Below are 144,179 nucleotides of genomic sequence, written 5' to 3' on the forward strand. Positions count from 1 at the left end.
TGCACTCCATCTCACACTCTCCCATGGTTTATGTTCCCATATTCCTGCGACATGGCGTCTAAATCCTTGAATCCCAACGCTTCTCCTTACATTACTCATCATTTCCTGAATTCGAGTTCATTAAGAAGTAATGACTGGTGACTAATTGCAAGACTGTATACGGCTCGTATAATGTTATACGGGTCGTATACAACCTTTATAATTTTTTATTCGATTATATACTCAACATACGAGCACTGTTTTATGTCTTGTATACGAGTCGTATAACATTATATGACCCGTATACAATTAAACCCAACTTTCTTTTTTTAATTAATATATGTGGAATTCACGAAAACGCAGTAACGTTGAGGATTTAGAACTACGAACTTTGTTTGAGTTAGTTAATAACTTTTTTAAAATCAATGGGTAGATAAACAAAGTCATAACAAGAAACCTTGAACACAAGTTTTCTTTTTGAGCTTGAGTGGATGTCCATTATCTCAACACTTCTCCTTACATTACTGATCTAGAATTGGAGAACGTTGTATATTTGCTTACTGGTTGTTGAAAAGATTTGTTGAAATTGAAGAAAAGAGTAAAAAAGATGAAATGAGACGTGTTATATTGGAAATTGAGGTTGAAAATTTGAAGTACAACATTTATATTGCAAGTAAAACATTTAACATCTCATTAACACAAATGCAATACTTACAATTAACCAACATAAGAGAATGCAAAGCTTCATGCAGCCAAGACCGCTTTGTTAATTTTAATGAAGCAATGGAGATTGAAGGTGCCAAACAGAAACTAAATGAATTATGCAACATATCCATATCCCCTTGGTAGTTTTTACCATATCCATTATCCCCTTGGTAGTTGTTACCATATCCATTATCCCCTTCGAGAACTAGCAAAAGGAGAGAATACAGAACGAGATTCTTCAAGAACTATATCTATCCATTATCCCAATTTACATTGTACACTACATGTAAGCACATCGGCTTTGTGATGATATGTTACAAATTGGGAACCACATATTCGTGTGTTGCAGTTTGGAAAGATGACCGAATAGAGATCTAAATAACCGATACAGCCCATTTGTAACCCAACTAAAATCTCGTAACTGTGAGTCTCTTCCCTCCAAAACCACCACCTTGTCGCATATGGTCTCTTTGAGTCTAGATTCTTGCTTAAATGATGTTCTGATATCGAGAATGTTCATTTGGGGAAAATGTTCTTGAAATTGAAGGAAAAGGAAGGTTGAAACTGTATAATAATAATAATAATAATAATAATAATAATAATAATAATAATAATAATAATAATAATAATAATGATGATGATTCAACACCAATTTTCATTTGTCCACACGAAAAGATGGTGTACCACAACTCCGCAGCAAAACCACGACTGATGATAAATGACTTGCACTATTAGAAGAAAACTCAAACAAACCACCAAACTAGGACATCAACATCAATTGATGTCTAATTGATGAACACAAATGTGTGAAATGAGATTTATTTAAAAGTAAAAATAAAACTGAAACCAGTTTTCCTTGATAGCAGAAGTCGTTCGATTTGATGGTTCTGAACACTACATAGACTGCCAGATCGAATGGTCGTTAAAACAAGATTATATGGGTGTGTGTATAGAAAGGGCCCTTTTCTTACCTTTTCTTTTTATGATGGGATGATGCTATTATTGAAAGTTTCAGAGACTGTTGCCGACATTTCACATATTTCATTTAATAAATCCCATTTATTCAAAGAGAAAGAACACTCAGACGCTTGATAATCATTGTGAACTTGAGAATAGGAAGCTCAACACTCAGACTTTTGATAATCATTGCGTTTTTTAGCAAGCACGACTGATGATAGATGACTTGCACTATCAGAAGAAAACTCAAACAAACCACCAACTAAGACATCAACATCAATTGATGTCCAATTGACGAACACGAATGTGTGAAATGAGATTTATTTAAAAGTAAAAAGAAAACTGCATAGACTACCAGATCGAATGGGATTTGTTTCAAAGTAAAAAGAAAACTGAAACCCGTTTTCCTTGATAGTAGAAGCCGTTGGATTTGATGGTTCTGAACACTATATAGACTGCCAGATCGAAACCCTAATGTGTGAATATTAACTCAAAAAAGAAATCATATCTATACGGTCGTATACCATTATACGGCCCGTATAAAGCTATATACGATCATGATTGTTTTAACATGGTGTATACATGTCGTATCAGGTTATACGGCTCGTATAGAATAATATAAATTGACAAAGGTTGCGCCCACAGACTTTGTCAGTTCATTTTATTCTATACGGGCCATATAACCTTATACAGCTCGTATACACCATGTTAAAACAAGATTTTACCATGTATTAATATTAACACCCTTTTACATATACAGAAAAAATCATGTACATCTCAAACTTTCACTGAGGGGCTGTTTGTTTAGCTTTTATTGTGGTTATTAATGGTTCAGAACTCTCACTGGTTCAGCACTTAATGGTTCAGACTGTTTGTTTCGTGAGCAGATGTCTTAATGATTCAGGCATTTGCCTCTGAATGGTTAAGCATTATACTGAGTCTAAATGGTTAAGACCTCGTATATGAATTGATCAGAAATTTTCCTCTGAACAGTTAAGCATTATACTAGCTCTTAATGGTTTAGACCTCTTACTGGTTCAACACTTAATAGTTTGTCTTACTGGTTTAACACTTACCCGTTCAGAAGTTACCAAACAGCCACTAAATCAAAATCCAAACCAACAAACACGATATACGACCAAAATTATAAACATGACATTTGAACAATGAGAACTCAATCCATCTATACTTAAAATATAAAATACCATTGAAGAACATTTAATTGTTGAAAAGGCCACTACTAACCCTAAGCCGACTAAAACCATCCAAGGGCAGACCGTGTAATAAAAACCAGTGTTACATGAGAGCGGTAACATTTTTAACATGATACATAGTATTTCATACTTATTTTTCATGTGTTGTTTACGTATGTGATAGTCTAGTGATATTGATTCATCAAATATTTACAATCAATGACACCCATAACCAAAAATCATGGTTTGTCACTAAACACCATCGACTCCACTCTCATCGGTAGATAGTGTTAGACCAACATCATCAACATCCAACATTACACCCAAGATCTTACTACAAGCACAAATACGTTCATGTTGCATGAGACTAAACCATATACATGAACCAACTATGATATAATGGAGGTAACTAATTATGAAAATAATAAGCTGAGAACAAACATGAATGCTACATATATTATTGATAAAAGAGAAATGTCATCTCAAGATACATGGTCTTATATATTATCGTTCAAGGAACATTAATATTTAAAGGTTATTGACTTATTTCTTTAATCTTGTTTACACACTTTTATGGTAAAAGTGATAGATATAATGCTTTTTAGACTAAATATTTTTTTTTTCAGCTAGAATCTATCAAATGCTTGTCTAAGGCAACAATAGTTAGTTTTGTGGTGAGTTATGAACGGACAGTCCTAATCAACATGTACAAGTGGCATATATATCTAAACCCTAAACCTAAACTAACTATGACACAATAGAGGTAACTAGTGATGGAAATAATAGATGAAGGAAAAACCTCAAATGCTATAACGTCTATCATTGACAAGAGAAAAATAGAATCATATGAAATATGATCCTATTGCCCTTCATTCCTATGATCCTATTAAGAACATCTGTATTTAAATATTTATTCTCTATTTTTGTTTACATACTTTTTGTGATGATATAATGATATTTAGACTAAATAATATGATGTTAGAATCAATATTCAAATGCTTGCCTACTGCAAAATAATAAAAATGTAAATCTATTTTGTAACGAATTATGGAGAGACAGTCCCTAATCAACATGTACATGTCAAATGAGACTAAACTCCAAACCTGAATAACTATGACACAGTGGAGGCAAATAGTGATAAAACAATTGATGGATAATAAACTTGAAAGCTACAACATCTACCATTGACAAGAGAGAGTTATTATATCATGGTACATGATCATATTGTTGTTCATGCATACGACCTTATAAGTTCTAGGAACATTGATATCTAAAGGTTAATTCTTAATTTGTTTTTACATACTTTATTTATGATATTATGATTTTGAGATATTTTTGTTAGCATAGATCTAGTGCTTGCCTAAATCAATAAATACATTTTGTAATGAGTTTTGAACGTGATCCTTGGTCACCACATATTTAACAAAGTTTGTACTCGACATAACATGACTTTGATATCTTTTTCTTTTATAAATATCGGGTTTTCAAATCAAAATTCGAATTATTATACCTATTTAGAGATACTAGTGGACCCTTTAGTCAAATCAAAAGAAACCTAGCTTGCAAAAACAAGATGAATGTACCTCATGAAAGAACATGTTTGGAACTTGTATGTATAGTTGTCAATTTATTATTGTCATTATCAATTTAAATTTGTGATATTTGCATTTTGATTGGTGAAGCCAATGGAACTCCAAACTCGAAAAAAAAACACAATTCATTTAACAAGTTTAACTTCTTGTTGAAGCAAATTCCCACCGGTTGAGGTTCCAGATAGATACTCCATGGGAATCATGTGAAGAAGGAGCTACTCCTCCAGTTTGGGTTAGTCTCTTTAGATGTGTTGGTGATGTCTCGTATCTCACGAGACATAAGCAAGCCGCAAGCACAAAAAGCATGTTAGAGGGTTTACGGGCTTGAAGCCCCGTGAACACTCTTATGCTCAAGTCAAGTTGGGGCTACAATGAGAATAACACTACGTAGTATGTAGAATATTGTATGAGTAGTGATAGAATAGTAGCTTGTGCTCCATTACCTCTATAACCTCCTATCTTTTGTATAGGTGTTGAAGAGTTTAGAGGTTATATGTAATGAAGAGGTGTATGCTCTCTCACTAATGATGAATTAAGCCTCCATCACTATGAAGAGGAGTTAGTGCTCCCGCTAATTGAATTCCTTCCCCATTATATGTAAAGGTGCACATATCGGTTTCAAACCCTAAATCGGTTTGGGATGCTCAACGAAAAGTCAAAACCAATTTCTTTTTCAACCTGATTTGGGTTTTGTCAGTTTGTTGACCAGTTTTGAACGGTTATGACCGGTTCGGTTTAGGTTTAACGGGTTTCAAAGGAGAGAATTATGAACGATTAGAACCTACAGGTTGTACTGGTTCCAAATTGGTTTTGGTTCCGATTCAAGGTCTTGGTTTAGGTTCTCAAAGCGGTTTGGTTGTGCACCTATAATTATAAGAAAGAGCTAGTGAAGAAGTAGGGACTAATCCATCATAGTCATCGACTACTTCTCAAACTATTGGTTTAAACTTTCATCTTTTTTATAACTGAAATTTTGTTTGATATAGGTTTTTTTAAGATAACTAAACCATATGGATTGACACGTCTGCTTCTCCATGTAATATATTTGGAAATCAAAATTTGTCGATTTTATTAATGGTTAACAAAATCTTTTGATTTTGGGGCATAACGAGGGTCGACCCAAGGGGGAGCGAAGCAAGGGCTATGGGTCCGTACTTGCATACCGCCCCATTGGTAAGCCACTAAATTGGTGGAGTTCTTAGAATATTAGGTGTAGCATACGAAAGACTAGAACAACAGGAATGACCGATTTGCGAAGGCCATAAACCTGTGGGTACGATCAGAATCGATAGAATCGATAGCTGTATTCGTTTTTATGGTTTTGATCGATGTAAATAAATATCACGACTTTATTTCTTTGCTTATATATTCTGATTTCTATACTGAGTGTCGCTACCGTACCGTACCAATATCATTAAGAACCAAACTGATACTGACTGAAGTCCCGCTGCAACGCGCGATAAATTCCACTACTTTTCATTTACACCCGTTGATTTTTACTCTGTTTATTTTTTTCATCAATTTACATTCTTACACCCTAAACTTTAATAAAGTTATCGAAAGCTCCTAAACTTTGATAGAGTTTTCAACTGACTTTATTTTTTGGAATTTTCTTTAGAAGTTGTTCTACCGAGTGTTGGTGTCAGTTTTGTATCATGCTATAATTAACCACACAGATGTTGAGCGAATTCCCGTTGTAACACGCGAGTAATTTTACTAGTTTATTTATAAGTAAATGTAATCGATACAGTTGGTGCTCAGATGCGTGTTGAGAAGAAGTTTCTTCTCAAGTACAATCGATGAACTTTAATGGACTAGCTAAGGTGAGAATGATTCTACCTAGTTTCACATCATTATTTACATGTATTTTTTATTGTTTTAAATTTAAGTAATGAGATACTGGATTTAAATAACCTTAACTTTCATCAATTGGCTGATATTACTCCTCACTTTCGATTTGTACCACACCACTCTCATCTTTTAACGTATTTTCCTCTAGCACTCCCAAACTAATTGAACTCTAACCCAGTTAGTTTTTTTTTCTAATGTGGCACTTTGTTTGGTGACGTGATATTTTTTGCTAACGTGATAATTTTGATGACATGGTGGCTGATGTGGCCGCTGACGTGGCGTTTTTTATGGCGTGGAAGCTGATGTTGTAACTAACATGGCATTTTTGATGATGTGGCATCTAACATCAGCTAACTGGGTTAGGGTTCAGTTAGTTTTGAAGCGTCAGGGGAAAATAAATTAAAAGTTGGAAGTGGTGTGGTACAAATCAAAAATTGAGAGTGATATCGGTCTACTAGTAAAAGTTTGAGTTATTTAAATTCGATATTCTTTAATTGATATAAACTATGTATTAAGTATCTTCTTTTGGTTTTTGAATTATAAACCATAAATTAGATCAAATGAAAAAAAAAATATTTCAAAAATAGGCCCTCAAATTTCTCATCTGTGTTAGGCCTTCAAAAAGTTTAAGCCGACCCTAGGCATAACCAACACACTGATTTCTACCAAATCAACTCCCAGAAATATCTAGAGAAAAAGAAACAAAGGAATGCTGTAGCTCGGTGAACCGAAAGATTCATCATCGCCTGACCTTGCATGATTGTGAAACTAATTTTCCTATATTTCCATAAGAGCTTAACATGTTGTCCGGACCACAATATTAAAAATCTTCATATTTTTATCATCGTTGTTGATTTGGTTGCATAGCTCAGGTATTGCATGCAGGATGGCTAGAGAGATCTTAACAGCTTGAGAAGATCACCAAATGCAGGTCCAAACTTTCACATCTAGATTGTAATGTGTAGAGAGGTGATCTAAGGTCAATACCAATACAATATGTTTATACATGTTATGAGAGCATCATACGTACTACGTAGCAGTGGTGGATAGCTAGAAAGTTCGTATAGGGGCAACATTTCAAAGAAAAGGGGTAACGAAATCGAAAAAACGCCAAAATTTTCCAAAATTTACACTACCGTCGGAGCGTTAAGAGGTAGCGGAGGCTACCCCTTATTACATAGTATGTCCGTCCCGCATGACCATGGTTGAAGAAGTCGCTATAGGCGCTCCCCAATCGGTCGACCAGGGAGTTGAGAGTACTCGGAAATGTTAAAATATAAAGAAATTAGTTTCGGAAATTAAATATATGTCAAGTAACATTAATTTATTAATGTTTATAACAAAATACATGAAAATGATATTCATTCTTTAATATGATGTGCTTAGAAATTATGTTTTATTTTTTATAAGTCAAACTCAGTCCGAGTTGACCTACTGGATCCGATTCTGGTCGAGATTGACCGTGTTTGATCGATTTCGAGTAATTAGGCGAAGTTGAAGAAAGTCGTCTCAGCAACCTAACTTATATCGACTACTCGAAAAGTACTCGGCCTTGAAGACCTTATTTTACAACCATGGTTATGAACATGGAGGTTGGTGGTAAAGAGGCTAATGTTTGTCATCAAACTAAAAATATGAAATGAGAATCGATTTTAACTGTAAAATACTGAAATATATGATATCCTTAAAAACAAATATAAATAGGAAGACCAAAATGAAAGATTAACAAATAAAAGGAATTGATTACCAAGCAAGAGCGTTTGAAGGTGTTAGTTTTTAAAAAGGGATTAATTATTAACCATTCAATACAGAAAGATGATATATATACACCTTCTAATAGTGTTCCATCATATTTGTAAAGCTCGACTCACTTTATACTTAATTAATAAATATAAATTGGAGACATTATCAAAAGACTTGTTTTATATCTAAAAATCATATTAAGATAGTCTTTTTAAAAGATAATTCGAATAATAATAATATGTCCTTTACGCTTATCTACATTCATATTTTATGAATTATGATACTTTTATTAGAAAAATTAGGGTTTCAAAAGAAAACATTTCACAACTCATCCATGTCTTTTCAACCAACTTGTAGCCAACAATAATCTAGCAGTTTATGAATTTTTGAATATAAAACAATTCATATATGAATAATAAAGCCAAAAATACTAAAAATATCGTAAAATTTATATTTTTGAAATTCCCAATTGTAGATCGCAATGACTAATTTATTGACTAAATGAAACAACACCACGTGATACTTTCAACAATTCATACAAGGGTAGGTCAATTTAGAGTATCTTTCATTGATGATTTATTATATAAGTGAAATTCAAAATATTAATATACATAAACTTAGTCAAAATGAGTCGAACGGTTTAAAATTTATTAATAATGAGTTTAAATGCATGCAAACTATTCAACCAATACTCAGATTCATATTATCTTAAAGATAAAATTTTTAAAGATAGAATCTAATAGCTTAATGTTCTTTCGTTAAATATATAAATTGGACTAAGTTTCTACGTCTTTTCGAAACACTTAATGATAGACATATGAAGGATTCAAGTGATGCGTGGGATGGGATACGGAAAAAGGAAGATTTTTTTTCAGTGAAAGTCGTGAGAGATATTCTGTTGTGAAAGTTGGGCTGAGTTTCTACGCCTTTTCGAAACACTTAATGATAGACATATGAAGGATTCAAGTGATGCGTGGGGATGGGATACGGAAAAAGGAAGATTTTTTTCAGTGAAAGTCGTGAGAGATGAGCTAGGTGACGCGTCATTCCAAAGTGATGGAGATTCGATTATGAAGTGGTGCGGGTAGGCAACAGCTAAGGCGAATACACTGGTTTGGAGGTGCATCTCGGGAAGGATTCCAACGCGAGTAGAACTAGCTAAAAGAGGAGTACCGGTTGGGTCCGTGATTTGTCCGTTTTGCGGATACATGGAGGAAACGGCCGACCACATTTTCGGCACGTGTATCACGGCTAAAGCCATTTGGTGGCTCGTGGGCGTTTGGCTGGAAAATATGGATCTATTGGCTTGCTCGACGGTCAAAGATATTCTCGCCGTGGCACGGGGTGTAAATCTACCTATAATACAAAAGAAGGCTTTCTCTTGTGTTATCATGGCGGCTATATAGACCACTTGGATACAAAGGAACAAGAGGATCTTCAATAACACACACAAGTCATATACAAAGATTGTTGAAGACATCAAAGAATGCTCGTTTTTATGGCTCAAACATAGAGGTCGAATGAAGAATATTGTGAGAGATCATTGGATTAGTTTGGGCGTGAACAGGATTCATAGATAGGAGATGTTTGTTACTTGTATGTCTTTCTAGCTTCTGGCTAGAAATATTATTTGTAACTGTTTTGAAGTAATGATATGATCCTCTTTTCCGTTAAATATATATATATATATATATATATATATATAGGCTAAAGATAAAAAGAAAACCACTTTTATTGAGAAAACCCGGGAAACTCAAAGCTCCCGACTTTTTTTTTTTGAAAAAAAAATACCACACGTAATATACATGTTTTTAAGAGTTTTGGGCGAAAAAAAAATCGAAAAAGCGCCGAGTAGATATTTTAAAAAAAAATAAACAAGTTTTGGTGTAACATATGTTACATTCGCTGAACATATGTTACACCAAAACTTGTTTATTTTTTTTTTTAAATATCTACTCGGCGCTTTTTCGATTTTTTTTGCCCAAAACTCTTAAAAACATGTATATTACGTGTGGTAATTTTTACAAAAAAAAGTCGGGAGCTTTGAGTTTCCTGGGTTTTCTTAATAAAAGTGGTTTTCTATATATCCTTACCCTATATATATATATATATATATATATATATATATATATATATATATATATATATTAGGATAATGCTCTATAAGAAACCCCATTATTTTAGAAAACTTAGCAAACTATAATTGTGGCTTACATTTAGCCACGTTGCACACATACCCTTACTCTTACTTTTTGCAACAAGGTTATATTAGTAAATTAACTTAACCACCAAGATATTTCCTCAATATGAATTGACATGTTCATTTATTGTCCATCAAATCGTATGTACCATTCACCCTCCCCCATATTTCTTTTTCATTTTTTCCTTTATATCTTCTTCAACATTCAATAGAAAAACCCCATTTCATATTATACTCCAAATTAGCAAGTAACTCCATTAATATCCATGGAGACAAATCCACCAACCTCCGAGTTAATGTCGCCGGTCCATAGTTTCCCCAACAGGTTCTTTAGCAGCGACTTCCATAATGATGAGGAATTTAATGCTCCAGGGTTGTCTATTTATGTAACTTAACTCTTCTCGAAGTTCTGTTTTTTTTTTTTTTTGTCTTTTACAACTTTTTAATCGAATAATCCAACTATACTGCATGGCAATGTTCACTTGTTCCATTCAAAGCTTCTGTATACACTTATATGCCTGTTGATTGTTTGCGATCATCTGAAGTCCCTGTTAGATCACCGGATGTTGTGATCTCCAACAATTTCATGAACAGCGCTTTTAATGATGACCAGGTTATGGATAATGAACAAGGTTTGTTTTTCTATACACTGGTTTTGTACTTTTCTTCCCCAGATATGGCATAGTTCAAACATATTCCATAATGTTCACATGTAGCATCCCAAGATTCCCCTATGCAGTTCATGCCTGGTGCTGTTTCTGGATCATCTCATGGTCCTTCTTTGTTTGCTGAATCATCACGCGGCCAGTTAGACGGTTGTATATATTACATGGGAGCCCACTTTATTCTCATATCACAGATTTCTAACCTTTTGTCATGCCATATATAGCAGATTCCTAACCTTTTTCGTTTTATGATGCAGGGCCATCGAATCCATACTTCGTTTTTGATACCCCTCAGGGAACCCGTTATTGGATTCCTAACGTCGCTGATAAGTTCATACCAGTGTGTGGGAAATCTTATCCAACTTTTACAGATGTTCTTTCCATGTATGAACTTTATGCGTTTGAAGCAGGTTTTTCTGTAAAAAAAAGGGCAAACTAAAGTCTGGAATGGAATTCCCACACACAAGTATCTTCGATGCTCAAAATATGGAAAACCACAACCTAAGAGGACTTTTGACACCCTAGATAAATCTTCTCTAAAGCACCGGAGGACCAACTTCACATGGTGTGACTGTAAGGCAAGCATACTAGTCTCAATCTCGAATGATTCATACACAGTTCTGAGTTTCAATGATATTCATAATCATGAACTTGTTGAGAGTTACAACCGTGATGTTAGCAAGATATCACGAAAGCTGTCATTCTCCACCAAACAATTCATTCACAATATGAGTCTAAACCGTATCGGACCCATGAGAGCTTATAGATGTCTTGTAGCTTTAAAAGGAGGGCATCACAATGTCAATGGGACTCCGGTGGATTTTAAAAACTTTAGCCACCAGTTGCGAATTTTTATTGGTGAACGCGACGCACAAGTTTTCCTCGAACGCTTGCGTGAGCGCTTTGACAACCTACCCAACTTCTATTTTGATTACACTGTATCAAATGGAAAGTTATCTTCTGTATTCTGGGCTGATGAGATTTCAAAGCTAAACTACAAAGCTTTTGGCGATGTCCTCGCCTTTGACGCAACTTACAACACTAACAGGTTAGTCCCCCCCCCCTTAACATGTGTTAGGCCTGATCCCCAAGTTTACAACCCTAACCCAAAAAGTTTTACATTTTGTTAACATCAAATCAATTTTTTATTAATAGGTACAAGATGGTTTTTGTGCCATTCACGGGTGTGGATCATCATTTCCAATGTGTTACATTTGGAGCGGGTTTGATATCAACTGAGTCCATTGAATCTTATGTGTGGTTGCTTAAGGCTTTCTTGAAGGCACACGGTACTCAACCAACTCTCGTGCTGAGTGATCAAGACCCATCCATGCTACAAGCTATTCCTATGGTCTTTACCGAATCACGACACCGTCTATGCATGTGGCATATAATGAAAAAACTACCCTCCAAGGTTAGCTTAATTTGTTAGCCCTTAACATGTGTTATTCAACATAACAGAATTTTTATATGTCTTTTCAAACTGTTTTAATCTAACACGTGTTAGTAACTATTAACTTTTTCAGATCTCTGCGGACGTTCTCGATAACACTGATCTTCGGTCCTGCATTCACCGGTTGGTTTGGAATGTTTATATCAAACCTGAAACGTTTGAGTCCCGCTGGAATGACCTCCTACAAACATTTGGACTTCAAGACCACAGCTGGTTGAACGACATGTACAACATCAAACATCTTTGGGTACCAGCGTACTTCAGGGAACTGCCCATGTGTTGCTTAATGAAGACCACTTCACGCTGCGAAAGCTCTAACGCTGCCTTCAAGGTCAACTCAACAAGCCCAAACACCCTTGTACAATTTATGATGTGCTTTGAAAATAGGGTAGACAGCCAACGATATCGGCAACGTGTATCGGAGTACAAAACCTCATCCACGATGTTCACGGGCAATACTGAGTTAGCGATAGAACAGCACGCGTTCGCCATTTACACAAACGCTGTTTTCGCGCAAGTTCAAAAGGAGATAATTAAAGGGAAGTTTTTATGCTACATCACAAACCAAACCGAGTCCAGCAATTCCAGTCTTTTGATAGACGTCACTCATTTGGATAAAAGGAACAACATCACAAACGTCTATCAGGTAACACATGTTAGGCAATTTCATTATTACCCATCCTCTAACATATGTTAGATCTAAAGGCCTTTTTTTGCTGTCTATGTTCCCAACAGGTTACGTATAACACTGTAGACCAATCCGCCAGTTGTTCATGCAGGAATTTCACACGTATCGGATATCTGTGTCGCCATGTCTTTTGCGTCTATCGATTGAAAAATGTTGAAAGGATCCCACCCCACACGCACCGTCCGTTATGCGGAATGAAATCCTCGACCTCGTAACTGAATGCGTTGATGTGGCCAGAACCGATGAGGATTCGTTGGCAAAATTGGTTGACCAACTCAGGGATTTCAAGATCAATGTGCTTTCCAAGCAACCATTGTCTACAATTCAAAATGAATCAAACGAGTGTGAAATGGAAGAAATAGTTGGGCAACCAATCAACATTCTAGTCGAAGTTGCTAATCCACAAGTTGCACGCAATAAAGGATGTGGTACTCATACTCGCATTTCCGGGCTCGGTGAGAAGGCAAAGGCAAAACCACCAAAACGTCCAAAGCAGCTTCATTTATGCAAGCGTTGTGGTCTGTTTGTCGACGACCACGACTCACGCAACTGCGTTAAGGTGGCTGCAATGAAAGCAACAAAGGCAGCTGCTGAACAACAAAGGCAGACCGCCCCTGGTGCCTCACCCTCTGATTAAAATCTTTATTTTCGTTTTCTAGTACTATGTGATGGGAGACTCTCTTCATTTTGGCCTTCTTACACACATGTAACAGTCTTTTAACATCCTCCTGCTCTTTTCTGTTACGTGTGTAAGAAGGTGGAACTATTTTGATCCCATTTATCATAAATAGTCTTGTAAGAAACTCTATGGCCTTGGCCACTTTTGTGTTTGTAGCCCTACTTTTTTGTGGACCTCTGTTTGCTATTAATGGGCTTATCTTAATATTATATGCATTGATAATTGTGTTTTTGGTTTATATTTTTTACCATAGCATAAAAACAGATGCTTAACACATGTTAGCCCCCATAATTTTGGTTTTTTTAACTGGAAAGGATAAAAACAAACTGTGTTAACCACACCAATAGCTTATATATTAAGACACATCAGGTTATAGAATTAAACTTCACATCTAGCCAACTTAACCACACATTCTACTAATAGGTTACACCCCGCGTCTAAAACAATGGATCGACTACCGAGAAATGACATCAACCCATTGCCAAAAAAAAAATTCATAATAAAATACCAACAAAACGACATTGGTATGTCGTTTTGTTAAAACATAGGGTCATCAGGTTAACACATCTTCAACCACTTTCAACATACTAACTACCCCTTATTATCCTCCATCTCTAACAAGCTTTTCATCATGGTGTGGCAAATTCCTCATCATGAAAGTACAGAGGAGAGGGGCTGCGCTCACTCTCCCATGGGTCATGGTAACACCAGGACTGGATTGTTTCGGGTGAGTATGGACACAACGGGCAACCACATAATTCATGGTCTGGATCCGTCAGCAACCTAACCAACTCATCTGGTAGCCCCTTCAACTTTTCAGCTTCTGGTAAAACGTGTTCCCTACGGCGTGACGTTTCTTGCGACACACCAGCTACATCAGCTACATTTTTGGTTCCGCTATCTGAAGCATCGTCACCAGAAGCTACTCCAGTTTTCACGTCTTCTCGCTTCTTGTGAAACACTTTTCTTTCGTAGCACACCCCGTACCGGCCCTCACATGCTTCCTTCCCCTTTTGCTTCCGCTTCTCCATGCCTGGTTGGGTAGCCGTGACCTTACCTTTACAAGGGTCCATCACATTAGCACACTTTTGAACCGCTAACAGTTTATGGTTTACTGAACTAGTGAAGTATTACAGAATATGACTTTGGTTCTTTATTACACTACTTATAGAGGTTTTCGCTGGGTACATTTAATATAGGTCTTTGTGACTTGACTTTGATGTGACCATAAGGGGCAAAAAAGCAATGGTTCCTTTTCCAATAAAGTTGTTTTATAGACACCAACCCCTATGTTTGTAGACTTCTTGTCACACCCCGAATTTCCACGTGTCACCGGTGGGCCCGGTGGGGGTAACGTGACGTAGTTGATAACATCATAGTCAAACAACACAATATATAAATGCACAGCGGAAGCAAAAATAGATTCATTTCAACTTTACATAAACGTAATATTTAATATCACAAGTAGTTGAAACGGATCCACAGGCGGATCAAATAAAATAAGATAAATGTTCAACAGACTTTAGACGCCTAGAACTTGCAAGATTCCTTACTAACGCCCTGAGCAGCTTCCAGCCTATTACGTACTTGTACCTGTCACTTAGACTTTGGAAAATACGTCAGTTTTCACTGGTAAATACACTCAACTGACTCATTTGAAAAGAGTTTATGAAAATTGGTTTAGGCGCACAAGGCACAAAACTATTTTGACACTTGATTAAAATGCACAAGGCAATATTAATCTTTTATACTTGGGACAAACTATATCTCATGTTATCAGTTTTACATAACTTGCTCTACATACGGGGCCCGGTCCTATGCCGGTTCAAGATTAACCGACACACCACTATTCCCTTATTGGGAATCCCATATTGGGTATAATCAAATAATAAGCATGAAGCATCTGGCAGGTGTATGCCTACACCCCGTGCTTAGGTCGTGGCCATTGCAATTTAATGAGTCAAGGATATCCAGGACACGGTCGCATTAACCCCCAATGTTTCAGTCAAGCAATACGAATTAAAACAGGTTATTTGAATTTCCCGACACATTGGTCTTCGAGTCCCATACCTGACCATGCGGTATTTATATTACCGTATCCCAAGCCCGTAATAGGGAAAATAAGTTAAGAGTATTTACCTGAGCTAGCTCCTGTCTTAAATAGCAAGAATTATAATAACTCAGCCGTATTCACTTAAGTAAGCGTAGGTACAATTTACCGGAAGGCTCTAGTCTGGAACGATGGTATAAATAACCAATTAGAATACTAACGGGTCTTTAATTTAAGCCTAAGCTTTGACCGGTTAGTTTAAGGATGATACGGTTTACGCACGATTAAGCGAAGACCGGATAGAACGTTATTTAGACCCGACAAGTTTGAATACTTGTATAATATGGGTATACAAAACACATTCTGGATTTTGAGACAAAAATGATGACGTTTGACCCGTTTCGGTCAATTTACACAAACTAGTTACGTAAACCGAACCGGACGCGAAAAGGGCGATACGGGTAGACAAATGATTCAAATGCAAGTTCCCTGATATAATATGCTTTAAATATGATATAATATCAGTAAGTTATGTTCTATATTGCCCGGAAATAATTTTAAACTCAATTTATGCCTTAGAAGGGCATTTTGGTCATTTAAAAGATAATAAAAGAGTAAAATTAGAAATCTGAGTTTAGGGTCTGGTTCATACAGTAAATATACTTAATATAACATATTATATCAGTAGGGTATGACCCATATACCAAATTTATCATTTAAAACCAAACTATGCACCGTAGGGGTATTTTAGTAATTTTACAAGGGCTAAAAATGCCAAAAACTGGAAATCTGAGATCATATACTTATACTTACTGTTATTATATGAAAATAGGCTAATTACATCAGTAGGTATAAGTCTTACATGTTTAAAACAAGTATAACGCTTACTATGCGCTTAAAACGCTAAATATGCGATTTAAGGGCGTTTTCGGGTTTTCACAATAAATCTGAGGTTTTTATATTTCCAGAATAGTTAAAATAATTTATTTAACATATAAAATCAGTAGAAAAAGGTTTCGGGTCAAAAGGATGTGAAAAACTCATTTTATGGCTAAAACGGTCAAAACCGACTTAAGCCGAAATGACTAGGCGATCTAGGATCCGTTCAGCCAAAAATTAATTAAAAATCATCAAAATTCCCAGAATATTATATTACTTTTGTTGGTAAGGAGTTTCGTATCAAAACGTGGCCAGAAACGGGTTCTACGCGAAAAGGACCGTTTATGTAAATTTATAATATAGTTTTACGCTAATGGCCATAACTCAAAATCTGGACCACCAACTGATCCGAAATTTTCAGTGCAAGTTTATATATTAGAAATAAAGATTTCTACTCTTTCACTTTTCGAAAAATCACGTTTTATATCAAAAAGGGCAAAATAGTCAACTTTATGCATAAATCGGAAACATGCATTCGAATCGGCTAAGCATAGACTTATGACATAAAATTTCCAGAAAGTTTAACTAAAATAAAAATAGTCAAAAATACTTTCCAATACAGATCTCGAACATGCATGTACGAATCCGAATCGATAGCCTACGAAATAATCGTTTTACAAGACTTTCGGTTCCGTTTCGTGGCTATACTATAGATTGTCGAGTTGATGATGATTAAAACACATTCTTATATGTGTTACAAGTTATTTATAATGATCAATCAGATTGCATGTCTAATATATTAACATTCAAGCTTATTTTTGCGAAAATCAATTCTGTTGACTTTTTAGAACCATGTTTGACTCGACAATTTGCATGCATATAGTGGGATTCAGATAGTGCCCCTTAGAGGGTTTGTTTCCCACATAAATACCAATCTATAACAAGTTTCAATTTGAGAAATGACTGAAAGAAATCCGTTTAATCAGAAAGTCAAAGGTTACAAACACCCAGTTTGACTTTTATCAATAAACACAACAAGAACGGATTAGAGAACGAATTGAAGGCTTACAAGAGCCCTATAGGTGTTTAGAAATCACTAGGAGTCGGCCTTGTTGATCAGATTAGCTCCAGAAGTCTTGCCTTGAAGGTTCTTGATAGAGAGAGCTTTTGTTTACAAATGCAAGTGCCAAGAACATTGATCAAATCTGATTTAAAGTCACAATTTCGTGGGTTACTGTTGCCTAGCCATGCATGGCTTCTAATTGGTGCAAAAGGAGGCAAGAACCAGCTGTTTCCCACTCATTTTCGGACCCAATTCGACCCAAATCCGATTTTCTGCTCGCTGGCAGTCCCACGCGGCCCGCTTGGGCTTTACCAGGCGGGTCGCCTGACCCTGGTTCAGCAAAACAAGTTTTTATTTTGGCAGCTTTAGTCCCTGAGCTTGCGTGCGATGTTTCGGCTGCTTTTCTCGACCCGTAAACCCCCAAACTTGGTTTTTAATAACCTTAGGACTTTTACCAACATGGTAATGTCCTCGGATAACTTTGCGCTCAACCGAAAAGCCATGAAATTCGACGTTGACGCTTTTAGTCCTTTAAGTACGGTTTTGGCCATAACTTTCTCATACGTTGACGAAACTTCATGAAATTTTTACCACATATTCTAGTGAGTATATTTTAGCTATACAAAGCTTCGGGTCTGCCAAAAGTTCACTCAGAGGTATAAATTCAACATGTTGACACTTTTGGCCCCTATAGTTTACAATACTTCACTTTTGTGCAATTTCCGCGTCGTATGATCCATGAACCATCCGTTAAAGGTTATAAACATTATGTGGGGTTATCATAGAGCCTATTTATCCATTGTTGACACTTTGGACCCTTACGTTCCATAGTTTTCACTGTTTGTCACTTTTAGTCCCTCTAAAGTATGTTTTCACATAACGGAACCTTATGACACGTGTCAAGACATTATTGGACGAAATTTTTCGAGGTGTTACATCCTCACCCCCTTAAAAGAAATCTCGACCCCGAGATTTATTCAAACAAATGGGGATATTTCTCTTCATCGTGGATTCCACTTTCCACGTATATTCGGGACCTCTACGGGCATCCCATTTGACCTAGAAAATAGGTACATGCTTCCTTCGAAGCTTCTTTACCTGTCGATCCTCAGTCGACAAGGGTTTTTCCACGAACTTCAAGCTCTCATCTATGTGTATATCTGTATGCGGTATAACCAGTGATTCGTCAGCGAAACACTTCTTCAAATTACAGATGCGGAACACATTATGTATAGCGCTAAGTTCTTCAGGCAGGTTTAACTTATAAGCGACTGCTCCGACACGTTCGATTATCTCGAAAGGTCCTATGTATCTCGGGCTTAGCTTGCCTTTCTTTCCAAATCGCATTACACCTTTCCAAGGTGATACCTTAAGCAACACTTTTTCACCCACATCGAAGTGAATATCCTTGCGCTTAGGATCCACATAACTTTTCTGCCTATCCCTGGTAGCTTTCAAACGATCGCGAATCTGCACGATCTTGTCCGTCGTCTCAAAGACGATATCTGGTCCTGACAATTGGACATCTCCAACTTCTGCCCAACAAATGGGCGATCTACACTTTCTACCGTATAAGGCCTCCAAAGGCGCGGCCCTAATACTAGTATGGTAGCTATTTTTATAGGAGAATTCTATCAAGGGTAGGCGGTTATCCCAACTGCCACCTAAATTAATCACACATGCTCGAAGCATGTCTTCCAATGTTTGGATGGTACGCTCACTCTGTCCGTCCGTCTGCCAACCGTTATGTGATAGTGCTCCTTGACTTATTGGCGGAACATATCCTTAAATCCTTAGGGTGCCATACATCGCGAGCTCCACCGAGCTCCTTAAATAGGTTTTAGCTCATAAGTTATTTGACCTTGATATATTCGATTACCTCGAATGATTTCATATATTCAGAGCTTACTAGCCTGACAATTAACAGATTGGCGCACCTTTCCAGGGTGATATCTTTTGTTGAACCTTATCTCTTTAACAAGAACTTAGGAGGTTTGCTATTTCCATGAATCCTTGATTCTCTGCCGAATACTGGCAGCTTATAGATCCCGATAATTGGACTTACCAATTTTCTGTCTAGCAATAGATGTTTAACATCTTATCTACACAAGGTCTCCCAAAGGAGCAGCCTTGATACTTATATAACAACTGTTATAGACAAGCTAATCTTAAGGTGAGATGGTTATTCCAATCACTGCTTAAAACTAACCTTAAGGGGTAGCTAATCTTTTAAGTCAGTCGAATAAATCGACGATCCTGGGCGGCAATTGGGGATTCCTAGATATTGCCTAAATAGGGTGGCGGTAATCAATGCATAAACAAGATGAACCGTCTTTCTTATTTACTAAAATCGGAGTTCTTAGAACTTTGAATTTTGGCTTTACGAAACCTTATCCAAAACTTATGGATTTGGCTCTTAGTTCTTCCTGTTTCGCTGGTAATAACAGATATAAGATTTTTACAATAACTGCAGCCCTACGCGGGATGTTTGTCCTAACATCCTCTTGCCTCTCGGAAGGTAAACATGGTAATTCTTATAAAGAAGCTATTTATGACACATAGAGGTGTCAGAGATTTCTGCATTCTCAGGCTTTGGCTCATCTATCGCTTTCAGTGTCAGATAAGTGACATATTCCCTTTACCATTACTAGGATGCCCTAAGTAGAGATACTTATAAGGACATTTTTTATATTGGATATCTCCTTTGAATACTACTAGTCGACTTTAGTACAATATGACCATTGGAATATCTTCGGGGATCCCATGCATTAAACCTCCATACTGATCAGGCATGGAAGCAATCTATGGGACACACTAGGATACGCAAATCCTCATATGGTACTCTTATCAAACATAGTTTGGCATTCGCAGACGATAGAAAACAATGAGGAAAAATAATAAAATAAAATAATTAGTATATATTGTCGTACTCTTTCTGGGGAAGAGTACTCCAGATTCTTATGAAAGGATTATCTCCGAGGATGGGAGAGAGGTCATTAAAGATTCCATTGGTAAATTATACCTCATATTTAATATATGAAGTCCTTATGAATGTAATCCAGAGTTTGCTAAGCTTATGGTTTGCTAAAGGTTTATTATCCCTTGCATCAATGCAAAAATACTTGGCAGTCATTATCAATGCTAAATGGTATAGGACGTACCTATTGCTATTATCGATGTGCACTGTCGCAGGTATTCAACCGGTAGTCTAGGCGGTTCCTTTCTTATCCTTTCCAGACCTAGCTGCTCCTTTCTTGGCAGCCATAGGGCAATTAGTACTGATGTGCCCCTTTTCACCACAGCTGAAACAGTTTGCATCCTTCATGTCCCTACATTCATGGGACTGGTGGCCAGTTCTTTTACAGATGCCGCATTGCTTTATCTTTTGGCTTAATCGACACTGCCCCCAATGTCTTCTTTTACAGGTTTTGCATGTAGGCTTTTTGTTGGAATCCTGTTGGTTATTGTTGAGCTTGGATTTGCTCTTCTTAGGATTCTGAGAGTTATCCTCCTCCCTTTGTCTTTTGTCATTAGTTTCATTCATGAACGACTTTTGTCTCACTACATCTAGAGTGAGAGACAAGGATAGATCTACAGCTGATCTGTAGTTGGTTGGCCTTGAAGCCTTAACATCCCCTTTTATTTCTGGTGCCAAACCACCGATGAAACGCGCAATGCGTTTTGGTTCCGGGGTGATTAAATAGGGTACTAGTCTAGATAGGGAGTTGAAGTCGGTAACATATTGCTGGCAATTTAGGTTTTTCATTGTGAGATTCAGAAAATCTGTCTCCACCTTTTCCACTTCGTGTTGTGGACAGTAGTTCTCTTTGATAAGGTCCGCAAACTTGGACCATCCCATAAGGTATAGGGGAATTTTCCCCGTGGACTGCATCATGGTCTTCCACCATACTAGAGCCTCTCCCTTAAAAGATTGTGAAACAAATTTTACTACGTCCTTATCAGTACAATCGCTGATGTCCACAACCGTTTCCATTTCCTCAAGCCATTCCATAGCATCAATTGCTCCTTTTTCGCCATTGAAATCTCTGGGTTTGCATGAGACGAAATATTTGTAGGTGCACCCGCCCTCAGTTGAACGGGGCTCATCATAGAGTACTAATTCCTGAGGTTCGCTCTTTTCATCTGAAGAGTGAACGAAGCTCTCCTTACGAGCTGATGTATGCGTTTCCGTATGGCTCTTTGAGTGAGTGACACTCGGTTTCTTTTTGTTCTCAAGGACCTTATCCACAACTTCACTAATTGCTACGCTAATCAAGGCCTGAAGAGTAGTGCCATTAACATTTATATTCATATTTGCATCCTTGTTTTTAGCCACCGCACTGCTGTGTGCTTCGTCGGAAACCTCCATTCTGGAGCTTTGGTACTAACACCCAAAAATAACATATGCTTAGATGCAAGTTATTACGGAATCATCGCAACGGATGATTTATAAAGTCATGGTATCACTAAACCATAATGGCTGTTAGGTTTATAACTTCCTTATAGTATGCTACTAGAAAGTATGTCAATTATATTTAGCCTAGGTCAAAAGGACCATCAATTGAGTTTATGGTTTGGACCGAGTCCATCACCTTTTGACTGGGGGTCACAATGTCACAACTGTCTTTGTCATAACGACAATCTTTAGATAGTTGGAAGGCTTGTCATGAAGGACATTAATAATCATAGGCCCGAAGGCCTTGTTACAAAGGACATACAAAAATATGGCACTTAAGGCATCAATATATAAGCTGCAATCCTATTGGATCAGAGATCTTAAGGTTCGAACATAGTTCTTCACCTTTGGACAGAGAGTCAAAGACTACAACCGTCATCTTGTGGAAGATAATTTATTTTGCCACAAAGGCCAGTCAATGTACATCATTCTGACTAACTAGATGATTGTGAGCCCCAGAGGAGTCAGCCATGGTGAAGCTTTGAAGGCCAACTAACCATGAAGTAATAGCTTACTTAACTATAGGGAGTTCGTCGAACTTGATAATTTAAATAGCCATGGTGCATACAAACCATATAGGCCAATAGATAGTATTTAGTTTATTTGATCATGTTTTGCCTAGATTTTTAAATAAACCATCTTTGGCGTTTAAATGGAATAAATCCTTTATACTTACTAGACAGGGGACATAAGTCACGACTGTCAATGTCATAGCGACATCTTATATAGCACAACGGCTTGTTCCATAGGACTCTTCGATGGCACAGATGCCTTGTCACTAGGGAAATTTTTTATACATAATCAATGATTCCTTTGGATCGGAAAATTTCATAATTTATTGTCTTGACAAGAAATTATGAAATAATACTATCGTTTTCATGTATGCATCTTTGCCCGTAGGTATACATCCCAGTGGATGTTTAGATGTGTACATCATGTTCGACGTTTATTAGCCATGATTCCTATCGATCATATAGGCTAATTAAGGAATTTGGAAGTTCCTAATATAGAGGTGACCATCGTGATTTTATCGCATCACTGTTGTCGGGAGTGTTAACACGTTTTCAGGTGTTTAACAAGGACCTGAGTCTCTTTAAGCAGGTCTTACCATCGTAGCCAGGTCCCTAACGACATTCAAGCTAGGTTATACCTTTTGAGACTCTTTTTAATATAATTACAGGCAGGAAAGGAATGATATTTATTTTATTCAGGATTATAATTATCCCAAATTTATTGAAAATATAACTTTGGCATAAAAGCCTAGTCACGTAGACAAGTTTAATTTATAACCCATGATTTCTGAGAATCGAGACATTACAATTTATCCTACTTATAAAACATTACGGATATTGAGGTGGCACAAAGGCCTAGTCACAAGGACATTTATAAATTATAAGCTAGGATTTCAGAGAATCAAAGCCTTGAGGTTTGAACCTAGTTCATTACCTTTTTCTGACAGGGAGTCATAGCTACCACTGTATTTATTAAAATTTCTGGCCCGTGGGCCTATCAATTAACATCTCGTAAGATGTTAAGACATATAGTCATTGTACTGATGATACGTTCAGCGGTCAAAGTAATGACATGACGCCATGATCAGTGTCATTAATTTAATCAACTGTCGTTCAGTGGTCATAATGATGACATGACGGCAGGATTAGCACTTAATTTATATCAACTGTCATTCAGCGGTCATAATAATGACATAACGACAGGATTAGTACTTAATTTAAATCAAATGTCATTCAGCGGTCATAATAATGACATGACGACCAGATTATCGTCTAGAGGGCTTTTGAGCATAGCTCACCCCCTTAGGACAGGGAATCTCAAAAGATTCACAACTGTCGATGTCGCAATCGGACAGTGTATTATAGCTCGTGGCACTTCATCCTTAAGGGATGATTATTTTACTTACAGGGAATTTTAAATAAATTCCAAATTTTCAAATTTACTACCCGTAGGCATCAAGTCATTATCAGACTTGTATACAGATATAATCTGTAGATAATTTATAAAAGAGTGGCTTGTGTGATTTTACGGTCACGCTTAGCCAGGAGTGTTAACATGTTTACATATGTTAACAGAGATTTGAATCTTTTCAACCAGGTTTTACCATATTGGCCAGGCCTTTTATTAAGACATTCAAGCTAGGTTTTACCTTACTAAGATTCTTGTTAAATGGCAAATCAAATAAAAATTGATATTTTCCATTTATTTAATATTTCTTATTTAGAATGAAAATCCAAACGTAATCATTCCATTATATAAAAGTAAAAGCATAAAGTTTCCCTAAGCGGGACTTGAAAGAAATAATGTTGTCCTCGTAGGGACGGAAAGATAAATATGTCCTTATAAGGACTAATAAGGAAACGATCTTCAGTAAAAGGAGTTTCTTCTTCAGTTTATTTCTGAATGCTTTCTCCTTGGATGTTCATTTCACTTTAGCCGTGGTACGAAGCTCAGCATTTCGGGACTCCGGGTGTGGAGAACTCCTATTACGGCTCCTTCGCTTGGCGACGTATCCAATATATAAAATAATTGGAAGCAGTAAATTCCAGATTAGAATCGGGAGTATTCCTATGTTAAGTCTAGACTCAGAAGGTTAAGGAATGTGCTATTGTGTCATTGAGATTAAACACTAAGGGCTAGTGTTTAATTCACTCAATGTTGGCTCTGATACCAACCTGTCACACCCCGAATTTCCACGTGTCACCGGTGGGCCCGGTGGGGGTAACGTGACGTAGTTGATAAAATCATAGTCAAACAACACAATATATAAATGCACAGCGGAAGCAAAAATAGATTCATTTCAACTTTACATAAACGTAATATTTAATATCACAAGTAGTTGAAACGGATCCACAGGCGGATCAAATAAAATAAGATAAATGTTCAACAGACTTTAGACGCCTAGAACTTGCAAGATTCCTTACTAACGCCCTGAGCAGCTTCCAGCCTATTACGTACTTGTACCTGTCACTTAGACTTTGGAAAATACGTCAGTTTTCACTGGTAAATACACTCAACTGACTCATTTGAAAAGAGTTTATGAAAATTGGTTTAGGCGCACAAGGCACAAAACTATTTTGACACTTGATTAAAATGCACAAGGCAATATTAATCTTTTATACTTGGGACAAACTATATCTCATGTTATCAGTTTTACATAACTTGCTCTACATACGGGGCCCGGTCCTATGCCGGTTCAAGATTAACCGACACACCACTATTCCCTTATTGGGAATCCCATATTGGGTATAATCAAATAATAAGCATGAAGCATCTGGCAGGTGTATGCCTACACCCCGTGCTTAGGTCGTGGCCATTGCAATTTAATGAGTCAAGGATATCCAGGACACGGTCGCATTAACCCCCAATGTTTCAGTCAAGCAATACGAATTAAAACAGGTTATTTGAATTTCCCGACACATTGGTCTTCGAATCCCATACCTGACCATGCGGTATTTATATTACCGTATCCCAAGCCCGTAATAGGGAAAATAAGTTAAGAGTATTTACCTGAGCTAGCTCCTGTCTTAAATAGCAAGAATTATAATAACTCAGCCGTATTCACTTAAGTAAGCGTAGGTACAATTTACCGGAAGGCTCTAGTCTGGAACGATGGTATAAATAACCAATTAGAATACTAACGGGTCTTTAATTTAAGCCTAAGCTTTGACCGGTTAGTTTAAGGATGATACGGTTTACGCACGATTAAGCGAAGACCGGATAGAACGTTATTTAGACCCGACAAGTTTGAATACTTGTATAATATGGGTATACAAAACACATTCTGGATTTTGAGACAAAAATGATGACGTTTGACCCGTTTCGGTCAATTTACATAAACTAGTTACGTAAACCGAACCGAACGCGAAAAGGGCGATACGGGTAGACAAATGATTCAAATGCAAGTTCCCTGATATAATATGCTTTAAATATGATATAATATCAGTAAGTTATGTTCTATATTGCCCGGAAATAATTTTAAACTCAATTTATGCCTTAGAAGGGCATTTTGGTCATTTAAAAGATAATAAAAGAGTAAAATTAGAAATCTGAGTTTAGGGTCTGGTTCATACAGTAAATATACTTAATATAACATATTATATCAGTAGGGTATGACCCATATACCAAATTTATCATTTAAAACCAAACTATGCACCGTAGGGGTATTTTAGTAATTTTACAAGGGCTAAAAATGCCAAAAACTGGAAATCTGAGATCATATACTTATACTTACTGTTATTATATGAAAATAGGCTAATTACATCAGTAGGTATAAGTCTTACATGTTTAAAACAAGTATAACGCTTACTATGCGCTTAAAACGCTAAATATGCGATTTAAGGGCGTTTTCGGGTTTTCACAATAAATCTGAGGTTTTTATATTTCCAGAATAGTTAAAATAATTTATTTAACATATAAAATCAGTAGAAAAAGGTTTCGGGTCAAAAGGATGTGAAAAACTCATTTTATGGCTAAAACGGTCAAAACCGACTTAAGCCGAAATGACTAGGCGATCTAGGATCCGTTCAGCCAAAAATTAATTAAAAATCATCAAAATTCCCAGAATATTATATTACTTTTGTTGGTAAGGAGTTTCGTATCAAAACGTGGCCAGAAACGGGTTCTACGCGAAAAGGACCGTTTATGTAAATTTATAATATAGTTTTACGCTAATGGCCATAACTCAAAATCTGGACCACCAACTGATCCGAAATTTTCGGTGCAAGTTTATATATTAGAAATAAAGATTTCTACTCTTTCACTTTTCGAAAAATCACGTTTTATATCAAAAAGGGCAAAATAGTCAACTTTATGCATAAATCGGAAACATGCATTCGAATCGGCTAAGCATAGACTTATGACATAAAATTTCCAGAAAGTTTAACTAAAATAAAAATAGTCAAAAATACTTTCCAATACAGATCTCGAACATGCATGTACGAATCCGAATCGATAGCCTACGAAATAATCGTTTTACAAGACTTTCGGTTCCGTTTCGTGGCTATACTATAGATTGTCGAGTTGATGATGATTAAAACACATTCTTATATGTGTTACAAGTTATTTATAATGATCAATCAGATTGCATGTCTAATATATTAACATTCAAGCTTATTTTTGCGAAAATCAATTCTGTTGACTTTTTAGAACCATGTTTGACTCGACAATTTGCATGCATATAGTGGGATTCAGATAGTGCCCCTTAGAGGGTTTGTTTCCCACATAAATACCAATCTATAACAAGTTTCAATTTGAGAAATGACTGAAAGAAATCCGTTTAATCAGAAAGTCAAAGGTTACAAACACCCAGTTTGACTTTTATCAATAAACACAACAAGAACGGATTAGAGAACGAATTGAAGGCTTACAAGAGCCCTATAGGTGTTTAGAAATCACTAGGAGTCGGCCTTGTTGATCAGATTAGCTCCAGAAGTCTTGCCTTGAAGGTTCTTGATAGAGAGAGCTTTTGTTTACAAATGCAAGTGCCAAGAACATTGATCAAATCTGATTTAAAGTCACAATTTCGTGGGTTACTGTTGCCTAGCCATGCATGGCTTCTAATTGGTGCAAAAGGAGGCAAGAACCAGCTGTTTCCCACTCATTTTCGGACCCAATTCGACCCAAATCCGATTTTCTGCTCGCTGGCAGTCCCACGCGGCCCGCTTGGGCTTTACCAGGCGGGTCGCCTGACCCTGGTTCAGCAAAACAAGTTTTTATTTTGGCAGCTTTAGTCCCTGAGCTTGCGTGCGATGTTTCGGCTGCTTTTCTCGACCCGTAAACCCCCAAACTTGGTTTTTAATAACCTTAGGACTTTTACCAACATGGTAATGTCCTCGGATAACTTTGCGCTCAACCGAAAAGCCATGAAATTCGACGTTGACGCTTTTAGTCCTTTAAGTACGGTTTTGGCCATAACTTTCTCATACGTTGACGAAACTTCATGAAATTTTTACCACATATTCTAGTGAGTATATTTTAGCTATACAAAGCTTCGGGTCTGCCAAAAGTTCACTCAGAGGTATAAATTCAACATGTTGACACTTTTGGCCCCTATAGTTTACAATACTTCACTTTTGTGCAATTTCCGCGTCGTATGATCCATGAACCATCCGTTAAAGGTTATAAACATTATGTGGGGTTATCATAGAGCCTATTTATCCATTGTTGACACTTTGGACCCTTACGTTCCATAGTTTTCACTGTTTGTCACTTTTAGTCCCTCTAAAGTATGTTTTCACATAACGGAACCTTATGACACGTGTCAAGACATTATTGGACGAAATTTTTCGAGGTGTTACACTTCTGCCACCTACTTTCCCCAATTTCCAATATTCCTACTACATTTTTAGAAACAGTGGTCCCCTTGGAAACAGGAAGCAGCATTTTCTCATTTTCTATAATGTTACACGTACCAATATATAATTTAAAACAACCTCATTTAAAACATTATCAACTACATCCATCAACTACATTAATAACATTCTAACACATCCAACAACACATCAATATTCTTTAGAGTATACAATTACCAAGTTACTAAACATCAGATTTCATATAGATAGTCTATCCCCAAAAAGACATCGTGTCGATGCCATACCCAACAAAACACCTAGCCCGCAATAAGTTTAAAGCAACGTCCCCAAATCAAAGTATATTACATATCCAAAAACAAAGCTGACGCATTTAAAGCCCACTGGTGCTACAGTAACTACCATTCACCCCCTAACACGTGTTACTCTATTCGGCAATCCTGCTTGATTTTAGGCAGCAGCACATTCACCTCCGAACATAAGATGTGCGCAGCATACCTCTTTCTCAACTTTCGCACCTCCGCCATCTTCCTCGCCCCACTCATGCTGAACCCACAGTTAAAACTTTTGTCTTTCCCCATGTAGCACTCCATGTGTCGCATCAAGAAGACCCCACAATCAGTTGTGTTTGCTGTGGTCGCCCAAGGAACCGGCATACGCTGGATGTTGCAGTAGTCTATGTCATCGGCTCGCGGATTCCCAACCTCCCGAAGGTATTGCACAAACATATCTTTCTGCATACACATATACAAGCCATGCTCAATAAAAAAAAAAACAGATCTTCAATATTATCACACTTATTGTTCAACAATGGTCATTTTAATAACTTACGATCTTATACGCTGTGTCCTTGTGGAGGTAGTAGACACTATCTTCTATCACCTGACCTTGGCAGGCTTTGTTATTATCAACGACATAAATTCAGGGGTCGCGTAACTCAAACACTAGCAAGTAAAAGTGTTTGTGCTCCAATATCGGGAAGAAAACAATGTCGTGATTTCTAAAGTCAGGAACTTTTTCAGCGATGTTAACCGCACCTTTTATTCCAAGCCGAAACTTGTGCATCCGCGCCTCGACTCCACCTTCCTCAGTTGTTTGCATCCACGGAAACTTTAAGCACAACAGAGAAATTAATAAGGTCAAAAACTCGCCACACCGTAATTTCTATATACAAAACACTCACCACAACTTTAGTACCAAAGAATTGCCTACTGTAAGCCTCCCGTGATTTCCGTTTCTCTTGGAAGTTTAGCACCTCCGCCCAACAGTCGATAATACCATCCGACACCTCATTGCCAACGTTTAAACTCTTGAACATAGCCCGAGACGCTTCTACATGGGTAGGGCTTCTAAACAGCAACTCCCTGGTTTCAGATGTACAGATTATAAATTAAATTGCATATTTTAACACATGTTACTTTTTATTTAACTAATTTTTTATACGGTGACCCCCCTACTTACACAGCCATGTTTATCGGACTATCTACATCAACATCCGACGACAAACCTTGTTCCCTCCTGCGGCAAAAATCAAAATATAACCAATTAACTAGATCCACTTGGTTCATGGTTTACACTATTATTATACAACAATAAACCACGTTGCAGTTCTACTTACACATTTGCCTCCATTGCCCGCTTCCTACGAGAATGCCCATTTAACCAGTGCATTGGGCTTTCATCAGCGTATATGTACTCCCACAGATTTGCCTCCTTCTTAGTTATTGGCTGACCCATGTCAACAGACCTTATATAGTAAGGTGATCTATTTGGTTCCGCTGCCACTTTCTCTCTAAAAGGGAGCTTCCTTTTTTGGGCCCCCAACTCAGCTAACATACGCACACGGTTTGCAAGCGACATATTGTCCTCCACTTCATTCATATCACCCCATAAAATTCCAGACCGGTTTGCCCCTTGTGGATTGCAATTGCCGGGTCATAGGAGCTAACTGGTTCTACCATTATAACCATACTCAAGTTTGTGGTAGCCTCCATATCGCCTAAACACATATAAAATAAATAATTCACGTAACTCGGTAACGAATATAACACTTTCACAGTAAATGAATGTAGTTCAGCTCACCGGAATGCTCCAGCACTCTTTCTGTACCAGCCATCTCATCCACCTTCCCACTTGTGCAACCTGCACATTTGATGCAAATAAGTATATTATAGATGACTCCTACTAACCCATCAATCCTATTTTTGTTTAATGCTCTATCGTACCTGTAACGTTCCGTATTTTTGAATTTTCTATTTATAGCTTTATCAGTTGTACTTTCCAATTTCAGTCGGTTGTACTCTCATTTTACCCTATCTTGTATTTCGAGACTTGGATCATAATGAAAAAGTGCATCGTTTTGATCATATGCTTGTTTTAATACTATGTTATGTTATTTCATGTTAAAACACGTTAAACTATGTCAAACACGTAAAAACAGTGGAAAGATATTCTAATCTTGGCTCTCGAAACAAGTACTAGCAAGAGATTACCCTAAACCAGACAAAATCGGGAATTCGTACGATAATTCGGTAAATTACCAAAAATTTGGGTTAAATCAAATAATTATAATATATATTATTAGTTAAAATAAAGAAATATGCTATTTATAATAATTAAATAAATTAATTAATTAAATAAATTGGTTTTGTAAATAAATAAAAAGAATTTTAATGAATTTTAGTTAGTTTCTACCAACTTGGTTAGTAGATCCCTTAGTTTCATCAAATTAACCTAACCGGGTTAGTTTTTATAAAAGAAGTCATGTAACTGGGTTAGAAAACCCAGTTAACTGCACTTAACTGCTGTTAAGTCAAAAAGGTAAAAAGGGGGGGTTCTCCTGGGTGAGAACCCCCCCCCCCCCCCTTGGGCTCGAACTCGCGACCTCTAACTCAACAAACAACATCTTAACCACTCGGCCGGGCATGCCACATCCGTTTGATTATGGAAACAATTGATATTTATATACTATTTCGCATCATCCCTTTTTTTAAAAAGAATTGCCGCCAACAGAAGACGTAACAGCCATGATTTCCTTTCCTTCGTTCCAAATAAAACGAAATCGAACCAGAAATACACACTTGCTATATTCTGAATCAATCATTTCCTTTCTTGATCGATTTCCAATCAATCAGAGTCGTTTCCGAAATTACGAATTCGTTACCATAATCTTGCGAGACCCATATGTTATAAATACCGAACCCTCTGTTCGAACACCACACCCACAAAACACTCTCGTTCCATCACCACCACGAAACCTCCATCACTGTTACTCACTCACTCTCGCTTAACCCGCTCGACACCGGAACCCATTGCAACACCTTTCGGATACCTTTTCACCTTTGCCGGAGTTTGATTGTCACCTTGTTTCAAGTCACCGAGAAAACGAAGTCGCCGGACCGCCTGCACTCCGCCGGAGCTTCGCCGGAGAAGACGAAAACCCGGTACCTTTAACCGTTTCAGTTTCGTTGTCGTGTTTCTGTTCTTGTATAACATTCTATTTTTGAGGTTTCTGTATATCTTAATATTAAAATCAATATCATTACAAATATCATTATTATTATTATTATTATTATTATTATTATTATTATTATTATTAATATTATTATTATTTTTATTACTATTATTGTTATTATTATTAGTGTAATTATAAAATCATTGTTATTAGTGTAATTATTATTAATTATCATATTTATCATTATCATTACTATTACAATTATTACTAATATATAATAATAATCAGATTTATTATTTTTACTAATCTTTATAGATCAGGAAAATTGTTATTAATATATATATATATATATATATATATATATATATATAACAGATTTAATTATTAACCTATATTATTATTATAATCAGATTTATTATTTCAGAATATTATTAACTTATTAATCAGAATTATTGTTATTTTTAAAAATCAGAATCATTATTTCTATTATAAATCAGAATCTTTATTATTATTTTTAAATCAGAATTTTTCAGAATTATTATTATTTATCCGAATTATTAGTATTATTATTATTTTCAGAATTATTATTATTGTTATTTTTATATTATTACTACTATCACTAAATATTGTTATTATTGATAGTAATATCAATATTATGATTATTGAAAATATTATCACTATTAGTATTATTAATATTGGATATTAAACAATAATAATAATATTATTATTATCATTAATATTAAAATCACTAATTGTTAAATTCTATTCTTAATATTTTGTTATTACAATCACTACTGATAATATTAATCTTCTCCCCAATTTTAATTAACAAATCCCAAATCATCAAATAGGGTAAATCTCTTGTGCTTGTTGCCACTCTTCTGGATCCAACTCAATCTCTCCTTACTTTCCAAGAAAACGCAACGCAATCAATGTGAGTATACATGACCCATTTTCGTTTTACACTTTTTGGGTGCAATATGTATTCTATATCAAACAACACATTCACGTTAAACATTTTATGCACACTCTATCCATACTCTATGTGATACATTTTAATCATGTTAGACATGTTATGCTACTGTAAACTCTCATGACTATGTGTTCATTAACTTTGCAAGCCTCCCCTAACAATGGTAGCGCTATAGGTTGAGAAACGCCCCTCCCGTTATATTAACGGGTATTGTTAGGTTAAACTATGTTAAAACCACCCGTACACTTTTGGGTTGGACACTTTAATTGCGTTAAACTTTGGTTTGGACACGTAGAGTAACATCGTTTCGAGTATATACTGTCAATATGATATTGTATTTCACATTTGGATATGAGCAACATTTTAAACACGTACTATGCTATGTATGAAAACTTGTATACTCGCCAACATGCTTTTGTTGACTTTATTTTAATACATATTGCAGGTTGATTTATCAAGATACAAGAAAGCAAGCTAGGATGGCCTAGAAACTCATTTTAGAAATAAACTATTGTTGAATTTATATTTGGATGTTTGAAACTTTGTATTATCCTTTAGAATCTAATAAAATGATTTAACTTATATTGTCACATTTAGTGTTATGTTGTTTTGAGCAATTTGTTCGTCTCATCCCGATGTTTCCGCCATCAGTTGGGGTGTGACAGTACCGATTTTCTGTGACACGTCCAATTCACCCCCAATTTGTGTCATTCCAAGACTCCAATTAGGGCCATCGAAATTACGTTCATCAATAAACGTATCGCCTTCACCCACTGTTTATATGATTAACACATGTTAACTCACTAAATGATACAGTTAGGGAAGCAGTTAACACATGTTAGAGCATGAAAATCTTTACCGTTATTATCCGGCTGCCACTCCTCTTCAGCCGCTTTCCCTTTACCATCGACATCCTGAGCCTTATCAAAAGCTGCGCCTCCGACAGAGTCTACCACCACGCTAACACACTCTTGCATATTTACATCAGTTGAATGCAGCCCATCATGCTCAATCTTACTTTTTTCAGCTGCATAAAACATTCTTATCACATCTCATGCACAACTTAGTATCAGAAGCTGCATAAATAATTACCGTTAAAATCACGGTCACACTTGTCAACAGCCCCCTTGCCTTTGCCATCCAAAACCACATGTTCGTCCTTATCAATAACATCACCTTCCACAGATGCAAACACGACGCCACCACTTTCTTCTTTACTTCCATCAGTTGCATCCCCAACTTCATTCTCAATCTTACTATCTGAAGTTGCATAAACATTCTCGAATAAATTAGACATGGCAAAACAAATAAAACGGTTTCCGAAGATTACCTTCATTCTCATTCCCTTCAACCTGTTCGCTATCCTTAACCTCCATCTCGACCATTTTGGCTACCTCTTGATCACAGATAAACCGTGCTTCGTAAATCTCATCCTTTTTGGCGTCATTCGCTTCTAGATCGGTGTTCTGGTGATCATCGTCATTCGTAGCCACTTTATTGTCTGTATCCACTCTATATTCATCTTTACTAACAAACTGCATGTCCGAACCACCGTCATCTGTCAAAACAAGATGACACATGTTAAAACGAATAAAGTAATAAAGCACACTTTTAAAATCAGACATTCTGAAAGGGTACGGGAACTACCACGTGCACCATGCACTTCTGCTGCTTTAATACGCAGTATCGCACGCATTAAACCCAACGGCTTATGCACTTCTTCAACATCACTTTTATCCCCGCTTCCTGCTCCTTTATTATCTTCGGCCCCACCCATACTACAGTCACCTCCACTTGAATTACCAGCATCATGAACAATCTTATCACCTTGGACGCCTTGATTTGTTTCTTCCCCAACTTCACTACACCCCAGTTTTCTCTCTTCCCGTTGCTTCTCAGTCTTGTTGAACCCTATAACATCACATTAATAATAAATGGGTTTCAGACACGTACGCATATTAGAGGGTAATAAATTTTAACGAGAAACAAACTACGCGTCACCATCAATGTGTACTTTTAAATGTAAATGTACGATGAAACTGGTAACACATGTTACAGTTTACCTGTTTCGTTGCCATCATCCGTTTTTTGCCCATCAAGCTTTATATTTGTCTTCCGGCAATTTGGGGTCACAAAGCCTACTTCTATTTCAGGAGCATCCTTTAACTTCTTCAGTCGGGGAGATCTCCTTACCCGCAACGACATACCACCATCTCCCAGCGCTCCGGTACACTCAGTTCCATCACCAAGTACGCTTGATTCCCCCGCAACATCAGCTGCAACCACAATAAAATGCTAAACTATACGATCGTTATCACATTAACATGTGTTAGACTACAAATTTCATTCCATAACCTATATTATAGGGACATAAACTCTTTTCGCGCTATAAACGTACTCTTAAAATGGTAATACATGTAACAATTTACCTGTTTCTTTACCACCATCCGTGTCTGGTCCACCAAACTTTATATTTGTCTTTCGTCTTTTTGGGGTCACAAAGCCTTCTTCTATCTCACTAACATGCTTTAACTTCCCCAGTCTAGCAGATCTCCTCACCTGACCCGACTTTCCACCATCTTCCATCTTTTCAGCGTAGTCTTTTCCACCACCATCTACGCTTGATTGGCCCGCAACATCAGCTGCAACCACAACAACATATGTCAATCAATACAGTTTGCCACACAGTAAAATGTGTTACAGTGATCATTTTAAGAATGATAACCAACACAACAGGTATCACATTAACACGTGGTTCAGTGTTCATTTCAGAAACATTATCAACACACCTTCCGGGGCATCAAAGTCTATGGCTGAAGATCCTACTTCTTTCAATCTACTTTTACTGATTTTTTTTGTTTTCCCGATTAAGTGATTTCCTGTACAAGCTAGCTATTGGCGACCCATCCGAAAAATCGTCATCCACGCCATCCCCTACGAAATCGTTTGCACATCGATAAATGGATTCCAAATTAATAAACTAAATAACACAAACAATAACAGTTACTAACCAGCGTTCTCTCCCTCATTAATGTGAATTCTTTCATCATTTTTCAAATCTTCCAACACCGAATTGATCTTGTGCGACGCTAAATCTACCGCTTTATCGTGATCCTCACTTTCACACACTTTCTATTCAAACATACTTTCATACGTTGCCTTCAACGTTTGTACTTCCTCGTCGTCAGGGCTCTCCACCCACATAGATTCTAACATACCCTCTATTTTGACTTTGTTCTTCTTTGTCACATTTATTAACTGTCGTACCATCGTCAACCTCTCCTGTTGAAAAAACCTTTTCAACATTTTGATACCAAGATTATATACTAATTGTAAAAAACACATGTTAGTGCATATAACTATACCTCTTTACTTGCCCAGTGTTCCACGTTATAGTTTCTTGGACGTGTTAATCCTTTAAACCGTCCCAGACCAAACCCACCAGCAAGTATTTCAAGCCTTTCTCTCTCTCTCGCAATCTTTTCAAGTTCCAAAAAGCTAAAGGACACACCGCCTTGTCTACCTCCATCCCTGTGCACTCAATGCTATCAACGTACAACAACTACAAGAAACAACGATCCGTTCAGCCTGAAAAAAATCCAGTATATTAACACATGTTAATTATCTAAAATAAGTAAATTTCAATTACCATCAGAATCGTGAGAGGACCAACGAAGAAACTTTGTGGGTCAAGCCGATTCCAGGTATCTTTGCAAGTTCTCAGCTTATCTACAACCAGGTCACACCAGTCTACTGTTGCAAAGTCTATTTCGTCATCCAGATACTCTAAGATTTCTTCCCGTAAACAACTTTGTTTATGACAATCAACCAGCACTGCCACAAAACACATTACAAAATCCATACGGAAATCAAAACTGTCTTCACCATCGGACTCATCTATCATTTTCACCATCTTTGTTGGAGGCACCATTACACCCGGGTATCTCGCCCTCCAATCCGCAATGGCATCAATCAGCATCGGCAGCTTATCAATCGAACTAATCTTTTGTCCACCAGTCGGAATCCCTAATAACTTATGTATGACTTTCCTGTTCACCTTGATATCACCAGCAGGCGTACATATCACCATCTTATCGGGATTAAAATTGTCCACAACAAAATAACCTAACTTAGCCGGCAACCCATCAACGCTGAAAGTAAGCAAACGACCAAAGCCCATTTGCCTGACTGCCTCACGTTGTTGTTCTGTCAATGCCCGTACACACTTATAAAACTGCAGTGGTGCGGATCTTGTCCTTATTCCCGGAAATTCATCCTTCTTTGCTCGCTTACGGGCTTTCGGAACCTTTTCCTGTTTGTTACCAACTACCTTTGGCTTCCCTGCTTCACCTTTCACATTGTCCTCCGAACCCTTCTTCTTTTTGGTCCTTAACGTCCCACCCTTCGATGTAGCCGTCACATCTGCCCTACTTACTGAAATAACGTTTTATACGAAACCACAACAACCCAAAAAATAAGTCTACTTTACAACCACTTATGACAACATCTTTCTAACACAAACGGTAACATTTCAGATATACGTTAAAACATGTAACAATTTTTCATTTCTAAGATCCAAAAATTTGAAGGGCTTAAAAATTAACTAACCACAGTTTCTTCGCATTACATTGCTAGAATTATCATCGGCGCTGTTTTTTTCCCTGCCAATTAACACATGTTAGGGAATTTTCAAGGTCAGCCCAATTAACACATGTTAATCAAAGCCAATAATATTTAACTAACCACATTTTCTTTTATTTCCACACCCAGAACTATCCCCGGCAATGCTTTTCTTCCCTACAGTTTCAAACATGTTACTCAGATTTAACTGGATACGCAAATAGCCACTATTGTAACAAAAGGAACTTACCATTGTGATTTTTGGTATGTCCCTGTTTGCTTTCCACACAACCTTCATTACGCACCGATAGATTCGTAACGAAAACGATTAGCCCAACAAGAAATTATACAAATTATAAACAATATTACTGGTTAACCGTTACCCGTTTTCCGTCTTTTCCCATGGCTTGGTGACACACTATCAGTATCATTATACACTGCAACGAAGCCAACAAAATTCTGTTATGCACAATTTCTTATCCAACACACTATCCATATATAGATCACCTTCAACTATGTTAAAGGTTCATAGACATATCAATTCTAACCTAACTCCCATTGGGTCGGACCAAAGACAGATTGTTGATTGGAAGGTCCTGGCTTGGGTTCGTCGGATATAATCACAACACTACGGCTCTCAGACCTTTTTTCCCTAATATAGGTCTCGAAGTCCTACATATATAAAACAAAACAAACTCAACTGCCATTTTCCGATAAATCGGTTGAACAAAACCTCCTTTTACATGACCGATTACAACAACTAACCTTTTAATTGAACTCTTAATCTTCCTTAATCGTTTCAGCTTCACCAACGATGACAAGATTATGAACGACTTCCTCATTCTCATAGATCGACACTATCGGCTACTGTGTTAGGGTTCCGGAAGTACGTTTTCAATGTTTGTTTTTGATGAGAGAGAAACATGAACAGGGGAGTAATGAGTATAATGGGTTGAACATAAAGAAGAAAAAAATTTGAATTTTGTTTGCAGTTCTTGATTAGATAGCTACTGCATGGCAGTGATTTTTGTTTTCCAATGTATTTGTTGACTTCCGAAAATGCCCTTCACTGGTACTAATAGCAGTAATTTAATTTGTTTTTAATTTTATTCATACCAAAATTATCATAGCCATTGATCAAGTTTGATGTAAGCTAATCAATGGTTGACAATGGGTTTCCATAGTTTTCTTAAAAAGATAGAGTTTCTTATATAGCCAAACCCTATATATATATATATATATATATATATATATATATATATAAATGAGGTGACATTAATTACTGGTCTTCTTTTCTTTCCTTTCTCAATCTAGCTGGTATGTTCTTTTAAACCTTTTGTAATTTAGAAATAAAAACTATATAATAAACTATGGTATAATGTATAGGCGTAAAATATAAAAGAAATATTATAAAATAAGAAAAACACCCTAATATTTTTATATGCAAGATTGGTTTTTGAAAAGACATTTTAGTTTAGAAGGTTTGTGCATGATTTTAAATAAATTTCATATAAAAACATACTTAAATAGATAGTATATAATTTCAATTAATAAATGATCATCTTAAAAAACCTAATAACATAAGAATATCTACATGCATATATGCTTTCAGTAGATTAAAACTAAGCTTAACTTGATATATGATTAATAGAATTTATCTGTTAGCACAAATTATTTGAAGACTGCCTTACAAGCTATTGTACCTTACATGACCCACCACACTTTCTATGGTTTGAAAAAACATTGTCTGCCAGTTCATAAGAAAATTAAATATGAGAAAAATAAAGTATTATTAATAAATAAATATTTTCATTTTGGACTAAAATAACATTATGAGATGAAAAAGAACTTGAAGTGACATGCCAAAAAAGCCATGTAATCTATAGAATTATTAAGTTGATTACGTTCACTTAATGTGATAAGACGTTAACACAAGTTGTTTTCATGTAAGCTAAGATGATATAGATGTTTCTTGACAACCCAATAAGCCTATTTCTTACGTAAATAAATGTTTATTATTATCTTTTTTTATTGGATTTCTAGATGGCTTGGAAAATGAATATGTGTTTCTAGGCATTTTAAAAAGTTTTTGTACAAGGTAATGAACTTATGCAAAAGCTGATATTGGAATACAAACTTGCTATACATGAAACTAAGAGAACGCATGAAAACGTAAGAACTTTTCACTCAGTAGTATTATGTATGTATGTTTCGTATAGAATTTTTAGGTATATACGTTTTCGACCCCTCGGTTTTAAAAAAAAAATAGGTATATACTTTTAGGTCCGGTGACTTCCCCCCCCCACCCTGATGGAAATTTTCAAGTTTCGCCACTGGTAATAAACGAACTGAAAAGTTCTTTTGTCGGCTTTTGCATAAGTTCGCTATCCATTACAACGAACTATATTTATACAAGTAGTTTCAAAAAAAATCTCTTGAAACACTTAACAATCCTCAAACCACCTAGAAATCCAATATTATTAAGATACCTTAAATGCATGAACTTAAATGGTTAGAAAAATATTCCTATCCCTCTAAGATTAATAGTATTATGACCTTGGACCTTGATGTCCCTAAGGAAGGTTACAAGGTAGGGTAAGCCCAAAGAGGTATGAACCCGTAAACTACATTGCTTACTACCTGCCCCTACACTCCACATGCTTCTGTCCATCTCCTTCTCCCCTATAAATACTTTTCATCTCGGTTGTCAAACCTACCACTGCCATCACCACCACCACTAGAACAACCATCTTTACCACCGTAACAAACTAATCCATAATGGGTCTAATCCGAAAGTCACACAAACAAACTCAAGCACTAGCCATCAAGAAAATCATCAAAAAGTGCTCGAGTTTTGGCAAGAACAACGACGACAGCGGCCTCCCAAACGATGTCCCAAAAGGACATTTTGTGGTGTACGTTGGAGAAAGAAGAAACAGATATATTGTTCCGATATCATGTTTGGATCATCCAACATTTCAAGATCTACTACAAAGATCCGAGGAAGAATTCGGATTTAATCACGATATGGGCATCATCATTCCTTGCCAAGAAGTTGATTTTCTATCTTTTTTCTCCATGATTGCATGAGGGAAGATAGTAATTGTTATTAGCATTTTGTCCTTTTTGGTCATATTTTTTAAATATTTTTTTTCTCAAGTGGTGTCTGCGTTTTAACACCCTTGGAAAAATATTGTGCCCATTTTGTACAAAAGGAAAGTTCTATATGGGAGATGAGTCTTCCCGAATGCTTGTTGTTTACTATTCGTTTAATAGAGAACATATCATATATTAACTTAAGGTAATTCGGTGTTCTTTTCTTTATAATAAAAAGTACATACAACATAATAATAAATATATTGATATCGCATAATATTCAGTTGTGTAACCCAATAGCGTCGACTTGACAAGTGTATTTGTCATTATGACATGTCATGACTTTCAACATAATTGTCAGTTTGTCACGCTATTGCAAGTACCTAACTTTAATGAAAAATGAATTAAAGAAATAAGTTGAGGGGCTTGTTTTGCCAAGTGAGAACAGATGTTATGGCTAGATACTTGGTGTTTACCATTATGCTTAAGTCTCTACTTCTCTATAACCTTCTGAGAATGAGGGGGGGGGGGGGGGGGGGGGGAGGGGGGCATTGGAGGAAATGGGCCGGCGGGCATTGGAGGAAGGGTCTAGCACTTTTTATTGGTTCAGCTAAATTACGATTTTACCCCGTTTAAATTTACAATATCATCATTGGTTTTGTTGTTTTCCCTCCTAGGTGAGGGGGAGCAGAGATGGATTAAAAAATGGGTTTGGAAATACCCGATCTGCTACCACTTAAGTACCGGTTTGGTCCAAACCGATACGAGCTCGGCATGATATTTTGATACCCTGTTCGTGTTTTTGTGGAAAATACCGATTTATAAACGATTCAAATGGCTTCATCAAGTATGCAATCTTCCACTAGTTGTGGTGCAACTGCAAGTGACTCCCTCGATTAGGGTCGTTTGGGTTGATCCTACGAGAAAAGGAATAAGAAATGTTGGTGCAACTTGAAATTATGTGAAATGTCAAGCGGTCTAAACAAGGTTGTTGTAAGTTTTGTGGTATTTTTTTCAAAAGATACAAACTCAACTTTGGAAAACCACATTGCCTTAAATATTGTAAGGCAATGAAAGAAGAACTGACTCGATGTGGATGCGGTTCGGGAGGGAATGACGCAATTCGTGAATTAAGAAAACTTCTCATTCAAACACTTCGACAACGAGTGTTTGACTCGACTTATTCAATGAACTCTCCAACCGCGTTGTTAACATGTAGGTCATGTTACACTTCGAATAGATTGTTTAGAAATGTGGAAAAAGGCTAAAAAGATAATTTTATGTTATCAAAACTTAAAACCCGATGTTAACTTAACTTGTGATACTTGGTCGGCCCGCGCTCCTCACTGTTCACCAGACTAGTACATTTGTGTTAGCACTTATTAGGTTAACTTAACTCGATATGTGGCAAATAATAAAGCGTACTGTTGCGTTTGAATTGATCTATTATCCTCACACATGTGAAAATTATTTTTTTTTCTTTTTGACATAGTTATTAAAACATTTAAATTGGTGCGCAAAAAAATTTCAATATCTTTTGGTAACGCATTGTGTGATGTACAATGTCACGACCCCCGACCACACCCTAGACGGGAGCCGTGAGCAGTCAAGTGGTACCGGTGGTTATTTTGAAAATATTGCAGCGGAAAATTTCATCAGGAACGTGAGTTAGGAAAAATATCAGAGTTTTGAAACACCGGATTTTTATTTATTAAACAGATGGGAATAAACCCATGTTTTACAAAGGTAGCATTTAATATGGGATAAACCCGAATGCATAAAAATAACGTTTAATTTAATTTAATTTATTTGATAAAATAAGCCACTTCTTTAAGCCTTTCGGTGCCGTATCACAACTCTTATTCCAATCTACTGTAATCGCCTGAAACACGTTTTAAAAACATTTGGTCAGTAGGAAATACTGATGAGTTCATTCAGTTTTACAAAAACACATTTGTTATAATTTACAGTATTAAGAGCGATTACAATTGTTTCTATCTTATAATTAGCTGACCCAGTTGTCACTCGACCGGATCTGTGACTGTGGTCATACCACTATTGGGTCCGTTCACCCAAAAGTGACGTGTATCACTATTTAGGTCCGTTCACCTAAAAGTGATGCTAAATAAGTAATGTATACAAAACCCCACTTACTGTCAGTAATTTAAGATAACAAAGACTTAATCACTGTAAATATAACTGGAAAACATTTAGGGTTTTGGAAAGCACTTTGATAAAAAATAGAATGACTCACCTTGTAGGTCTGATAGTCTTGATTTAACAGGCCTCCTGATTCTAAATCTTCTGATAATTAAGCATCTACTTTAGAGGTATGAATCTTCTGATGATTAAACATCTTGTTTGATTATAAGTGTATAGTTTGGAGTTTTCTGATGGTTAAACATATAGTTTAACAGAGTGGAATACGTATTAGTGTAAAACCATATCAAACCTAACGATGGTCACGAGATCAGAACCATAACGAAATTCAACAAAGTATAGTCTTATTTAGACAGCACTTTGGCATTTGTTAGTTGGTTCCTGAATCGATCGGACAGAATATCGTATCGGTGATTATTGGTTAGAACACCAACGTATAGAGAGAAGAATGGAAGGAATGGGCAAAGAAAAATGAATCCTAAGCTTCCTATTTATAGGTAAGGGATAAGTCTTACCCCATATAAAACTTCCCTGGGTGTTATCTACCCATATACACCTTCATTATATATTACTTTCCTTAGATAATATTTTCCTTAGATAATACCTACCCCATATATACCTATTTAGATATTATCTACCTCATGTATATCTTGTTGTTAAACTTTAGCTGTTTAACTTTACTTTAACTGGTTAATTAAGTAACTTACTTAACTGTTTAACTGATTAACTTACTTAGCTGATTAATTAATCTTACTTGGCATTTTAATCGGATTATCTCACTTAGTTGTTTAACTGATTAATTTTCCTTAATTGTTTAATTAAGTAATTTACTTAGCCGATTAATTAATTAATTTAATTAGCTAATTAATTAACTTACTTAGCTTGCTTAACTGCTAAGTTTCCTTAGCTATTAAGTTTTCTTAGCTATTAAGTTTTCTTAACCGCTAAGTTTTCTTAACTGCTAAATTTTACACAACCATTAAATTTACTTAACCATTAAGTTTAATTAACTATTAAGTTTTCTTAGCCACTAAGTTTACTTAATTGCTAAGTATTCTAGTTTAGCAGCCCCCTGGTTATGAGTTCTAATTTCTAGAGACAATGGAACTCGTATTAGTGTATTACCTCAATTCAACTTTAACGATAATCACAAGATCAAACCCACTACGAATGACAAAGTATAGCCGGGTACCTGCAACACTTAAACATCTATTGGATCGGTTTCAATCGATCGGATATAGTGCCGTAGCAGTGATCAAGTTATTACCCTGATATTGGAGCAGAGTTTCGGGAATTTAGGGCGTTGATTGAAAGAAACGGAGATACAAGGAGTAGGACAACGTTTTAGACTGTCGAACTGAGCAATCTGATCAAGTGCCAAACCTGTGGCGTTATAGCCAAAATTGGTCTGGCCCGCGTGTCGCGCACGGGTCCTCCTCCCTGGCGCGTGTCGCGGGGATGGTCGACCTAGCCTAGACCTGCCACGTGTCCAGTATAGGCATGACACGTGGCGCCTCGTTGTGACACGTGTCTTCGGCCGCCTTTTTCGCCCAATCACGCGTTTTTCTCGATTTTCGTGCTGGAGCTTATCGTGTATGTTTGGGTCTTGATCCTAAATTGTTCGGTTTATAATTGCGAGTCTAAATAAAGGTACTTTTGTGCGGGTTGGTTCATCAACCATCAGGTTTTCAAGTTTTATTGTGCACACTTCGGATTTTGTTTATGGATCTTTCCGAGGGTTGTTACATACAACAACTTAAATTAAGATACAAACCTATTTGTGATGTTATTTTGCACACATCCGTTTAAGACGGTTAAAAAAGAGGCTTTTGAACGTATGTTAAGTGACTTTTTTAGTTGGAATAAAAGATATACTAGATATCGCAAATTTTGTGAAGAAGCGAAATCCATTTGCCAAGGATCAAACTGGGACGTATCTACAACGTCGAATTCAACATGTAAGATGTTTAAAAAACTATACTAACAAAAAGATAATATATTAGCGTATCATGGTATTCTTGTGAGTCGTCCAAACGGTTTGATTACACCATTTCTTTTATTGGGTTGGGATATTATCGTACGGATAGTCGACATGCTCAAAGTTTTCAAAATCACAACTACTTTATCGTAAATTTATTATCTAGTGACTCTTTTAGTACTTACCCAAATATATTTAATGTGTTTAACACTAATCTTCTGTCCATTGGAGGGAGGTCAGTTCTTCTATTTTCGCTTTTGGGATCTATTAGTATTTATTATTTGTCTATGTTTCGGGTACCTGTTCATTAAAAAAAATTGGGGCCTTAAGGGCGAGATATTTATGGGGAGATCATCACGAAGTTCGTAAAATTCCATTGGTGAAATGGGACTTCGTTTGTATCTGATAAGTCGAAAGGTGGACTAGGTATAGGCAGTCTGGAGAGTTTAATTCGAGCTCTTATAAGTCGCGATGGAGGTTCAATAATAGCCTAAACTTATTGTGGGTTCGTACTCTAACGGGCTTTGGTCTAATATTATATGTGTGGTTAATGATTTACACAATAATAACATTATTCCTCTTTCTTTGGTTAGAAAAAACAGTTGGAAATGGGAAAATTACCTTATTTGAAAGTAGGTATGGTTGGATGATACTCCTTTAAGTTTGTGTTTTCTGAGATTATTTAATTCGGAAGTGCACAAAGATGTTTTATTAAGTAATCGCCTATCCTCTTCGTGCTTAATATCGATTTGGAGATGTGAACCTAGGGATGGGGAGGAGGATTCTAAAATTTCTAAATTGTTGAGGATTTTGGAAGATATTCAATTGAGTAGTTCAGGAGACAAATGGGAGTGGGTTTTAGATTATGATTAGGTTTTTTCAGTTAAAGGAGTTAGAACTTGTATTAGTCGATTGATTCATTTTCGAATGGTGGTATGGCTACTAGGTGGAATCGTTTGTGCCTCAAAAGGTGAACCTTCATGCATGGAGGTTTTTATTAGACTGTATTCCTACTAGATTTAATTTAAGCAAAAAAGTGTTGATATTCCTTCTATTTTATGTTTGTTTCGATCCTTGATCCTTATGGGTCAAGACTCGTGATTATGTTTTGGGTGAGTGTATAGTGTTTGGAATAGTATTGGGAGGTGGTTAGATATAACTTTTCTGGTTTCTAAATCTCCTTATTCGATTATCTTTTGGTTGGAGTCAAGTCATTTTCCTAAACCGAAGAAGACAACCATTGAAGCTATCATGTTTTCGGCGTGGTGGAGTATTTGGAGAGCTTGAAATGATGTTATTTTTGGTTAGTGCAATAGAAACGAAGGTACTCTGCTAGACAATATTATATCGATGTCTTTTATGTGGTATTCTAACCGTTTTAGAAAATGTAAGCTCGGCTGGACTAAGTGGCTCCTGTTTCATTTAATTGTTCTTTTATGTGACACTTCGGGTTTTCCCGAACGACTTTATTGTATTATACGGATATATTAAAGAAAATCTATGATTTAGTATTATGTGCATTAAGTGATGATGTGTAATTATTTGTGTGTAAAATAATTTAATTAGTATATATATACATATGCAAAATAATGGATGATGGTTAGTGAACCGAAACCTTCCGGTTTCGACTCGAGACCTCTGTTTCAAGTCGGGACCTCAGGGTTCCAAATACCCCATTGTAGGACTATTGGGTCGAGAGCACATGGCCTGACCCAGCACCCCGAAGCCCACTCGAAACCACACAAGCCCTAGAATGTGCGGCACATTAAGGAGGGTATAAAACCCTTAGTGGCAGTCGGCATTCCTCTTTTGACAAGGCAATCATCACCTCCAATCCCCAAAAACATTCTCTTATCCACTCTCCCCCTCTCTCTCATCCATTCTCTCTCTAGAAAACCCTAAATTCCACCAAACATCCTCCACTCCTTTTGGATAAACCGGCGGGGTACTAGCTGAAAGGAGTAGATTTAGAGGCTCGATCACCATCCATCCTCACAAACTCTCCTACCACATAATATCCGGATAGTGTTTTAACTATTGATTGATGTATATAGTGGTGTGTCTACTTGTTTGAAGGTTTAGATGGTTAAATGTGATGGTGTTTTATGAGAATATACCAACTGTTTTGCTAGTGTAGTGTTTGAATGATAATGTGCGATGAAAGTGTTTAATTTGATGAATGATTGGAACATTTAATGGTTATCATGGTAAAAAGTTAGGCACTATTTGAAAAGATTAGGGATTTGCTATGATTAATGTTCAAATCTTTGTTTAGATCCGTTGATGATGATAAGTGCTGCTTTGTTACACTCCTTGTGATAATATAAATGATAGTCCTTGATGAATTGAGTTATGTGCTAATTTGGTTGATAATTGTTTTCCATGAAATTACTGGGTGTGTTATCATGATTCCCTGTGTAGAACGAAAGCACATGATTCTGTTGATGTTGCTTTGATTTAATGAAACAGTGATAGTGTTATAGTGTTTAGGATGAATCTGTTTGCTAAATGTGAAAACCCTAATGAAGAACAGTTTGAATGATGATAAATATTTGAAATATGGTACAATTGATCTGATTTCTGTATGTACGGATGATGGAAACATGTTAAGGAAATATGATTGGATAGTACTGTTTTGGATAAGGGTTCTAGAAGCATCAGCAATGGCTGCGAGTCGAAACCTATGGTTACGACTCGAGATCGTTATGTTCACAACTCGAAACCAGGCACTTCACATATAAGGACTCGAGACCGAGATGGTTGCGACTCGAGATCTTCTAATCTCGACTCAAAACTGACTCGAAACCTTGACTCGAAACCTCAAGGTTTCGACTAATAAATATATAACTCGAGACCACTTGGTTGCGACTCAGAATCTCGTTGTTGCGACTCGAGATCTCTTGTTCTCGAGTCGAGACCTCATGATTTCGACTGGATTGGTTTATTTAGTTGTTGGACTGTTAAATATTAGGCCACATAGTTATGGACTGATTGGGTGTTTTGTTTTGGGCCACATGTTAACTGTTAATGTTGTTGGTTACTGTTCATATGTTAGGGTAAGCCCAATTACTTTATATGCTGGTTTGACGTGCATGCTATGTGTTAGATACGTGTAGGATATACGTGAATTATGTGTACCCAGCCTGACCTATACTGGTAACCATAATAGGACGTGGTTGACCAGCGAACCAAATCAAGTAAACTGTCTGCCGAGCAAACCGAGGTGAGTTCACACACACTAAAAGCATGCGTCCCGAGGGGACACGAACGAATTACTATCCTCGTAAAGGATACTTTTAAACTACTATTCCCAGGGGGAATATGTTTGGATATTATTTATAAATCACAACTAGCTAAACTAAACGAAACTCTATCATGGAAAGTCCCCACTTACAATACCGATTAATCTTTGGGGGCGAACGGGATATTAGTTGATAGCACTATTAGGTTTGACAAACCTCACACCGTGACCGGGGGGATCGGGTGTGAACTAGTAGGCCTTGCAACTTGGACAATGATGATAGACATTGACTTGGGGCACAACAACTCAACGTCACTAGTTTCGGTATCAACAGTTTAGTGAGCTTACATATGGGGTAGCTCCCCATAACGTGATTATAAATGTTTTATCTAAACAACCTATGTTTTCGGAACTAAAACTGGACAACTCGTGAACTCGCCAACATTATGTTGACACTCTACTGCATGCTTTGCAGCTTGCTCGATACAGCTTAGAACGGACAATGCAAACGGATGGAGTGTGTACGTAGTACGTTTTGAACATTCATTCTAAATTGTGGTTTCTAACTATGAAAAGTTTTATGTTACATTTCCACTGCAAATTATATTTTTGAAAATTTTAAATTAAGTCACTAATTGTATTATTAATTGTAATAACTTACACTTTTCGCAAACAGTTCAAAACAATTAGTGGCTAGATCCTGGGCAGTCCCACGCCTCACGGTAATACTCCGCATGTGGAATTTGAGGGTGTGACATTTTATTTTTCCCATGTTAGTGATTTGCTAACCACGTGTGTAGTTTTATAAAGTTTGCATTTAGAAAAAATCACTTAGAGGCAAACCATTTTCCAAAAGGATACCATTGATAAAAGAGAGTTTTAGAAAATATTTCAAAGAAACGCCCCCGATTATTACTTGTGAATCATAAGAATAGTTTTGTACGTGGATCTATGTTGGTGTTTGTATAGGTGTACCCTATTTATTTTTTATTTTTACATATACATATCGGGTTTTTTTTAAATAACGTGTCTTTCGAAATATTGGGCCCTAACTGTTGGTTCTCTCGCCCACCCAGGGTTGTCTCTGTACGTATATGAAAGATTACGATTAGTTACTTTATAAAAAAATAATTAACTGGAACTGGAAGGACTGGGATTGAAACGTGCGTCTCACTCAATCCAACACATCATAGTATCTAATATTTAGATTCACTTTTGGGTTATTATGCTCTGCATCATCTTCTATCTCTCTCTCTCATCTTTTTTTAACCATCAGTCCATCAACAAAGCTTCCCACGATAAACAACATTGTCAGTTGCATACAACCAAGAACATCCACCAAGACACACAAAAATGATACCACCTCCCCGCAACCCCATCTTCAGTGGTGGACCCAAAACCAGTCACTCTATAAGGTTCCTAGTACGCTCTTATGCTTCCACCCATGCGGGTGGTAAATATGTACGCCTACACATAAATTTATTGTTAAGGGCAACCTATAATTCCAGCCGTAACCACACTTTGCCTTTTACTGGGGTTTGAACTTTACTTGAAAAAATAACTTATGATTTGGATTTACGCGATCAAGACCCATATATTTGTCAAGATTTCAAAAATAAATGTAACCTAGATTTATCAAGTATGTTTGACTTTTATCTAGAAAAATATGGTTCAACATCAAACATTCATGAATCAGTGAGAAACTCGGCACTTTCAGAAAGTTCAAGTACTAACCGTGATCCAATGTTTAACTTGCATAATACGTTAATGAATGAAAATACTAAACTGGAACGGGTAACACTTCAAGTAGTGAACTTGAGAGGTATAGTTGAAAGGACTTCTTATCAGCTATGAGTGGAGCCAAAAGTTTGATATGTTGGCTTGGTGGAAAGTAATGAAGATCAATATATTTCCGATCCTAGCCACTATGGCCCTTAGATCTACTAATTTTCCAAGCTTTTGCGATAGCTTCAGAATCCGCGTTTTCTACTAGTGGTAGGGTTATGTTTCTATAAAGAACAAGACTCACTCCTCTATTGATGGAGTTATCCATTTGCTTGAAACATTCGTTAGACTCAGCGGAAATAATGCAAAATATATACTTACTCACAGACAAAATGGAATATGAAGGTGAGATATACAAGGGCAAGGTAGAAGGTGGATTCACGACCCCAATGATCCACAATGAAGTCGTATTTTATGAGTACCTTCGTAACAGCTCGGGTATGGGTGGCGAAGATTAATCAGCTAACGATAATCATCGACAGATTACCGACAACCACCGATACTCATAAACCTGAACATTGGTCATCAAGGTGAGGCCTTGTCCTTAGGTGAAAGATGATGGTCAAATTTTGTCTAAAATACTCTCCAAACCTTGTTAGTCATTTTTTAGGTGGGAAAGTTTTTCAACGTACTACGCTTAGATAATCTGTCAATAATAATTAACAATAAGAGTACCGACAAGACTTTTGTATTGTTCGCCGATGGGGTTCATTTGTGGCAGGTACTGTATCACTAATATGATCTCCATATAGCAATTGAAACCTACCATAAATGCCAGCACAACATCAACCATTTGAAAACCATAAATGGTAACCAAAAAGGGAGCTTTGTTCTTAACTGCAATTGGTTTCCTTCTTCCCGCTGTCAAACCTCTTTATGTCACATATGTTTTAATCTCGTTCTTAATTTGATGTAACTAGTAAGATGGAATTATGGTCCCTGAATTATAATCTACCAAAGATGGTCTTGGAATACTCATTGTTATATGTGGTCACCCTAAATGTTTTGGGCTAGATAAAAAAATTTGATCACAAGATGTATAGATCTTTGGCTTCAGTTTTTTTTTCTAGCTCTAGCAATGACCCATTATTACAATGTTTTCCAGTAAAGTCGAGCTGAGAAATACACGTGGTAGTTTTTCCGTTTCTTAGTGCAGGAGCACAGAGACAACCATGGTAGTATGTGGGTCACATGATCTTCTTGGTCGTGTTGTGGTAGAAGTATAATTTAGTACATATAGTAATGGGTGTGATCGGTCTAGATACATAGTATTCACCATATACACCGTTAACTAGAAAAAAATCTTGAATATATCTAGAACTGTAATGTATTTTATGATAATATCCGTAATGTATTTGTCTTTACACTAAAATGATTAGTTATGACATAATATGCCTTTGTGTAACCTAAACAAACCATTAACAAATGACAAGACCCATTAAGATCATAACAAGTCATTTTGGTGGTAAAGACATGTGCATGATGATCGGTAAACTAATGGGCCTTAAGGAACTTTATCATGTGTTAGTGAGTTGGTTTATGCTACACAAAATGACATTAGGTCATAACAAATCAAGTCATTTTGGTATTTAAGATAAGTGCATGGTGATCATTACATGGATGGGTTTTAAAAGCTTTGTCATGTGTTAGTAAATTGGTTTAGGTTACACAAAATTACATTAGGTCATAACAAGTTATTGGTGTTAAATACATGTGAATGGTGAATGAGACATTAATGGTCGATGTCATGTGTTAGTAAATTGGTTTAGGTTACACAAAGTTACATTAGGTCATAACAAGTCATATTGGTGTTAAATACATGTGAATGATGAATGAGACACTAATGGTCCTTGTCATGTATTAGTTGTTTGGTTTAGGGTAAACAAAGTCACATGAGGTAATAACAAGTCATTTTGTCTTATGTTTGATTATTAGTGCACCAATTGACCTTAATCGGCTTTGTCATATGTTAGTGAGTCTGTTTCGTTTATACAAAGTCACATTAGGTCATAACAAGAAAATTTGCTCTTGAATCATGTTTACTGATTAATCACTAATGGGCATTGTCATGGGTTATCCAATAGTTTTAGGATACATAAAGTCACATTAGGTCATAACAAGTCATGTTGTTCTTAAATACGTGTGTATAATGCTTAGTACACTAATGGGCTTTGTCACATGTTCGTTAGTTGGTTTAGGTCATGAAAACGTCATTTTAGATAATACAACTCATTTTTGTATTAAATTACATTTCAAAATCTTAATGATTAATACAATTCATGCTATACCATGTGTATTAAGTTAAATTCCTAGGTAAATCTAAATATCTATTGTACTGAACTAAATATCTAGCTCTTACAAATGTGTGTTACACATGCAACGTTAGTTTCCAAATCCTCACGTTGTGAGTCTACCAATTGCATCATTATTTGACCAACGGTTCCAAAGGATGTTAAATCTGGAACACATATGTACACCATACATTTTGGTGTGATCTACATCTTCTAAGACCTATGGATGCTTCTCAATTCAAGTTAGTTTAGAATGAAGAAATTGGCTTAGAAAAATTACGTTTGAAGTAAAATTTGTTACACTTTAAGATTTATTCATCCTCTTATGTGGAACAAGTTCCCGCCCAAAACATCACTTTCATTTCACACACACCACTTTAAGCATTAATATCTCATTTAGCTTTGCTTCATTTTGGACACTTAGCAAGAGATCAAGAACCCGTTATTTAACAATTAATTAAATTAATAATAATTACAAATACTAGATTTTGTACAAAGTCAGTGAAAATACACTCTTTCACTAAAATTTTCAACAATATCCACCGACGTTCATGTAATCTTTGTGTTTGTGGGATCCTAAGAGCACGGTCCCCTTAGTCGGGTATGGATATTTCCACTTGGTCTCTTCACATATAAACATATCACATGGAATTGTAAACAATGTATGTGGTTTTTCACTTTAAGTCATCGGGTTTTATTGGCAATTAAATGGAATAGCGAAAGAAATCTTGGTTTGTAATGGGATTAACATCATAATATTAATGTAAGATGTGGACACATGTTTTATTTTGAGTTGGGTGCACATGGTGGGATGCTACCAGTTGACCCAAACTCTAGTTGAGGGGTGGGCTAAGTCAAATCTAGGGTAGTTAGCTTATTGTTAAAGGAGATGGCTAATCTAATCATGTCATACACATAAGGATTAGTTCACATGAGCTAATGCCTGCTTGTCCAGATCTGACTTTGTTTTGTATTAATTGATAAGCCAAGAGGATTAGAAAGTGTCGTTGTTTGTTATGGGGTGATGTAATATACTAATTGTTTTTTATGTCTTTAACATGCCACTTTTTTATAAATCAATCTCTATCAATCATATAAGTAATCAATAATGATATTTTTGTAATAATTATGTGTTAATCTATCTTTATGAAACACTACAAAAAAATTATTATGTTATTTCAAGTTACAGACGTCACATATCTAGCGAAGTTTGTTAGATCAAGATGACTGATCACTTCATGTTCAATAGCTCTTTACGTAGGAAACAAATATGTAATGAAGAAGTAGGTAGCGAAGAAGTAGATTGTGAAGTGCATCGCGAGTGAAGCATAGAGTTATGTTTCAAACACATGAATATATTGGTATAGTTTTTGGATGTAGTAAACGAATCTTGCCTCACTACGGGTGTAAAAATAAACATGTGAATTACATACAATTTTGTATGAAGTGATTAAAAAGCGTATATTTATGCAAACACAGAGTATCAGTGTCGTAATTTTCTTTATACAAAAGCATGGTACGTTAGGAGCCTAAGTCAAGTAAAAAGGGGGTGTAAATGTTTTTTTTTTTTTTTCGTTTCTAACTACAGGGGTTTATCAAGATGTCGGTATATTTGTTTTTCCACCAAATCTATTTCACTTTGAAAGTTCTTTACATTGACTTTTGGGTTAGATATATTACTTTTGTATTTTTTTATTTATTTTTTTCAATAAAAATCGAGTACAAGAAGTTTAAATATATTAATTAATTAGTTTAAGATATGCAAATGTCATCAAACTCATGCTTGATTATTATTGTTTAAGTAAATTAATATCATCATATAATTCAGTTACAATTTTAGGTTCTTTAAATTAAAATATTTCCAAATATAATTTTAGGAGTTCTTTAAATATTTATATTTTTTATTCTTCCAAATTAAAGCATTATTATATATTAATAATATTATCTATTCCTCCAAACTTAGCCTATGTGATATGACCCGAACACGACCCTAGAAGAATATAGGTGTCGAGTCGATTAAGATAATCTATTTTATTAAATAGCACAACCCAAACACAATATATTTAATAAATAGGTTAACCTAAATACACCGGTCAAAAAGTGAGTTAACCCATCAACATGTTTAAGGGTTTTCAAAATTGATTATACTTGGATTTTAAATATTAAAAGTGTTAATTTATGTAAATTAAATATTTTGTTTTTTTTTTTTCATCCAACTATTAATTTTAAAGGTGAAATTGTTTTTTTTCTTTTAAACCATTTTATCAACTTTTCAATTTCAACATATTTATTTTGTAACTTGACACTGATTCTCCAATCATAACATACGCTTCTTTAATTATCAAGCTAAATATATAAACGTTTTGAGGGTCGTTTGTGGCGTTTTGCTGAATGAAATTTATCTTTCAAAAAAAAGTTAAATATATAAACTCAAGTTTGAAATTAGGAACGAGAGATGAAGAAAGTATAACAATTAGTTAAACCCAATGTTGTAGAAGTCGCTAGGCGCTAGTCGGACGGTGAGGTTGTAGGATCGGTTTTACGACCTGAATGAGTCGTTCGGAAGAGCTCTAATCCGTTTCAGAGGCGGAAACTAAGAAACGAACTTGAAAACAGCTAGAAAATCACTTTAATCCTCTTTTTCATTCAATAAACAACGTTTACAATGAGAGGAAATACCGGCAGCACCTCGGTATCAAATTTTCGAATCATTACAAATGTCATCGTTTGAGATCTATTTATAGACTAACCCTGACCGTTTGAACATGCTCAAACGATCACTAAATCATTCAAACGAGTGACTCTCAAACGGAACCCAATCTCAAACGAGCAACATCATTTCAAACAGAACCCTCTGACTTCAAACGGCCAACCTTCATTCAAACAGCCAACCTTCAAATTCTTGATTCCTGATGTCATCTGTGATGTCATGCTTGATTGAATCTTCAACAAACCCGAGACTCAACAAAAGACGAACACGACAGATGACTGCACCAACAGACTCCCCCTCAGATGTTGACGAGTCTTAAATGTCGAGTCTTCACAATCTTTAGTCTTAATCTGTCTCTAAGCTTCACTCTCAGTCTTTTCTTGCAGGTCTTCAGACTCCCCCTTGCGATATGCTGGCATTTCTTCAGATCATCAGCATCATCAGCTTTAGGATCGTTGTCTGGCTTTCCGACTAGCAACTTTTCATCCTATCCTGCAAAAACTCTACCTCAAAGTAAATTTCTCTCACATACATATTTCAAATGTAAACACTCGCACTATACAGACTCTCTATCAAAACAATTACAGATCTTCCAACCAGATGAACCATTTTAGGGTTAGATTATGAAAACATTAAATTCCAAACAAACACTCCCCCTCAAATATTGCTCATCATGTTTAGCACTCGGAATTTTGAAAATCTGCTTTTCAATATCAGTTGTCGAAAATCTTTTTGAATTTTTCAAGATTTATGCTAAAACACACCAAAAATCTTTTTGAATTTTTGAATAGAAGTAAATGCAGAAACGAAATATTTACAGACAATATTTTTGTGAGTTCGTGCAAGAGGATCATATCAGTTTTTGAGACATATCACCAACACCATTAATCTTGATTACATTTTATGTTCTGAACAATTTACCTAGATTGTCAGTATGTTTGTCCTCTTAAATTTTCTCACAGATTTCAACTGTTTCGAGATACGCAATTAGTGTCTTAGATACTTAAACTTATCCGTGTGTCCCACTACTCGAATATACTCCCGTATCCAGATCCCAATATTCAGTCTTACAGGTGAGTATACCACATCTGATATCTGTAAAGGGGTTATGTGTGAGGGCCGTGAGAGCTCAGGTCGATACTTCCGTATACGCAGAGAGATGACGGCTTCGACTTTTGGTGGGTCCCCTTTAGAGGATCTTTTGTTACAACAACAGCGACTATCAATTTTATTGTTTCATCAGCTTGCTGAGGGCGAGCTTATATTTCAAAGCTTTTTGCAGAAAGCATTATCCGGGGACTAGGTCAGTATTTCCATACAGCAGAAGTCCCGGGATATTACCCCAGATATCACTGAGTATAAAGACCTAGTATCTCAGAATACGGGACCTTTCAAACAAGATTTCAGGGGTTACCTATATATCCAAGCAGTTTTGTTAACTCACAGAATAAGCAAGTTTGATTTTAGGTTTATATCTCATTACAGTTTACTAAATGTGTGAAAACCTACTGACACATCCACAGTAAGATTGTTTATCACATTTTTGACTATACATTTCTTTAGCGTGTCATTGATTTTAGGTTTATATCTCGTTACAGTTTACTAAATGTGCGAAAACCTACTGACACATCCACAGTAAGATTGTTTATCACATTTTTGACTATACATTTCTTTAGCGTGTCATGATAGTCCACTGATGTACTATCATTTCCTCTTTTATGCAACAAAAACTCATTTTTCAGTTTTATCATGTTTTTGTCTTTTTCAAATTTTCTGATATTTTTGGATTTTCTAAAAATTCTTACTCCCCCTAAAATTCAAATACATCTAATGAAAATTGAAAACAAACTGTACAGAACATGACAACTGATATCAAATCGCTTCAATTCTTCATCCGTTTGGCTTAAACAATCAGAACTCCCCCTCACAACAAACTATTTTCCCATAATGATTTCAAAACACTTAAGTTTGTTTTAATCAGAATGGTTTTTCCAGAAAATAAGTTTTGTTGATTTTACCACTTGTAAAATTTGGGATCAAATCATCACATTGTTTGCCAATTTTATGAATGATAGTTAACTCAAGTTCAATTTAATGACCTTGATTTAACCACTTGTAAGATCAACCTAGTTCAAATTCTGAACCACTTATAATAATCACAAACATACAACTCAAACCTGTTTTTCAACCAATTACCATCTGTTGGTTGAATTCTCAAGGTGCCGATTCCTACTCCACGCTTACAAACCTGGGAGTTCCGGCAAGTCCTGCAATACCTTAAACACAGATTAAGAAAGATGCCGATTCATGATCCACGATTACCAACTTGGGATCTCCGGCAAGTCAGGTTTTTATTCTTTGAAAAATATATCCACCCAAGCTTGACCTTCCTTGGGTGTAACAATTTCTTCTTCATCTTTACTTTTAACGGACCTGTGAACTCCTCTTTTGGCAGCGTAAAATTCTTCAACACCTTTGGCCTTACCATTGACCATGTTACCAAAAATACGTTTCACATTTCCGTTGAAAGTCTTTTCAACATCAAATTTCTTCTTGTCAGAATAAAATTGATTTGAAATTTCGACTTTTCCAACTTTCTTCATAAAATTTTCAACACGCAACGGTGGAAAATTTTCATCATTCATAATTGGAACTTTTCTTTCAACCTTCTTCACAACACATGGCTCCTCTGATTTTGTGGAATCAGATTCATTACCAGAACTGTAACCTGAACCTTTAACAACCCATTTTTGATTTATTACATTTTCTTTTCTTTTCAAAACACTCTTTGAACATTCTCTTTTTTCAAAAATTGAATTTTCAAAGCCTGTGAATTTTCGGGTTGAAAGTTTAGTGTTATCGACAACTTTCTCTTTCAAATTACCAGAGACTTCCTGTTTTGGTCTGAATGTCTTTGGACAATCCTTAGCAACATGACCAACAGCTTTACACTGAAAACAGGTTCTCTTTTCAATTTTCTTTGAAACATCATTTTTCTTCAATTCGTCTTGCTTCTTGGCAAGGAATTCCTGATTCGTCTGCTTTCTGAATGATTGTTCTTTCTCATCCTCTGACGTTTTCCCTGAAACAAACACAGTTTTTGGTTTATAAACTTTTTCATTTTTATAGTTTTTCGGTGGAACAAAACCAAGACCTTTCTTTTTGAAATTACGATTATGGTTTGATTTCTTTTGGAAATTATAACCACAATGGTAACCCATTTTCTTGTTAATTCTTTGTTGAACTCTTGAAGTGTATTGTTTAGGTTTTCCGGAAAGATTTAAATCTTTTATTTCAGAAATATTAATTTCTGTTATTTTGAAAACCTTTTGAATCATTTCAAATCTGACACTTCTTATTGGAAAACTCTCATCAGAATATAATTTGTCAGAACCTTTTAAAGTATATGCCACTTTGACCGATTCATCATTCAAATTAGATTTCGAAAGTAAAAATTCTTTATCATAAACCCGTTTGTCCTTTTTTACTGTTGACTTTGACGTATCGGACTCAGACTTTGACTTGGATTTGTACTCCATATTTGACTCTTCACTGTCATCTTTGTCTAACACTTGATCGACCACACTTTTTATCAACTTTGACTCATGATCAGTGTCGGATGACGTATACGTGACATCGATATTTTCTGGCAAGTTATCCGACGGTCCAGACTCCCATTGCAAATTAATTGCTTTATTGACTCTTTCAGAATTTGGATTTCGAGGCATAAATCCATTTTCGACCTGGGGTGGACATCTATTATAGACCACACTTGATTTCTTACCAGAAGATTTCACTTTTCCTTCATCTTCAGTCACAGCTTTCTCTTCTTCAGACATTTTCATTTCTTCAAACGTCTTCAAATTCTCCACTACGGGATAAATCCTGTCAACAACAAAAGAAGAACATGAGTAACTGTTTAACAACTTTTTAACTTTCTCAGTCTCTATCTTCTGTGTTGCCAGCTCCAATTCTAAATCAGCACATTTTTTGATATGAAAGTTAGCATCATCCAACTGTCTAAGATATGCTACTTTCAAAGTATTCATCGCCATTGCTTGTTCACCACTCGAATCAGTATATTTGTTGATTTCTCTGTTCATTGTATCATACGATTCTTTCAACTTGTGAATATTGTGCAACAACTCATTGTTTTGTTTGATTAACGAATCACAGTTCATGCACTTTTCAGAAACTTCAACTCGTTCTGCATCAATCTTCACTTCATATTCTGGAACTTCTTTGACACTTCTGCTTGATTGTAAAAACTCAGCTCTTCTTCTTTTCTCAGCTTTCGCTTCGGTCTTCAATCTCTCTTCCTCTTCTTCCTCTTCTTTGTTCTTCCTTCGTCTTTCTTCAGCAGCTTCCATGACTTTTCTGCACCTTTCTGCACATTTCAAATCATAAGCATTAGCAAAGAAAGCATGAGAAGTGTTTTTAGACATCTCTTTGGCCATGAGATCTTGATCCGGACAAAAATCATCCCAAGTAAAACCTTCAGCCAACTTTTCATCATCTTGTTCAGCCAAACACACTTTGCTGTCTTTCGGAAGATACTTTTCCCAGGTAAAATTATCATATTTTCCCTGACTAACAACACATGCCTTTCTATCAACCACATCTCTCCCATTAGCTGTTTGTGCCTGTTGCTGTGCTGGTGGTGTGATTTGATGATAGATAGCCTTCTTGTGATAGTCGTTGTTTCCAAAAGGATTCTGGGCTCCAGTAGCTTCACGGTTTTTGCACTCCCTCTTGAAATGCCCCTTCTCCCTGAAACGTTTGCATCACGAAAATCATCATGGCCTGTAATTTGTTTAAACTTTTCAGCACGTCTCATCACACTCGCCATACACCATTTGATATCCATCAATTCCATTTCCTCAGCATCGATTTGATCGTAATCCTCTTTCGTGAGCATTGGATTTCCGATCTTTCCTGCAACAAAGCAACTATAAGACTCTAAAATCATCCCTAACAAAGACATTTGATTTTTTGCAATTTCTTCAGTGTATTCTTGATCATTTTCAATATTTAACACAATGTTACACTGAAGTTTTCTACCATTCTTTGTTACAGAGATATTAGGATCGTATGATGAAAATCTTGTGCTGTTTGATCCTTGAGATGCCTTCTTCTCAGGAGAATCTTTAACACTGTAAGCAGTTTTGATCTTAGGAGAATACTTTGTAGAATCAGTAGCACCACTCTTATAGTACAAACTGATATCCTGTTCTCCATCATAGTTTTTCATTCTAGCGATCTTCCTCTGCTCCATCTCCTGAGCTTCCAGATGCTTGATAAAATCTCCCAGTGTCATTTTTTTATAATCTGTTTTGTTTGACCGCAGCATCATCAGAAATGTTCCCCATGTTTCATATGGTAGCGCATCTGCAAGTTTCCAACCAATTCATCAGTATCTTTCTTAACACCAAGTTTCGTCATATTTCTCACCAAGTTACAATATCTATCAATTATTTGCTTGGTACTTTCATTTTTCAATCCCCTAAATAAATCAAATTCCTTTTTCATGAGAGACATCTTATTCCTAAGCATATCGTCACTTCCAGTAAACTTTGCTTCCAACTCTGTCCAAATCGAATGTGCAGTTCCATCATGCTGAAGCAGTATCAAAATATCTTCTTTTATCGCTTGCTGAAGCAGACTCACCATCAATTTCTCATCTCGATATTTCTTTTTATCTGCAGTACTCATCTCTCTAAGTGTTAACGGAGTACCATTCACAACATCGTTCTTTGTGGGCTTAACATATGGCTCTTCAGTGTGTTCCTACTGTAGGATCGTATTCTGACCCGAATGAGTCGTTCAGAGGCTTTCTCCTTGGTTTCAGGTGCGGAATAACAAGAAACTAAGGTAGAAATAGCATGCAGATCACTTTAACTACTTGTTTTATTGATTTAACACTGATTACACTTTGAATCTCGCACCGGCAGCACTTCGGCACGATTTCTCCAACTGTTACATCTGAGATCGCTCCTAGGGCTATATATAGTGTTCTGGAACCGCTTATTGGACAGGCCCAATAAGCGGTCCAAGTAGTCACTCGAGTTGTCCATAGCTATTGACACATGAGCGGTCCAACATTATGTCGCTCGACCGTTCGAGCGGTCCAGCATATGACCGTTCGAGCGGTCCAAACCCTAATGGTCCATATGAGCGATCCAACCATCTAAACCTATACAATTCTCACAATTTCTCGTATTTCGTACATTTTACAATCAATCCTATTCTAAGACTCGAACGAAGATGTAGTCGACAGACAACTGCACCAACACCTACGCATCTAGATGATAAGCCTCGACCCAATTTCCAAAACGTTCATACCACACGTTATAGTCATCAATATCCATGAGTTTGGGTGGTTTCTGAGATGTTCCGGTTTCATTTTCAATCATAGCACTTTGAGTCACTGACATCGGTGTTGCAAAAGCGTTATAAAACTCAGAATCCATGATAAACAGAATACTTTCTCAAACGCACACAACTTCAAACGGTCAGACAAATTTCAAACGACAGGATCTTATCTCAAGCGGTCAAGAAGTTTTCAAACGGTCTGATATGATTTCAAACGACAGAATTACTTTTCAAACGACAGAATGTCTTTCAAACGGACAGATCTGATTTCAAACGATAGGTTCTAATTTCAAACGATTGGACAGCAGTTTTCAAACGATGGGAACCAAACTTCAAACGGTCATGTAATTTTCAAACGATCAGCTCAAACGACTGGGCAGTTTCAAACGGACAGGCACTATTCTCGTTCAAACGGACATCAGTTTTAGTCAATTTTCACCATTTTTACGTTGAGATTTAAGCTGAAACTTTCAAGGGTTTGTCAAATGTCAAATCCGAACACTGTGTAAAAATTTGAGCCGATTTTAACCGTGAAAAATATCAATTTTAAGAAAGAAGGTGTAGAAAATCAGATTTTCAAGCTGAATATGGCAAGAACTCCTCGTCCTGAGCTTTGATACCAATTGTAGGATCGGTTTTACGACCTGAATGAGTCGTTCGGAAGAGCTCTAATCCGTTTCAGAGGCGGAAACTAAGAAACGAACTTGAAAACAGCTAGAAAATCACTTTAATCCTCTTTTTCATTCAATAAACAACGTTTACAATGAGAGGAAATACCGGCAGCACCTCGGTATCAAATTTTCGAATCATTACAAATGTCATCGTTTGAGATCTATTTATAGACTAACCCTGACCGTTTGAACATGCTCAAACGATCACTAAATCATTCAAACGAGTGACTCTCAAACGGAACCCACTCTCAAACGAGCAACATCATTTCAAACGGAACCCTCTGACTTCAAACGGCCAACCTTCATTCAAACAGCCAACCTTCAAATTCTTGATTCCTGATGTCATCTGTGATGTCATGCTTGATTGGATCTTCAACAAACCCGAGACTCGACATAAGACGAAGACGACAGATGACTGCAACAACAGAGGTACCGTCTAGGGATTAATAGGGATTAATCAGATTGGACTTTTTATATATAATTTTGCAAATTTATAAAAATATAGAGTTAATTTTATACATTTTATATATAAATATACAAGTTTGAGAAAGATATGTAAATTAGTGAAAGATAGAGAGGTGTTAAATGTTAGAAAACCCAAACATAATAAAACCTAATCCCTTACCCACGTTCATCACGTCGCTCTTTTGCAAATCTTCATCGTTCATCAGATACGAAAACAAAGCACAAACCCTAATCCTCAAATTCCCTTCATCGAAACAATTATTACTTCAATGGGGTTCGATTTTGAACAATAGATACGGATGCAGGTCTGATTTTGGTTCGAATCGAGGTAAAACTCATTCCACTCGATAGATTTGGTCTGATTTTGACCCATTATGATCCAATTTTGACCTGTTTTTTTTACGGACTAGTCCGATTTTGACTTTTACCGCCTAAGTTAACCAGTTCAGGATAATCCGGGCGGTAGACCTCCGATCTCCGATCAGCGCCTAGGCGCCGATTAATCGGCCGCCTAATCCGATTTCTACAACACTGGTTAAACCACACAATTATAAAAAGTTTCATTTGGATCAAAGTAATTGATTGTGTAAAATGATACCAAGTCACTAGTTATTACTCGCATTCACAAAACAAACATTAAACGGGTCAACACGAAACACAAATTAAATAAGTTCAACATGACATGAATAAAAATATATTTCAGGTTAAGGTTGAAAATTTCAACCCACCAACCTCTCACGATTGACTCAAGATCATTTCTTCTTCCGTCATCTTCTCAATCATGTTCCTCCCAAGTAAAATAAGTAATCAGTCTTCTACAACATTCAAAGCCTAAAATCTTGATCCGGCCCATGAATTTTAGAATCAACTTATCTTCTACAACATTCAAAGCCTAAAATCTTGATCCGGCCCAGGAACTTTAGAATTAACTTAAAAATGGTAGAAGATATTAGTAGCGGGGTGTAAACCAATCTAGCCAAAGCCTGAGCTTACTTAGGTTTGAGCTCGGCTCAGTTAACTTAAGAGAGCTCGAGTTTGAACTCAGTTTGTTTAGAAGTTTTTCAATTTTGAGTTCAGATCACGCCCGGCTAATTTATTGTTTACTAATTACTTAGTTGTTTTATTTGTATATTTTTATAATCATTCTTATCATAACTTTATACAAAAAAAAAAAAAAAAAAAAAAAAAAAAAAAACCTTTTTTAAATATATGGTTAAAATATTAAACAAAAACTATATAAATAAAAAACTCGTTTGGGCTCACGAGTCTACTCAAACTCGATATGTGAAGCTCATGCTCATTTATAAATGAGCTTTAATAAAGGCTTGAACTTATTCAAGCTCAGCTTAATTCGAGTTTTCGATCTTGAGTAGCTCACAAAGAGCTCGGTTCGTTTACACCACTGATACTCTGATATCCACTAAATAAATTCTTATAAGGTATTTAAAATTTATCTATCAATGCATGTTAAAAAGTGTTTTATAATCACCCCTCACCTCCACCGCAAGATTTTTCTCAGCTTTAGACCATGTGTAGTGGGTGTTTATTTTTTAAAAAAATTCACAAAAAACGCCCAAAAACGCCCAACACCCATTACATAGGGCGTTTTTTTTTTATTTCAAAAAAAGCCCCCTTGGCGTGGTTTAAAGCACGCCCAACACTATTCTCCTTGTCCAATCATCTTTGATCTCCTTTATTGTTAACCAATAAGATTTTTAGGTGTTTTTTCTTTATTTTATTTAATGCCCCAATAATGCCCCATCCCCACTACACCCATTTTAGAAAACGTCCAATAATGCCCCTTTGCTGACTGGACCGCCACATGGCGTAAAATGCCCTAGGGTAGGGGCATTATCTTCCCCTACCACTACACATGGTCTTATATATGAAGTTTATGTGGGTGCGCATGTGTGCTTAAAGTATAAACACACCTCTTCCCCACCCCACCCCACACAACCATTTAGTTTTTGATTACTTTCGGTGGTCACGGTAATGATACAGGCCAAGTGTAGAAGATCGAGTCATGACGTTTCTAAAAGCCTATGATCGAGCTTCTAAGGGTGATTTACGAAAACGAGCATAAACGGGTCTCCGTTTTAGGCGTTCAACCAGTCAATTCGAAGCTTGAAACAAGGAGCACGTCGTGGCAATAAACGCATTCTAGTGAGAGTTATGGACACTTTTATGTTTTTTCCGTGTTTTATGTATCTGTTTTTTGGGCTTGGGTTTGGCCCATTTCGAATTTCTGTCTTTATTTATATCATTCTCATGTAATTCTAATAGTCAGACTTGAATTTTGAGAATAACATTTTCACTTCAAATTCTTTGCCCTTTGGTTTGAATTTTGAGGGTTTGGGGAAGATCGTCACGAGTATTCGTAGAATCAACGTGATTTGTTCTTCATTATCGTATCACTCGCTACATCAGGTAAACCGTCCAAATTAGTTATCAAGGGGAGGGGTAAATTGTTACTCAGAGACGGTCTTGAGGATTTAGTTGCTGGTCGAGCCAAAAAAGATATGCCCCTTACCCTAAGGCCTTAACAAATTAAATAATGTAAACTAATTTTTTTAAACGACCATTAAAGTTATAGAAATAAACATAGAAATTAGCAAAATCATGTTATTAGAATGAGTGTATGACATACCATAGTAGGCTAATAGCTAACCGAGAATCAAGCTATCATATATGTTACTGTAAATCAAGAATCAACCTATCATATTTTTATATTTCTTTTTCACTTTGAACAGGTTAGATACAAAAGAAAATCATCTAAGTTTTACCGAACGATCATTCGCATCTATATATAACCAGGAATTTTTAAAATTTTTGTGCCCCTTGAAGAAAACGTGCCTCGGCCGAACGTCCACATTGCCCCTCCTTAGAGCCTCCCCTGTTGTTACTAAATGGTGTTCAAAAAAAGCTTCCTAACAAGTAGTTACATTAATCAAGCTTAAACAAAACACTTTGATCTCCCTTGAGCCTCTCTATTCTTTCTTCATGATTCAAACTCGTTTATATACTACAAAAACATTTGAAACAATTTAATAAAAAATTGTAAAAGAAAATTTTAATGGCAATGTATGTATGCGGTGAACCATATGGTCATCGTAGAATGGGGTTTCCTAACCTTATTGTGCCTCGACAAGCTTTTTGTTGCATAAAAGATAAAACCCAAAATCTTATTTCATAATTTTATCGATTTATTTTAAATATTCCAATCTATTATATATAGCTGATACTTCATCTAGGTAATTCATTCATATAATTTGTCTTTTGGTATCATTTTTTATTCCTCATGTTAACCTTAACGTTTTACACTTTATTAACATTTCAATCGTTAAATCAGTTTCCGAGGACCCTGCTTTTGTAGGCACATGAATAAAGCAGACGAATTTATTATGGTAAATTACAAACTATTACATAAGTTATATTTTTCTTTATCTGTTCATGAAGTACAGTTTGTTGTACTTTATATAAATTGTTAAAGTTTTTTTTTTATTTATAAATTATTTTCTTTTGTTATTACAGTGTATTCCAGATGACGCTGCATCGGAACTATGGGGTGTGTATAAATGTCCTACGAATGTTGTTATACACACTGATGATGGCCGACAATTTAATGTTGGATTAAGCGCTGCTAAAGGAAAGATATTCTTTTTCCACGGTTGGTCCAATGTGGTTGAACATTTACGACTAACCATTGGGTGTTTGGTACTATTTAATCCCGTAGATTGTACTACGTTTAAGTTAACAGCTTTCGTTGATGGTGTTAGTCATACCACTTTTTGGACGTATCTGCTCCCTCCATCAACTCAATTTTATGTACGATTACTTATATATATATTTTTAATTAAATATTGTATTGATGTATTAGATTATTATACATATGTTAAATTTACTTATTTGCTAATTTCTTTTTATCATTCCCACAGGTCATTCCTGAATGTATCCTGCCAAAACACTATGATTATTCGTCAAATGATATAGTCTCTACTGTAACTACAGACAACAACACGTTTAACGTTCTCATTGAGACAATTGACGGGAAAGTAGGTTTTTCTGTTGGTATTGACGTAATTGTTAGTCAATTAGAGTTGAAAGATGGTTGTTTTATGTTTTTTACAAAATCTTTTGGTAACTTTTTCCATTTAAAAATATTTGGGAAAAACGGTCTTCAAATGGATTTATCGGATGTAGAGATCGATGAGGTATGTTTCATATTCGTACATAATTAAATCTTTTTGACCTGTTAATTTAATTTCTGTTATACATCTATTTTGCAGGCTGAAGTTGCTCCAGTTGATGTTGAAAATGAAAATTACGAAGAAATACATTCTGGTGTAAGAAAGTTCGTCCGTATGGCTGGTGAAGATCATTTTGTAAGTTTTAAATTCATTTTTACATACAGGTAAAACACAAATTCTATCCAATTTTTACTTAATAAACATTCGTTTTTGTTATTTACAACAATACAGAGGATTCCTGATCCTGTTTCACGCATGGCTAGACTTCATGAAGGTTTAAAGGATTTGACCGTTAGATTTTTGCATCTTGATCCGCCAATCCAGATTACAAACGGGACCAGACGTGAAAGGCGTGAAAGAAAAGGCAAGACTGCTTTTCGATACGCTTTAACCTCTTGGAAGAAGTTCATGAAAGCCGCTCGGATTAACGTCCGTGACCAGGTTCACTTTTCCTTTGATGAAAATGATCAGGTTTTGAGTGTTGTGAGGGTTGTACCCTACGTTAAGCCTACCGAGTAGTTTTAAGAGAGTTATTAGTTATAAGACAATTACGGCATGTTTTTTGCCTTTGAATTTTATCTTATATTTTAACTTTGGTTTTCTTTATGAATTTCAAACTTTTATATTATTTTAATAAATTAAATGTTATTTAAACCATATGTATATGACATGCGTGAGAATGTTACTCTACGTGTTTAGTAGTTTTGTATTCCCACTACATGTATGATTGATAAAACATGATATATAAAATACTAATAAGGATACAAATAAATAGATATATTATCATATTAAGAATTAATATTAAGATATCATCATTAACATTAACAGTAACATGAACATTGCTGATCGTTTGTTTACAAAAAAACCATTATTCCCCACGTAATTGGTACCTATATCCAGCATCCACCTGAGAAACATAATAGCTTATTATTCTTCTAAAAGTAAAATATGCCAGAATATTACTACCACAAATTGTTACGTTCATTATAAGCCGACTTACATATGATTCCTTTAAGGTCACATTTCCAGCTGCCATATAATACCTTCCCTTATACTGTCCGATTCAATATAAAACACCTATTAACGGTTCCAAATGTCCATATTTATAATTAGAGACGTTAACTATTAACTTTCAGGTCTTTGTTACACTTGAGTAAACAAATGTAAGTTTAGTCGAACAACTGATATTTATTTTTTGAATTAACTTTTATTATTTTATCTGTTGGCGAGTCGTTATTTAGGCCCTGAACTAAATTATTTTATATTTATTTTTTTAATAGTTACACTACAAATAAAGATAATGAAGTCTGAGTTTAATAACCATATTGGAAGGCTCCTGCAGGTATGTTTAATCGAATAATTTCCTTAAATACATATCATATTTACAAAATAAAGTACAATGTCTATGGAAAAAATCCAATACTTATTATGTTGTACAACACTAACATGAATGTTTTTATAAATTTCGTATATGAAACTTTAATTTAGTTATATCGTAATATTTTAGGTATGATTTGCTGAGTTTCCGGAATTCAAATTGGAACTAGAAATATGGTATTGATTGTAATTTCATTTAATATGATAAATTGATTGAATATAATTCCCAATTCATTGATTGAATATAATTCTCAATTCAACTTCTTAATTGATTGTACACATTTTTATTGTTTATGTATTTAAGGAAAACATAATGACCAAAAATAATATGTTAGCATAAATACCCATTTCGACAGACATTTTCATTCACTACTTATTTTATTCATTCTAAACAAAAATTATCATTCACTCATCCTGATTGTAAGAGTTTCCCTTGACTTTCAATAGATATTTCATATAGGTTTCTAATTAGTATACTTAGTATTGTAAATGTAAATGTTATTTATGTTTGTCTCATTTTATATTTCCGTTTCATTTCTTCATTTTTTGTATTCTTCGTAGCATGGAACAACCAGCCATCACGTTGCTGAAAAATTTGAATCTCAACCAGGATGACTATACCATCAAAGTTCGCATTGTCAGACTATGGAGTCGACCAGCCTTCAATGATTCTCGAAAGGTTTATTGCTATGATATGATTTTAATGGACGAAGAAGTAAGTCTACATAAAATTGTTTATACTGATACTTCATATACATATTATTTTACGTTCTTTATTTGGATTTAATTGTTTACTTATTGTATACATCAGGGTACGAAAGTTCAAGCATTTGTCTTAGCCAATACTGCAAGAGAGTATGAACAATTGTTGAAGGAGAAGCAATGTTTGTTCATCCGTAATCCTTCATTAGGCGAGAATCGACAGAAAGTGAAGTATGTTCATGAATCCACCAAGATTAATCTAAACAGCAACGCAGTAGTTACGGTCTGTGATGAACCTGTTGGTTCTGAGTGGGGATTCGACTTCTCTCCATTTAGTTCTATTGTTGAAGACCATACTGACGACAAAAAGTCCTTTAGAAGTCCCATTGGTATGTTCATTTTTTTTTAATATACAATACCGATATGTTTTTTAATTTATGTTACATATAATTTTATGTAAATGTTTTTTTTATTTGTAGACGTAATTGGTTTTGTCGTTAAGAGTTTTCCTTATGATCTAAAAGAGGATACCAAAGACGGGAAACAAGAAAAGAAGCTAACATTCATGCTTCAGGACTTAGAGTTTGTTATCCTTTATGTTTCTACAAACTATATCTAACTCATTCAGTCCTGTTATAATTTTTTGGTTTTTCTTATTAATTTGCATAGAGGGAAGCAAATATATGTTACTCTTTGGGATGCTTATGCTGAACAGATTTTGGATTTTGAAAGGGACAACCAAAATGAAAAAAATGTCGTTGTAATTGTTCAATTCGGAAAATACAGGTTTTGGGGAGGTATGATCCTACGTTTTCATAAAATGTACTTATAATTAAACAATATGATGTTATCAATTGTACATCATAATGAATTTTATAATTTTGTGATTACTAACAGGGTATGTTTATGTTTCAAATCTCTACACTGTGACTCGCGTGTTGATCAACGCTGAAATTGATGACATTTTAACATTTAAGGAGAGGTATGTTTTAACATCACCTCACCAACACTTTTATATTGGCTTCATAAATAATGTTCAATTTATGGTGTTGTTAGGTTCCTCTCAAACATTACCCCCGAAAAGTCTTCCACCTTTTCTGGATTGAGTGCATCAAGAATAAAAGATCCTAATGAAGAGTATCTTTCGGAATTTGAGTTCAGTACTATTGGAGCTTTAAATCAGATCTCCGAGGTACTAAACGTATAACATTTTCAATGTTTTTTTACTTCACATAGCATTAACACGTCATTTGTAATATCATTTTGTACAGAAGAAGTTTGTAATTATTGTCGGAACTATAAAGAGTTTTGCTTCCGAGGATTCTTGGTTTTACAATGCATGCAGAAATTGTAATCGATCGGTCACCACAAAAACAATTTCAAAAGAAAAAGAAGATGGTTCCGATGGTTTTGAAGAAATTGTGGTTCTTGAGTGTAAGGACGATGGCTGTAACAGTAAGACTGTGTACTCCGTTCCGAGGTATTATTACTTTACATATCAATTGATTATTTTGATGTTTATGCATTCCGTTATTGTTGTGTCACTTATAATTAACATGTTTCAGGATCAGGGTTCCGATACGTGTTCAGGATTGTACAGGGATTGTGACGCTCACCCTATTTGAGCGTGAGGTGCTTAAGTTGTTGAAGGTTAACGCGAGTCAGTTGTTGGATAAGAACCTTGATGTACGTTATATTGTGTTCTTATGTTTTACAGCTGTCGACTATTATTAGTTACTTATCCTTACATTCGCTATTTGACTAAATTATTATGTTCTTTATATTACTCGCCAGTTAGCTAACGAAGGACATTTTCCGCAAGAACTCAACGCTCTACTCAACAGGAAGTTTGCATTCAAGATATCCATCAGTCCTTTCAACATAAAACACAAATCGGATGGTTACTCTGTTTCAAAATTAACAGACAATCGAACTGTCATTGCCGAACTAGATAAAATCTTTGATGTCATTCAGGTACTTGAAAACCTAAGCACTGATGTTTTGTTATATTTTATATATCAAAACGAATTATATAACTAATATTATATTTCATATTTCAGCCTGTTGACGATGAACGTGTGAATGTTCTTAGCTCTGACATGAAAGCATCAGATGAGGTAGCCGTAAATGTGTGTTATTTCTGTCTGGTCGTTAGTTAAAATTTCTATTTTTTTAAGCGTTTTTTGTTTTCCCTTTTTTTAAGGATTCTGTCTCCCGTACGAAAGCCAATGAGACACCTGTTTCAAATTTTAATAGAGACATTTTTAAAACACCCGATGAAGATCTCAGCGGTACCTCAATTCGTGTCCTGGAAAACGACCTTAAGCGGAATTTGGACAGCCTCTATGATGATGATGTGATATCTTCGCAGTCCTCTACAAAACCCCGTAAATCTGGCAAGGAGGTTGTCGATGATGATGGTGTGACCGTGGGATTACTGATTCCCAAGGTTGAAAAGTAGTTTGTTCCACCTAAGAATGTTTTGAGCATCTCATTGGTTTTTATTTTTACGTGGATTGTTTGTTTGTTTTTTCGTAAAACCTATTAATGGTACCCGTGTTTGAACTTTTGAGTTTTTATCCTTTTCTGTCGTGGAAAGTTTATTAATAAGAGATGTTCCTTTTACATTTTCGCATGTATGTCATTGGTTGTGTTGTTAACATTTTCCTAGATTTTTTATCTTTGTTATGCTATTTTTTTTTTTTTTTAAATTATGTCTTTTTTAAATGAAGGAAACGACACAAGTGGAATGCGTTGATTTGTTTTCTGACTTTAAAGAAGATGGTGTATGGTATTCTATTATCTTTGTCAGCTTTGAATTTGTATGGCATGACAAAGACTTAGACAGATTGATTATTGTGCTACTCGACCAACAGGTAACGTCATAACATGTTTACTAAACTTTCGACTTATACATTACTTTTACCTATAATTTATTGAATATCCTTTTACATGACTTTGTTTAGAGGCAGAAGATTGTAGCAATTGTGCCTTACAAGTGTTATAACCTATACCCCTTTAGTAAGATGGTTGGTGGTGTATATACTCTGTCCCAATTCAAAACCGAAAATCTTATTTATCATGAATATCCAAGATATGAAGGCTACATCATTGTCTCTACAAACAAAAAGATCGTATTTAATGAATTTTCAAAAGTAACACCTTTTTTAGTTGACCCTCCTAAAGGTTTTATTTTCTACCCGTTGACACCATGTATTAAAACATTAGCTCATGACAGAAGACGTGAAAGGTATATGGTTGGTAAGTTCAATATCTTTCTACTTTGATGCTTACATGTTGTTTAACTTTAACTGTATTTGTTATGTATTAGTTAATATAATAAATTTTTTTTCATTTATTTGAATAATTATGTTAGTAGTTTTACCTTATGTAGATGTTGTTGGACGAATAATATGTGGCGAAAGAGACAAACACAAACACATGTTTAGGTTATTCCTACAAGATTTCACGTAAGTCAACTCTTTTGGTGAATAAACATTATCTCAAACTTATTATTTAACTATAAAATAAAATATAACAGAGGCCATGTTATTGAAATGGAATTGTATGACATGAGAGGTTTGGGATACGTTACAACTCGAATGAATATAGAAAAAAAATCTATAATTTTCGTTGCTCGGGTCAAGTTGGTTTATTGGAACACCAGTAAGTTTTTTAGTTAGTTTTATTTTGTATCTTAACATTTTAGATGACAGAATTCTATGTTTAAAAATTTATAATATAATTTGCAGGAAACATTTTGAGATCAACGGATTTGTCTAGCATCATTTTTTCGCCTACCATTCCGGAATCACATCTTATTGGTTCTAATATTCGATCATCTATTCCATGTGATTGTATCTTTAAATGATCCGTTTATTATTTCATGTTACATGGCATTCTTTTACTTATTTATATATATACTTTTTAAAACCTTTCAATGAGATGTTAAAATGCCGTGTTATTTGATGATATTAATTAAATATTTTTTACTTATATCTGCGTTGGATATATATGATAGTAGTTGTTCCATATATTTGAAATGTATTAGACTTTTGCAAATTTAACATAAACTCTGTCCTTCCCACTTTATTTAAATGGACGTTTTTTTTTCCGATTTATAATACACGTTTTATAATTTGTGAACATTGGTTTTTGTATATAAACATTTCACATAAATATAATGTTGTTTCTATAATATTATCCGTGATTTGATTATTCTAATTGATATCATACCAAAAATAAAAAATAAATATAACTACATAGTATGAAGAAATACGATTATTTAAATTTGGAAACACTTTTTTATAGTTAATCATAATATTCTCACATAATTATTTCAAAACTTTCACATTTTATGGTAACATCCTATTTTAAACCATAATCTTTTACATGTTCAATTACTGGATATTATTATACAAAATTCGTATTAGATTAGTATTAATAAAATTAACACACATTAACTAACTAATCATCTACTCGATTCCATTTGTTTGTCATGACATTTTAAAATCTTCTTATTTTTGTATATGTACTATAATTACATATTTTTAAAAAAAGCTATCATATTCGGATTTCTTTCAACATAAGGTAGGGTAATCATATTTCCAAAGAAATTATGGGCATTGGTAACATAACTTCATGATAACACCTTTAATATCTAATCAATCAACCTTTATTATTTCTTTTTATTTATACCAAGGAATCAATCAAAAGCAATGTTTACATACTTTGGAAAATCAACCGAATCTGTGTTTCAAAGAAGTAACTATCTTCAACTTTAACCTTCACGCAAACCAATAAAAGGTTTTGATCTTCATCTTCTTCATCGAATATTCATCTAAATCTTCAACGGTAATTCTCAATTTTTGATTGTTTCTGTATTTTGCTTTAGTTTTTTCATGAAGTTTGTTCATAAGTATGATTCTTTCTCTGTTTCGTGTTTCGAAATCTTATCTCTTAGTCATCTAATCTGTTTTTTTGAGATAATTTGTTAGTTTTTGATGTTTTCTCTTTTCATTGTACTGTATAGAGCCGATGTATATTTTAGGGTTTTTAGCCGATGAATGTTGATGTATAGAGCCGATGAATGTCTATGTATAATGTTTTTATTACAGGTGATGAATGTATGTTCTATGTTTTTTTGAGATAATTTGTTAGTTTTTGATGTTTTCTCTTTTCATTGTACTGTATAGAGCCGATGAATATTTTAGGGTTTTTAGCCGATGAATGTTGATGTATAGAGCCGATGAATGTCTATGTATAATGTTTTCTATTACAGGTGATGAATGTATGTTCTATGTCTTGAACCTTATACAAATATATGCTGTTATCGAAAAGTTTTATGTCATGTTTTTTTTTTTTTATATTGCTGTTACATTGTTTGAAACGGTTTTATTTATAAAAATATCTATAATTTTGTAGTATATGGATTCCAAAACTGCATCATTCAATGTAAATATTCATTTGTCTAGAAATTTGATTAAGATTAATCTATATGTATATTTGATAATATTTGTAATGCTCATTAACACTTAACTATATTTTCAGTTCAGTTGCTGGTTGTGTTAATAATGGCAGACCATTCCGATGACGAGGTTATAGAAATATCTCGTGTTCAGTTTGTTCAGACAGTAGATGAGGTAAAGTAATATTAACTATAAACACATTTCTGATTATTGGTTATAATGACGTTATTATATTGCATATGTCTTTTTTAGGCCTTACGTAAAGAATATGGTTTCTTTTTTTCACATGAAGAACCAAATGTCCACCAGGTAATCGTATTTTTTTATAAATGTATGTTTATACATAATAATTATATGCTATTTGGTGTAACATCGATAAATGTACATTATATTTAAAAGTTTAAAATGTTGCTTTGTAACAGGATAGTTGTATTCCGCAAAAAGATACTATCACCATTGAGGGAAGTGGAAATACAAGTAAGGTTAAACAACATGAAGTTCAATGTACTTCCAAGGCCTTTATATCTCAAGGATCTCAATCTCACACGGAAGATGTAAGTTTATAGATTCATACAACTAATATTATGTCGTTAACGACAATATGGTGTTGTTTTGAAGATATTGTTTTTTCACTTTGTAAAGGCAAAGGAAAAAATAAGGTCTGTTAACAACCATATGCATTCGTTTTAAAGATATCATTTTTTTCAATCATAAAGGCAAAGGAAAACATAGACTCGGTTGGTAGTTCGAAGTATAAGAAGCGTTTAGATGGAGACAGTTGCGCACAAAACACTATTCCTGAAGATCAAAAAGTTTTGAACTTTACCCGTAAAGGAGAATACAGGCTGGTAAGATCTTTGCTAAATAAATATTTACATTTACATTTTTTATCCTTAGTATTGGAAAACTAAGATGTAAACTGGTAAATAAACATTTTTACGTGCAGCGTCTTCCGGTCGGGGTTTCAAAGCGCGCTGGCTTTAAAAAGAAGCTTCATACTTTGAACATTGAAAACATGCAGGGCCAAGTTACTACTTACGAAGTCAAACCGGAAAGGAACGGAAAAGCTCTACGCTATTCAGTCATCGACTGGCCTGTCTTTATGGCCGAGAATAACTTGAATGACGGCGACATGCTTGATTTCACTTATGTGAATTCAAAGAAAACCGTTATCTTAAAAAATGTCCGACATGTCTAAGCCATCGTGCAACGAACTTTCATTAACTCTCTTTACAACAACTGTTGGGTCTATGTTATGTTAACTATCCTTTGAACATGTAACCGTATGCACTTATTTCTGTTGTGGACTTTGGTATGTTAACTTACTTTTGTGTATATGTTTAGTGTTTAACTTTATGTTTGGTTCTATAATTCTATAACTAGAAATGTATAACAATATTCAACAATGCTATACTCTTAAATATATTAGTTAGGAGTCAATTGTCAAAGTTTCAACTGACAATTGATTTCATACTTTCGTTTAGTATTTATGATATAATCAACATACTGTAATTGATTTTTGTAATTCAAAGCATTCCAAAAATACAAAAACTATTCTTGGAAAGGTCAAACTATAGGGAATTTTAAATTTGGAATAAGTAATCAAACATAAATCAAGAAATTTTTTTGCAATTAAACTTGATTTCGTATTAAATTGTTTCCATAATTATGTAAAGCACTATTTATATTGAACGAAAACTACTATTTCGTGTTCTATGTAACCCTATAGTTTGTTGGTTTACTTCAGGCTTATATAGTTTACAATTGTATCTTCTTCTTCTTCTTATTGCGCTAACCTGAATCACATTTCCGCTGATGTCAAAAAGATCAAAAAATGAAAGCATGTCTTCTTCATTAAAAGATGTACAGAAAGAGAACATTGGAAACCGTAAGTGCCATTTCATTGATTTATCAAAATAAAGTATCAATTCCGCGATCAAGTTGGTTAATTTTTTATGAACCTATTTACAGTTATACTCACATCGAAAAGGTCAAAGATTGAGTCTTCGTCTTTCGTCAATCAACCTTGCAATACAAACAATTCAAGGGGTAGCATTTTGAATATATTTAAGTTTACTGATTATTAGTTAGATACATGGCTCAAACAATTTACATATACTATTTTTTGTATGCTTTTATTATTGACGTTGCAGCTTGCCTGTCAAGGATTCCATTTTCAAACATCACTAATGGTATACATATAATTCACTCATATATGCATAATCCTTTTAATATGTTGGTATAGTAGTTTCCTTTATATTCATTCTTTCTAAAATGTAATATTAATATTCTTATTAGTTCCCAATCCTGATACGGATAAGGAAGCCAAAGAGAGGCGAAGACAACGAAAAATCTTTTTGGATTCTCGGAAAAATCGGTCTCTACAAATACATTCTAACGCTTTGAGGAATGTATGTTCAGGTAATAGTTGAAAATTAATTATTATTATGAAAGGAACGTACCATCAACTAATAGTTTTAAAGTTACATGCATTGATGAAGATAATGTGACCACGATTGCGTCGTAAATATTTAAATAGCAAAACCTTTTGTCTCTAACAACTTGATAATATCAAATATTGATGTTGTACTAGATAGAGGACCATTATATTTAAAGTAGCATTCCAACAGGATACATTTACCACAATATTTAAACATATAACATAGGCCAAAATGGTATCAACTTATGTTCCAACAGCTAACATCAACAAAACAGTTAACAACTTCCTAAAAAACCAGTCCTACACACCTATATACTTATTGCCAAAACCGTTAGTTAGACAAAATTACCATATACAATGGTTGAACGGTTTTGATCTAAGTTAATAACCCCATTATTCTTCGATTACATCCCTAACAAAGAGTGTCGGCATGTCTTCATACCACTCTAAAACGCAAAGATAACCCATCTTGATGTTGTTTTCACGAACCCATGCTGGCCACCCCAATACACTAAACCGATTTTTCTTTTTTGCTCTTTTTGGTTCACCCGTGACCTTCAGATTTGTTTCCACACCACGCATGTTTTCAATGGTCACCTTTCCGCATCGATCAATTCCCATGGCTCTTGCAACTTTTACTGGTATCCGCTAAAAAATGCCAAACAAGTATACATACGGTAATGATAAATGCAATAAGGACACCATATAACAACAACAGTAAAGTTACTACACAAATCATCAATATAAATACTTACAAAACGTGTACAGGATGAGGGCATGAAAATGAGATTTGGTTCTGGTGCGTCCCAGTCGAACTCTTCGGAAGTGAAAGATTCGTCTGACTCCGAATCTGTTAGCATTATGACTTCCGTTTCTTTGTTGTGTTTCTTTCTTTCAGTTGAGGAACGCGCCATTGACTACATACAATTATAACCGTAAAGATTAGATGTTTCTTATCATATAACATATCGATTTTTGAAAAACCCCCAAATTTAAAAACATTTGTGTGTAACACTTATTCCAAACTTATATACATAAGAACAATGATCCTGACAATAAAAACTAAAACAAACAATAATAGATGTTCAAAAAAGAATCAGTCAATAATAATAATAATTCCCAAACGACAATCAATATCAAATCGAAACCCTAAATTGACCTAACCGATAAAACAAACAAAAAAAAACCAAATCCTGAAACAATAACGGCAGATTAAGATGAGAAAGCATTTGTTTTCGCTCAGCCAAAACGGAAATCTATATAACTTGATGAAACTACGAAGATATTGCCGGTAAAATCTATATGTTGTATATAAAAGAACAAATCGGTTTATTAAAAATCGTCAAATATATATTGCAAATCCCTAACACTGATTGAAGTAAACCTCTAGGTTATGTGAAAAACATTAGTTTGAATCGTACCTTTTGTTGCTTTCTCTTTCCGACGATGAGTAGGTGAAAGCCGATTGATTGTTAAGCTTTGTATTTCTATGGAAACTGTTGTGATATGTAGGGAACACAATAGGGAAAGAGATAATCATTATTACCTACAAAATATCTTATTTGTGATTTGACAATTAGATCATTACTTTTATATACTACTAAAACTATAAAACTAATTGATTACTTAATGTAATCAAATTTTGAACATAAAACCGGTTGAAGTTTTAAAAAAAAATAATAAATATAACATTTTTTTTTTAAAATAATATGCAACAACGAAATTATTTTTAAATATACTGATTCACTATACATTATAAATGTTACTAATAAATATGAAATTTAAGAACTTCCAAACCATTTTCATTGCCGGAATGAAATAAACGTATCATTTTTGGTCCATTCCCATTCCATTTATTATGTCGTCGTTCAAACTACTGCAAATTGCAATGTTCTACCAAACTGGAATACAACTTCCTTTATGTTACTCCTATGTCAAAAAACATGCCATTGTATTACACTATACAGTTTCCTATTTTAGAGTACTTTATTTGAAATTATACATCAAATTGTATGTATACACATGTATTGTTTTTAAAATACTGTATTTACTATTATCCCAGATGTCCAGCAACGAACACCATTGGGCAACATTTCAAACGGTATTATTTAAGTTTTTATATTCAGAGTATCCACATTTTAAATTTTATTCCTATAATTATATTTCATGTACCTTATATGTGTTTTCTATTCAATAATTGTCTACAAGTTTTCATCCCTAAACTTACTCAAGATGAGAGTAAGGAGAGGCGTAAAGTTAGAAAATTATACATCGATGGTAAACGTTATGGAACGCAAATAGGTACTTCACAATCTATACATGTTATAGCATCTACCGCTGCTTCTTCATCCATTCAACATGACATGGTCAATGTTACAACAGAGGCGTCCATTGGATATGGAGGTAAAACTTTAATAAATGTTTGAAGTACGATATTATTAACAAAAAATTAATTTCTTTAGTGGATAATGTTTATATGTGAATTAAATATTGTTTATTATAAAACTACAGTTTTTGGCCCGAGACTTCTTCAAAATGACTGCAAAGAGAGACGGAGGTTAAGGAAGTTATATTTAGACAGTAAAAGATCTACAAGTCTTCAACGACGAAAATTACACCCTTCCAATACTTTATCATCTTCTACTGATTTAAGATGGATGTCTTCCAACACGCACAATGCTACTCCTACATCGTCGGAGTTACCTACAAGTAAATATTATATTTTCTTAATAATCCGGATTTAGTTTCAAATACAGTTTATATGTTTTAAAAAGTTAATAAGTTGGAGTATATTATGTTATTTAGGTACTGCTAGCTGTCTTACAAACAACATGACTACACCAATTAACATTCGTCGTTTTTCTCTATCTTCAAACATCACAAATTCTGGCAACACATCTACTATTCTCGAAAGTTCTTCTTTACAGAGGATGTCGCCAGGAAAACGTAAGTTAATAAGTAAATCGCGAGTTACATCTCCTATACCAATGATTGACTTGACGACAGAGGAAACTACAGATGAAGCAATCTACAAAGGAGTTTCAACAGGTATAATAAAAATTACTTTACTTATTGAATTAACTAAATAGTATATATTATTTTTATACAAACAGCTCCTTCTTAAAGTAATATTCTTTTTTACTTCAACTAACTTTACAGATTACATCGATCATGGTGACCAATGTATTACTTGTGAAGTATGCAATGCTAAATTATGGGATGCTGAAAAAGGAAGGGGAAGAAAAGAGAAAGGAAGAATATGCTATTTCTTATGTTGTGGTTACGGCAAAGTAGAACTACCAGATTATAAAGATGCTGTTCCAAGTTATAAGAAACTTTTTATGTATAAGGATAAAGAAAGCAAACATTTTTTGAATAATATTCGACGGTATAACTCAATGTTTGCTTTCACGTCAATGGGTGGTAAGGTTGATCCCACTGTTAACAGAGGTAATGGACCATTCTGCTACAGAATTAGTGGAGAGAACTACCACAGCACTGGAAGCCTGCTTCCGGAAGACGGAGATCAACCTAAATTTTGCCAGCTCTACATTTTCGATACTGAAAACGAACTTTCCAACAGACAATCCGTATTTAGGTACTTATAACCAACTAAACATTTTTTCCAATCAAAGTTTTCTCCAGTAGTATTTTTATTAATCTTTTTGTTTTGTAACACTCCTATTTTTTTTAACCAGTCGTTCAAAGGATTCATCCTCCTCGAGTGGTGCTGAACTTGATAATAAACTGATTGAACATATAAAATGTCTTTTAGATTCAGAAAATCAGTTGGTAAAAGCTTATAGGATGGTTAGGGACCGTTTTCATGAAAACCCTGAGCTTAATCTGAAGCTTCGTCTAATTGGTATTAGAGAAAAGGATGGACGAACATATAATTTACCAACATGTGGTGAAGTTGCTGCTCTAATTGTTGGGGATATTGCCAACACAATCAACAACAGAGATATAGTTATTGAAACGCGGACAGGTGCGTTGAAACGAATTAGTGAATTGCATCCTTCATACCTTGCACTTCAATATCCTATTTTGTTTCCTTATGGTGATGATGGTTATAGAATTGACATCCCTCATCGTGGTGTCATAGACGTAATCAATAAGAAACGTCCAAATTGTACGATGAGAGAGTTCTTTGCATATCGTTTGCAAGACAGAATTAATCAGTTTTCATTGATTCTGAATTCAAGGAGACTCTTTCAACAATTCTTGGTTGATGCGTATACTATGATTGAGAGCGAAAGGCTTAAATACATACGACTTCAACAAAAGAATCTAAGGTCAGATAGCTATGAAAGTCTATGTGAATTAAGAAATAAGGGCCAGCAAGACATATCTAACGTTGGAAAACGAATATTTTTGCCCTCTTCGTTTACCGGTGGCGCGAGATATATGATGCAAAATTATTTAGATGCCATGGCTATCTGTAAGTGGTTTGGTTATCCGGATTTTTTTATAACCATCACGTGCAATCCAAAGTGGCCTGAGGTAAAAAGGTTTCTTAGAGACACAAATCTTAAACCTGAAGATAGGCCCGATATACTGACCAGATTATTTAAAATAAAGTTGGATTCAATGTGCAAAGATTTTAAAGAACGCCATCTATTTGGAAAAGTTGCAGCAGGTAATTTATCAAATTATTTATTATATTGATTTTATAATATTTAAATCTACTAATGGTTAATTTTTTTTTACAGTTGTTTACACAATCGAGTTTCAAAAGAGAGGATTGCCTCATGCCCACCTATGCTTATTCTTAGAAAATGAATCCAAGCTTCCAACGGTAGACCATGTTGATCCATTTATAACTGCAGAAATCCCTAATGAAGAAGAAGATGCAGAATTATATGCACTTGTGAAAGACTATATGATTCATGGTCCATGTGGTAACGCTAATTTAAGTTGTCCATGTATGGTTGACAATAAGTGTTCCAAGGGTTTTCCAAAGAAATTTCAAGATCATACTACACTGGATTCAAATGGATTCCCAATATACAAAAGAAGAGATAATGGTGTTTCTGTAGTGAAAAATGGAATCGACTTAGACAACCGAAGTGTTGTGCCATACAACAAAAAACTTTTGAAACGGTACCAAGCACATATAAATGTTGAGTGGTGCAATCAAGCCGGATCAATTAAATATTTGTTTAAATATATAAATAAAGGCCCTGATAAAGCAACAGTTGCAGTTGTCCAACATGATAGTAACAACGAAGAACTAGAACAAGACGAGGTCAAAGAATACTATGATTGTAGGTATCTATCGGCTTGTGAGGCATCTTGGAGGATCTTCGCATACGATGTGCATTACAGGACTCCATCTGTTATGAGGCTGCCATTCCATCTTCCCGGAAAACAACCTGTTGTTTTTGGTCCCGACGAGGATATTAATCAAGTGCTTAACAAACCATCTGTCAAAGCTTCAATGTTTCTTTCCTGGATGGAACGTAACAAAGACCCGAATGACACATTGGCCCGTACACTTACATATGTTCAGTTTCCAAGTTGGTATGTATGGAAGCTTGATAAACGTTGTTGGGAACCTAGAAAAACACATAAGTCAATTGGGAGAATTCACGCTGTAAGTCCGTCTCTTGGGGAAGCATATTATTTAAGAATTCTTCTTAACAAAGTGAAAGGACCAAAATCTTTTGATGATATTAAAACAATTGATGGTAAGGTATATGATACATTTAGAGATGCATGTTATGCACTCGGTCTTTTGGACGATGACGCAGAATACATTGAGGCAATAAAAGAAGCAAATGAAACAGGATCCCCTTCGTATCTTCGTAATTTATTTGCTACTTTGCTATTAACAAATACGTTGTCCAGACCTGAGGTTGTATGGGAAAGCACATGGAGATACATGACAGACGACTTTATATACAGACTTAGAAAATATCATCGTCTTACAGGTAATTGTTTTACGTAAACTGTTGTTATTATCCCCTTTTTTTTTTGTTTTTGGTTGCGTTATAAAAAAAAATAATTTTCATTTAAAGAAAACATGGTTTTATGTTTCATTTATGCTATATGCTTTGGTTCATTAAATATTTTTTGATTTCATAACTTGATAATATATTTTTTTTTCCAATTTTTTTCAGATTTATCAATTCCAGATCACCAACTTAAAAACTATGTTTTGAGTGAAGTTGAAAAATTCTTAGCCAGAAACAACTCATCACTCAAAAGATTTGAGACAATGCCGTACCCAGATACTGCGTCTATGTCTGATTCAGACAATCGTTTGATAAATGAGGAGCGTATCTACGACCAAACGAATCTTCAAGTTGAATTTAATAATCAACTTAATTTGCTAACTGAGGAGCAACAGTCAGTTTTCCAACAAATAATCAACGCAGTTGAGGGTAACAAAGGTGGGGTTTTTTTTGTGTACGGCTATGGTGGGACCGGCAAGACCTTCTTATGGAAGACATTATCTGCGGCAATCAGATCAAAAGGTCAAATTGTATTAAACGTTGCTTCAAGTGGCATCGCGTCGTTGTTATTGTCTGGTGGCAGGACCGCGCATTCCAGGTTTCGTATTCCATTGAATCTTACTGAGGATTCAGTCTGTCATATAAAACCGAATGGAGATGTTGCTAGACTACTACACGAAACAAACTTGATTATATGGGATGAAGCGCCTATGGTCCATAAGCATGCATTCGAAGCGTTGGATAGAACAATGAACGACATTTTCAATATCGAAACTTCAAACAGATCAAACATCCGCTTTGGAGGGAAGGTTATTGTCTTAGGAGGCGATTTTAGACAGATCCTTCCTGTTGTTCCAAATGGTGGAAGACAAGAGATTGTCAATGCCTCAATAAGTTCGTCTTATCTGTGGAATACATGTAAGTTGATGAGATTAACAAAAAACATGAGGTTAACAGTAGGAAGTTCAGCATCGGACGCTGAAGAAATAAAACAATTTGCCAAATGGCTTTTGGATATAGGTGAGGGAAATGTTGGTGGTCCAAATGATGGAGAAGCGTCAATTGAAATACCAAGCGACCTTCTAATCACTGATACATCGGATCCCATTTCAACTTTAATTGATTTTGTGTATCCTTCAATTCTCGAAAACTTCAACAATCAGAATTATTTCAGTGAGAGGGCTATACTTGCACCTAAGAACGAGGTTGTGCATGAAATTAATGATCGGTTGTTGTCACTATTCCCAGGAGAAGAACGAGAGTATCTTAGTTCAGACAGTCTTTGTCAGTCTGAAGATCCAAACGCTACACAACAAAAACTATACTCTCCTGATGTGCTTAACGGTCTTAAAGTATCCGGCTTACCTAATCATAGGCTAGCACTAAAAGTAGGCGTGCCGGTGATGCTATTACGTAACATTGACCAACAAAATGGGCTTTGCAATGGTACACGACTACAAGTCAAAAAAATGTATAACCGTGTAATAGAAGCCGAGATAATATCTGGAGGGAACATAGGCACACGCACTTATATACCAAGGATTAGTTTGATACCTTCTGATAAAAAAATTCCTTTTGAGTTTCAAAGGAGACAATTTCCGTTGGCTGTTTGTTTCGCAATGACTATTAACAAGAGTCAGGGACAATCACTGTCTAGAGTTGGTCTGTATCTGAAGCAACCCGTTTTCACCCATGGTCAGCTGTATGTTGCTTTATCAAGAGTTAAAACCAGACAAGGAGTTAAACTTCTGATTTTGGACAATGACGGCAAACCTACTAATAAAACGACAAATGTAGTTTACAAAGAAGTATTTCGTGACTTGTGATATCCATGTACTCATTCATCAAACGATATTACATTTTGTGTAAATGTTCAATAAAAATCATAATAACATTATTATGTTCAATAAACACAATATTACACAAATTTGCATCATCATGTATCTCGAGATATTTCATTATTTGTCTAAAAGTAGTTTACTAATTGATTATTACTTGAACGTTTATTTAATTCAAACGATTACTTCAATAAATTAAAGTTATTCAGTTGTTTTTTAGTCCACCCGCGAACCTCGCGGGTTCTTAAACTAGTCATCTATATATCAATCAACCGATGATTTACATGAAATCTAAGATTGTAATATCCATACTTTATCGCACCTTTTTTAAAATAAAAAATAAAAATGTTTCTCCTTAAATCAGTCCCAAATTTTGCCTGGCAACGAAAGAATTCAGAATTAAAGTAATTACTTACTATTTTTGAAGTAGAGTAATTATTGTTACTCTACTTCATTTTTACAATGTAATTACTCTAGTTCAAAATTGTAGAGTAATAATAATAACTCTAGTTATTTTTAGGTTTAGTAGGTTAATTTCAATCGTATCAAATCCCACCCCTATTAATATATTGGTTTTCGATGCATGTAAACAAGTTGGATAATTGGACCGGCATCATCTAATATCATACTCATCTCAAACCCATGAAACCTTTTAAACCAACCTCGTACCCAAATACCCGTCGAATGACCCTCCCGATTAATTTGGATATCGGGCTTTCCCGCCGGGTTTGGCGTCATTCACCCTCTAATGTAGAGAGATAGAACTCTCTCTTGTTGCTTTCATTACAAACTAACAAAGAGATGAGTTCTCCTGTTTCATGCCATACACAAAACACACACTAGTACACTCTTGATCACTTCAGTTTAAGAAACTTATGTAATCTCAGGCTTGTTAGTCATCTATGGCAGTACCGCTATAATACTTTACGTCACAGACAAGGGCGTAGGATAGTGGGGGCGGGAGGGGACGGCCGACCCCCCGAACTTTTCGCTCAGTAGTGGAGGGTATGTAGTTTTCGTATAGAAATTTTTGGGTATATACGTTTTCGACCCCCCGTTTTATAGAAATTTTTGGGTGTGTACGTTTTCAACCCTCGGTCGGAAATCTCAAGTTTCGCCACTGGTCACAAATTTCCTATAAACTCAACATCATCACTGGTTGACGCATTCCATCCTCATGAGCCCCACGGTCATATACTTGCTTATTAATAGTTATTGTGTAACGGGTCAAGTTCGCTTTTCAGTTTAATTTGTACCCGATGCAAAACGGTCCATTTCATCTAACTTTTCTGACATGGTTTCAATCTGAATCGACTTTTTTTTAATCTCTTCTTGACCTAAACTTACTTTCTGTCTCGCGTTATTACTTTCTAATTCTGCCACAAGTACCCTTTTCACTAGACATTCCATCACATCGGTAACCGTTTGCACCCTATTCAGCATTTCCCCCATGTACGACGCGTCTTGTTCGTCAAGTAGCCCGTGTTGACTATTGACCCCAACCGATGTTTCAGCCTCCCGACAGTCAAAGTCAAAAAAGTTGACATTTTTAGACCAGCTAGACATGGGTGTACCAGTTCTATCAATGAACCCTTCAACGTCAGACTGTTTGATGCCACACGAGGTGAGGGCTAGATGAGGAACCGTCATGATTCTCGCTTTTGATTCCAAATATGTCAATAACGTTGTTGTTTTTACTCTTCGCCAAAGAAGCTCTGATTCCTTTTTGGTATCTTTATCGGATTCATGAATACATGAAGTAAATTCACCGACTTCTGTGTGTGTTTCGGTTGATTGCGAGTTCATGGCATCTTCCTCGCTTGCCATCAATTATCTAAACATGGAACGATACATATGTTACATACATGAATATACTAATATACATATGAATCTGTATAGCATTTCCATCTCTACAAAAACACAAACATACATGCATGGGTGTTCAAAACTATCCGTATCCGAAAATCCGATCCGAAATATCCGATATCCGAATCCGATATATCCGAAAAATCGGATATCCGAAATTTCGGATATCCGAATTTTTCGGATTCGGATTCGGATACTGATTTTCAAAATTTTCGGATATTTCGGATATCCGAAATATCCGAAAATTTAATTTTCATTTTTTTCGGATATCCGAATATCCGAAAATATCCGAAGTATCCGAAAATATCCGAAATATCCGAAAAATATCCGAAAACTTATATTCGGATATCCGAAACTATCCAAAATATCTGTTTCCGAATATGAAAAAAATAATAAAAAAATAAAAAGTTGGATTTTCGGATATCCGATTCACTATCCGAATCCGTATCCGAAATTTCGGATACGGATTCGGATAGTGAAATCTGGTATCCGAAAATTTCGGATATCCGAAATTCGGATATCCGAATTTTCGGATATCCGGTTTTGAACACCCCTAATGCATACATATGATCTATGTATATATAGGGGGTGTTCATTACAAAACCAATTTTAAGTAGAAAACTACGAGAATCGCCTAAGCCCTTCCGTGCATTGCTTTAATAACATAATGGGAAAGAGAAAGAGAGGCGTGTCTGTAACCACACAACCGCCTTATGTTTCATCGTTAAAGCAATACTTACAAGTATTTACACGATTTCCGTAGTCCAATTTTCCCCTATTATACATATGCACACATAAAGAAGTACGAATATACATGTACATGAATATGCATACTATAAATGTGTAGATACATACAAAGGCACGCGCAACTTTGTCGTGTGTATGACATTACGAAAACGAAAAACAAAATAGTTTCTAGCCATTTTTTAAGATTTTGCATTTACCTACTTTCTAAGATCGTACCTCACCAACTTATACAAATGAGTAAATTGTCATTTAGTCCCTGAGGTTTGACCAAAATTGCCACTTTAGTCCAAATAGTTTTTTTCTTGCCATTTTAGTCCAAATAGTTTTGTTTTCTGCCATTTCAGTCCCTGATTTTTGTCATTTTTTGCCATTTTCATCCAACCTACTAACTCCATTATAAAAATTTAGTTAACTTAGGTGAATTTTGGCCAAACCACATTTTTCTTTCTTTTTTTTTTGCAGGGTGCGATGGTATGAGGATGGTGTTGTGCCGGTTTACAGTGAAGATGATGGCGGTGGTTGTTGGTTTTACGATGATGGAGGCGGTGTTGGTTGATGACGTGGGTGGCGGAAAAGTGGCCGATGGTGGTGGAAATGGTGAGTGGTGATGGTGGTGAGGTGGGTGGGTGGGTGGGTGGTGACGATGCAGGCAGGTGGTGGCAATACAACAAGGTATATTATATTATAATATACTTTTTTCTAGGAAAAACAGGGGAGATTAAAGATACAAAACCCTAATTGTGTATGTATATGGAGCATGCCTGTATAATTAAAGATACAACAAACGAGGGGCCGATCAGACGAATAATAATCTTGAAAAACAAGAAGAAATGAACAATTCAATTTGGGGAAAACAAGTTAGGGTTACCTTTTTTTGTGGGATTGCAGAAATTATGGAGATTTTGATATAATTTGTTGTTAATTTCCAATTGTTTCTTCTCTAAATTTTGATTTTGTTGTGTGGTATGATCATCAACGTCTTCTCCCCACCCTTGATTTTTTTTACAGGAAGGATTTAGGAAAGGTTTTGTTGTTGAATTCTTTATGATGAAATTATAGTCAAAGTACCAATATTATAATATAATTGGTTTAAATCAAAATAGAAAGGGTCTAAAAATAAATAAAACTAGAATTACGACCCGCCGCAATGCGGCGGGGATACTTTAATTATAACTAAGTCAATTTAGGACCCGCATGTTATGTTGAACCTGTTAAACGGGGAAAAAAATAGACGATGTAAAAACGTTCACCCACACACACACACGCTGAGTCGTGTAAACTCGTAAAATTTAGAACGAAACGTAAAAACGTTAAACCAAATACGCACGTTGCGATGTGTTAAGTCACAAAATTTAGAACGAAGCATAAAGCGAAAAATTGCGGAAAATGAAAACTATAAAGGACCAAAGTTGAAAGTAAAAAAAGTTGTGAGGATAAATTGTAAAAGATAAAAAGTTTTCGGTTAAAAGTAAAAAAAAAATCAATTTTTTTGAAAAACCCCTAAAGCCAATGTTTCAACAACCATATACATAACCATTTTTTCTTTGAAAACCCCAAAAGCCAAGATTATAACACATATATGCATAAATATGTTGCTTCTTTATAGTGTTTAAATAACTAAGTTGATCAATGACCCACGCGTTGTGACAAACCTGTAAGATGAAAAACAATAGACGTAAAAACCATGAACTACGGACGTTGTGCCATGTTAACTCGCAAAATTATGAACAAAACGTAAAAACGTGGAACCACGCAAGCACGTTGCTCCGTGGTAACTCGTAAAAGTTAGTACGAAACGTAAATCGAAAATTTGCGAAAGATGAAAAGTAGAAAAATTGTGAGGTTAAATTGTAAAAGAAGAAAAGTTTTGGCTTTAAGGTGAACAAAATCAATTTTGTAAGTTAAATTTGTAACAAATAGAAAGAATTGGGTTTAAACGTAAAATTCTCATTTTTTTTTTGAAAACCACCCAAAGCCAAGGGTACAATCACCCAAAGCTTAAAGATGTTGCTTATTTATATAGTGGATAATAGCCGTAGAAAAGGTATCAAACGAACTTTGATTGATCTCATTCGAACGGCACTGAAAACGTTTTATCAAACTCTACGATGTGAAGGTTTTCAGTTTTGGTTTATAGGTTGTAGATTTTATAATTTTTATGTATTATCATTGTGTCTTTTATTTATGGTTGTGTTTTTCTATATTTGCATCATTGCGTTTTTTTTTTTTTTTTTTTTTTGCGACCCATTGTGTCTTTTTTCTCGACACTGTGTTATATTTTTCAGTATTATGTTATATTTTGCTTGACATTATGTTATCTTATACGATCTATTGTGTTTTTATACACTCTTTATTTTTAAATGTTTTTATAGAATAACTTAACCCTATTATAATTTTACCATTAGAGCATTCATTTATTTTAGTAAGTTCCTACTCATAGAAGACACCAAATTTTGTGTAATAAACACAATCGATCTCATTGTGTAATAACCAAATTTTGTGAATAGTAAAACGAGCCAAGACGAAGAGGTTGAAGATCAAGAAATCAAAACTGAGTAAGTGACTGAGACAAAAAAGAAGATCATGAAGCAAATGGAAGGAATCAAGACTCTTGTGATGTTTTGTTTGTCTCGCATATATAGTAATAATATACGCGTTATCTTAAATGGGTCAAATGAAAAGAAGTTAACTAAAAGGGGAATGATTAAAATGGGTTGAATTGATCAAACAAATTGAAAGCTACACAAAGTATATATTTTAATGCACAACAGCCTGAATCATCTTATCCATCGAGTCTAATGCTATATAAATATCTCTGATCCTACAATGAGTTGTAGAATCTTTGCATCACAATTTCCATTAAAAGCATGCCAAATTATATCCTGATACATATCAATCAGACCACTTTATAAATATATTATATTGCATTATGGCATAACTTTGTTAATATAAGTAAATACAAAACATGGAAATGTTCTACAAAATGAATATTTTGATTTACCTCGAAATCTCCCAAATTATAATCTACCTTCAAATTATGGAGGATGGTTGTTCCTTGATTATATGCATTCTTTTAGCATGTCCTTTCTAAGGCTAGATAAGGAAAATATCAAAAGGCAGATTAAAAAAAAACTATATTAATTTGTCAATGCAATTGATTGATTAACCACCGTTCTTTAAAGAGATCGGCTTGACGTATAATCAAATAAATGCGGCTTTATAAAGAGTTGGAACCAAACCTGATATAGTTCTATCCCGGCTGGTCAGCCACCTTCACTGGTGGCTCCTGCCAAAACCCGCCCCAACACAAGGATCTTGTGAATACCAAATCATCTATACCATTCATGGTATATCTACATCGGATATATTGGAATAATAATAATAATTCATATCTAATATGTTTATTCACCTAAATATCTTTAACAAACTCTTACCTTTAAATAACAATGCACAACAATATTAATACCATTACGTATGTGTGTGTATGGAGTGATTAGTTATATAAATTGCAGGGATAAATATGTATTTTTCTTACTCCATTCTTTCATAGAGACCTCAATCACATAGACAGATATATGTGTGTACACTATACATACAAACATAGTTCAAGTTAAAAGAACGAATTTATTTTATCGCCGCTCGAACAAAGTTCAAGTACCATATTTTTTTATCTATTATTGCTTCTAATTAATATGATATTTATAATCCATGGATGGGAGGAGTCCCTTTTGATTTTCTTTGTGAAGATATATGACCTTCTAGATTATGTTTTAATCTGCAATTAGGATAATTCTTTGGGTGTTCCATGAATATAACTATTTATGTATCTACTAAAATTTAAACAAACGTTCATGAACATAAATGAACGAACATAAACGAACGTTCACGAATATTAATGAACGAACACAAGGTTCGTTCATTTAATTAAACGAACAAAATTTTTTGTTCGTGTTCGTTTGTTTATTAAATAAACGAACATAAACGAACTTCCCGCCGAACAAGTTCACGAACAGTTCATGAACGTTCGGTTCGTTTACAGGCCGAACACCACCAAAATCGCCTCCAGTGCAGATCTTTTGGTCACCTGAATTCTAAGAATCCCCACAAATGTGGTCCACATTCATGACGGCCTTCCCAGACTCTAAACCAGCAAGGTTTAGATGGACTTCAAATCAAGCACAACGAAAAATGGTTCAATGCGAGCACCAATGTTTGAACCTGTGGTACGTTGGTCTAGCTATGATATAGGATATTGCTTAAAGTGATGAACAAAAGTCAGGATGGCCGAGTGGTCTAAGGCGCCAGACTCAAGTTCTGGTCTTCGAGAGAGGGCGTGGGTTCAAATCCCACTTCTGACATATTTTTCAATTTTAACTGTTTGTTGACTTTTGGTCAAAGTCAACGATTTTTCCACTACAAAAGTCGACAAATTAACTCCGTGTAAGTGGGTTGGGAAACTGGGTTCCAATTTGGTAGTGGGTTAAGCAAATGTAAAATGCCCAACTTTCAGAACCTTTAAATTGAATTCAAACTTTTAACAATTATCTATTAATTTTTTTTATAGATAATTTATATTTTACATTCCAAAAGTTTGGAACATGATAAGTGACTGTTTTATTTATTTATAACTTCTAAGGAATAAAGAATTACTACCGAATAAAATACAATTGTTTCATATATCTTGTAAGTGACAATTTTTTAGGTCGAATCATAGGACATCTATTTATCTTTTTTAAGTTAATAAAGTAGTGGATGTATCCGTTCAGTCTGGATGCCAATTGTATCGGTTGATTGGTTAAAAATGTATGAACCGAACACGATCTATATATTTATACTTGTTGTGTTATGCCGTATCGTGTCGTATTATGTCAGGCCCACTTATAATCGTGTTGTGTTAAGATGGTGCTTTGGGTCATTGCGTTTTAAGTTCATTATATATACTAACAAAACAATTTGTGAACACTACTACTTAATCTATTTAGGTATTTTCGGTACCAGTACCGATTCTATATAGGTAATTTATATTTTACATTCCAAAAGTTTGGAACATGATAAGTGACTGTTTTATTTATTTATAACTTCTAAGGAATAAAGAATTACTACCGAATAAAATACAATTGTTTCATATATCTTGTAAGTGACAATTTTTTAGGTCGAATCATAGGACATCTATTTATCTTTTTTAAGTTAATAAAGTAGTGGATGTATCCGTTCAGTCTGGGTGCCAATTGTATCGGTTGATTGGTTAAAAATGTATGAACCGAACACGATCTATATATTTATACTTGTTGTGTTATGCCGTATCGTGTCGTATTATGTCAGGCCCACTTATAATCGTGTTGTGTTAAGATGGTGCTTTGGGTCATTGCGTTTTAAGTTCATTATATATACTAACAAAACAATTTGTGAACACTACTACTTAATCTATTTAGGTATTTTTGGTACCAGTACCGATTCGGTATCGGTTGGCGCCGAGCCTATCCCTACCCCTGAAATTAAAAAAAAAAAGAAATCATTAAAAGTTGGAGAAAATCAACAAAAAAAGTTGTACCATGCCGTTGTTGTTCGTACGGTACCCGTGATTAGGGATGAGCAAATGGTATCGGTAGCATTTATCTCAACCCGTCATAAAACAAATCATTAAAGTTAAGAAAAATAACAAAGAAATAGAAGTATTAAAAGGACTATATATATATATATACTACTTTAATAAGCATATAGGAAGGACAGAAATGGTCATTTGCCACTTTACAACCATTTGAAGCCCATTGTACAACCTTTTAAGCACAAAGGTGTTGAAAAATCCTTCAACACACGCGGAGCAGCTCATACAAACTAACCGGATCTCTTTGACCCGTTTTACCCAAATGGATCCAATATATACCTTCTTTCACTCAATCTAAACCCTAATATTCATTTCATTCACATCCGCCCCCATCCTTCTTCTTCTCTCTCTCTCTCACCAGACGCGGTTCTAGGGTTTCAAAACCAGGCGCTCCAAGATCAAGATCTAGGGTTTCTCTATGATGAATCTCTTTACATCCGACACCAGATCGCCGTTGAGTTGTTCGTGTTAGGGTGATTTTTGTAGCTGATTTTGTTTGTAGCTGTTTATCTTGCAAGTATCATCTGGTATGTTTGTAGCTGCTTTTGCTTGTAGCTGATTTTTTTCTAGCTGATTTTGAGTTTGTTTTGTTTCTTCTGTTATAGATGAAGATGGAGCGGTGGAGATACCATCGACTTAGATCTACCTTACCACCGTCGAGCAAGGTACTTTTTTCTGCTGAAATTTCTCAGATCTACCATCATTTTTTGAGGATTTTTTATGAATATTGACAGATCTGAGGTTACACGACTTGCATATCTGAGTTCTTAGAGGAATATTGACAGCCCGGATCTGGTATGTTTGTAGCTGATTTTGTTTGTAGCTGATTTTGTTTGTTAAAGATCTGGTATGTTTGTAGCTTATTATGTTTGTTATAGATCTATGTTACTGATAAGATTCAGTTTTGCTTTTACAGTTGTCGGTGGGTGGTAAAGGAGTTGTGTACTCCGGATTTTGTGTTCTTAATCTGTTTGAACTGAAAGTGTTTGAGGCTGTGATGCAAAAGCTGAGCTTGTGTTCTTAATATGTCTGAACTGAAAGTGTTGAGGCTATGATGCATAAGCTAAGCCTGTGAGGTTACATATGTGTTTCTTGTGCTTAAAACACTTGTCCATCATGCTTTAAAGGTTGTTTAAGTTTAGTGGCAAAAATTTTTGTACATTATGCTTTAAAGCGGGGTTACATAACACAATAGACTGTGATGATGATTGTATTTTGAGGGTACATAGAAGATCCGAGAAGCATCTTGGCGGGGCAATATCCAGGTTGCATAGTTCTCACTCTGCAACCGTGTGTTGCAGCCATGGCTTTACCCGTAGTTGTGTTCATCTCTCAATTACATGTCTGAGTCTTCCAGATGTTTTGATAAGCAAATGAGCAGGTGGTGTATCGAAATCAATCAGCTATAGTTTGATGTTTATTGTGATATTTTGCTTACACGACATATATTGAACCGATTTGGAGTTGCTAGGGTTTCAATATGAAAGCAAAACTGGTAATTTTTTTGGTGCAGGTTGTGGGTTTCACTGACTGACTATAAACATTAAAAAAGCAATTTTCAAATACGTTCAATGGGTCAAATGTGATTACAAAAAGTATTTCAATTTAGGGATGAACACGTTACCCGTACCAAAAAAACGGGAAAAGTGGGTACCGGTACCTGTACCGAAAAATGAGGCAAGTGGGTACCGATACCGGTACCAAATGCTCATCCCGGTGGTCGATGGTGGTTGAGGTAAGTCTGCCGACTTTATTCTGATTTGTGTAGGTCACGTGCTTCAATTCTTGTTAGTTCTAGCAACTGATGTAGAAATTTTGTAAATTTGGGGACTGTAATGATAATTCTAACAGTTCTGGTAGTGATTTGCCACGACAATAGTGACTGTCGGTGGTGGCGGCGAACTGCGGACGCCGGACAGCGATGGAGGATGATGGTTACGCAGGCGAACTCCAGACTCGAAGGTTACAGGTTGCTTTTTACATTTTATTTGTATTGGTTCCGACAACGACTTCAGATCTAGCGGTGGCGGAAGATTATCGTGCCGGATGTAAGAAGCAATAATCGGAACAAGATGTTGTGGTAAGCGTTTGTCAATGGCCATAACATGTGGGTAATCACCTATGTGTCGCCGCAATTATCAAACACTATTTTGGCCCAGTCCGCCACCTTCCTTCAGGTGCCCATTGTTTACTTCATTTAGCTTGTTTGACTTTGAAGGTATAAACTGGCCAGTGATTGAAGACAAAGTGACACAAATTGTGGTGAACGGGAGTATGCGAGTCGGTTACCGGTAGGAAGTGGCCAGTGATCGACAACAAAGTGTGCCATCCCAGGGAAAATGATTTCTACATGTGTGCACATGAGGAATGATAGTGAGTCTTTTAAATCTTAACCCGCTTTTCGGTTATGCATTTGAAGCAATTTTTTCAGTCTTTATTATTTGATGTTTGAAAATTTGAAAGTGTTGCCTGCTGGTGCGTCACATAATTGCCAAGGCTGGATATGCTTTAATGACACAGTTGAATGGATAAATAGATGGCGAACCAACAATTGTTTTTATAGTGAAGGATACTTATAATGACCTGGTTGTGCAAAAGTAGGAGGTTAAATGGTCTAATTTTGTTTGGTTTAGTCAAAACATACTGAAACATGCTTTTATTGTTTGGATGGTCTTTAGACAGAGACTGTTAATTCAAGATCTGATGGCTAAATGGTCTAACAAGTAACAAGGATGATTTGAAGTGTCAATCTACGTTATCTTGTTAATTAATCTCTGATGGGTTAAATGAGTTAGGAGTTGAATGATTCTAACTAACAAAGGAAATATGTCAAATGGGTCAAACAGTTGATAAGTCATTCAAATTGTATCTAAATGCATAGAAACCTCCTATACCGCTTTATAAAATGCTATAATTTTTTTAACAATATAGTTTTTATCCTAGTTATGATATCTAGAATAGAAAAAAATGTGTTCTCTCATCGTTCAGTGTTTTGACTCATTGCCAAACGGCCTGACCCGTTCATTGTGTTTCCATGTTTGGATAGGGCGGCTTTCATGTGTGGAAGAGAACCCAGCTTTGAGCTTACATCGAGGGAGAAGAACGAAATTAGCTATGACTTCTTAACCATGACCCGATAAGGAATCAACATCAAAGTAGCCGTAATAGATTTACTTTTGACTTTGGATTTTCGTGGGTTCACGTTAAGCTCCATTTTCTTTATTGTTGCTTTTGTATTTTATTAATTTTTTGTTGTTATTGTATATTCTCTTTACATATTCGTTGACAGCTTGACTAACGTGTTGTTTTCTTCTCTAAAAGTATCTTATATTTGGGTAATTGAAAATAAATTTAAGGTGTTTTTGTTTTAGATTCACTAAACTGATTTCTCTTAATATACTTGTGATCGAAACATGAGTAGTTAGAAACATTTGCCACGCATGGTTTTGTGTTGTTTATTTTGTTAATATACCCTTCATTATGCTCCTTTTGTTAGTATACCCTCCATTATGTTGTTTAATATACATAGTGGACTTAAAGCAATTAACAACAATTAACTTAAAGATGATATATTCGGATCAATGTTGCTTTGAATAACACTAAGTGGTCTAACTCTGATTATCATCGGATGATCCCCAAGAACACAACAAAAGAAAAATTATTTGATTTTTTATTCCATTTTGGTAACAAAAGCTACCGACATCGTCTTATGACATTTTTGTTAGAAAATATCTTACTAATTTAGAGGACACACAACTACAGTACACACATAACATTACATTTCCTATGTATTTGAGAACTATTTTTTTTATTTAATTAGGTATTGACATTGATGTGATCCTTTTTATACAATAAAATATAATAATGGGTCCATGATATGTATTTTATAAGCAAAAAATAAAATAATGAGTCCTCAATTTCATGTATTATTAAGCAAATCTTTTAGCCCAACTGTTGTTTTACTAATGACCCAAATTAAAATAACTGAGCAAAAAATTGTCAATCTAACCGAAAACCAAACTGATTAACCGAAAACCGATTGGTTAATAAAATAGACTAACCGATGGCTTTGGTTGAGGAAAATAGCCGAACCGACGGAACATGCACACCACAATGACCATACGGGCTCGTAGATTGGTTTGATTAGTTTTGAGCTTATGGTTTTGCTTGTGTTGGCTTCGGTTTGTTTACATTCTTTTAAAACTCTTTAAATTCACATGACCGATTTTGATGTACCTTAACCGAAAATTTAGATTTTAGTTATGACCCAACTGAACTGGACCTTTTCATGCACACCTTTAGAATTACTAATAAGTGTTGTGTTTTTTGTTGCATCGCGAATTTGGTTTTGCTTATGGCTCAAAACCGAACTGCCCCGTACATAGCCCTAAACTCACCAACCTAAGTGATATGTTTCCCGCCGCATCGCGCGGGTAAACGACTAGTATATATATATATATATATATATATATATATATATATATATATATATATATAGGGGTAAGATTAAATAAAAAGTTTATTTTGCCTAAGTAGGATGAGAAGGAATCTTAACCATTCATTTTTCAAATCAATGGTTAAGATGAAAGTGTAGGAGAAATGAGGAGTGCAAGGGTATCTTGGGAAAATTCTATTTATGGACTTTCTCTCTCCACATGCAAGCCACATGCATATTTCACTCCCGTTTTTTAAACGTTCATAACTTTTTTATACGAAATTATTTTTTTTATAAAAATTTCACCGTAAAATCGAACGTCTTTTTATCTTTAGTTTGAGTACCATATTGCTATATAAAATATGAAGACTAAAAAACCCCACTAAAATGTGTTGTATATCTATGTTGTATAACATTTTTTTGTATTGGATTTTTGCACTATAACTTTGTGCTAAATTTTTTGTGCTAAATTTTTTTGTCTTAAACTTTTTTTTTCTCAATTTTTTGTGCTTGATTTTTTTGTACTACATTTTTTTTCTTAATTTTTTGTGCTGAATTTTTTTGTGCTATATTTTTTTGTACTAGATTTTTTTGTGCTATGTTTTTTTGTACTAGATTTTTTTGTGTTATATTTTTTTTACTACATTTTTTGTGCTATAAATTTTTTTGTACTAGATTTTCTGTGCTAAATTTTTTGTACTAAATTTTTTTGTTGTATTTTTAAAAAACAAAAGGGGTGTTACATGTCATTTTTACTCCTATTTATAAGGACCAAAATGCCCTTTATTCCTACCACGTGTCATAATCACAATCCTTCTTAGGCTACTTAGGCAAAATCCACTTTTTAGTGGATCCTTCCACTATATATATATATATATATATATATATATATATATATATATATATATATATATATATATATATATATATATTTATATATATATAATAAAGAGTAAATTACAAAACTCGTCCTTTATGTAGATATGTTATTGCAAATCATGTCCTTTGTCTTCAATAATTACATTAATCATACCTAATGTTTACAAATCCTAACATGTTATATCATTTACTCCAAACCCAGTTAATTTTCTCAGTTAATTGTAATCACGTGGGGCCCACGTGAGGGCATTAATGTATTTTAACCTACTCATCTATTTCCCCCCATTTAAAACCCCAAATAACCCTAATTTGTTGACTGATATTGGTTGCCCTGTTTCACCCTCATCTGCTACACAAAACCTTTTCTAATTGTATGTGAATAAAAGTTTCACTGAACTCTGATTTTAGGCATAATTGTTTTCGATTGTTCTTAGGGACTGTAAATATACACCCAAGTTTGTTGCCTTTATACCGTGGAGGCTCCAGAATTGCTTGATCTGCTATTTGTACAAGGTTCTAAACTTCTAATGCAACAATTAACTTAAAGATGATATATTCGGATCAATGTTGCTTTGAATAACACTAAGTGGTCTAACTCTGATTATCATCGAATGATCCCCAAGAACACAACAAAAGAAAAATTATTTGATTTTTTATTCCATTTTGGTAACAAAAGCTACCGACATCGTCTTATGACATTTTTGTTAGAAAATATCTTACTAATTTAGAGGACACACAACTACAGTACACACATAACATTACATTTCCTATGTATTTGAGAACTATTTTTTTTATTTAATTAGGTATTGACATTGATGTGATCCTTTTTATACAATAAAATATAATAATGGGTCCATGATATGTATATTATAAGCAAAAAATAAAATAATGAGTCCTTAATTTCATGTATTATTAAGCAAATCTTTTAGCCCAACTGTTGTTTTACTAATGACCCAAATTAAAATAACTGAGCAAAAAATTGTCAATCTAACCGAAAACCAAACTGATTAACCGAAAACCGATTGGTTAATAAAATAGACTAACCGATGGCTTTGGTTGAGGAAAATAGCCGAACCGACGGAACATGCACACCACAATGACCATACGGGCTCGTAGATTGGTTTGATTAGTTTTGAGCTTATGGTTTTGCTTGTGTTGGCTTCGGTTTGTTTACATTCTTTTAAAACTCTTTAAATTCACATGACCGATTTTGATGTACCTTAACCGAAAATTTAGATTTTAGTTATGACCCAACTGAACTGGACCTTTTCATGCACACCTTTAGAATTACTAATAAGTGTTGTGTTTTTTGTTGCATCGCGAATTTGGTTTTGCTTATGGCTCAAAACCGAACTGCCCCGTACATAGCCCTAAACTCACCAACCTAAGTGATATGTTTCCCGCCGCATCGCGCGGGTAAACGACTAGTATATATATATATATATATATATAGGGGTAAGATTAAATAAAAAGTTTATTTTGCCTAAGTAGGATGAGAAGGAATCTTAACCATTCATTTTTCAAATCAATGGTTAAGATGAAAGTGTAGGAGAAATGAGGAGTGCAAGGGTATCTTGGGAAAATTCTATTTATGGACTTTCTCTCTCCACATGCAAGCCACATGCATATTTCACTCCCGTTTTTTAAACGTTCATAACTTTTTTATACGAAATTATTTTTTTTATAAAAATTTCACCGTAAAATCGAACGTCTTTTTATCTTTAGTTTGAGTACCATATTGCTATATAAAATATGAAGACTAAAAAACCCCACTAAAATGTGTTGTATATCTATGTTGTATAACATTTTTTTGTATTGGATTTTTGCACTATAACTTTGTGCTAAATTTTTTGTGCTGAATTTTTTTGTCTTAAACTTTTTTTTTCTCAATTTTTTGTGCTTGATTTTTTTGTACTACATTTTTTTTCTTAATTTTTTGTGCTGAATTTTTTTGTGCTATATTTTTTTGTACTATATTTTTTTGTGCTATGTTTTTTTGTACTAGATTTTTTTGTGTTATATTTTTTTACTACATTTTTTGTGCTATAAATTTTTTTGTACTAGATTTTCTGTGCTAAATTTTTTGTACTAAATTTTTTTGTTGTATTTTTAAAAAACAAAAAGGGTGTTACATGTCATTTTTACTCCTATTTATAAGGACCAAAATGCTCTTTATTCCTACCACATGTCATAATCACAATCCTTCTTAGGCTACTTAGGCAAAATCCACTTTTTAGTGGATCCTTCCCCTATATATATATATATATATATAAATAATAAAGAGTAAATTACAAAACTCGTCCTTTATGTAGATATGTTATTGCAAATCATGTCCTTTGTCTTCAATAATTACATTAATCATACCTAATGTTTACAAATCCTAACATGTTATATCATTTACTCCAAACCCAGTTAATTTTCTCAGTTAATTGTAATCACGTGGGGCCCACGTGAGGGCATTAATGTATTTTAACCTACTCATCTATTTCCCCCCATTTAAAACCCCAAATAACCCTAATTTGTTGACTGATATTGGTTGCCCTGTTTCACCCTCATCTGCTACACAAAACCTTTTCTAATTGTATGTGAATAAAAGTTTCACTGAACTCTGATTTTAGGCATAATTGTTTTCGATTGTTCTTAGGGACTGTAAATATACACCCAAGTTTGTTGCCTTTATACCGTGGAGGCTCCAGAATTGCTTGATCTGCTATTTGTACAAGGTTCTAAACTTCTAATGCAAGAGCTTTCGTCTATATTTGACGGGTCTGCAATAACAAAAGCTGAAGTGCTAGATGACTCAAAAGCCACTTTAGCTCCAAAGGTATGTTTACTTTGTGCTTGACTGCTTGTTGACCGTAAAAAAATGGTATAATGTGAATTTGGTAACACATATTATGCAGATAAGTCAAGAGGAGTCGTGGCTGTCTTTTGATGAAGAAGCTTCAGTTCTACATAATAAGGTACGCCTTTAGTTTTACTTACATCTTGTCTAATTCAAGTCGGTTATCATGACATACAACCTTTTAGGTACGGGCTTTTGCAGGTTGGCCCGGAACCCGAGCTAGAATTCTTGTAATCGATGAAAAGAGTGACAAACGCAGCAAGCTTGAGCTCAAATCTATATGAGCTTTCTGTAGCAGACGAAGGTGAAACAGCGCAATCAATATCAGTCAACAAATTATGGTTATTTAGGTTTTAAAAGGAGGGAAAGAGATGGGTAGGTTAAAAGGCATTAATGCCCTCACATGGGCCCCACGTGACTACAATTAACTGAGAAAATTAACTGGGTTTGGGGTAAAGGATATAACATGTTAAGATTTGTAAACATTAGGTATGATTAATGTAATTATTGAAGACAATGACATGATTTGCAATAACATACATACATAAAGGACGAGTTTTGTAATTTACTCTATAATAAAAGTACTATTCATTATGTTTGTTTATATATTATATAAATGTTTATATATTATATAAATATAAATATAAATATAAATATAAATATAAATATAAATATAAATATAAATATAAATATAAATATAAATATAAATATAAATATAAATATAAATATAAATATAAATATAAATTAAAATAAGATAATAATAATAATAATAATAATAATAATAATAATAATAATAATAATAATAATAATTGGTATTACTTCTGCTATTCAGCCAATTAAGTCTTTGCATGTGGTTGTTTCCAATGTTCATTCCCTTTAGCTATTAACATATTAATAATAATAATAATAATAATAATAATAATAATAAAATAATAATAATAATTAATAATTAATAATTAATTAACTAACTAGTTTATGTGTAATTGACATTAAAGGGGCGTGAAAGAGCTTGATAACACTCAACACTGCCTCTTGGGTGTTAGATGGACATGAAGAGTGAGAAGCGTTTCTAGTATAACCCCAAATGAGGAGAGAAAAATTGAAAAGTAATGATTGAAAGGGCATTAGCCATTACGAATGGTCTTTTTATTATTATTATTATTATTATTATTATTATTATTATTATTATTATTATTATTATTATTGCAACTAATATAAGAAATAAGTTACACGTACATGGGTGGATTCCTATGATAATTTGGTTATCATTAAAAGTGAGTAATTGTGAATATTACGATTGTGAAAAACACGAGTAGCCATCAATCATTATACAGGCCGAGGACACAAAAGAGGTAAATCTATTGAGTATGGGTGAGCTCCACTCGTGGTCTATGAGACCTTGTTGGAGTGCTTTTGTGTTCCAAGTCGGGGTATTAGTATGGATTTAGTGGATCGGTAACGACATAGATTATCTAGGTTTGGTTGCTTACTTATGTCGGCACCTATATTAATGCATTACCTACACAATAATTGATCCATGAATTTCATAGACGCTATGCATGCCGGTTTTCAATACAAAACTATTCAAATGTTTTAAAGATTCATTTGTGACAAAACAAAACACATGAATTCACCAACATATTTGTTGACTTTTTACTTAACATGTATTTCAGGCAGGTAAGCTTTGCATGGTTGGAAATCAAGGAAGAACAAGAAACGAGTAGCAATGCCATATTTTGAAGGGTTTGTGTTTTATATACCACCTTCGTGCGGAAATATAGGAGCCAAATCATTGATTTACAAAACTATATTTTGTTTAAAAGTCGTCTTGTGAACTTGATACATTTGGGATATGTTTGTAAACAATATACTTAAATTTTGTGACGTGATTTCCAGTAATATATGGCAATGGCATCGTGATTTATTTTATCATGTAGAATGTTTACACTATTGAATGCAATGAGAACCTTTTATAGTCGCACCGATGCGCTTCCGCTACGAGTAGGGTGTGACAAGTGGTGTGTAAGACACGTAGCTAGTCACTTGGTGTGGCTAGTGAAGAAGGTGATTACTACCTTGACTAGTGAGTGAACGTAAAGACACACTATAGTGATAGTGGGTTGAAGAAGGTGATTACTAACTTGGAAAAGTAAAGGAGTTGTTACCGGTTGTCTCTTTCGTCAAAGAGAAGACTTTTAGTGGAGAAACTCTTGATTGGAGGATCGGGAAGAAAACGTAAAGTGGATTAGTTAACATCCAATGAACCTCTATAAATAGGTTTTGTCTTCCTTATCCTTAGCACTTTACATTCATTGTCTATTATTATTGTTGAGTTTCAACCAAGCTTAAACTATTCAAATTTATTAGTCAATTGAAGAAAAAGTAAAAAAAAAAAAAAAACATATTCACCCACTAGTTTTCTACGGTTTATTTCATGACTACTTTGTTGAGGATGTTGAATACGACAAAGAGATGTTTAAACGTCGGTTATGAATGAGCAAACATCTATTTCTATGGACAACTATTTGAAATGTGAGATATCCTTTTTTTTTTTTAATTTTCATGTAATGCTATGGATGAAAGGAGTTTTACTCCTTTATAAAAAGTTTGGTGTCACACTTCCTCTAATGGCATATGGGACCGTCCCCGACTCATGTGACAACCGTCACTTTTCCGTACATTCCGTACGCTAATTGAACAGTAATCTTCGCTTTAATAACTGTGCATGATCTAGTTTACAAGACAAATGAATTTTTTTATTACTGTTATATACATACAGTGGCATTTCATGATACAAGACTTTATCCGTTGCTACATGCAACACGAGATAGTTCTAATAATACACAGAAAGTTATATTATGTTGATTAACACAAGAACACTAAAAGACTTGAGCTTGAATCTTGAACATAAAGCTTACATATGATGAAAAATGGATGATATGATGTTGTTTAGTGCATGAATGATGTTTGTTTGTTGATTTCTTGAGATGATGATGTTAATCATCACATGGAGTTGCTAGATGGTGATTAAACACATAATCTAGCAAGTAGGAGGATGATCATGTAATAACATAGGATGATCATCTTCTAGTAAACACATGAACTTGATAAAAGAAAATGATTTCTTGAAAAACAATAAACAAAGTAAGCTAGTGAACTTATAAATCTAAGATGTATGAATGATTTTCCAAGAAAACCAAGTTTAAAGGTGATTTTTGAAAGATCATAGCTTTTACTTAAACCTACACTATATTTAGTGGAAAAACAAGTGTAGAAATGCTAGAGAAACAAGAAGAGGTTATAAATAAACATTTTTGTAAAACATGTTTACAAGTTGTAAACATCTAAAACTTCCAAGAATGAGGTTTAACAAGAAGTAAATATATTTTGGAGGATAACTAAGTTCACTAAACACTTTACCAAGTTACTGCACGTTTTTGTGAAATATCAAGTTCACGTTGATATGAAAAGTGTGTAGTTTTTGCACTTGGTAAGGATAATATTGTTTAGAGTTGATTGTTGATTGTTTGAATGATTTTTCGAAAAGAAAATGATATGCTAAAATAGCATGGACACCTCCATTTTCAAAGGAAACTATGGCGAAATTTTCTAAAAATTCAAACACTTAGAAAATATTTTCTAAACAAGTGTTTGCTAGTGTATTTTTAACTATGATTTTCAATATAAACTTTGCCATAATTTTTGTAACAAAAATACAAGTATTGGAGGTTGGTTTTTGTGAATAAAAATGGATAAATATATATTTAGAATATATATTTTATATTAAGACACTTGTGTGAATATTTGTATATTTTGTGGACTAGTTATATTATTTTAGGGTAAAATAATATAACTTACAAATACAATGGAATTTACAACTCCAAAATAGTACCAAAAATCACAAGGAATAAAATATAAGTTACACATTTAATATTGTGAAACAGAATGCAAAAACGTAACTTATGAAATATTCCGGAAAATACCGTTACAATATATTTTTGGTAAACATTATTTTGGAAACGAAAGAAGTGAAAATATGATTTTGGATTTTTATTACAAAGTGTATCATATTTTCGACAAAAGAGGAAATATATTATTTTGGAAGTAACAATATATTTTCTTAGGAAATTTAGAAGATACATGATTTTTGAGACAAAACAAGTTTAAATATATTTTCTGAAGTAAGACTTGAAAATATATTATTTTGGAAACTGCAAATACGAGAATACAAATACCCATGTGTGAAATACTCCCATCCTTGGGAAGGAAATACGAAAATAAATACTTGAGGAGTATTATAACTTTGGATGATGTTAAAGACATAAAGGAAACGTAACTCAAAACATGAATACTAAGGCAAGACACGGCCCGCTCGTCTAATAGGCCCTAGCACATTGTAGGTAGTCATGTTTGCTGACGAGATTTGAGTTACGAGTATCGAAGACGCAAAACAGTGAGTTCATGCTCCCCCTTTTCTTTAACTGTTTTTGGTTTTATAACTCTCGGGGGTGAAATACATGTTACGAATACTTAAACGGTATGAAATGCCTATGAAACGCCTATGAAACGCCTATGAAATACTAGATCATGTGAGCATAGACTAGATATTGAAATGCCATTAATACTTAATTAGGGACGAGGGTTAGATCTAACAGGTACGGCCGAACCCCACTCATGGTCACAACTAGTACCTAGTAGTGCTTCGGAGTCCCAGTCGAGGTTAATCGACACAGTCGAGGTTAATCGACACAATCGAGGGTAATCGACACAGTCAAGGTAAATTGACACAGTCGAGTTTAATCGACACAGTCGAGTTTAATCGACACAGTCGAGGAAAATCGACAAGGGTATAAGCCATTACGAGTGCTTCCTATGTCCTCACATGCTTAAATTCCTTGTAAAACAATTGTGTTCATACACGCTTTTCATACCTGTTTACAAAGGAGTCTGTCAAAGATTTATATGAATTACAAGACTCATACAAAACGCATGGACTCGCTCAACTTTTGTTGATGTTTTCCAAAATTACATGTATTTCAGGTGACATGTTGGATCTTGGGCGCGGGTGTTGTTTCTAGAAGTAAACTTCAAGTTTAGATGTCATCCACTTTTGTTGGTTTGTAACTGAGTCGAAGGTTGTGTTTTAAAACTTAAATAACAAGTGTTTGTAATACTCAAATTTTATGAATGGATGAACATCGTTTTGATCATGTAGTTGTTTATTACGATTGAATGTAATGATATTAAACCAGTCACACATCATACGCTTCCGCAAAAGTCAGGGTGTGACAACTCATGTGATGAAAATCTAAGAATGTCCGAGAAAACAACACGTGTAATATGCGCAAATATTGTAGAGGTTTCTTCAATATATGACAAAAAATATTTATGCAAACCGACCTCAAATGACGTTTAACAATCGTACAATTGGCATGAATCTAAAGAGGGCCTTTCTGGATTGCTTGGTAGCCTAGATTATATGCAGTGGGAGTGGATTGGTTATCCTAGTGCATGACATGGTCAATGCATGCGAGCTGATCCTCCGTGACTAGCAATAATTCTCGAAACGGTGGTGTCGCACGATCTATGGAATTTTAATATTAGTCTTTTTACCAAGGTTGGAGAACTCGCTAGTCGCTAGTCGGCCAGTGAGGTGGGGACTAGCGACTAATCGGGTTTTTATATGTAATTTTCAGTTAAATGTATACATATACACATTTTTATAGGTAAATATTTTAAGTAGCTAGGTTTTAACTCTTACTCAACTCATTTTTTTTAAGTATACAAGATTAATTGTTAGAACTCACATGGTTTGGTTGGAAATTGGCCGGAATTTAGAGGTTTTGGCCAGAATATACATGTTTTTTGCCGGAATCAGGTTGGAATTGCCAATTTTTAGCTGGACGACTAGGTCTGACTAGATACGACTAGCGATTAATCGCTGACTAGTCGCCGTATAGTCGCGATTATTACCAACACTGCTTCTTACTATATGAATTTTAAGTTTGAAGTGATGGTCTAAGTTTTCCTAACCGCCCAACAAGACCCTCTTAGATTTCGAAATGTATGTTCCTTGAGGCCTACTCAATAAACTTGCCGATAAAGCAACTCTTCCACCCCCTTTTCCTCTCCACCACAAACCCCAATCGCTTCAATCCACCACAAACCCACCACGGTAACTACTTCCGCCACCATGATCAACGGCGGCGTTACCCTAAATCAACCACCGGAGGACGAAATTGACCCCTTTTTACAAGGGTACAACCCTAGCGATCTTCGAACTGCCTCAGAGTTTCTGTCTAATTGGCTGCCGTTTCTCACTAAAGACCTCTGCGATCACTGCACCGACCTTATCTCTGATCGTGTTCGTTCTATTAATCCAGGTGTGTCACGTTTTATTATTAGGGTTATGTAATTCTAGTAGTTATTCTGTGATTTGGTACTGGATCTTGTTACTATAGGTTTTATTTGTTTATGAATTTTAGGGAAACTTTGTGTTCTGTGTGGAACTGTGGATTTGTTATTATTGGTTGCCCTTTTTGATGTTTATGTGGTGTTCAAAGCTGATGTTTTCTTGAGATGCAAGTTATCGAATTCGATTTGAAGTCGCGGATATTGTTAATGTTGTTGACATCCAATTGCAGAAGTGTGGTTTTGTGTTTTGAAACAGGGGCTCATTGTTGTTATATTTGTTGCTTAAATTGGTTTAGGGGCCGTTTGGCAACTTCTGAATGGTTAAGTGCTGAACCAGTAAGAGGTCTGAACCATTAAGAGCCAGTATAATGCTTAACCGTTCAGAGGCAAATGTCTGACCAATTGAGATTAGAGTCTTAACCGTTCAGACTTAGTATAATGCTTAACCATTCAGAGGCAAATGTTTGAACCATTCAGATATCTGCTTGCGAAACAAACAGTCTGAACTATTAAGTGCTGAACCATTAAGAGGCCTGGACCGTTAAGAGCTAAACAAACAGCCCCTTAATTTGGTATAGATACGTTAATTGCACATAGTTATTGCGTGACTTGGTACTGAATGCCAAATTATTATTATTATTATTGCCCCTTTTGAGAGTGTGAGCTAGAATACCAGATTGATGTTTTTGTGGTCTTCAAATCTAGTGGTTTTTGAGATGCAAGTTATCGAATTTGATTAGAAGACGCTGATATTAGAGCTGTAAACGAACTGAACGAACACGAACAAGGCCGTGTTCGTGTTCGTTCGTTAAGGAAATTAACATGTTCGCGAACTGTTCACGAACGCATACCGAACATAAATTTATGTTTGTGTTCGTTTGTTAAGGAAATTCAATTGTTCACGAACAGTTCGTGAACACTGGTCTCGAACACAAGCAAATAAAAGTGAACGCAAACGAACATTTAACTTGAAAATAAAAAAAATGAAAACATTGTTATCCTTAAACATTGGATATAAGTAGTTAAATACAACCATCAAATGATAAATCAAAACACAAAAAGTCTACCACACCACCAAATGATGAATAAAGTTTAACTAACTTAGACATAATTATCCATAAAAATGTCTTAGAATGTCCAAATTTTAGCTAACTTAGAAAAAATTAGGGTTTCAAGTTATCAATATGTTTAGATAAAAGGTTTATTATTTATTATTTTTTAATATAATCAAACGAATATATTACCCGTTCACGAACGCAGTCGAACGAACGAGACCTTTGTTCATGTTCGTTCGCTAACCTAACAGAACGAAAATTTTTGTTCGTGTTCGTTCGTTAAGCTAATCGAACGAACATAAACGAACTTCCCGCCGAACAGTTCACGAACTGTTCGCTGAACGTTCGGTTCGTTTACAGCCCTAGCTGATATTGTTAATGTTACTGAAAAGCTTTAGATTTGAAAGATTGACAGTTAATTTGAATTAAATTTGAAGTCAAAAGCTACCTGTTTGACATCCAATTGTGGAATGTTTTTTGTAACAGGGGATCATAGTTACCTAATTCGCTCAAAATCTGGCGAATGTCGTATTGGTACGTTTCGTACCATACGGAATTCGTGTACAAATTAATTCGGTACAATTTGGTGTATTCTATTGTTCAATTCGATGTATTCTACCATTCAATTACACATCTTCAAATCCTTATCTAATACTTCAAAGATCAATGGCTTTTGGTAAGAAAAAAACTTATCATGGTGATCATTTGGATTCATGAAATTAGTAACTTTTGCTTTAATTTGTGTATACCGAACCGAATCGTATCGGATCGTACCAAAATGAACCTTCCCCCCTCCGAACCGAATACGCCCCAACTAGCGAACCGCGAACCCGAACCGGATTGAACCGCGAATTAGGTGACTATGCAGGGGATTACTGTTGTTGAATTTGTTGGTTAAGGTGGTTAATTTTTTTGTGAATATTATGTACATTTTGGGGAACTTTGTTCTCTGTGTGGAATTGTAGACGTATCATCATTATTATTTTCCCCTTTTGAGAACGAGAGTTAAATTGATCTTTCTTTAGATGCAAGTTATCAAATTCGGTTCGAAGGCACTAATATCGTTAATGTTGTCGAAAAGATTTTAATTTGAAAGATTTAACAGTTCATTTCCGTTTTGACATATATCTGTGGAAGTGTAGTTCTGTGTTTTGAAACAGGGGATTTTTGTTGTTGAATTTGTTGGTTAAATTGGTTTTATTTGGTGTAAATGTTATATAATCGTGTATTTGTATTTGTGTTTTTGAAGGTGAGATGCAAGTTTCAACAAGTCAAAGGGAAACGAATGGGTATAACGAAGATAACCACGATATCAACGACACTGAAGATACAAACTCGTTGGGTAGCTGGAAAGAGGGAGCGAACGGGGCATCAGAACACGTTGAAGAAATTTCACGAACCGAAACGGTTCAATCACCAGAGCGCGTTAAAAGCCCTAGGCCACGAATGTCATGGGCTGACATGGCACAAGAGGAATTAGATGCCGACGAAGAAGTCGAAGCAAGCGGGAAAGTCGGTAATTATAGTGGTCGATTGGGAGAAACGAGCGAACCGAAGCCTACCCGAAAGCCAGAATTGTCAAGAGAACAAAGGGAACGTATTCGTTTTAATAACGTTAAACGAAAGAAAGATTTTATTTGTTTGGAGAGAGTTAATGGCAAAATCGTGAATATTCTTGACGGACTTGAGCTCCATTGTGACGTATTCAGCACGGTGGAGCAGAAGAAGATTGTTGATTGTGTTTATGATCTTCAAGAGAAAGGAAAGAATGGAAAATTAAAAGGTTTGTTATTTTATAAAGAGTTAAATGCCATTTTAGTCCCTGTGGTTTGGACCATTTTGCCAGTTTAGTCCAAAGGTTTCATTTTTAACCTGTGGGTCCAAAAAGGTTTCACAGTTGCCATTTTAGTCCACTTGGTTAACTTCATCCATTTTTTCTGTTAACGAGAAGGCCAATTCGGTCATTTTATATGGCTGAATTGCCCTTTTAGTTAATAGAATTACATACAAAATGACCGAATTGGCCTTCTCGTTAACAGAAAAAATGGATGAAGTTATCCAAGTGGACTAAACTGGCAAAATGGCCCAAACCACAGGGACTAAAATGGCATTTAACTCTTTTATAAAATTATTCTTTTTGTTTGATAATCTATAACTCGTAATCTTGAACTTCATTTTTTTTGGTTAAATTCATTGCAGAACGTACGTTCACCGCTCCTCATAAATGGATGAGGGGAAAAGGGCGCGTTACTATCCAATTTGGATGTTGTTACAACTATGCAACCGTAAGTTTTATCTTCCCTTTCGAAATTTAATAAACAATTTGCATAGAAATAACGGATTTATTAATGATTTACAGGATAGAAACGGTAACCCGCCGGGGATACTGCAAAACGAGCTAGTAGATCCGATACCTCCGCTCTTCAAACTTATTATCAAACGATTGATAAAATGGCATGTTCTTCCTCCTACGTGTGTACCCGACAGCTGTATAGTAAACATTTACGATGAGGGTGATTGCATCCCGCCTCATATCGATAATCACGACTTTCTTAGGCCGTTTTGCACGGTATCGTTTCTTAGCGAGTGCAATATATTGTTTGGAACCAACTTGAAAATAGAGGGTCCCGGGGAGTTTTCTGGTGCTTTTGAGATACCGTTACCGGTTGGGTTAGTGCTGACTTGGTTTTATTTCGTTATATTCAGTTTTGATTTAAAGTTAACGTATAAAGATATGCTCATTCGTTATGTTATTTTTTTTCCAGATCTGTTCTTGTTCTAAACGGAAACGGTGCAGATGTTGCCAAACACTGTGTGCCAGCAGTTCCTACCAAAAGGTGCTTATTCTTACTTTTCTTAAAATTATTTTTTAATTTTTATTTCAATAAAGATTAAGGGGGTGTTTGGATTTGTCAAAAAGATTCACTATCTGAATTTTAATTGGTGAGTTTTTACTGTAAAAAAGTACCCGATTTTCAAACTCAATCTTATCGTCTTGGTGTCAACACGATTCTAACGTTTGGCAAAGTTTTTTACCCGTTTATCTGGTTAAGCTTTTCTTTGGCTCAGCAGTGCTCAGAAAATCCAATCAGAAACTTAATTTTATTTTCTTAATTGTGGGTTTTTCGTCGTATTCTGACCCGAACCAGTCCTGACCCGTTACCCCATCTGACCTGATCCACTAGTTTTGCAGGTCTGGTATACATGTTTATGATCTTATGTGGTTAAAATTTATTCTTTGGTGTGCGAATTTACCTGAAACTTATGTTAAAATCACTTAAAAAACTGGCTTGAAGTATCAAATATTCAATTATTACACCTCTTAGCAATTATATTATAATTCTAGTAATCTTAAGTTTATAACAACTTCAAAATGCTATTTATTATATTTAGGAAAAAAGGGAACTGGCGTGTAATAATCCCACCTGGACCTTATTGGCCATTAATAATCCCACCTCAGAATATTCCCCCCACCAGTCCCACCTTTCACCTATTTTTCCTACAATGGTCCCCCGTTAAAAAAACTTAACGGAGTTAAGCTTTTTTCTAAATTACAAACAAATTTTTTAGGGCTTTTGATCAGAACGATGATACGAGTCCATTGATGTAAAACTTACTTCGAAATGGTGCTCCAAGTGACTTGATTTTGGTTAATTGGAAATTTAAACACCCGAATTGAAACGCCGTTTTCATCTTTTGGAGCACCGTTTCGAGGCAAGTTTTACATCAATGGACTCGTATCGTCGTTCTAATCAAAAGCCCTAAAAAATCTGTTTGTAATTTGGAAAAAAGCTTAACTCCGTTAAGTTTTTTTAACGGGGGACCATTGTAGGAAAAATATGTGAAAGGTGGGACTGGTGGGGGGAATATTCTGAGGTGGGATTATTAATAGCCAATAAGGTTTAGGTGGAATTATTACAGGCCAATTTCCCTTAAAAAAATATATAATATATTAATATATTCTGTTTAGATGTTGGTTAAATGTGTTCAGGAAATCAGGCGGGAATCACCTGATGCCATACTCGTCCCAAACCTGCAAAGGTTTTTTTTTTTTTTTTTTTTTTTTTTTATAATTAATCCCGTACCCGTCTTGAATGTTTCAGGTTTTGGGTTTCATCAGGTTTTATTTTTAATATGAAACTAACGAAAAGGTCTGTTTATTTGACTACTAGAAACTAGATAATCGAAAGCGGAATACGTTTATTCGAACGTTTAGAGGAAGTAAATGCCGACTTTAAGTAGTAAAAATCAGTTCCAGAACACAAATCCGAACACCCCTTCATTGATTTCTCTATGTATTAACAACTGGTAAATTTATGCAACAATGGTCGGTTTTGACTTATGATCTCCCTTTTTATGTTTACACTTCAGGATCTCAATTACATTTAGAAAAATGGACGAGTCGAAACACCCAGCCGGGTTTATTCCAGAACCAGATTTACAAGGACTCGAGCCGCTGATGTATGATACAGACAAGCCTAAAGGCGGTTCAAATGTATACAGACCGAACCGTCCCTCAAATAGGCAAAATATGAGAAGAGATGATATAAATGACGGCTCACGAGGACATTCACAGCCTCGGTTTTACGGTCAAACTAGACAGCAAGGTCCTAGTTTTGCAAATGGAAGGAGAACCAGGTTAGAATATTAATCTGGGCTTAAAACAATACAAAATATCGAAAAAGTATGAAGCGATTTTGTTTGCTGATTGGATATGAACATGAAGAAATATCAACTACAAGAAGATTTGTTAGTGTGTTTTTTGTGATGAAGTTGTGTACGTGTAACCTCGTTGAAGTTGTAATTCGAGTGTAACCTCATTGAAGTTGTAATTCGAGTGTAACCTCGTTGAAGTTGTAATTCGAGGGTAACCTCGTTGAAGTTGTAATTCGAGTGCCTGCTTGGGAAGCTAGTGTGGTTTGATTTCATGGGTTTGATTTGAATGATGATCAAGAACAAAGTGTGTGTTATAATGATGTTATATGAATTGTAAACAGGGGTCTCAAAGAGATTTAGATGTTATAAAATATTAGAAAGACAATATTTTTTCTATATATTTTTTTAAATTTAGATTCTTATAAATAGCTTCTTGTTGTGCATCTTTGATAATTGATTAAATAATTAGTTTATCTGAATGTTTTTGTAATATTGTTAATTAAAAAAATAGTGACTAAACACATGCACATTTCCCGAGTTTTTTCTCTTATATTGGTGAAAAAAATATTTATCAAAATGGTGTTAAAAAGTAGTATTTACTAAAGTGGTGTTTTTGTAGATTTATTTGTTTCTCACTCCTAACCAAATTGGATAAATCTAATTCATTAAATAATTACTGATTTAATTGTGGTATTGTATCTAACCTTTAAAAAATCTAATTTTTATAAAACATGTTTTGAAAAGGAAAAAAAACTACGTGTGATTCTTCTATATATTAAAAAGTCAAAATGAACAATGAACTATAAATATAATAAAATATTATATACAGTTTTTTTATAGTTTTACTAGGTTAGAACCCCGTGTATTACACAGGGTGAATAAATATAATTTTATATACTAAGTATTAAAATAGTTACATCTTTTAAAAATTCGTGTATTGCACAATTTGAATAAACACATCTCTTACACGAATAATGTAATCCGTTAAAACATTTAGTCATCAAAATGTGTTTTCTAACAAAAGTAAGTTTGAGGTACTATTTACTTATTGTAACATCTCACTTTATTTTTTATTAGGTTAGAGAGTTGTGTATTACATAGTTTATAACATTTTACTTGGTTTTTTTTATTTATTATTAGATTAGAAACTTACGTATTACCTGATGTTGGATAATCAAAAAAAAAAAAAAAAAAAAGAAAAGAAACATTTTAGTAATAAATATTAAATATACAAGAGATAAGCTGAATATTATGATTTATTATTATTATTTCATTGGAGTGTAAAACGGGATAATGGGATCCTTTATTAGAAATAGGATTTTTTTTGAACGGCTAACTGCTTTCCACGTGTAAACCCACCCTTTCGGAGCTATGTCCAAAGGCCGACTACTCGACCACCGCTAGAAATGTGTAAAAAATATATATGTTCTACATGTATTGAATAAATCCTTTTAACGAAATAGTTGATTAAAATAAATATTTTTATTTTAATATGTGATTATCAGTTATCCTTGTGCTTATCATCAAAATATAAAAACAATTAAAACTAACAATTAAATAAAATCTTTATCTTTATAAATATTAAAAACACTAATATATTTTTTTAGATTTTAATAATTAATATATGATTATAATAATTAATATATTATTATCAGTTATCTTTGTCTTTATCATTAAAATCTCTTCTACAAAATTTAAATTTAATATTATCAATAATTGACTTTCCATAATAAATATTTAGAAAAATAATTAAGACTGTCTCATAGAACGCCATGTGTCCCTAACATGGTTTCTTTTATTATATGTGTAGATTATCTTAATATTATAATAATTGTTATCTCCTTTACTTTTTAAGTCTGATAAGCTTGGTGTTAACTAGTACCTGTATCGAAAATACCGGTTCGTTATCGGTACATGAAGATAAAACCAGCACCAGCCTGGTACATAAAACGCCAAAGTCGGTACCGGATTGAGTTTGATAATCTTTTAGTTCGAGAAATTTGGTACTGCTTCCCAGTACCATTTGCTCATCCCTGATCACGGGTACCGTACGAACACCAACGGTATCGTACAACTTTTTTTTAGTTTCATGGGTAGGGATGAGCTCGGTGCCAACTAATACCGAATCAGTATTGGTACTGAAAATACCGGTTACGGTATCGGTATATGAAGTAAAAACCGGTAACAAAACGGTACTAGGAACGCCAAACGTCAGTACCGAATTGGTACTTAGGATCTTTCGGTTCAGGAATTCGGTACCGGTACCCATTACTATTTGCTCATCTCTGCCTACGGGCTTCTACCGAACAACATCATTACCATACAACTTTTTTAGTTGATTTTCTTTCGGTTATTTTTTAGTGTTTTTTCTACATTTTCTTTTTATTCTTGTCAGCGATTCCGTGTGCAACGCGCTCGTAGTGATTTCAAACACATATAAACACAGACTAAATAACAAAAGAAGTTCGCCGCAACACGGCAACGGTTTTTATAACTAGTTATAATTAAAATTACTTATACCTTCATAACTATATATTTTATTTAAAAGAAAACATGAAAATGTCACTCAAATCTATACGGCAATTGTTAGAATTTTTTTGACGGGTTACTTTAGTATAAATCACACAACATTGTATATTTTTTCATAAAAAAACTAATTACATTAGTTAAAAGTATTTTAACACTTTGAGACTGGACCTTATAATTATTTGATATCTTGTTATATTGATTTAAAACATAATATATTAATAAAAACATATAGAAATATTTTATAGTTCAGATGTTTTTAGTCACCCGTTCATTAATACACATTAGAAAAAGTTAGCAGGTTCGAACCTACCAACTCTTTCGTATATTCGAACACAAAATACATAACTTTTTTTTTGAAAGGCTAAAGAATCCATTAAATGGGCTATTGGCGAAATTCACCACATCGGGATACACTCGCCTTCTGAACTAGGGAAAACCCTCACCTAAGCCCGAAGCCCGTAAATACTCGCCTGAAAGCATGACAGTACGGTGAGATAAAACTTTTATGTGGGTTTTTTCTTACAGGATATTTTACTTAAAACATGATTTAAACTCTCAATTTTTATATGTTGTAATCAAATCCACAAAATTTGTTTTGTAAAACTTAATAATAAAGAAAAAACTTTTTTTATATACCGGTCAAACTTAAGTATTTTTACATGTTTATTTACAATTTTACTAGGTTTGAACCCCGTGTATTACACGGGCTGCATAAATGTAATTTTATATAATAAATAATAAAAAATATCTTTAAAAAACTCGTGTATTGCACATGTTGAATAAAATATAATGTCATATGTTAACCATACAGTCATCAAGATTTATCTTTTAAAAATGAACTTTGATGTACTATTTACTTATTGTAACATTTTAGTTTGTTTTTTTATTTATTATTAGGTAAAAAAACACATTTATTACATGTGGTTGAATCCTTTTTTATGATACATTCAAATTATGAGATACAATGATTTTAGTTAGTTTTATGCACCTTAATGCTTATTTGTTTATTTCATTCAAAAAACACTCGTCTCAATTTGTATTCAAGAGAGTTTACGGTACAAAAAGGTGGATATTGATCCCCACGTTTTTATATATTTCATATTTTATGAATTTTACCGTAAAATCGAGAATTAAATTCTCTTTAAATGGAATAAAGAATTGTTATATTTAAAAATTGTGTTCTTTCTATTTGTTGATGCAATGTACGATAAATAACGAGGTTAAACCAATTATAACAGTACACATAATATTACAAAGGTGAAACTAAGTTATATAGATTTGACATTTGAATGGATTGTGCGACTATAATGATGAGTTCAAAGTTCAAACCATTATAGCGATGCATCTAAAAACACATATAATTTGATAGAAGCATAGTGGAGAGTTGAAATGAGAAGAATTAAAAATTAAGAATAAAAAGAATCAAGGATACAAAGGTAATTTAAACAAATCATTTAATGAGTCTATTATTTATTTTTGCTATTCAAATTAATGAACTCTAATCATTTAATGAGCCTATCTTATAAAATAGTTGTGCACCTTACACAATAAAAACAATCTTGCACATGATCTTACATTTTCAACGTTTCGTACACCATTAAAACAATATTTTGGTGTAGGATATAAAATGTGTAGGACTCAAACACTTTTAAATACTTTTGCGACTCATAATAAAATATGTGTAGGACACAAAATTTTTAAATAATTTTCTCACTTCTAATAAATTTGTGTAGGAGCCAATACATTAATGATGGTGAATGAGTAATTTATGGTTGCATTAAGACCACCCGTACTGGGGCGTTTTTTTAAAAAAAATTGAAAAAAAAAAACGCCTTAAAACGCCCATACCCCCATTACATGGGGCGTTACTTTTTAAAAAAATTGAAAAAATTGGTGCCTGGCGTTTTAATAATAACGCTGCATGGGGTTGGAAGGAAAATGGATGTGGCCAATGGAGTGTGAGGAGTACTTTGACTAGCCAATGAGGAGGCTTTGACCTGCAGAACTAGTTTCCCTTTTTTTTTTTAATAATTGGAAGGGGGCATTATAAGGCATTATGCCCATTACACCACTTTTGCAATAATGCCCCATGCTGACTAGGATGACACGTGTCGAATAATGCCCCATGGTGGGGGCATTATTTTGTTCCACCACTACACATGGTCTAAGAAGACTTGAGTAACTCTTTAAAATATTTATTAATATTCTACATCAAAATGTCTATACTACCCTTAGTAATTAAAGCATTAATTAAAAGTAGACAAAAATGATATCTTGATTCACAACCATTGATCAAAAAAATATAGGGTTAGATTAATTCATTTTTCTTCTTTTAAGAAGATTCTTCTCAAATGAACCTACCCCTAGAAGCATATGCCCGGACCTAGAATAATTATTTATTTAGTAAAAAAATACAATTGTTAAGCAAACGGGAACCTTTGATTTCTAATTTGCCATAATTTCAATTTGTATAAAAAAACAAATGTTTATCCTTATCTAAATATTTGTTTAAAAATATTATAGAAAAAACAAATATTTATTCTTATATAATATTTGTTTAAAATTATTATTACTATTTAATATGAGAGATAAATAGAAAAATAAGGTCAGAAAGCACCAAAAAAATGACACGTGTCCAAAAAAGATTTTCATTTATTAGTATAGAAAGATGATAAAAAGGTATATACTTATGAAACTCGTATATTGTACGGGTTAAATAAATGTAATTTTATATATCAAATGATTAAAAAAAGGTTATATCTTTAAAAACCATGTGTATTACACAGATTAAATAAATGTAATTTTGTATACTAAATACTAAAAACGTCGCATCTTTAAAAATCTCGTGTATAATCGGGTTGAATAAATCTACCAAATAATAAACAAAATATATCCTTAAAAACCCCGTATATTACATGTGTTGAATAGATCTAAAAAAGATCTATATCTTTAAAAACCATGTGTATTACACAGATTAAATAAATTTAATTTTGTATATTAAATACTAAAAACGTTGTATCTTTAAAAAACCCTTTTATAGTCGGGTTGAAAAATCTACCAAATAATAAAAAAATATATATCCTTAAAAAACCCCGTGTATTACACATGTTGAATAAATCTACTTTTACATAGCAAATGATAAAAAGTTATATCTTTAAAAACTTCGTGTATTACACGTGTTATATAAATGTAACTTTGAATAGTAAATAATAAAAAAATATTTTTAAAAACCCTGCCTTTTACACGAGTTGAATAAATATAATTTTGCATATCAAATAATAAAAAAAGTTATATTTTTAATAAATTAGGATAACATTTAATATTAATTTATTATCTATATATTTAATATCAAATAAGTAGGAAAGAGAGGTATTTGTTTTAAAAATATATTAATTTAACAATTTAGATTTGAGAATAATATTTAATTAAAGTATTATAAGATTTAATATTAATTTATTATTTATTTAGTTAATATAAAATAAGTATAGAATTTTAAGGATACCTTCAATGAATGACACGTGTCTAAAAATTATTTTCTTTTATTATAGTAGATAGATGTTATAGATAAAATAATTATAAGGTCCATTCTTGAAAGTATCTTTAACTAATATTGTCAGTCTTAAAAAATATACTATACTAGGTTATAAGTCTTAAAAAATATACTATACTAGGTTATAACCCTGTGTATTACACGGGTTGAATAAATGACTTTTATATACCAAATAATAAAACATTATCTTTTTAAAAACCTCCTTTATTGCACGTGTTGAAAAATGTAATTTTATATATTAAATAATAAAATAAGTTATATCTATAAAAACCATATGTATTGTACGGGTTGAATAAATGTAATATTATATACCAAATAATAATAATAAATTATATCTTTAAAACCATTGTATTACACGGGTTGAATAAATGTAATATTGTTTACCAAATAATAAAAAAGTTATATTTTTAAAACCCCCCGTATATTACATGGGTTGAATAAATATGATTTTATATACCAAATAACAAAAAAATATATTTAAAAAAACTAACGGATTTTTTTATATTTAAAGTAGGATAAGATTGAATATTAATCTGAACTAACGGATTTTTTTATATTTAAAGTAGGATAAGATTGAATATTAATCTTTATTTATTTAGTTAATATAAGATTGAAAAATCATATGATTGAATAGGTGGGAGGTTGTATGATGATAAATCAGTTAACCGTACTGAATGATAAAGATAATAGTGATTGTTGAACAAATTAATTAATCGAATTTAACAGAAACATTTGTGATGTTAGGTGGATTTTTTTAACTTATTTGAAAGTTAACATCAACTTTGGAATTCGTATGAATCCTTATTAGATTTGATTAAATATTATTGATAATAAAAATTTGTATTAGATTAGATTTTAGATTTGATTAAATATTATTAATAATAAAAATTTGTATTAATTTAAATTAAATATTATTATTATTAGTATTATTAATAATTTTAATCAATTAAATGAGGGAATGACAAGTGTCCCAAAACAGGTTTCTTTTATTATATAAGTATTGATTGTGTTATTTATATGAAAAACCATAAGTCAAGGGAAATATACTAATGATCGATTTGAGTTAGTTTCACTTCTTTAACAACATTTTTTTATTAAATAACATAAACAAAAATATAATATAAAATTATAAGTCTTCAAAAATTTATATAAGTGAATTTTTTTTACCATAGATGACGCACGAGTTGGTCATGCGTAAAAACCGATTCTTTTAGAAACAAACCAACTTTACATAGAAATTGTCTTGTACTTTTATTTATCGTCATGGCAAAACATAGGGCGATAGGAAACTGTCTTCTTTTCAATACGTATCCTTCTGTTTGGCAGTATTAAACGAAATCTAGGGATAAACATTTAAGTGCAAGTATTACTTCCGGATAATATGAGTGCCTCAATAACCTGATCACCCAGTGATAGGACCTGTAGTAGAGTTCCATTACATAAACTATTCTTTCGATCAATATAACTCTATTTAGGACATCCGGTGAGTATAGACTTGCATCAAAATTATTATGAAGATATTCTATCCTTAAACCCGTGTATTACACGAGTCTAATAACATTAAAAGTGTTTTTAAAGCATGGAAGTAAACCGGTTTTCAAGTACCGGACTAACCTATTCTTTACCATTTTTATTATTATAATATAAAATAATAATGTATTTAATAGATGTTTTAAACATATAGTAAAAAATTCTTTTAAAGAATAACAATGTGTTGTCACATTAACATTATTTGAAATTCTTTATTATAAGTAGAATTGTTACTAATAACTAATTATATATTTTAGATAATTCAAAAGTAAATGATCAATATTTAAGTAGACAATAAAAACATTTATTAGTATTAAGTTGTTAATGATTTTTCATTGTTTTGTATTAATTAGTTAATATTAATAATAATAATATTAGTGAATTGAAGGATAGAATAATGTCATGTGGCATTATGTAAACTCTTTTATTAGTATGAGAATGCCATGTTGCATTAAGTAGACCCTTTTATTAGTATTAGATAAACAAAAATATAAATTATTAAAATTACACGTAGATGTTTTTATCATATACAGATTTTTACATTTTTAAAATAAGTTTTTTTAATCACACGTACAGATTTTTACATTCTTAAAATATTTTTCTTTCAAAGTAGGTTTGATTAAAAAATTATTTAAACCTTTTTGGAAAAAAAGCATGATTAGATCAATAGTTATTTAATGAATTGGATTTATCCAATAAGTTTAGAAGTGAGAAACAAATAAATCTACAAAAACACCATTTTAGTAAATACTTTTCCAACAACACTACTTTGGTAAAGTAAGGTAACTCGAATTTGTACCATCAGATATTTGACTTGACTCGTTTTCAAACACAATTTTCGTCAAGACGTAGGTTAATTGAAACCGCACATAAAATAAGCACGGAAAAATATTAGATTTGACATGACTCATTAACGAGAAACGTTAACCAATTTTGATTTATAAAGAAAAGCATGTAAAGAAAACAATGTTTTCTAAGTTAATTAATGGTATTGTGCGTCGGTGTCGAAACATAAAGTAACTCAAATTTGTGCCGCCGGATGAAATTGTATTATATTTTACCCTACTCGTTTTCAAACAAAATTTATGACCAAACGTAGATCAATGGAAATGTAAAAAAAATAACCACGGAAATATATTATATATGACCTACATACATTAAGTAATCACACAAAACTTGAGAGAGACAAAATGACGTCCTAAAATCTTTTTAAATAACTGAAACGGTGTGAGTGATAATGCTAAAAGGTTAAGGGGCATCCAAAAAAGTAAAGAGAAAAAATAAAAGAAAAAAATGATTGTAGCTATTGACAAACGCTACAGTGATCAATCATTCCAGAAATGTTATATTATAAATTCTTTAGATCTATTCTTATAATTGTATACTAAGACCATGTGTAGTGGTTAAAGAAAATAATGCCTTTATCATGGGACATTATTTGATATGTGTCATCCCAGTCAGCATGGGGCGTTATTGCAAAAGTAATGTAGTGGGAATAATGCCCCTTCCAATCATTAAAAAGAATAATAAAAAAAAAACAAAAAAAACAAACTATTTATCATTGGCCATGCCCCCACCTTGGACCCACTCCCATTTGCCACATGCACTCCCATTGGCCACATGCACTCCCAGTCAAACCTCAGTCAAACCCCATTCAGCGTTATGATAAAAACGCCAACTTCAAGTTTTTGAATTTAAAAAAAAAAAAACGCCCCATGTAATTGGGGGGGGGGGGGGGCGTTTTAGGGCTTTTTTTTTTCAATTTTTTTTTAAAATCACGCCCCACTACGGATGGTCTAATAAAAGATAAAGTGAATGAACAGTAAATTTGTTTTTAAGCTTTTTTTTTATATGTGGTACATTTGTTTTTAAGCTTTTTTATATGTGGTATTTAGTGGTCTTTTACATGTTTACATGTGTTATGTGGTTCTTTTATATATCTTAGACCGTGGCGTCTGGTGGGGCGTGGGTTGGGGGCATAGTGCGACACGTGGAGTATGTGGCACCCAAGACCGAAAACCAATTTCAAAGGGGTATGGTGGGGCGTGGCTGGGGTGGCATGGAAAAAAACCAATTTCAAAGGGCTAGTGCTCTTGGGCAACGAGGTTCCGCCATGTCATGTTCGTAGCCCCGCCCAACGCCCGGGCTGAAACCCCCGCCTAAGGGGCCATGCCGAAACCCAAGCTCACCCGGGGTGGTGACGTGGGCGTTTGTACCCAACCCCCGCCCCATATCCCATAGTCTTATGTAACTTGCGTTTGTTTTTTATCGATGTAATTCACGTGTCAGTATTTTTTGATCATATCTAGATTTTTTTCTCTATGGGTTGCTGTAATGAGTGTAGGTGACGTAACAAAATAAACCGATACCGATCAAATTCCCGCTGTGTTGGTATATTTTTAGTCATATCATGATTTTTTTCTCTATTGGTTGCTATAACGAGTGTGACTACCGTAATTAAACGAACTGATACCCACCCACCGCGCAACGGGCGGATTTAATAACACTAGTTATAATAAAACTCACTATTTATTTTTCTTTTTTTAATTAAATAAATAATATTTTTATACTTTTATCATTACATTTTCTCTCTTCTTCACTCACAACCACCTTCAATTTGAAAAAAAAATATAAGGGCAAATAGTGTTTTCCATATAATATAAGTAACCCATTTACAAATATACATGGGAACCATTGTGAATAGGGTTGTAAACGAACTGAACGAATACGGACTGTTGGTGCATGTTATGTGACAATAACTTTGATTTGGTCTTTGGATATAATAGTCAAGACTTGGATATGAAGACTTCAAGAGTTTTCCGAGTTTGTTAGGAGGAATTCCGAATTTATGGCTTAAGCAAAGAGTCCGAGTTTGTTGAATTCAAATGAAGTCTGAGTTTGTGAGCACATGTCAAGTCCGAACTTGTGAAGGACACGGTGAATCCGAGTTTGGGAGTTTATCAATTCCGAGTTTAACACGCATGTCCGAGTTTAATCCTTTGTATTGTCTAGTCCGAGTTTGTATTATTATGTACGTGGGCCTAACACAATTTGCATGGTTGTGTTATATAAACAGTACTATGCTCTAGGGTTTAGGTTAGACAGTCTGAGAGCGGTTATATAGAGTTAGCGAAGACACAAAGAGTGGCTGTGAGTTTTTTTGTGATCTTGAGTGATTGTAGACGTTGAGTTTGATAACCATAAAAGATCAGTTTTAAATTGGTTTGTGTGTTCTTCATCATATTACTTGTTTCTGTGTACGTTGATCTATCAAGGGGATTCCGCACCCTTGATTGTTCTGTCGATCTCGTAACGATCCGCGTGATGGAGTGATAATGGCACGGAGTTCAAGAATCGGATTCTGGATCTCTATTGTCTATGCAAGGGAATAGAACATCAATGCTCTGCTCTGCTCTATTGTCTACGTTGATTGAAGCCGCTATGACTATGCATTCTGATTCAAAGCTTCCAGTTCTTTTCTGGGGAGAAGCTGTGAATATAGCTTGTTATGTTCTAAATAAAGTTTTAACCGTTAAACGTTTTAACAAAACATGTCATGAACTTATGTTAACGAGAAACCAAACTTAAAAAACTTTCATTTGGATTACCCTGCATAATTGTGAAAAATAAAGATAAATTCGGCGAGGTAGCCGACGAAGGATACTTCCTAGGTTATGTACCTGGAACACCGCACAAAAGGGTTTTTAATCTAAAAACTGGTAAAATTGAGGTTGTGTTTAATCTTGAAATTACGAGTTATACACCTCAACAATCAACGACTGGTCTAGCTATATTATATGATTATGAGAGTGTTTTTAAATCATTTAATATTCCTAAGTTTTCCAATGCAGATGAGTCTCAGTTGATTTAAACTGTGATTAGTGAGGATGAAGATGGCGACTTCATGCTGAGATTGAGTATATCGATGACAGATGCTCCGAGAACTTCCTCTAATGCAGCTGGACAAGATTCAAGCGATAGTGAGTCTGAACCTATTCAGGGGGAGGACTTCACTAATCCGTTTGCAAAACAGAATATTCAGGGGGAGGTTGGATCCAAACTGGGTGATAGTTTAGAAGTTGACACCATTCTACTATACGAGCAAACATAGATCATCCAGTTGACCTGATTATTGGAGATCCTGCTGCAGGTGTTCAGATAAGAAGAGGTGTGATCAAAGGTTCTTGTTTGTTTGCTTCAATACAGAAAACGAGAATCATAAATGAGTGTTTGTATAGCTGCTTCATTGCCCAAGAGGAGCCAAAGAATGTGCACATGGCTCTAAAAGAAAATTCATGGGTTGAAGCTATGCAAGAGGAGTTAGCTCAGTTCAAGAAGTTGAAAGTTTGGGAGCTAGTTGAGTTTCCTGAAAGAAAGAAGGAAATAGGTACCAAGTGGGTGTTCAAGTGCAACAGAGAGGACCGAGGTATTGTGATGAGAAACAAGGCTTGGTTAGTCGTTAAGGGGTTCAATCAGTAAGAGGGGATTGGCTACAATGAAGTGTTTGCACCAGTGGCAAGGTTGGAAGCAATTCGTTTGTTCCTAGCCTTCACATCATTCAAGGGCTTCAAAGTGTACCAACTTGACGTGAAGAATGCGTTTTTTATGGGAAAGTCCAAGAAGTGGTGTATGTCTCACAAATAGATGGGTTTATTGATCCAGACTATCTAGATCGAGTGTATAAACTGGATAAGGCATTGTATGGATTGCATCAGGCACCCAGGGCGTGGTATGAGACACAGTCAACTCATTTGTTAAAGAATGGTTTTGAAAGAAGTCAAATTGACAGTAGACTGTTCATCAAGCGAAAGAAGGAAGATTTTCTGCTGGTAGAGGTATACGTGGATGACATCATTTATGGGTCATCTAATGAAAGCATGTGTCATGAGTTCGAGCTGGTGATGAAGAGCAAGTTTGAAATGAGTGTGATGGGTGAGCTGTCCTACTTTCTGGGATTGCAAGTTGAATAGAAAAAGGATGGGATGTTATAGATCAGACAAAGTATGTGTATGACATTTTGTCTCGTTTAAAAATGGAGGATTGCGCTACTTTCAACACACCTATCTGCGAAAATCATAATCTTGGTCCAGATCATGAGAGTGTAGAAGATGTTGATCCAACTCAGTACAGGGCAATGATTGGTTCCCTAATGTACTTGACTGCTTCAAGACTAGACATCATGTTCGCAGTGTGTCTCTGTGCCAGATATCAAGCGAATCCAAAAGAGTCACATATGAAACCGGTGAAGCGTATTCTTCGTTACTTGAAGGGGAGACCTAAACTAGGGTTGTGGTATCCAACTTTTAGTGATTTGAAGTTTGTTGCATTCACTGATTCAGACCTTGGAGGATGTAAGTCAACCAGAAAGTCTACAACAGGTGGTTGTCAGTTCTTATGGAGGAGGATATTGTCTTGGCAATGCAAGAAGCAGTCTTGTGTATCTACCTCTAGGTGTGAAGCTGAATATATTGCTGTGGGTAGCTGTTGCTCTCAGGTTCTCTGGTTACAACAACAGATGCGCGATTACGGTTTGAATTTCACTCATACCCCCTATAATGATAGACAATAATGCCGCTTTTTCAATCACAAACAATCCCGTAAAGCACAGTAGAACAAAACATATTGACATTCGTCATCATTTTATACGGGATTGTGCTGAAAAGAAACTGACTGAACTTCATAGAGTCGACACATTAGATAACCTGGTAGATCTTTACACAAACGCCTTTGACAAAGCTCGTTTTGAACATTTAGTCGAACTCAACGGGATGAGGAATCCTGAATAACCAGTTTTCATAAGAATTTTGTAAAAAAATTATTGTTTTCTTAAAAATTAAAAAAAATTAAAAAATAGAAAACCATAAAAATGAAAAAATAGAAAATAAAAAATGAGTTGTCACTGTGTGAAAAAGAAGAGAAGATAGTACATTAGCTTGTTAGACTGTCACACTAAATTTGAAATTAAATTGCTTAAGTGTGATAGTAGATCCATTTTATGATGTACCAATAGGCAAAAAGTATGAAATAAACAACTTACCAATGTGATATAAACCTAACGAACTATGTACCAAGTGGGTAACACATTAGTGGCGTATGGTTTAATGACCTTAAATCTTGCGTTTAGAGATTGCCAAAATCCGAGATTTTGGGTCTTTATACTGTTATTTCATCCGGGGATATCAGGGTGGTCCTTCTGCTGCATCCAGATATATGTTGACCTAGGCATAACCAAGATATCTTAAAAGAGCTAAAATGCAAAAAACCTGGAAAATGAAGAAGCTCTCCCAGAGAGTCATTCGAATATGTAAAATGCATAAATCGTACCAAAATTTGGTATTTGTCTTACCCTCATTAGATATTGGTCTCTTTGCTATACGGAAGTACTGATCTGATCACCAAAGTTCTAACGTTGTAACACAACATGATGAATTCGATATACTCACATACTACAAGGAAGCTTTGTGCATACCTTGATCGTGGGGGTATGTCCTGAAGTGGGACACGCTAGTACATCAGTATAATAGAACCTTAATTGTATCACACTGTCACACCCCAACCGATGGCGGAAACATCGGGGTGCAAGCACTAAGCGTTCAGATTGCTCATGAGTTTCCATAACACTAGATATTTCAATATAGATTAAATCCATTGCATAATAATCGTCTAAGTATCAACCACAAACATCAATTATAAATCATCATCAAAATAGTCTCAAAGTTTCTAGTTTAGCTATGATATGTTTCTAAGAAGCATCCTATCAAGTTTCATGAATCCTAGCATCCTGTCAGCCTGCAACATGTATTAAAATAAAGTCAGTACAAAAACGTACTGGCGAGTATACAAGTTAGAATAACATATTAAAAACAACTCATATCCACCATGTAAATGTTAACAAAATAGTTTCAGCCATGTTAGTGTTCGCAGTCCAACAAGTGATAGCCCAAGTATCCCGATGCTTTAGTGTTTTCCCAAGTCTCAAGGAAAACTAGAATCCTCCTAACAATACCCCCAAGAATAACGGGGATGTGCATCTCCTATAGCGCTACTATTGTTAAGGCAGAACTACACACTTTGGATTAAACGTTCACATAGCACAAAGAGTCTAGAATACAAGAATCCCAAGTTTCACATATACATAGGATAGAGTTTAGATTCCAAAAGCTTCAAGTATTATAGTTTAATAGAATACATGTTGCATCCCAAAGTTTAAAACAAAAAGGGATCGAGCATACTCACAGTGATTGCTTAACAGATTAACTGTTATTGGATCAAAGGGAGCTCTTTAGGTTTAGCTTGATTAGATTACAACAGATAAGCGTCGGATAGAAATACGAGATTGCGCAAAGTGGTGGATCAGTCATTGGATCGGATAGCTTGTTCGATCGGATGGCTATCCGAGCGGATTGCCATTCGATCGAGATGACATAAGTGTGTGGGACGGATTGCTATCCGATCGGATGGTGATCCGTACGGATGGCTGACGTGATGTCGTGGTCACAATCAAATTTAATCCAATTACTACTAAGTAGATAGTGGTAAGTGGGTATCGAACACAGGGAGTTTGTGGAATATGTGTTATTTGGAAGTTTGTCTAATTTAACTAAATTAATCTAATTGCAAGAAAAGTAAAGTTCAAGAGTTTATGTGAGTGAATTGGTTTTAGACTAAATTAAACTAATTAAATTGAAAGAGAAAAGATTTGGTTGTAAACAAATTAGGGACAAATGATCATCTTTAGTTTTCGGTTTGCTTTGACATTTATGTTAACATTCCACTAAAAAGAACTACATAGACATAGTTCATGTGTGATCAATTGCAGTGATGAAAGGGAACTAAGTACTCAGATTCCTAGAACGTGAGGTTGTTACCCGATGATCAATCAACCATTACCCAAGCCTAACTATACCCATGATATCTCGATTGCCAACAGCACCAAGAACGTATGGTTTCTAATTAGTTTAACATAAGAATCAATAATTTACTAACAATCAATCACACACCATAACAAACAATTCAACAAACATCAAGATTGTTATTCTAGAAATAAGGAAATAAAGCATAAAGTCTTACAAAACCTTCCACCAAAGATGACCACAAAATGTTTAGCCACTCATGGCTTGAACAAACATCATAAACCAAGTTTTAATCTTCAAACAAGTTAAGAACATGAAAAACAATGATAAAGATAGTCTTCAAGCTCCAAAAATTAGCCAAAATTCGTCCCCAAGTGTTGTGTAACCGAAACATATGATGAGACACACTTAAACCCCATGAAAATGACAATTAAATGCATAAGTTACGATTTTGGATCAGTCGGCGCCGTAAGCTACGCCAGAGGGCCGTAGCTTACGGCGAGCAGCAAAGTCATACGGTCCTTGTCTTCTGTCTTACGGCAGGCAATGCTGAAAACTTGTTTTTAGCTTAACTTTTTCGTTTCAACTCCGTTTTCTTCACCGTTTTCGCCTACGTTCTCGTAATTTCATCCTCTATCATGCTATCATCTTAATTCTTCAATTCCAAAAATTGATTGTTTATTGATGCTCCAAATTACTTCCCTTTTAAGCTCTATTTGCACCTGCACGTCCAAACAACTAGTAGTTACCAAGTTCAAACAATTAAACGTGTAAAGCATGGGATTTTAATCTTTTTAAGGCACTTAAGGGTTGTCCTACGGACCACCCGTCACATCCCCACACTTACCCGTTGCTTGTCCCCAAGCAACTCATTCACTAACCAATTCAAAACCACAAGCGATCAACATGCAAACCAAGCTAAAATGTACCGTCCTTTTACTAACTTTTTATCATACCACAAGACACACCCCTCACAACAACTCTCGGTGACAAGTAATATTAGCAACATTATGCTAACACGCTCAATGCAAGTGTGTGATTGTGCGACAATAAGCTTGTATACAAATCAAGTTTCCTCCTATCAAATACCTAGCATGCTTATGAATCAAAAGGACTTACGGGTTATAACGGGGCTATGTGTAAAGGTAGGAAAATGGTGGGATATATATGCAAGAGCTAATTGATTTGACCCGGTTTTTATTTCTACTACTAAACAAAGCAAACATCAACTATATACACAACTTCTTCAACATTCTCAACTACTATTGCAACTAAATACTTCTTTTTTTTTTGTATTTTTCTTATATTTTTCTCTTTCTTTTTTTTTCTTTTCTTTCTTCTTTTTTTTCATTTTCTTCATAACACATAAAACTCAACAATATATACAAGAACATCAACAATCACAAACTAAATTCCTAAACCGGGTCGTTTCAATAGGTAAAGTTTTTTTTTTTTCGTAAGAAGTAGGTTTGGGTCACAACCGAATAGTATAAGGCTCAAACATGGCTTTCTAAAGACCAAACCCCCACCCCTCACAATACCAAGCTCATATATGTAACGTATGAGGTCCAACCACCAATTCCCACACTCTCACACATTCGGACGAGGCTACCTAAAAATCCCTATCATTTTCACAAGCATGCTAATCCTAGGCTTCAACAAGAATTCGTACACAAGTTCTATTAACACAATACAAACACCGCCACTCAAAACAAAGAAATATTCTCTAATAATCATATGTGGCTCAAACACTCACCAATAAATGACTAGAAAGGGGTGTCGGTGTGTCAAATGGAACAATATCAAGTTTTCAAATTTTTGACACTTTTACTTGGTTTCAAAAAAAATATTAACTTCTCAAAAATTCCCCCCATCCCCACACTTGGGATACATTGTCCCAATGTATGGTTTTGAGGGAAAGATCGCTTTCAACAAAAACACCAACATTTGCTTTACATCTCGAACCCCAAATTTCTTTTTTTTATTTTTTATTTTATCAACTAATACCAATATTTTAATACTAAAGAACATAACAAGACTAAGGAAAGAGTACATTGACCTGGTGAAGTTTGACACAACAGATGTTGTAGATAATCCGACTTCCTATCATCACCTTCACACAACTCTCCGCACATCTTCCCCACACTTATCTAAAAACACCTTGGGTTGCCTCCCAAGTAGTGCTAAAGTTTAGGTCTTCAGCCCGACCGTACCTGATATGTCTCAAGGTGGTCTCAATGGACATTTACCTTTTTCGTTGCTGATGTAAGCACGGTGTTTGATTCTTCTATTGTGTGTGTGCTTTGTCACGTCCCATCTTTCTTTGCAAAATTCTTTAAATCCACATTTTCCTACCGAATTTCCAACAAATGCTCGGTAGTTTACTCTACACTTCACTACTTCGTTTTCTGTGCCGAACAAATCCAAACTCTCCCATAAACATAACTTATGAATGAAATCTCCCACATCATGAAGTGCCACCTTCCTAGTTTCTAAACATGCATCCTTAACACTCTTGGTTTCCATAACCACCACAGCCGGAGAGTTGTAATCAACTTTGATTGGTTCATCAAGTAAAAGGCCCTCAACTTTGCTCTCCATAGGTGGTTCCTCCACAATAATTTCAATTGTATATTCCTCATTTGGCCCTAATAATTCAGTTTCAAGTTCGGGAGGACTCACAACCTTTTCTTCTACATCACCCATAGGTGTCATTTGTTCAATCTGCACATATATCCAGTGTTGTTTTGCTTGACGTTTTTCCAATATCGACGTCCCTGGCCTCATCTCTTTCACCTCTTTTGGTAACAAATCATATTTCCATTCCAAAAGTTCTACTCGTTCTTCCATTGACAAATGAGGTTTTATTAATTCTTTTTCAACATGAACCATGTGTCTCTTTCTCATCATCTCGTCAAGACTTTCAGATTTATGTGACTGATAGTGCAAAGTAGGTTGTTGGGTTACCCATTCATAACCATACTGATCAAATGTATACTGAGCATGATAATAGTCTTGATCGTACATCTGAGGGCCTTCATATGAAAGTTGGGAATATTCATAATAATCACCGTAATCGTACTTCTCTTGGTAACTCATTTTTTTTAATCCCCTTAATGTTCGCTCAATTTCCGGATCAAACGCCAATGGTGATAGCTTGTGAGAGCTCCTAGTACGCATGCACCTGTCAATACCTGCACACTAACACACCCAGCGTAAACCAGAAAAATAACAAACTTAAAAAGAAAAAAAATAACACACGTTGCGCACTACTCCCCGGCAACGGCGCCAAAATTTGACGTGATGTCGTGGTCACAATCAAATTTAATCCAATTACTACTAAGTAGATAGTGGTAAGTGGGTATCGAACACAGGGAGTTTGTGGAATATGTGTTATTTGGAAGTTTGTCTAATTTAACTAAATTAATCTAATTGCAAGAAAAGTAAAGTTCAAGAGTTTATGTGAGTGAATTGGTTTTAGACTAAATTAAACTAATTAAATTGAAAGAGAAAAGATTTGGTTGTAAACAAATTAGGGACAAATGATCATCTTTAGTTTTCGGTTTGCTTTGACATTTATGTTAACATTCCACTAGAAAGAACTACATAGACATAGTTCATGTGTGATCAATTGCAGTGATGAAAGGGAACTAAGTACTCAGATTCCTAGAACGTGAGGTTGTTACCCGATGATCAATCAACCCTTACCCAAGCCTAACTATACCCATGATATCTCGATTGCCAACAACACCAAGAACGTATGGTTTCTAATTAGTTTAACATAAGAATCAATAATTTACTAACAATCAATCACACACCATAACAAACAATTCAACAAACATCAAGATTGTTATTCTAGAAATAAGGAAATAAAGCATAAAGTCTTACAAAACCTTCCACCAAAGATGACCACAAAATGTTTAGCCACTCATGGCTTGAACAAACATCATAAACCAAGTTTTAATCTTCAAACAAGTTAAGAACATGAAAAACAATGATAAAGATAGTCTTCAAGCTCCAAAAATTAGCCAAAATTCGTCCCCAAGTGTTGTGTAACCGAAACATATGATGAGACACACTTAAACCCCATGAAAATGACAATTAAATGCATAAGTTACGATTTTGGATCAGTCGGCGCCGTAAGCTACGCCAGAGGGCCGTAGCTTACGGCGAGCAGCAAAGTCATACGGTCCTTGTCTTCTGTCTTACGGCAGGCAATGCTGAAAACTTGTTTTTAGCATAACTTTTTCGTTTCAACTCCGTTTTCTTCACCGTTTTCGCCTACGTTCTCGTAATTTCATCCTCTATCATGCTATCCTCTTAATTCTTCAATTCCAAAAATTAATTGTTTATTGATGCTCCAAATTACTTCCCTTTTAAGCTCTATTTGCACCTGCACGTCCAAACAACTAGTAGTTACCAAGTTCAAACAATTAAACGTGTAAAGCATGGGATTTTAATCTTTTTAAGGCACTTAAGGGTTGTCCTACGGACCACCCGTCAATGGCCATTCGATTGAATGGTCATTCGATCCAAGTGTTGAGATTCTCAAAAGTCAAGTCAAGTGTTCAACTCAGGTTACCTTGATCGGATGGCTGCTCCATCCGATCGGATTGCCATTCGATCATGGGGGTTTCCAAACTTTCAAGTTTCTGAAAAGTTTTTAAGTGTTGAAAGATTTCCAAGACACATTGTCACTCTGATCAGATGGCAGTTCGATTGGATGGCTATCCGATCGGATTGCCATTCGACGATCAAAGATTCAAAGTCTCAAAGTGTTTAATGTTGAGAGGCAAGTGTCACCTGATTGGATGGCAGTTCGATTGGATGGCTATCCGATCGGATTGCCACTCGATCGGGTTGTCCTTGTCCCGTTCCTAAACTTGTAAAGTTTCTAAGTTTTTGTTTAAACGCGCGACGACTTGGTACGTATTGAGACAATAGTAAACACATCAGTGTACATTCGATCTAATCGGATGGGAATCACCCCAGTCCGCTCAGTCGTCTGCCCTTGACGGTGCTTATGTCGGAATCCATACTCCGGTCATCTTCTCCGGAAATAATCCATTTCTAAGCCGACTCAAGACTAATCATCAAGTCTTCAGTCCGTTCAGATCCGGATTCCACCGTTTTAAGTGAAAAGTTAAGAAAAGATGAAGATAAACATAAGTTTTAGCCGAAAAGTCTAGATTTAGTTAAGATTCAGTGTAAAACTCATGAAATTCCTTAGCTCTGAGCTAGATCTTGACTAAAATAACATCACACAACAGTTGGTACAAACCACCATGATGACGTCACCTTCAAGAGCTCAAATCTTAGAGATTTCACGGTGAAAAGTGAGATTTTAGAGGAGAATCATGTAGAGAATGACGTGTAGATCAAAGTTGTACAAGAATCTAGTGTAAAACGTACCGAAATCGCCGAGAAATGGAAGAAAAGGGGAGTTCGTGCGTCTGGATCGAGTGAGGCTGTCACATCAGTGAGAATGATGTGACAGGCCTATTTATTGTGTGAGAGTGGGAGTGAGGCAGTGTGCACGGATCGGATGGCACCTCGGTCGAATGGCCATCCGATCAGTTGGTCATCCGATCGGATGGTCATCCGATCGGATTGCCATTTGGTCAATCCCATCCTTTCCGTTTAACCGTATTTGATTCGTTTTGCGAGTTAGATTAAGCGTTGCGTATTATTTGGGTAATAGTATCACATAACAAGATTCTAAGTTTCATAGTTTCATAGTTTCCGCCAGTGACAAGACTCCAGTCCCTCGTTCAACCAAGTCTCAAGTTTCACAAGCCTGAAGAGTCAAGCACCAAAGTATCAAGAGTCAAGAATCATAGAATCAAGCCTCATAGAATCATAGTATCATAGAATCATAGTATCATAGAATCATAGTTTCATAGAATCATAGTATCATAGAATCATAGGATCATAGAATCATAGTTTCATAGAATCATAGTTTCCCAAGTATCAAGTATCAAGAATCATAGCATAAGATTCACCAAGTATCAAAAGTATTAAATATCACATAGTCTAGGGACTAAAAGTGTCAAATAGGTAAAATTCTAGGGACGCAGACGTTACACACACGATAATGGAACTTGAAATGTTCATGTGTTTTGCTTAAATGGATAAACAATACTGATAATCGTCTTGGACTGCTTTTCACGAAAATTACATAAAGAATTATCTAATAGTGTGAAAACAATTTGATTTTGCTGATATGATATTCTTACCGGTGATTCTCACAAAAATAAAGTGTTTATTTTTCTTTGTAATTTTTTTTGTTATTTATTTTCTCTCAGAAAATATAAAAATCTAAAAAAAATTTTCCTTTTTCTTTAAAACTCTTATCGTACAGAAAATGGTTGTTTATGGAGGAACTGTTACCGGTAGGGGGAAACGATGTGAGAAGATGAGTTCCAGCTTTTAAAACCTTGTGAGTTCTAATGTGGTGGACATAAATTTTTAGTGTTGGTTTGGATTGAAAATTGCTTAATCTGTGATACAGTTTTCACATCTCTTGATTAATAATAATTTGTTTAATTTTGTTGAAAAATTCTTATGGTTTCACAAGATTTTGTTTTATAGTATACAAATTGAAGCAGTCTGTTGCTGAGAAGTTAATGTGATGAGATGAGGAGCTTGTTGCTGTTTGGTAGAATCCTCCTTCTACAATGCAGAACAGAAGATATGAAGACATTATTGGATTCCTGACTCGGAGATTGGAAGATTTGGTGATTGGATGCATCAGCTTAGGGGGAGTCTGTTGCTGACAGAATTCGTGTTGAAGTTGACGTTATCCAAAGACCAAAGACTGCGAGAATCTGAAGACTAAAGTTTACCTTTGCAAGCTATTGCCAAAGGGGAGTTTGTTGGTGCATGTTATGTGACAACAGCTTTGGTTTGTTCTTTGGATATAATAGTCAAGGCTTGTATATGAAGACTTCAAGAGAATTCCGAGTTTGCTAGGAGGAATTCTGAATTTATGGCTTAAGCAAAGGGTTCGAGTTTGTTGAATTCCAGTGAAGTCCGAGTTTGTGAGCACAAGACAAGTCCGATTTTGTGAAAGACATGGTGAATCCGAGTTTGGGAGTTTATCAATTCCGAATTTAACAAGCATGTCTGAGTTTAGTCCTTTGTATTGTCTAGTCCGAGTTTGTATTATTATGTACGTAGGCCTTGTCCAGTTTGCATGGATGTGTTATATAAATAGTACTATGCTCTAGGGTTTAGGTTAGACAGTCTGAGAGCAGTTACAGAGAGTTAGAGAAAACACAGAGAATGGCTGTGAGTTTCTTGGGATCTTGAGTGATTGTAAACATTGAGTTTGATAATCATAGAAGACCTGTTTTAAAGTGGTTTGTGTGTTCTTCATCATATTACTTGTTTCTGTGTACGTTGATCTATCAAGGGGATTCCAAACCCTTGATTGTTCGGTCAATCTCGTAACGATCCACGTGATAGGGACCTACATGAACAAGGCCTTGTTCGTGTTTGTTCATTAAGGAATGAGTCTATTCACGAACACTTACCAAACACACATAAACTCAAACAAATATTCATGAACACACATGAACACAAATGAATACACATTAACATATATTTATTTTAGAATAAAATTTGAATTTTTATTCACCAAAAACTAAATAAGCACATAACATAATTATCCGAGCACAGTTGACACAATTATCAGAAAATGATTAACACAAAATTAAAAAGTTTGCCAGGCTTTAACACAACACAAGCTGAAATTGAAATGGTCAAATGACGAATGTTGGAGGAGGCATACTGTATAGCTAGGGTTTTAAATTAAAAAAAAACCCTAAAAACAACGAAACAAAAATACAAGATATAAAAAACCTTTAAGTGAATGAACACATACGCTGACGAAAATAAATGAACAAATGAAATTTTATTCATGTTCGCTCGTTTAACTTCACGAACGAAATTTCATGTTCGTGTTCATTCATTTATTAAGCGAATGAACATAAACAAACTTCCCGCTGAATAGTTTACAAATTGTTCGCTGAACGTTGGGTTCGTTTATTGCCTTAATTATGAATGCTCTTAAGTAGCTGTCACGGTCCCTGACCCGGATTGACCCGTTTCAGGACCCGCGGAACAGAAATTCTGCGGTAATCTGTTTATTGTGAGTTTAGCAGCGGAAAATTTATTTCACAGGATCGGCTAAGTTAAAACTTTTCCCGATTATTTTTATTTCACAATTCGGGTTAAAATCCCGGGTAATTTACAATAACAAGTTTTTAGTAATAAAACACATTTCTTTATTTTATATCGAGCCACTATCTTAAGCTTGAAATGCTTCCCCTGCATTTTTCCTGAATTACAGCAGATTACCTGAAATAGGTTTGAAAAAAAAGATTTTGTCAGCGGGGAAATACTGAGTGAATTATTCTAGTTTCTAAAAATGACACATTTGTTATAATTCACAGTGATAAGATCTTTTACAATGTATCCTGATATCAACCAACTACCCACAGTACTTTACCACTCGATCCATTGGCCCATACGTCCAATGGTATCTGTGATTATGGTCATATCACCCAATGGCTGCCCCAATGGTGAAGATTATCAAGTAATGTATACAATACCCCACATACCGGCTGTAATTTGGTGATTCACATAAACTTAATCACTGTAAGTTATAATTCTGAAAATAATTTGGAGTATTGTAAATAGTCACAAACTGTGATAAAAGAATTTATAAAAAGAGAATAACTCACATTGCAGATTTAGTGTGGATAGAATTTAGATTTAATTCCTGTTAACCTAATTTCACAATAAAGCACACAAAACAGGATTAGTGATCAATACAACGATTATGATAATTCTCCAAGATCAATTGTGACAATGAATGTCCAAGTGCAATACTTCGGCTCATTTATCAAAATGACAAACGATAAAGTATAGTACTTCAACTCGTATATCGAATTATCGACAACGACAAAGTACAATGCTTCGGCTCATTATCGAATTATCGACAACGATAAAGCATAGCCCAATGTGGCGGCACTTAGATATTCTTTGGGTATATTGATCCCGGAAACTGAATCGTAATAGCGATCGACTAATTACCCTGTTTTGCGGCAGCACCTCGATAATAGTGTGTGTGTGTTGGACTGTTTTGCTTATAACTCGGCCTATGTAACTCCGATTTTCGTCGTTCAAATGCCAAAATTCAAGTCCCAACCCCTGCTATTTATACTGAAATTTTGACACTGTCGCGTAGCGCGAGGGGTACCCCCTTAGCCGTCGCGCTACGCGAGTGACCACCCTATTTTCATAGGGTAGCCCTTTGTGCAGGTAGGCTTGCTGTGTCGATGGTTTTATAAATTTCGAATTTTATAATGAGTTATGAAGATAATCGTTATTAGGGTTTTGCCCCCCCTGAGTTTTAGGGCCCCTGATCCTGATTCTGATTGTTCTGGAAATTCTAGGGTTAGTGTAGAATTACTTGGGTGTCTCAATTAGGGTTTTCTTAATAGCTAATTACTATCCTAATTATTTAAAATTTAATGAGAGTTGTTACATCCTCCCCACCTTAGGAAAAATCTCGTCCTCGAGATTCACTGGAATAGATGAGGATATTTGCGTTTCATTTCTGATTCCAGTTCCCAAGTGTATTCTGGCCCTCTTTTTGAATTCCATTTGACTTTGACTAATACCAGTCGTTTGTGTTTGAGAAACTTGATTTTCCTGTCTTCTATTTGTAAAGGTTTTTCTATGAATTTCAGCTTCTCATTTACCTCTATGTCTTGAAGAGGTACCACCAGAGATTCATCTGATAAACATTTCTTGAGATTGGATACATGAAATACATCATGTACTCCAGCTAGTTCTTCTGGTAGCTGTAAGCGATAGGCAACTGGCCCGATTCGTTGAATTACTGGAAATGGTCCAACATATCGGGGACTCAGTTTCCCTTTCTTACCGAATCTTACAACACCTTTCCAAGGAGATACTTTTAAAAGTACTTTGTCTCCTATTTGGAATTCAAGCGGTTTGCGACGATTATCTGCATAACTTTTCTGACGATCTCTTGCTGTTTTTAGTCTTTCCTTGATCTGAGTTATCTTGTCAGTAGTTTCTTGTACAATTTCTGGACCTGATAATTGACTTTCTCCGATTTCTGCCCAACATACTGGAGTTCTGCACTTACGTCCATACAGGGCTTCGAATGGTGCAGCTTCGATACTTGAATGATAACTATTGTTATAGGAGAATTCAATTAATGGTAAATGGTTATCCCAATTACCTCCAAAGTCAATTACACATGCTCTGAGCATGTCTTCCAGAGTTTGGATTGTCCTTTCACTTTGTCCGTCGGTCTGTGGATGATATGCAGTACTGAGATTAAGTCGGGTTCCCATTGATTCTTGGAAACTTGTCCAAAATCGGGAAGTGAAACGACTATCTCTATCCGATACAATGGAGAGCGGAACTCCATGTAAGGATACTATTTCATCCACATATAGCTTGGCTAATCTTTCCATGTTAAAGGTTTCCTTGATTGGTAGAAAATGAGCTGATTTGGTTAATCGGTCCACGATTACCCAAATAGCATCATTACCTTTTCTGGTTTTGGGTAACTTAGTAACAAAGTCCATTGTTATAAGTTCCCATTTCCATACAGGCATTTCTAATTGTTGCAGTAAGCCTGAAGGTTTCTGGTGTTCAGCTTTAACTTGTGAACAAGTTAAACACTTAGATACATATTCAGCTATGTCCTTTTTCATTCCTATCCACCAGAAATGTTTCCTTAAATCTTGGTACATCTTATTATTTCCTGGATGTACAGTATACCTAGATTTATGAGCTTCTTCTAAGATTTTTGATCTTAAATTTCCTTGTTTAGGTACCCAAATTCTGCTTTGATGAAATTTCCAAATTCCATCATTTCCTTGTTTTAATTCTTTTAGGTAACCTTTCATTCCTTCGGTATCGTCATTGATTGCCGTTTTCTGGATTTCTTTCACTTGTTCCCGTAAATCTACTTGTAGATTTATTCTAAGAGCACGGACTCGCCTTTGCTTTTCAGGGAACTTACGACTTAAGGCATCTGCTACTACATTGGCCTTTCCTTCGTGATATTGAATATCACAGTCGTAATCACTCAGGACTTCCATCCATCTCCTTTGTCTCATGTTTAACTCTTTTTGCCCGAATATATACCTTAAACTCTTATGATCTGTATAAACAGTAAATTTACTTCCATACAGATAATGTCTCCAAATCTTAAGGGCAAAAATTATGGCTCCTAGTTCTAAATCATGAGTCGTATAGTTTTCTTCGTGCTTTTTCAACTGTCTGGAGGCATACGCAATTACCTTCTTGCGTTGCATCAACACACATCCATATCCTAATTTTGAAGCATCACAGTATACTTCAAAATCTTCTGTTCCTTCTGGTAAGGCTAGGATTGGTGCATTGGTTAATTTCTGCTTTAAGATTCTAAAGGCTTCTTCTTGCTTTGGACCCCACTCAAACTTAGTGGCTTTACAGGTTAGCTTAGTTAATGGTACAGCTATTTTGGAAAAATCCTTAATAAACCGTCTATAATAACCGGCTAAACCTATAAAACTTCTAATTTCCATTGCGGTTTGTGGAACCTTCCAGTTGGTAATTGCTGCGATCTTAGCAGGATCTACGTGAATACCTTCGTGATTCACCATATGGCCTAAGAATTGCACTTCTTGTAACCAAAATTCACATTTCGAAAATTTCGCGTACAACTTTTCTTTTCTTAACAAAGTTAAGAGTGCATGCAAATGCTGACAATGCTCGGCTTGACTTTTGGAATAAATAAGTATATCGTCAATAAATACGATCACAAATTTATCCAAATATGGTTTACAGATTCTGTTCATCATGTCCATGAATGCAGCTGGGGCATTGGTTAATCCAAAGGGCATGACTGTAAACTCATAATGACCATACCTAGTTCGGAAAGCAGTTTTAGGTATGTCTTCTTCTTGAACTTTCAATTGATGATATCCGGATCTTAAATCTATTTTAGAGAAATACCTAGCTCCTTGCAATTGATCAAAAAGATCATCAATTCTAGGTAATGGGTATCGATTCTTAATTGTAACTTTATTCAATTCTCTATAATCAATACACATTCTCATTGATCCATCTTTCTTTTTCACAAACAACACTGGTGCACCCCAAGGGGATGAACTAGGTTGTATAAATCCTTTGCTTAGTAATTCATCTAATTGCTTTTTCAATTCTAACATTTCGGTAGGAGCTAATCGATAAGGTGCCTTGGCTATCGGTGTAGTTCCTGGAATTAGATGAATTCTAAATTCTACTTCTCTGTCTGGTGGTAACCCAGGTAAATTTTCTGGAAAGACATCTGGGTATTCTGAAACTACAGGAATTTCCTTGAGTTCCTTGCCCTTAGTACAAATGATTATGGAAATCATATATACTATTCCTTGGTTCCGTTCATAATTAGCAACTTTCATTACTGATATGAACTTTAACGGCTTCCGAGGTTTATCTCCTGAAATCTTAATTACCTCTCCTGTAGGTGCTTGAATTTCTATAGAATTTCTATCACATATGATTTGAGCATGGTTGGCTATTAACCAATCCATTCCTAACACAACATCAAACTCAGCTAATTTCATAGGTAATAGGTTTGCAATAAACTTATGACCTGAAAGTTCTATTTCTACTTTTTGCAAAACCTGATTAATTTCTATGGAATTTCCATCTGCAGTTTCGACTGTAAAGATCTGCCTAACTGTAGTTAATGGTAACTTAAGAGCCTGACAGAATGAAGTATTTATAAAACTTTGGTTCGCACCAGAGTCAAATAATACTTTTGCATAGATGTTGTGGACTAAAAACGTACCGGCTATCACATCCGGAATGAGTTCTGCTTCTTGAGTAGTTAGCTGGAAAGCCCTGGCATTCTTCTTAACAGTTCCTTCAACGGATTTGCCTTTGTTATCAGTGATTTTGTTCAGTTTAGGACATTCGGTTTTGTAATGTCCTGTCTCTCCACAGTGAAAACAGGTTACAGTTTTCTTCTTACAGTTTTCTTCACTATGGCCCACCGATTTGCAGAAGTTACAAATTGCATAGCATTTTCCAAAATGCTTCCTTTTGCAATTTCTGCAGAATGGCGGGATGGAAGATTGTCTTGTTCCTTTCTTCTTGAAGTTACTACTATTACCCATCCTAAATCCTTGGGAAATTTTCTGAGCCAATTCTTTCTTCCTATCTTCATCTCTTGTGCGTATTAGTTCGTCGGTTAGGGTATTAGCTAATTCTACTGCATCGTCAATAGTGCGAGGTCTTGCAGCTTTAACGATATTGCGAATTTCGCTAATTAATCCCCAAATATATCGAGAAATGAGTACCGGTTCTGGCGAAGCCAAGTTAGGTACTACTCTCGCATATTCGAAGAATGTCGAAGTATAACCACGACAATCTATTCCGGTCATTCGATGATTGAGGAACTTATTTGCCATTTGTTCCTTTTCATACTCAGGACAAAATTTCCTTTCAACAAGATTCTTAAATTCTTCCCAGGTCATAGCATAAGCCACCCGTCTTCCTTTTGCCTGTAGCACCGTGTTCCACCATTCTAGTGCTCCTTCCTTAAATAGGTTTGAGGCATACATGACTTGATCTTCCTCAGCACATTTACTTATTGCAATTACTGCTTCGGTTTTCTCCAACCATCGCAGCGTTGCAGTTGCTCCTTCGTTGCCTGCAAATTCGGCGGGTTTACAAGCAAGAAATTCTTTGAAAGTGCAACCAGGCGTTGCAGACTTTCGCTTCTTAGGGCGCTGGGTGTGCTGAGATTCATTGTTATGATTTATATGGTCATTGCCCCCGTTGATGCTATTACTGAAATTATCTTCAGTAGTATGTTTGCTAGGTAAAATATGTTGCGGATTACTTGGATTTTTCATAGCAGCAACGAACATTGGAATTGCGTTGGCTATTCCTTGGGCAACCATATTTTCTATATCTTGTTTAGTCATATATTGATCTTCTGGTTGTTGCTCCGAGTGATTAATTTCATTTACTGGTTCTTTATCGTTATTTGCCATCTGATGATAAGTTATTATGAACAATTAGCAATTAACAATAAATCATTTAAACAAATTATAACACATAAAGCCAAAATTATCGATTTCTCGATTGCATTTTATATCAGTATAGTATGCATCAATACACACCGATATTTTACAATGTTTTATTTGTTATGTTACAACTGGTTTCACTATTTACTTTTACTATTATACAGGAATAATTCCACCACCCTTCTATTCGTCATCTCAGAAACGGAATTCCCTCTCGTCGTATTTCCAGGCAATCTGTCCCCCTATTTCCCTAATTCTATTCCCTGCATCCATTAACTCTTCACCAAAGTGGCGAAGTTCAGCCAGGTTTTCATTGCTCATCGGTGGATTAGGTAGGGGTTCTGGGTCGAATTGTGGAAGAAACGAGTAAGGACTGTTGACAATGTTTTGGAATTGCCAATCGTTAGTCCACCATTCTTCTGGTTCTATAGGTTGGTCATGGACTATTGGTTCAGTGATTGTTGGTGTAAGGTTCATCGGTATTGGATTTTCAACAGGATAGGTAAAGATACCTGAGTTGATAGGTTGCATAGTTTCACACTTTCCTAGTAATATATCTATTTGATCCTGAAAAGTAGCTCCCCTGGTTTGATTAGAACTCTCTCCGACTTCTACCTGAGTTGGGTTAGAATCTTTTCCTACTTCTATTGCTATTTCCTGAGAGTACTGTTCGAACTGCTCCTCCATTTGCCTAACCTCATTAACGTCAGTTTCCTGTTCTTGTGGATTAGGGTTTTCCTGAATTATAATTGCTTTTCCTTTGTCTAAGGGTTTACTAGTTTTAGGAGTTTTTGTAACTGTCCTTCTCTTACGTATACGACTTCCCCATACATAATTTTTCTTTGGCCTTCTTTTTGGTTTGGTTACTGGTGGAGTAGGGAGTTCTACGGTTTCATCCACATCAGCAACGTATCCCGTAAATTCATGAGAAACTTCAATATTTACTGGGTACAGATTGAGGTTCTGAAAAGCTTCAGAGATCTCGTTCATGCTGTGTAGCATATATGCAAAAATGCACAAAATGTCAAGTTAAAACTTTGGAACAAAGTTTACCAAATAAACACAGAAGTTTTATTGCATACTTATTTGTACAAAATACAGGAAACACTCAGTTTTATTTATCTACTTACTGAGAATTACTAGTACTGTATTCAAGATACTTTTTAAAGATTCGCATTTTCTGCTACAGTAGCTAACATATATAAATTAGCCCATTTTTCATCCAGGGTTTCCTTTTTAATTTTCCTTTCCCTGATTTGCTCCTTACTTTTCTTAATAATCATACTCCTTTTTCTAGGAGAAAGCGGATTTTCGTAATTCGCTTTTTGCACAAATATTCCTTCCTCAGGAATTGTAGGGAGCTTTGAAATTTTAGTTTTAGAAGAACTACCCTCTTTGTAAATTGATCTATTTAATTTAAGATGGATATCTTGCAACTTCTGTTTATCCATACTGTAACTAACAAATAATCAGTTAGAAGCATGTAAACACATAATCACATATAGTAATCAGGAAAAATTAAGTATCATTTAAATACTTAATTAGCTTAACTTAGTGGCTCTGATACCACCTTATTTCTGTCACGGTCCCTGACCCGGATTGACCCGTTTCAGGACCCGCGGAACAGAAATTCTGCGGTAATCTGTTTATTGTGAGTTTAGCAGCGGAAAATTTATTTCACAGGATCGGCTAAGTTAAAACTTTTCCCGATTATTTTTATTTCACAATTCGGGTTAAAATCCCGGGTAATTTACAATAACAAGTT

The 144,179-nt window shown here is 34.8% G+C and overlaps 6 protein-coding genes and 1 non-coding gene across 7 annotated transcripts; 5 read left to right on the plus strand and 2 right to left on the minus strand.

The window, feature by feature from the left end:
• Positions 1-40,131: 40,131 nt before the first annotated feature.
• On the plus strand, positions 40,132-40,828 carry LOC110918162 (auxin-responsive protein SAUR50). Its single transcript, XM_022162519.2, has one exon. The coding sequence runs from the start codon at positions 40,302-40,304 to the stop codon at positions 40,611-40,613; it is 312 nt and encodes a 103-aa protein (XP_022018211.1). The 5' UTR covers positions 40,132-40,301; the 3' UTR covers positions 40,614-40,828.
• A 33,612-nt stretch (positions 40,829-74,440) lies between these two features.
• On the plus strand, positions 74,441-75,363 carry LOC110918159. Its single transcript, XM_035985709.1, has 4 exons — positions 74,441-74,467; positions 74,509-74,640; positions 74,803-74,934; positions 75,033-75,363. The coding sequence occupies exons 1-4, from the start codon at positions 74,441-74,443 to the stop codon at positions 75,282-75,284; spliced, it is 543 nt and encodes a 180-aa protein (XP_035841602.1). The 3' UTR covers positions 75,285-75,363.
• A 1,381-nt stretch (positions 75,364-76,744) lies between these two features.
• On the minus strand, positions 76,745-77,416 carry LOC118488046. The gene is made up of 2 exons (XM_035985095.1): positions 77,282-77,416; positions 76,745-77,174 (listed from the first exon to the last, which is right to left on the minus strand). The coding sequence occupies exons 1-2, from the start codon at positions 77,384-77,386 to the stop codon at positions 76,920-76,922; spliced, it is 360 nt and encodes a 119-aa protein (XP_035840988.1). The 5' UTR covers positions 77,387-77,416; the 3' UTR covers positions 76,745-76,919.
• A 1,287-nt stretch (positions 77,417-78,703) lies between these two features.
• LOC110920388 lies at positions 78,704-84,309 on the plus strand. The gene is made up of 7 exons (XM_022164601.1): positions 78,704-78,929; positions 79,038-79,235; positions 79,332-79,574; positions 79,686-80,124; positions 80,225-81,165; positions 81,239-82,459; positions 82,649-84,309. Exons 1-7 carry the CDS (start codon positions 78,704-78,706, stop codon positions 84,307-84,309), a joined length of 4,929 nt encoding a protein of 1,642 aa, XP_022020293.1.
• Positions 84,310-85,123: 814 nt separating this feature from the next.
• LOC110915452 lies at positions 85,124-87,964 on the minus strand. Its single transcript, XM_022160152.2, has 2 exons — positions 87,803-87,964; positions 85,124-86,155 (listed from the first exon to the last, which is right to left on the minus strand). Exon 2 carries the CDS (start codon positions 86,146-86,148, stop codon positions 85,567-85,569), a length of 582 nt encoding a protein of 193 aa, XP_022015844.1. The 5' UTR covers positions 86,149-86,155; positions 87,803-87,964; the 3' UTR covers positions 85,124-85,566.
• Positions 87,965-91,208: 3,244 nt separating this feature from the next.
• TRNAL-CAA lies at positions 91,209-91,292 on the plus strand. Its single transcript has one exon. It is a non-coding gene; the product is annotated as a tRNA-Leu (tRNA).
• A 15,428-nt stretch (positions 91,293-106,720) lies between these two features.
• Positions 106,721-113,237, plus strand: LOC110915447 (RNA demethylase ALKBH9B). The gene is made up of 6 exons (XM_022160136.2): positions 106,721-107,081; positions 109,417-109,950; positions 110,367-110,452; positions 110,527-110,837; positions 110,933-111,004; positions 112,539-113,237. Exons 1-6 carry the CDS (start codon positions 106,892-106,894, stop codon positions 112,816-112,818), a joined length of 1,473 nt encoding a protein of 490 aa, XP_022015828.1. The 5' UTR covers positions 106,721-106,891; the 3' UTR covers positions 112,819-113,237.
• The last annotated feature ends 30,942 nt before the right edge of the window (positions 113,238-144,179 follow it).

The sequence above is a fragment of the Helianthus annuus genome, chromosome 16 (assembly GCF_002127325.2).
Source record: "Helianthus annuus cultivar XRQ/B chromosome 16, HanXRQr2.0-SUNRISE, whole genome shotgun sequence".
Classification (NCBI taxonomy): Eukaryota; Viridiplantae; Streptophyta; class Magnoliopsida; order Asterales; family Asteraceae; genus Helianthus; species Helianthus annuus.

What these genes read in the sequence shown, in the direction of transcription:
- LOC110918162 (XM_022162519.2), top strand. Translation starts at nt 40,302, where the DNA reads ATGGGTCTAATCCGAAAGTCACACAAACAAACTCAAGCACTAGCCATC.
- LOC110918159 (XM_035985709.1), top strand. Translation starts at nt 74,441, where the DNA reads ATGCTATTTGGTGTAACATCGATAAAT. An exon ending in TTGGTGTAACATCGATAAAT is followed by an intron (nt 74,468 to 74,508) that starts GTACATTATATT and finishes GCTTTGTAACAG; the next exon opens with GATAGTTGTATTCCGCAAAA. An exon ending in CTCAATCTCACACGGAAGAT is followed by an intron (nt 74,641 to 74,802) that starts GTAAGTTTATAG and finishes TCAATCATAAAG; the next exon opens with GCAAAGGAAAACATAGACTC.
- LOC118488046 (XM_035985095.1), bottom strand. Translation starts at nt 77,386, where the DNA reads ATGCTAACAGATTCGGAGTCAGACGAATCTTTCACTTCCGAAGAGTTC. An exon ending in CCTCATCCTGTACACGTTTT is followed by an intron (nt 77,175 to 77,281) that starts GTAAGTATTTAT and finishes GGCATTTTTTAG; the next exon opens with CGGATACCAGTAAAAGTTGC.
- LOC110920388 (XM_022164601.1), top strand. Translation starts at nt 78,704, where the DNA reads ATGTGTTTTCTATTCAATAATTGTCTACAAGTTTTCATCCCTAAACTT. An exon ending in GGCGTCCATTGGATATGGAG is followed by an intron (nt 78,930 to 79,037) that starts GTAAAACTTTAA and finishes ATAAAACTACAG; the next exon opens with TTTTTGGCCCGAGACTTCTT. An exon ending in CTACAAAGGAGTTTCAACAG is followed by an intron (nt 79,575 to 79,685) that starts GTATAATAAAAA and finishes CTAACTTTACAG; the next exon opens with ATTACATCGATCATGGTGAC.
- LOC110915452 (XM_022160152.2), bottom strand. Translation starts at nt 86,148, where the DNA reads ATGGCAAGCGAGGAAGATGCCATGAACTCGCAATCAACCGAAACACAC.
- LOC110915447 (XM_022160136.2), top strand. Translation starts at nt 106,892, where the DNA reads ATGATCAACGGCGGCGTTACCCTAAATCAACCACCGGAGGACGAAATT. An exon ending in GAGATACCGTTACCGGTTGG is followed by an intron (nt 110,838 to 110,932) that starts GTTAGTGCTGAC and finishes TTTTTTTTCCAG; the next exon opens with ATCTGTTCTTGTTCTAAACG. An exon ending in CCAGCAGTTCCTACCAAAAG is followed by an intron (nt 111,005 to 112,538) that starts GTGCTTATTCTT and finishes TTTACACTTCAG; the next exon opens with GATCTCAATTACATTTAGAA.